The sequence below is a fragment of the Hibiscus syriacus genome, unplaced genomic scaffold (genome assembly GCF_006381635.1).
Source record: "Hibiscus syriacus cultivar Baekdansim isolate YM2019G1 unplaced genomic scaffold, ASM638163v2 tig00111022_pilon, whole genome shotgun sequence".
In the NCBI taxonomy this organism is placed as follows: domain Eukaryota; kingdom Viridiplantae; phylum Streptophyta; class Magnoliopsida; order Malvales; family Malvaceae; genus Hibiscus; species Hibiscus syriacus.
In genome coordinates this window covers 2,136,643-2,240,928 of record NW_024062956.1, presented here as the reverse complement: position 1 = coordinate 2,240,928, position 104,286 = coordinate 2,136,643, and the positions used below count along the sequence as shown (strand labels likewise).

At 33.1% G+C, this 104,286-nt stretch overlaps 9 protein-coding genes and 1 pseudogene across 9 annotated transcripts; 5 read left to right on the top strand and 5 right to left on the bottom strand.

Moving 5' to 3' along the window:
- Positions 1-6,228: 6,228 nt before the first annotated feature.
- Positions 6,229-7,855, bottom strand: LOC120150229 (60S ribosomal protein L10a-like). Its single transcript, XM_039162914.1, has 3 exons — positions 7,804-7,855; positions 7,177-7,396; positions 6,229-6,578 (listed from the first exon to the last, which is right to left on the bottom strand). The coding sequence occupies exons 1-3, from the start codon at positions 7,806-7,808 to the stop codon at positions 6,357-6,359; spliced, it is 447 nt and encodes a 148-aa protein (XP_039018845.1). The 5' UTR covers positions 7,809-7,855; the 3' UTR covers positions 6,229-6,356.
- Positions 7,856-9,021: 1,166 nt separating this feature from the next.
- LOC120150350 (F-box/LRR-repeat protein At1g67190-like) lies at positions 9,022-10,311 on the top strand. Its single transcript, XM_039163042.1, has one exon. The coding sequence runs from the start codon at positions 9,058-9,060 to the stop codon at positions 10,309-10,311; it is 1,254 nt and encodes a 417-aa protein (XP_039018973.1). The 5' UTR covers positions 9,022-9,057.
- Positions 10,312-11,716: 1,405 nt separating this feature from the next.
- LOC120150425 (protein SUPPRESSOR OF K(+) TRANSPORT GROWTH DEFECT 1-like) lies at positions 11,717-16,408 on the top strand. The gene is made up of 8 exons (XM_039163113.1): positions 11,717-12,343; positions 13,712-13,817; positions 14,704-14,902; positions 15,191-15,259; positions 15,410-15,484; positions 15,562-15,660; positions 15,787-15,942; positions 16,085-16,408. Exons 1-8 carry the CDS (start codon positions 11,860-11,862, stop codon positions 16,208-16,210), a joined length of 1,314 nt encoding a protein of 437 aa, XP_039019044.1. The 5' UTR covers positions 11,717-11,859; the 3' UTR covers positions 16,211-16,408.
- A 1,236-nt stretch (positions 16,409-17,644) lies between these two features.
- LOC120150577 (pentatricopeptide repeat-containing protein At2g27610-like) lies at positions 17,645-20,354 on the top strand. The gene is given in 3 exon segments (XM_039163238.1): positions 17,645-18,418; positions 18,420-20,152; positions 20,154-20,354. Coding segments are annotated over 3 exon segments (2,622 nt in total). The 3' UTR covers positions 20,269-20,354.
- A 16,661-nt stretch (positions 20,355-37,015) lies between these two features.
- Positions 37,016-41,655, top strand: LOC120150464 (fatty acyl-CoA reductase 3-like). Its single transcript, XM_039163156.1, has 10 exons — positions 37,016-37,145; positions 37,227-37,330; positions 37,407-37,609; positions 37,684-37,784; positions 38,027-38,219; positions 40,379-40,540; positions 40,651-40,732; positions 40,922-41,191; positions 41,267-41,394; positions 41,464-41,655. Exons 1-10 carry the CDS (start codon positions 37,067-37,069, stop codon positions 41,615-41,617), a joined length of 1,476 nt encoding a protein of 491 aa, XP_039019087.1. The 5' UTR covers positions 37,016-37,066; the 3' UTR covers positions 41,618-41,655.
- A 324-nt stretch (positions 41,656-41,979) lies between these two features.
- On the bottom strand, positions 41,980-45,329 carry LOC120150463 (proteinaceous RNase P 2-like). The gene is made up of 6 exons (XM_039163155.1): positions 44,327-45,329; positions 43,364-43,465; positions 43,073-43,248; positions 42,822-42,942; positions 42,469-42,537; positions 41,980-42,336 (listed from the first exon to the last, which is right to left on the bottom strand). The coding sequence occupies exons 1-6, from the start codon at positions 45,260-45,262 to the stop codon at positions 42,097-42,099; spliced, it is 1,644 nt and encodes a 547-aa protein (XP_039019086.1). The 5' UTR covers positions 45,263-45,329; the 3' UTR covers positions 41,980-42,096.
- Positions 45,330-47,390: 2,061 nt separating this feature from the next.
- On the bottom strand, positions 47,391-51,555 carry LOC120150357 (serine/threonine-protein kinase D6PKL2-like). The gene is made up of 2 exons (XM_039163048.1): positions 50,980-51,555; positions 47,391-48,282 (listed from the first exon to the last, which is right to left on the bottom strand). The coding sequence occupies exons 1-2, from the start codon at positions 51,534-51,536 to the stop codon at positions 47,502-47,504; spliced, it is 1,338 nt and encodes a 445-aa protein (XP_039018979.1). The 5' UTR covers positions 51,537-51,555; the 3' UTR covers positions 47,391-47,501.
- Positions 51,556-92,708: 41,153 nt separating this feature from the next.
- On the top strand, positions 92,709-93,637 carry LOC120150370 (protein LURP-one-related 8-like). The gene is made up of 2 exons (XM_039163060.1): positions 92,709-93,034; positions 93,148-93,637. The coding sequence occupies exons 1-2, from the start codon at positions 92,762-92,764 to the stop codon at positions 93,499-93,501; spliced, it is 627 nt and encodes a 208-aa protein (XP_039018991.1). The 5' UTR covers positions 92,709-92,761; the 3' UTR covers positions 93,502-93,637.
- Positions 93,638-94,829: 1,192 nt separating this feature from the next.
- LOC120150576 lies at positions 94,830-96,332 on the bottom strand (annotated as a pseudogene).
- A 4,490-nt stretch (positions 96,333-100,822) lies between these two features.
- On the bottom strand, positions 100,823-101,727 carry LOC120150574 (AT-hook motif nuclear-localized protein 1-like). Its single transcript, XM_039163236.1, has 3 exons — positions 101,587-101,727; positions 101,276-101,443; positions 100,823-101,074 (listed from the first exon to the last, which is right to left on the bottom strand). Exons 1-3 carry the CDS (start codon positions 101,725-101,727, stop codon positions 100,823-100,825), a joined length of 561 nt encoding a protein of 186 aa, XP_039019167.1.
- Positions 101,728-104,286: the final 2,559 nt, after the last annotated feature.

Below are 104,286 nucleotides of genomic sequence, written 5' to 3'. Positions count from 1 at the left end.
CATCTTCTGGAAGTGTTCTTTGAGTTATCTGATCTGGTTGGACAGAACCAATCATTGAATTTAGAAGATGAATTTGCCAATAGCATCTTCTGGAAGTGTTCTTTGAGTTATCTGATCTGGTTAGACAGAACCAATCATTGAATTTAGAAGATGAATGTGCTCATAGCATCTTCTGGAAGTGTTCTTTGAGTTATCAGATCTGGTTAGACAGAACCAATCATTGAATTTAGAAGATGAATTTGCCAATAGCATCTTCTGGAAGTGTTCTTTGAGTTATCTGATCTGGTTGGACAGAACCAATCATTGAATTTAGAAGATGAATTTGCCAATAGCATCTTCTGGAAGTGTTCTTTGAGTTATCTGATCTGGTTAGACAGAACCAAACATCTTCTGGAAGTGTTCTTTGAGTTATCTGATCTGGTTAGACAGAACCAAGCATCTTCTGGAAGTGTTCTTTGAGTTATCTGATCTGGTTAGACAGAACCAATCACCGAATTTAGAAGATGAATTTGCTCATAGCATCTTCTGGAAGTTTTCTTTGAGTTATCTGATTTGGTTTAGTAGGAATGGTTTAGTAGGAACTACAGAACCAATCATTGGAATTAAAAGATGAACTGCATGATCGTCTTCATTAAGAAATTTCTTTTCAAGTTTCTTGTGCTTATTCCTTTCCCAAAAATCATAGCACAAGTTTTGCCTTTGCTTATAACTGGGATCATTGCATAATGGCTTCCCATCTCTTACTGGAAGAAATGTGTCAGCAGCTTTAGCCATTTGAGCAGTACATATAAAATTTGCAATTGATGAATCTGGACCACATATCTCCATGGCTATTGAAGCTTCAGCCTCTGAGAATCCCATTTTTGTCAAGTATAACAGTTTATTCTCCTCATCAGAATCAGAATTCAAGATTTCTTGGTATTAAAAGAACTATCGATATATGTGAAATCATCTTGAAAGGACATTTCATAATCAGATGAGTTGTTATCAGAATCAACATGTCACATGAAGGCAAGCTTTTCAAGAGCCTATACCATTGAGTTTTATTCTCAAGAGGTGTTGTGACATTATATCTAAATCTACATTTGTTAAAGATGATAGATTCTCTGATTTGAAGAAGAAAGATCTATTGTGTTTCTACAACTGAAGAAATACTCAGTTCACCAATCTGAAATCAAATAACTTAACATTCATGCATCATATTTTAGGTGTTTACAAAAATAGGTGCATTTTCATTCATTTTCATTATGTTGAATTTTTAACAGGAATTTCAAAGATTTTAGCAAAGATTCAAATCTATCAATTGATGGATTATTTTTTGAAGAGAAAGTTCATAATGAGAAGAACTCATCTGAAGAAGGAAGAAGAAGTTCATAATGAGAAGAATTTGTTCAACCTTTTACCTGAATTCATCACTTGATGGATCATTTTTTCCAGAAAAAGTTCATAATGAGAAGAACTCATCTGAAGAATGAAGAAGAAGTTCATAATGAGAAGAATTTGTTCAACCTTTTACTTGAATTCATCACTTGATGGATCATTTTTTCCAGAAAAAGTTCATAATGAGAAGAACTCATCTGAAGAAGGAAGAAGAAGTTCATAATGAGAAGAATTTGTTCAACCTTTTACCTGAATTCATCACTTGATGGATCATTTTTTCCAGAAAAAGTTCATAATGAGAAGAACTCATCTGAAGAAGGAAGAAGAAGTTCATAATGAGAAGAATTTGTTCAACCTTTTACCTGAATTCATCACTTGATGGATCATTTTTTCCAGAAAAAGTTCATAATGAGAAGAACTCATCTGAAGAAGGAAGAAGAAGTTCATAATGAGAAGAATTTGTTCAACCTTTTACCTGAATTCATCACTTGATGGATCATTTTTTCCAGAAAAAGTTCATAATGAGAAGAACTCATCTGAAGAAGGAAGAAGAAGTTCATAATGAGAAGAATTTGTTCAACCTTTTACCTGAATTCATCATTTGATGGATCATCTTTTCCAGAGAAAGTTCATAATGAGAAGAACTCATCTGAAGAAGGAAGAAGAAGTTCATAATGAGAAGAATTTGTTCAACCTTTTACCTGAATTCATCATTTGATGGATCAACATTGCCAGGTATAGTTCATAATGAGAAGAACTCATCTGAAGAAGGAAGAAGAAGTTCATAATGAGAAGAATTTGTTCAACCTTTTACCTGAATTCATCAATTGATGGATTATCTTTTCCAGAGAAGTTCATAATGAGAAGAACTCATCTGAAGAAGAAAGAAGAAGTTCATAATAAGAAGAATTTATTCGACCTTTTGAATGACTCTATCACAGAAGGAGATAGATTAGCATCAGCCTTTCTAGAGAAAGTTCATAATGAGAAGAACTCATCAAGAGCTTATTCAACCTTTTGAATGACTCTATCACAGAAAGGAGGTCATCATCATCCCCAGCAGAAAGTTCATAATAAGAAGAACTTATTTGGAGAGAGAGAAGAATTTATTCAATATCTCCATTATGATCAAAATAAAGTCAAATGGATAAAAAAAATTTATTATCTTTTCATCTTTGCCCTATTCTTGTTAACACAAGAATGAGCAAAGAGGGGCAGCTGAAGATACTAATTTTTTTTATCCATATTATTATTATCCATATTATTATTATTATTATTATTATTATTACTATTATTATTATTATTATTAATATTATTATTACTATTATTATTATTATTATTATTATCATTATTACTATTATTATTAAATATATTAAATACATATATAAATTACAGGCCAATTACAACTGGACCGGCCCAGTTACAAACCAACTAGAACCAGTCCAAATTCAACCAGAAACCCTAAATACTTGGGTTTCCAGTTAGGGTTTCCTAACCCTAATTTACCCAGCCGCCTCAGCTCACAGCCGTTGGATCTGGCACGATCCAACGGTCCAGATGGTTCCAGAGAGAAACCCTAGGGTTTGATACCCTAGGGCCACGCGGCGCCGCCCCAGCTTCTACGCGGCTGCCGACAGTTTTCTCGCCGCCTCCGCCGCTGCCACGTCCAGAAGGAAGACTCCAGAAGATCAACGCCAGCCGTCCATGCAAGGCTACGGGGTGAGTCACCACTGGTAGTCCGGTGACTCACCGAGGCCCCCTCTTCGGACCGGTCTGAGACGAACACCGGTGGTGGCTATAAAAGCCACCACCCCATCTGCGAAAAAAAAAAGAAGGACAGAGAGATATAGAACGAGACAGAGAGACAAAAAAAAAAGAATAGAGAGAGACATAGAAAAAAAAAACAGAGAAAATACAAACTAATACCAACGATCTCAGCAGCAAGAAAACCAAAAAAAAAAAAAAAAAAAAAAGGAAGAAGAGACTTACCGAGGAAGCCTCGACCACGGATCTCGCCGGATACAACAAAAACCGAAGGTATATTTGTAGATCTGCTCCGATTGGGAGTCGTTTAACGGAAAAAAGTATCGAGACCGTCATTAGGACGGTCCGATCTACATTTAGATGTAAAAAAAAATTTTTCCGGCCAACGAAGACGGTGGCCGGCGGCGGTGGTTGACGGCGGATGAACGCCGGCTAACGGCTGCCGGCCGGCTGAGCTTCTCTCAGTTTAGAGAGAAGACAGAGAATTCTTCTCTCTGTTTGAGAGAAAGAAAAAAAAAAGGAAGAAGAAATGAAATGGCTAGCCCTTCGGGCCAGCCGATTTGGACTCTTATAGTCCTTCCCGAACGACGTCGTTTCGGGAAGGACTATGCGCGTAATTATGAAATAGTTAAACCCCGTCCGCAGTCCTTCGTATTTGTAAAATTTACATTTTAGTCACTAAATTAAATTTATAATATTTTTAATTCAGTCTTCGAATTTTAATTTCTTTTATTTTAGTCCTTCATATTAAAATAATATATTTAGGATAAATTACAGATTTAATCCCTTAATTTTAATAAATAATATTTTAATCCCTAGTTTATATTTTTAATTTATTTGATTATAATATCCGAATTTTAGATAATTTTATTTTAGTCACCAAATAAATAAAATAAGGAAATAACATATTAAATCCCTATAATTTTGATTAATTATGAATTAGATTCTTAATTTTATTTTTATTATAATTTAGTCAGTTATTTTATATGTTTTCATTTATTTTATTGTTTTTAAATATATTGTTTTAGTAGTATTTGTATTTTTATTTTATTATATTGTTAAATATTTTTATAAATATATAATAAATAGTAATTTTTAAATATTTATTTTTAATATCGAAGAAAAGGACAGTCTTAATACAACTGGATGTCCTATTCTGATATTTTAAAATTAAAAAGTAAACCATATTATTTAAATTAATATTTATCAATATCAAAGAAAAGAGCTGTCTTAAGGCACCTAGAAATTCTTTTCGGATATTTTTAAATAAATAAATATTTTTTATATAATTTTGAAATAATAGGATTATAAATTAAATATATTTTTGAATTTTTAAATTTTAATAATAGAGACAATTTATAATTAAAAAGTACCAATTTTGGGCGTTGTAGGGGTGCTAATCCTTCCCTAAACGTAACCGACCACGAATCCCTTTTTATTATTAAAAAGAACGAATTTTTGGTTATAAAACGCAGATCAGTTTATCTTTTAAATATGGTTTTCTTAAAAACTCTTTTAAAAGATAATTTTTAGGTATTCGACCTACCTGATCCAAAAGGCCGATGGCGACTCACAAATTATTTTCAAAATTATTTATTCACATCAATTTCCCCGCCAAATTTAATATTTCGTGCCCGGACGAAAACTGGTTACGACAGTGGTCTTGGGCCCAATACTTCGTATGACTCTTATGCAGATATCTACCCACACATGTCTTGGTCCGAACTTCACGAGCCTCGACAATTGCTCCCATCGAACCTGGTAATACCCTCGCCACTTTTCTCTCGGACGCCCTCAGACTTAATTCTTCACTGAATTAACATTCTTCAAGAACTAAGTCAAATTGTCCTGTCAAGCCCATGTCTACGCAAAAGACCTCTTCTAAGGGTTTATGCGCACAAGTCACATACCCAAATCCACCAATCGTGACAATATATATAAACAAGACCAAATGAAATCGAAAACATATAGCTTGTTCTTCACTTGTAACCCATTTTTGCCAAAAATTATTCTAAAAAAGGTTTCTTGATCGTGTGTGCTCAAGGTTTCTTGAAAAAGTTATTTCTTTTGATCTTTGTTATGTTTTCATATATGTATTGATGCTTGAAAATGGAACACCCACTTTTTTTAGGTGAAAACTAATAAAAAAATATTAAAAATAGAAATTAGAAAATAATTGAAAAAATAGAAAAAAAAATATAATTTCGGTTGTTAAAATAATCCAAATTAAAGAATATATAAATAAATTTTAGGTTAAAGTACATTAGTAGTCAATAAATTAATGATTAATATTTTGACAATTTTATTTAAATATCAGTGAAAAAATATTTATTAAAATAATACTCATTGCTTGTTAATTCTCGATTTAGTATCCATTTATGTTGCATGGTAAGAAGACGTGTTTTACAGAACGTTATTTTCCTATATGGCATCATGCTCGGTGAAGGCGCATTTTGAAGAACGTACTTTTTACTTGTGTGGTTGTCCCTATGGAAGACATGTTCTTTCGATCGGTTCGATTTTAAAATTAGGTTAGTGGTTTAGGGTTTTAATTTTTATATTGTTAAATAATAATTTTAGGTGAAATTAAACTTAAAATATTTCATTATTTGTATTTTAGTCCCTAGTTTAATTTTTTAAAACTCATAAGATATATGCATGTCTTAAACCATAAACAGAGATATAAAATTGGAGTGACAATAAGTGTAGATATTCTAATTTAAAAAATAAAAGGTGAAATTTTTAAAATTTGTAGGGTTTATAATAATTTATTGAATATGATAATAAGTTTATATATTTCAATATATATCTTTTAGAGATTGTGATTGTACGATGTTAAAAGAATAAAAAATGAAAAAATATATATAAAACTTATAATATATTATATGAAAAATACAAAATATAATAAGAGAAAATACAATAAAATAAAATAGGACACAATACAATATTAAAAATTACAATAACATAAGATACAATAACATAAAATAAAATACCAGAAAATACAAAAATATAAAATTTAATACCATAAAATATAATAACATTAAATACAATATGACATAATTATGATCTACGGTTGAGAGAAGATAAAAGAAACGAATAATTTTTTCTATTGTGGCTTGAGTTTATATAGTGCCCACATCTTTTAGATTTTCTGATCTTCTTTCGGACATCCATATCATAATGAAATCGAATAAAATTTCTGAATAAGATAATTAGTTCGAAATAAAAATTGATGAAAACAGATACAATACAGATATGTAACACTCGCCTGCTTTGTTGAGACCAGGACCCCAGAGACGAGGGATCTGCTTGATGACTGATTCGGAAACCAAAAAGGCGTGATAGTTTTTGGCAAGCTTTTTGACCAACTTCTTGTTCTTGTTTAGCTTTTTCAGAGCTTCAACATCCATATAATCCAAACCTATCTTCTCAGCCTACAGTACAAAATAAACCATTAAAAAGAACTCATTGCACAAATGGACACTAAAAGGTTAAAAGCAGTGTTGTAAAGGGTGCAAACGGCACTTCAGGAGCTAGAAGCCTTAACAGTTGCCTCAGACACAAGGCATAAAAGGAGTGCTCACTTGAGCGAATCAAGGCACCATATGGATGGGATTATACACGTCTTTATATGTATATAAAATAAGCTTAGGATATGTCATTATGATAATAAATTCTAAGAGTGATCTCATTTATGTACGAAACATGAAATTCATTTTGATCACCAATATGCATGATTTTCTTATGGTTCCATGTTTATTGTTGAATATTCAACTATTGTGAAGCAGAGTTCAATACTTCCCCTTTCTTACTAGTAAGATACATTTACTGAAAAAGTTAAAAGTAAAGAAATTAAAGGAAATTTCAATCAAGTCGGCCTTTTTTATTCGTATCACATTAAAGAAATGTGTGCCTCCGCTCCTCATCTGGAAGGACTTAAGGCACATTTGTTGTATAATTCTAAAGGGACGTACATGGGCAAACCTATACACACTATAAGTAAACCAAGTTTGACTTAAGCAGCAAATTTACCTCTTCAACGTGTTGAGCATCTCCAAGCATGCAGATCTTCATCTTCGGGCGAGGAATGTGAGGCAGCTTCACGGAACCACTGAAACGCTCGTCTTTCTGGGGATCATAGTTTTTCAACCAAATCTGGAGTTCAATGGTTTCAGTAAACTTCCGTTGTTTCTCCTTCGACTGAGCTACAATGGTTGAAATAGCTTCTCCAAGGGCATCACTCTGAAGCTTACCACAAATAGTAAATAAACAAATCTTTCAAGGAAAGAAACAACAAATTAGGACATGCATCATAAATTACTATGAAGCAAGGATTAAACTAAGCAAAAATACTTTCACACAAACATTTCAAATCCAAAACTTAAAAAAATTACAGTCGGTAGAGGATATGGCCCAACAAATTACCCTACAAGACAGAGAAGACAAAATGGAGGAAAAAACCCTAAATTCACTTCCGCTAAACAACATCAAGACGAAGGACATGTCATATAAATTAAACAAGGGAAAAAACTGAAATTCCCAGGACCCAATATATAAAGTAGGATACTTAATTTCAGAACATGTATAAAAAGAAGGAAAAAATCAGAAAAAATATTCTCAAATGATAAAATGAAGAAAAGAAGGAAGAATTAAAATTACCTCATCTCTGAACTTCCGTTCTTTCCAGGAACAAAGCTACAAAAAAACTAACCTGTAAAACAAAGTTACAAGTAATCAAAAAGCGCAGAATGCACGAATTAATATTAGATCTGATAAGAAAACATAAAGTTGCAGTTATGGAAGGTTTAGCGAGAAAGAGAAGTGAGTAATTTACCAGAGAAGAGAGAAGCTAACTTTTTTTCTGGATACTGAAAAGTATACAAGGAATCAGCAACAATAAAACCCTAGAAGGCAATGATATTGGGTCTAGCTCATTTTTGGGTCTAAAATCTAAGCCCAAAATATTACTCCATTTTGATCCAGAAACCCAAATTATGATTATTATTATCATTAGGGTTTAATAATGATAATTTATTCTAATGAATTAACAGAACAGTTTGCTAATTGCCAGAGTTTCTTGTAGATATATAAATCAAAGCTTTTTTTGGGAAAATTTTCTAATCAAACTAGTACTATATATAGAGTAGGAACGAACAATTAAGTGAAGTTTATAATTACACATCACAAATTCACATTGTTCATAAATTGGGATAAAAATAGAAATAATCCGCATAGGCAGAGTTTGCAAATTTGCATCAAAAGAGGTGAAAACTTAATTCCTATCTTTTAATTTGATTCTCCAAATAATTTCATTGAAAAAAAAACCTTCGTATCCAACTCATCAACAAAAGCTTGTTTATTATTTTCTCTGATTTCGGGTAAGTTTTTCTTTCTTTCTTTTTCCATTTGATGTGAAATTTGAGATATTTATCAAATGCCCAGATGGAAAAACTCAAAATTTTCCTTTAAAATTTGGATTTATATCTGCTTTTAATTATGGGATCATTCTATTTTCCGAGTCACTGAATTGATTTTAGACCCCAAAAGCACATACTTTTAAGAACCCAGAATATAATAATTGATTTTGACTCCGCTTCTTTACTTGAAGATATTAGATCTTTATTATTATTATTTTTGGAATACTGCTGAGATTATGTTATTTAAATCTTCTTTGAACCCTTTTTTCTCCTATATTATATTCTTAAATTTGTTTTATTTGGATGTGACATATGTTTGAAGATCTAACTAAAAATCATGTTTTTTTTTGTGAACTTTAGAGTTTGTTTCATCACAGGACATTTTTCACTGCTGGGAAATAAAACCTGGGAAATGATTTCAACCAATGCCAACTTTATTTGTTGAGTTGAGTATCTTTAGAAATTCCAATTTGTGGATTTGAGGCTTGTGATCTTTATGGCAATGGAGCGCCTACCAGTTGAAGTCATCGGAAAGATTCTGTCTCGGCTTGGAGGTGCTCGGGATGTGGTGATTGCCTCTGCCACATGTCGGAAATGGCGAGAAGCTAGTCGGAAACACCTTCACACCCTTGCATTCAACTCTAATGATTTGCCTCCTTATCGTGACATCTCGCCTAGACAATTAGAGATCCTGATTACTCAAACGATTTTCCAAACTGTTGGATTGCAAGGCCTATCGATTTTGATCGATGATGTCGATGAGTTCTCGGCTTCAACTGTTATTGCTTGGCTCATGTATACTAGGGAGACGTTGCACCGACTGTTCTACAATGTCCGAACCAGTCCAAATGTTAACATCCTTGAGATCTGTGGGAAGCAAAAGCTGGAAACTTTGGCACTGGCCAACAATTCGATAACAGGGGTTGAACCTAATTTTCAGAGATTCCTTTGTTTGAAGTCCCTTTCTTTGAGTCATGTTAGTATTTCGGCTTTGGATTTGAGCCTTTTGCTCACTGCATGTCCGATGCTTGAGAGCCTGGAGCTTGTGAATCCAGATATAGCAATGTCTGATGCTCAAGTGTCAGTGGAATTGTGCAGCCAAACGTTGAGGAGTATTTATGTTGAAGCAATTAGTTTGGATAAATTTATACTCGAGGCTGACAATATCGAGCGCCTGCACTTGAAGGATTGCGCCCTCGAACTTTTCGAACTGATTGGGAAAGGCACTTTGAAATATTTCAAGATTGATGATGTTAGTGTGATACATCTTGACATTGGTGAGTTCATGTTTGATCTCGAGGTAGTTGACATCAGTAACTTCACAATCGTATGGCCAAAACTCTACCAGATGATTTCGAGGTCCTCGAGATTGAAGAAGCTTCGACTTTGGGATGTGGCCTTCGATGATGAAGACGAGGTCGTGGACTTGGAAACAATTGCCGATTGTTTTCCGGAATTGAAACATCTTGCATTAAGTTATGAATTGAAAGATGGAGTAATGCAAGATGGTACTAATTTAGAGAACGTTATGGTGTTGGAGCTGGGATGGACTGTGATTACCGATATCTTCTCGCATTGGGTCGAGGAGCTGCTAATACGGTGTCCGAATCTTCGAAAAATGATTATTTTCGGGTCTGTCTCCGAAGCCAAGTCGCTTGAAGAATGCCAAATATTGGCTAATTTCACCTCATCTATTGTTGGGTTGATGAGGAAATATATGAACGTAGAGGTGCAGTTTGAATTTGAGTAAAAATTTTCTCAAGTAATTGTTAAATTCAAAATTTATGGTTCAGTTTTGAAGAATACTATTATCTTTTCACTCAATACTCATCTTCCCCCATTGCTATTATCAAACCCTAATTGTGTTACCCAACCAGTGAATGGTTGTGTACTTCATTTCATTTATTTCTAAAGCGTTCATGCTGTAACTCTGCATGAGTTTTATATTTCCTTTGTGGATGATCGAACATGTGCTTTACTTAGTTTTATTTTATCTATTTACGTGCATGTGTATGTATATTAGATGAAATAAAATGCATCAAGGATTGAAGGTTTCATGCCTTGAAATTCAGGTTAAAACATGTTTTGTGTTATATTGTCTGTTGCCTGGTGATGACTATTATGTGCTTGATGATCGTCAACCCATCGGACCAGAGGCTAATCCTCATGACACCCTGAATTTGTCAACCAGTGAACAGAACGACGTCACATGCATGAATTCAAATAACTGCCGGGTAGCAGAATAACGATCGTTTATAACAGTAATAACGAAGTTTGAAATTGTTGTTAGAAAAATAGTGATATGAAACGGAATCACACCAGTTTAATTGTTTTCCTTGCCCCACAATCCGAGTTAAAGCATGAAAAGATTCCATGATGGATATGAGATCAACAATGAATGCATTTAACTTGAACCCGCCTTCAAAAATGGTCTTCGACTCAATCATAACCCATCCATACACTACCTTGACTGGTCTGAATCAAGTATGGATTTTTCAAGTAATTTGGTAAATCGTGCTACTCCCATGTGATTTTCTATAATCGGTCACATTAAACATCGGTTAAAAATAGAGGGAAGTCGAACAGTTGAATATTGTGTCCGTATCGCGTGATCAAATGATATCACACTAGTTGATTTAGCGTCCCACATTAGTATTTTATTACCTTTAATAACAATTGTAATAAAAAGTTGATGATTTATTATAATTTGATAACGTTTACTGTTTAAAACATCGATAGAAAAAGAAATTACTTAAATATTAATTATTGTATATGTAGTTTACATTTTCTAATTAAACATTAAATTATTAAAAATATCATTAATCAAAGCATTTAACCGAAATAATGATTTATTTGTTAAATAATTTTGCATAATTTCACTTTTGATCTTCCTTACTTATATATTATATCAATTTAGTCTTAATTCAATTAATTTTATCACACAATCAAATGATGACACGTGGAGGATTTTTCTCTTAATTTTTATTAAAAATTATTAATAAATATATTGATTAAAACCTGTTGATATATATATTTTTAAGAATAAATAGAATTTTTATAAAAATTATAAATAATAAATAAGAATTTGTTATATTAATGACGAAGGAACCTTCCATGTGGAATAGATGCATCTTGAAGAATAAACATTTCCCTAATCCGTTGCAATTAGCACTTGGTCTTCCCTTTCCCTGAACTTCAAAACGAAGAAAGAGTAAATTTACTAAAATTTCCATCCATCCATCCCATGCAATTTCATTGAGAGAAGATATACGATACGATCCCCTTAAAGAAACAAGACATGTATAGCAATTTCAAAGAACAAGCGATAGAGTACGTGAAGCAAGCGGTACAAGAAGACAATGCCGGCAACTACAGCAAAGCCTTCCCTTTATACATGAACGCACTCGAGTATTTCAAAACCCATTTGAAATACGAGAAGAACCCCAAAATTAGGGAAGCTATTACCCAGAAATTCACCGAGTATTTACGCCGTGCCGAGGAGATCCGTGCCGTTCTCGATGAAGGTGGGCCTGGGCCGGCTACTAACGGGGGTGCTGCTGTTGCCACTCGCCCCAAAACTAAGCCCAAGGATGGCAGTGGCGGAGGAGAAGGCGGTGATGGGGAGGATCCCGAACAGGCTAAGTTGAGAGCTGGGCTTGATTCGGCTATTATTAGGGAAAAACCTAATATTAAGTGGAATGATGTGGCTGGGCTAGAAAGTGCTAAGCAGGCTTTGCAAGAAGCTGTTATTTTGCCTGTCAAATTCCCTCAGTTTTTTACTGGTTAGTTTTTCTTGGCGAATTTTGTTGTGGATTTTATGAGGATGATTCGGGTGTATTTGTTTAAATTGGTGGCTTTAGCTGGATTTTAGTAATTAGTGGTTAATAATGAAATTGATTAATTGTTGATTGTTAGATTATCCATGAGTTTTATGTTCTATGAGGTTTCCCTGATAGGAGTCGTTAAGGATTTTTCCTCACTTAAGACTATGATGTCCGTGATTTTTTTCTTGTTTTTCCCCAATTGGAAGAGAATAGTGAAATGGTTTTATCGTTGATTGTGGAACTGTTAAGAAATTTATTTTTCTTTTGGTCGTGATATCATATAGATGCAAAAGTTGCTATTGGTGTTGATATCTGATATTGGTAATCATGCTTGTTTCTTTAAGTCGATTGTGGCAATGAAGAGTGCCTAATTTTGTTGCATTATGAATTGTTTCTATTTTCCTCTGCGCAAGTTTTTCAATCCTAAATGTGAATCGAGAATGCTAGATTTATGTTCTTTGAAAACCTATGATACACTACATGTGAATATAGCACCTGTTAATTTCTATCAGACTGTTGAATGGAGAGAAACTTTAGCAACTTATTGATATGGCAACTTGTGCCGTGCCTTGCTGTAATTCTCCTAGGCAGTACTTGGACAGAATCCTAGAGCAAGATTTTTGCTTGCTAGTGAACCATGTGAGGGAGTTCATTTCAGAAAGCATTGTTACTTTTGAAATCATTTCTTTGGTTATTATTTTACTAATCTAATGATTATAGTTGTTAAGTGACAATAACCATTTTAACATCAGCATTGAAATGCTCACTTCTTGCAACACTTAAATGTGCCAAACTTGCTAAAGGCTTGCATTATCATAGACTCTACCTCCTTTGAAGTTGACAACATTGCAATTTCGATCACATGGGCTAATTTGGTTTTGAAAGAGAAGTTTTTAAATATATTTTATGGTTCCATTATAATTGTCTAGCAGGATTTATTTAATTCAACTTAGACTCGTCTAATTTTCTGTCCGACTGAATTTTCTCCTTACAATAGGGGTTTAAACAAAGTCGTCGAGGACTTGGATTCTGGTAGAAATTGAGCTTTACCATTAATCAGTCCTTATATTTTCTTGCCTTGTAACTTTATTAATATTGATGATTTTGGATATCATATTGGCCTTGCTAGAGTATAAAGTTGATGAGTTTTGAACTACTTAAGTATTATGTTTGCTTGAACTATATTTTGGAGTAGGTGCTGACTAAATAAATCTGTACTCTCCTTTTAGCTGCTTTTCCAATTCTATTTGTTGTCATTTAAACATTATATATTCTGGGATGCAATTGATTAATTTTGTTGAAGTTTTCCTACTTGTTCTTTGTTAGGAAAGAGAAGGCCATGGAGAGCTTTTCTGCTGTATGGGCCACCTGGGACTGGAAAGTCATACTTGGCCAAGGCTGTTGCAACTGAAGCAGACTCTACATTCTTTAGGTATTATATCTTTTTCCATATTTGACCTTTTTGTCTGCCCATAATAAGAGTTTGAAAACCTTTTCCCACTTTTATTGATTTTTAAGATGCATTTTTTGTCATGAAAACAAAGTTGAAAAGGCTTTAGCACGTATGCTGATGTTGCGTCATCTACCCTTTCCTCTACGATGCAGCCACCGCTTTCCTTTTATCCGGGATAAAGGAAAGGTGGTGCTTGTACAGACTAATATGTGCATCACTGAATTGCATTGGAAAAGAGTTGGAAGAGTATAGATATTGTGGTTCTGGGCTGGAGACTTAAATTTGGTTGCAAAAACTCTGTAACATCTATTGTTTTCTTTAGTGCAAGCTTCCTTACCTTCCTTCTGAGTTCCATGTTTGTTGTTTTGTTATGCGAAATTTATAATCACCGTGCTTGAATAGTTATGTGTGAATTGTTTTATGATGTCTATTACCACATAATGTTGCCGCAGCAGCGCAGCAACTTCAGTGCTCCATTTTTATGTTATTATATTTTGACAACCAAGGATTCTATATATTATGCATTCTAGGGACTGTGTCATTGAGAAGCAAAACTACAATTTACAGTTCCTTTTACCTGGGTTTACTGTGTCTATACTAGTTTAGGAGTTGCTAGGCTTATGAGTTTCATTATTGGAATCTAAGTTGATTATTTGCATGTAGTTTTCTGTGACGAATTCCAATCATATTGAATTTATGTAATAATCTACGAATTTTCATAAAAATACTTTCTCTTGGCTTTTATTTGTGTGATTATGAGCATTTTGTTTATGTTTTTCTCTGTTTATGTGCATGTATTATGGACATTAGGTTTCAGCTTGTTTCTCTATTAATATTTAATCCCATTCCCCTTTTTTTCTGCTAGTATTTCTTCATCAGACCTTGTCTCAAAGTGGATGGGGGAAAGTGAAAAGCTGGTTTCAAACCTTTTTCAGATGGCTCGTGACAGTGCACCATCCATCATATTCATTGATGAAATAGATTCATTGTGTGGACAGCGTGGCGAGGGCAATGAGAGTGAAGCATCAAGACGTATAAAAACTGAACTTCTTGTGCAGATGCAGGTATGTATCAGTGGTAAGATCGCTAAGAAAATTAAAATTTATTTGCCTGAGGCTATTCAAGAAATTATTTTCCTTGCCCATATAATATATATTTAGAAAGATTTATAAGTTCATATTTTTAGAGATCATTCAGGTGTATTTATGCAAGATATTTTTGTTGGTATATTCTGCAGCATGCTAGCATATTTATGCAACATGCTATATTGTGACAAATAGATGTATGTATTCTTCTTTCACAGGTTTCAAGCTTAAAGAATGGGTTTTATGCATTGTTCTTTTATGTTTTAGGGCGTTGGAAATAATGATCAGAAAGTCCTAGTGCTTGCTGCAACAAATACTCCTTATGCACTTGATCAGGTAAAGCCGTAAAGGGAAAAAAGACTTAATGAGTGTCCTTAGGCCTTAAAGGTTCCGTGTGTAGTAATATTTCATCTACTGAAAAAGATGTATAAAGTTGTTCATATTGAATTGGCAGAGTATTTCTTTTACTAATTAGTTTTCATATAGGCTATCCGCCGGCGTTTTGATAAGCGTATCCACATTCCTCTTCCAGATTTGAAGGCTCGGCAACATATGTTCAAAGTACTTGACCTTACCCTTAATATTGTCCTTAAAAAACTCTATTGTTTTGTCACATGGCTGCCTTGTTTTGGTAACAGGTGCATTTGGGTGATACTCCTCACAACTTGACTGAAAGTGATTTTGAAAGCTTAGCTCGTCGGACGGACAAGTTTTCAGGGTCAGACATATCTGTTTGTGTAAGTGCAAAAATAACTATGACACTATGTGCAACAATAATCTATCTCTGGTGTGAGTTTACTCTGAAAGGCCATTATGGAGTATAGCTCAGTTTTGCACTTCTTTACTTGTTTATGCCATGGCAGGTTAAGGATGTTCTTTTTGAACCTGTTCGTAAAACTCAAGATGCCATGTTTTTCTTCAAGACACCGAATGATATGTGGATGCCATGCGGACCAAAGCAACCAAATGCTGTCCAAATTAATATGCAGGAATTGGCAGCCAATGGACTTGCAGCACAGGTATGGACTTGCTTGATATATAGAGTATTTAAGTTGTAAATTTTATTAGCCTCTGCTCCTCAATGCTGTTGGAGATTCTCTGATATTATTTGTGATTTTTTATGTAATTAAAATATATTTTGATTGATTAATGCCCACATAGATCCTTCCACCACCTATCTCCGGATCAGATTTTGACAAGGTGCTTGCAAGACAGAGGCCAACAGTGAGCAAAGCTGATCTTGAGGTCCATGAAAGATTTACAAATGAGTTTGGGGAGGAAGGGTGATGGATTTAATGAAACCTGTAAGTTTATTATTAACTTCTGGACCATCCGAATCGCTCGTCATTTACAGTGTAAAGAAGATTATGACAAATTTGACATATGATGCTTGAATATGAGCTGCACCTTTTTTCTGCTTAAACTTGATGGCCAATTTTCTGGTATATAATTATCTGGTTTCCGAAATGATCTGAAGTTTCTGGTCACCATTTGGAATATTTACTATCTGCTGCCCTACCAGTTAGGGGTATTTACTCTGAATAAGTTTATCCGAAATCCCTTAGATTTTCAAGGTACATAACCTGAATGTATTGATTCAATTCTTTTAGCCTTGTTCTTGGATCATCAAGGGCATTGTTTACATACATAACATTAGACATTAGGGATAAGTTGGGGTGAGTTTAAAACTGAGAGTTTTCATTACATCAAGCAATATTTAAACTTTTATCAAAAAGAATAAACGAATCCAATGTTTTTACTTTGTGGGCTTCGCATAGGTTTTAATATATCATTTCAACATTTTTAATCCTTTTTTTAAATTAATGTAAAAGTTTTTTTTAAAGTTATATACCTATTGCATTTAGGTGTCTATTTCGTAATAATTATTAAAAAAATTAAGTAACGCATTTTATATTTAAAGTTTTATTTTTTTTTAAAATTATTTTTTATAGGAAAAAGTTCATCCCCTCCCCCCACACGTCCCCTACTCTCTCTCCCGCCGCCCATCCCCTCATCTCGCACGCTGCTTTCTCTCCCTCGCTTTCGCTAAAAAGGATTTCAATTTCCTACTTCGCCCATTTGAGTTTCATTGTTCTGCTTCACTGGTTAGTCGGTTGTTTGGGATTTGGACTGGTCAACAATATGGAGGGCTTCAGGGATTTTAAATTTTGAGTACTTGTTAGAGTATTTTGAGATATTTTTGTAACTTCAAGAAATATAATTTTTAATTAATATTAATTTAAAGTTTTTTTTTTTTAAAAAAATAGATGTGATATATGTCGTCAACAATTTTTTTTTATTGCGTATTACAGCAAAGACATTTAAAAATATAATGTTAAAAAACTAAATACTTAATTTTAATAAAAAATTCTTTAAACATCTAAAATTAATTTCAAATATAATTTAAACATCTACTTTTACCTCAAGCCTTAAAAAAAATACGTCTTCAATATCTTGTCATATTATATATAATATGATTTCAGTAATATATCTGATCATAACACTCACTCTAAAATACCAAAAAGAAAAGAAAAGAAAACACCATCACTTGTATTCTTAATCGCATTGGAACAATCTTTGTGATGCTCAAACCCTGGAGACGAAAGCAGTTATTTTGAAGCTCCAATGGATGTTAACAACCTACTAGTTTGGTCGCACAAATAAACAACCGAAACACACCTCAAACATTGTTCACTGCCTACTATCATTAAACAGGCTAGCATGATCTTGAGAGTCTCTTTCAGAACAGTCAAGAGAAATCAAGCAAAACAATTTCTCAACAATCCATTCCACAGATATCTCTCCCTTTCCCAAATCAATGCATTGAATTTGAACCTTCAACGCTCAAATTTTTGCGTTGAATATGCTACTTTACGGCAGACTCCTCATCTGTTTGACAAAAGTCCTCACCCAGATCTTTCCCATTACAATGCTTTGCTCTTCGACTACTCTCGCAATAACAACAAGGAGGAAACTCTAAATCTCTTTTTGGGTATTCATCGTTTTGGTTTACCGGTTGATGCATCCACGTTATCCTGTGTTTTAAAGGTATGCGGATGCTTGTTTAATGTGATAGCTGGAAGACAAGTTCATTGCCAATGTTTGAAGCTTGGGTTACTTGAGGATGTCACTGTAGGGACTTATCTTTTAGATAAGTATATGAGAACAGAGAATGTTAAAGATGGTAGGAGAGTTTTTGATCATTTGGGGGAAAGGAATATGGTTTCTTGGACTTCATTGCTTAGTGGCTATGCTCAGAATGGAATGAACGAGCAAGTTTTGGAATTGTTCTTGACAATGCACATGGAAGGGATAAAACCCAATCCATATACCTTTGCTGCTGTTCTTGTAGCTCTGGCGTCTGAAGGGATGGTAGAAACCGGCGTTCAAGTTCATTGTTTGATTGTAAAATTTGGTCTCAAGACAACAACTTTTGTGTGCAATTCTTTGATTAATATGTATTTAAAATCAGGGATGGGTAAAAATGCTAGACTTTTTTTTTGATGGCATGGAAACCAAGAATGCTGTGACATGGAATTGTATGATTTCTGGTTATGTAACAAATGGGCTTGATTTGGAAGCTTTCGAAACATTTTACGATATGAGGCTAGCTGGTGTTAAGCTTACTCAGATGTCTTTTGCTCCTCTTATAAAGTTATGTGCTAACCGTAAGGAATTGGGTTTTGCAAGACAGCTTCATTGTCGAGTTTTGAAAGATGGTTTTAGTTGTGACCCTAAAATCAAAACCACGCTTATGGTAGCTTACAGTAAGTGCAGTGAAATGGACGATGCATTCAAGTTGTTTTCAATGATGCTTGAAGCTCAAAATGTTGTATCTTGGACGGCTATGATCAGTGGGCACCTGCAGAACGGTAAAATTCAAGAGGCAGTGAAACTTTTTTGTTTAATGAACAAGAAAGGTGTTAGACCAAACCATTTTACTTATACTACAATCCTTACAGCCCAACCCACTATTTCTCCTTTCCAAATACATGCACAAGTAATCAAAGCTAATTATGAGAAGTCGTCGTCTGTCGGAACTGCTATTTTAGATGCTTATGTTAAGCTGGGAAATATCAAAGAAGCTGCCAAAGCTTTCGAACAAATTGATGAGCGGGACATTGTTGCATGGTCGGCGATGCTAGGTGGGTATGCTCAAATAGGAGACTCCGTGGGAGCTACCAAAGTTTTTATGCAGCTGGTGAAGGAGGGGATTAAACCTAATGAATTCACCTTTTCAAGTGTTATCAATGCCTGTGCGGCACCTACAGCACCTTTAGAGCAGGGAAAGCAGTTTCATGCATGGTCAATGAAATCAAAATTAAGTGATGCTTTATGCGTATGTAGTGCTCTGATTACAATGTATGCTAAGAGAGGGAATATAGATAATGCTTATCAGGTTTTTACAAAGCAGCGGGAAAGAGACCTCGTGTCATGGAACTCGATGATCTCTGGATATGCACAGCATGGTTGTGCGAAGAAAGCTCTTAATGTTTTCGAAGAAATGCAGAGAGAAAACGTGGAAATGGATGATATAACATTTATTGGCATCATTTCTGCCTGTAGTCATGTTGGATTAGTGGATGAAGGTGAAAAATACTTCAACAAGATGATAAAAGAACACCACATTTCCCCAACAATGGAGCTGTGTTCTTGCATGGTTGATCTATATAGCCGAGCTGGAATGTTTGACAAGGCAATGAATATCATCAACAAGATGTCTTTCCCTGCCTCTGCAACTGTGTGGCAAACTCTCTTGGCTGCCTGCCGTGTTCATCGCAATTTAGAGCTCGGGAAACATGCTGCAGACCAGCTTATTTCACTTCAGCCAGAAGACTCAGCTGCATATGTTTTGCTTTCCAATATTTATGCTGCAGCAGAAAATTGGCATGAAAGAAGGAATGTAAGGAAATTGATGGAGCAGAGAAAAGTGAAAAAGGAGGCTGGCTACAGCTGGATTGAAGTTAAGAACAAGACTCACTCATTCTTGGCCGCTGATCATTCTCATCCCATGTTGGATCATATTTATTCAAAACTTGATGAGCTAAAATCTCGACTGAAGGACACAGGGTATCAACCTGATACCGATTATGTACTTCAGGACATTGCCAATGAAGACAAAGAAATCATTCTTTCTCAACACAGTGAGAGACTGGCTATTGCTTTCGGGTTGATCGCTACTCCTGGAACAGCGCTTCAGATTGTTAAGAACCTTAGAGTGTGTGGAGACTCACACTGTTATCAAGTTAATATCACTGATTGAAGGAAGGGATATAGTTGTTAGGGATAAATCCCGGTTCCACCACTTCGAATCAGGTAGCTGTTCTTGTGGTGATTACTGGTAACCATCTATTGATGCAGCCTGCAATTCCCAAAGTGTTAATCCATTCATCTAGGTGCTGCAAAGGGTGGGAATATAATTTAAAGCTCAAGTACTAGGCATGACAATTCAACCCTATTTATGTGCGTTCCAGCCGTCCATGGTAGAGTAAGGGTTGCATGTGTTTCTGATTTTTCTGTAAACACGTTTGATGAGGCAAGTGTCATTGTGAATGTATTGGTTTTTATTTGCAGCTTATTCTTCATTAGTATAAATCAGAATTTCATCTTCTGTTACATGGAGGGATGTACAGAAAGAGGCGATCGGGCAGTCACCCCTCAAAATTTTCAAATCCTCATATAATTTAAGCGTTTCTTTTATATTTTCTATTGATAACACATTTTCTCTTTCTAAAATTTTATAACTTCGCTCCCAGGATAAAATTCTATGTCCGACTTTGTTTACATGTACCTTTCGATAATGATTGCATATCACTTTGATATGATGTTAGGATACAAAATATGCCCTCAAACTCCAGAAAAGTAAACAAGGCCCTTCAATAGAAGGAGCAACTGAAGGAGGCGTTCATAGATGGAATCAGGCTCCGTAAATCCATTTTTCCGTTTAAAGGATTAGAAATTATTCTATTTTAGTACTTAAATCTTTTTAAATTTAAGTACAAATGCTTGACTACCAAACATATCACCTGCATCTATTTTTCAAGCCACTATCAATTTGTTGTTGATCCATAAATATTTTTAAAGATATATATATATATATATTCACGTAAATTTTTTGTATGTAACGAACATAAATAAAATTTCAATATAAACACTATCAATAAAATGAATAACTAACGAAAAAAATTCAAATTCTAGTATATATCGAAAACACACTTACACCTGTCACTGTTACCAAATCCTCTTTATTTTACCATTTATTTGGGGCATTAGCTTGTAATCATTTTAATATCATCCTCCAATTATTAAATCACATTAATATATATATATATATACCAATTTCGATGACGCGTGGTACACATGTGATATTATCAAATTATAATATAGCATATTAGTTTTTAAAATCTGATAAAATTAAGGGACATTAAATTTTATTACATTGCAATAATATGAAATTTTACATTTAAATTCAAAATAAATAAACTTAAAATGTTTTAAAAGAAATATATAATTTTCTATTTTATTTGTTATCTGTATTTACACAAATTATTTAAACATGAATATTATAATATTTTATAATGAAATTTTAACAATTAATTTGATGTATAATTTTGAATCAAAATATGCTGTAATTCCACGTACTTTAGTAAAGTATAAGATTCAGTCCATGTAAATATTTATTTTATCTTTTCGATTTAAAAATCTTAATCCAATTGTTGACACAATATTTATCGTCAAATTTTTGCTTAATATCAAGTATGATTAACGAGTTTATAATGATTTGCTTCTAAAGTTGATACGATTACATTCACGAATACTTTTATGAGAAATATTATGTCAAAGATTAGACTAAGATTTTAAATTGAAAATATAAAAGGATTTAATTTTCATCTTTTTAAGCATAGAGGCTAAATTTGTAAACTTTATTCAAATATGGGGACTGGCAGCACGTTTTAACAAATAATTTTTAAAAAGAGTAAATTACATAGGTAATGCTTAAACTTTTAAGGTGTATACATTTTCGTCACTAAACTTTTATGAGTTACAATATATTCACTAAACTTTTAATTCTCCATTATTATGGTCATTGTCATCCTTTGAGTTAAGAAAAAAAAATGTTGTGACATGTTATTCCCCTAAAAGAAATGCTAAGTTAATGTCTTCTTTCTTACCTTCCATTCAGACTTGTCAAAAAGCCTTTCAATCTTTTCACACTCTAATTGAAATCAAAAGTTAATTTTTTTTGTTTCGTCACTGTTAATTGTCGAATAAGCTTGAAACTGAACTATGTTAATCTTCTAATCAAACTGAGCCTTTCCACTGTTGGAATTGAACACTGACTGCTTCATTAATAGAAAAGCTCGACTTTTGAAGTTATGATGTGCATGACTTTGGTTTCTATGATATTTGAAGTTTAAGCACAATATGATGCTAAAATAGTAATGTTATGACCCTTGTGTTCTCCTATGAAAAACAGGGTAAGATGATATGTGAACATGTTTGGTTCATGATGAATTTTAGGTGAAATTGTATGTTGTGATAAGTTGGTAAATGTTTATGATTATCTTGGTGAATTTCATGTACTCTTGGTATGTTTAGATTATATTTCAATGTTGATTAATGTAGTTGGATGATACACGATGTTCAATGAATGTTTGAAGGGTTAACAACATGTTAAAAAGGGTTAAAAGTGACCACTTGGTGTATTTAATGTTGATATTACGTAGGTGATGTTGAATGAATGTTATTTTTATAAAAGGATATATCATAAAGATAATTTAATAAAATATATTTTTAGATATTCTTACTTTCACACAATTTACATGGTTCAACAAGCAATCAATATTTCACGATTAAGAGTTTAGTACTATTTGTAGTAGCAGTCTTTATATATTGTATTAACAAGCAAAATATGGTTAAAAAAGAAAGATCTCTATTTGACATAGTTTCTTCCTATACCTAGGAATTCCATTGGACTCATAAATGATAAACATTGGAAGAATCTTTTAGGTCTTCCAATATCAATAGGTTGATTGTTTCGCTCCTGTAGCTTCTAAAAGGAAAAAAAATATTTCTATGAGTTGTTCCTTAGATCCGAAAGAGAGTACTTGGGTTTTCCTAATAACTGAAATGTGTATCATACTTGAATCTAACTCGGGTTTACGGTGGTGGAGGAATTGGATAGAAAAAAAGGACCCTAGTCATAAGATATCTAATGAAATTGTCGCTAAAATTGAGATTTCATTCAAAGGGAAATATATCAAATATTTGAATTTCTTTCTGTATATTATATAGATGATTAAATCAGTAAGGACCATAATTAGAAATTATTTGATAGTCTTTCTCCAAATTTTTATTTATATGTTATAATACAATATATGTGTAATTGTGATTCCAAAATCCAACTACTAAATTTTAAGTAGTTCACTTTTCCTAAAATGTTAAAAAGAAGTGATTCTCCTATAATTGATAATGTAGAATGGTCAGCACATCCCACGCGAATTAAATTAAAAATATCGAGTAAACTATACGTTTAGTACTTAAATTATTAAATTTATTTCGTTTTGGTACTCAAACTTTATTATTTTTCAAAAGCATATTTAATGTTTAGTTTACTTTTTATTTTCCTCTTGTTAAATACTTAACGGTGCTATTGATGTGTCACCTTAAGGTAATGCCACATCACCATTGAAAATACTACATCATTAGTTCTGTTAATTTTTAACGACGAGGATGTCAAATTGAAATCTAAACTAAACGTTAAGTATAGTTTAAAAAAAAATAAAGTTTGAGTACCAAAATAAAACAAAAGTAATAGTTTAGATACTAAATGCACAATTTACCCAAAAATATTTTGATACATTTTTATTAAAATATCTCACTAAACTAAATTTCAATTTCGAATGACTAATTTTTTTAATAGTATGAGATAATTATAAGATAATAGATGTTCAAATTTTTTTTAATAGAATGACTAAATTTCATGCTTCATCCAAGGGGGCCACTGCTTCCCTGATTTCTTATTACTAAAAAAATATATGAAGAAAATGCCTACTTAGCCATTCAAATTTTAGTTCAGTTTCGTTTTGCTCCTCTCAATTCGTATTGTTTGTTATACTTTGCCTTCGTTGAGATGGTATCTTAACTCTGTCACTAAACGCATATACAATTTACAGATGTAACTGTTCGGACTCAAGACCTCTACAGAGAATGCATGATGAGTTCCCGAATGATTAGGTGAATATAAAAGTATTAATATAATTATTTGTTTAATTAGGTGTAGGATGGATAAAGTAAAGTTGTTAACCAAGAGTGTGGTGAAGTTAGATTGGACGCCGTTTGTAAAATCAGTGAAGTATACTATGATTTACATTGCAAACAAAACAATAACTTATTTGGGGAAGAAATTGACTCTAAAATTGAGCTTCTTCAAGGTTCCATTGTTAACCCAATATAATTGTTGTTGAATTTTGTAACACAAGTTTTCTCTTTCGTGTTCAACAAAATCTGGGAAGCAGACATCAAAGCAGGTAAACAAATGCATCTGTTGTGTGGTTTGAGTAAATCCAACATAAATTATGAAGTATGGAACAAATTTTATAATATCAAAACACCAAAGCAACGTATATTTAGAGAAATGACACTCCTTTCGGCTATGTATGACAAATGTACTTTCAATTGGACTGATTCTTTATTTTGATTAGCTGAAGAGGGAAAGTATGGATTGCAATCTTCGTCTCCCATCGAAATCAATAAAACTTATTTATTTAATTATTTTTTTATTTTTAATTAGTTTATATTTTTGCAGTTAATAAAATTTTTATTTAATATTTTTCTAACTCATTCTTTTAGTTTCTATCCTTTCAGATCCTTTTGGCCTCTAGGGTTTTCGACTGGTACTCAGAGGATCAACTAGTAGCATATTTTCCTAAATATTGTATGGACATTTTCAGACTTTATTTTTTTCTCAGAGACCTATAATTCGCATTGGATTACTTTTTGTATTTGGGATTATGGGATATTCTGATTTTATGTGTTTTGGACTATATTTGGCATGCATTAATTTCTATAAACTCGGTTTTATTATTGAAATGTACAAACTTTCTGTCACTGCTTGCTATATCTGAAATTTTTTCCAGGTATGTTATTTATCAATAAACTCGAAAATACTTGTTTATGTTAATTTATACTATTGTGATTTCCGAGATTCGATCATACCGTCTAAACCAGATTTAGAAGGTTACAGGTAGATTAAAATTCCATGAAAAAAAAGTTAGTAAAGTATTAATTTGAAACTCTGAATTATTCAATTTAAATGCCATCATATATTAATATTATGTTTAAATTTTAAATCTATTATTAAAATATTATATTTGATTATATTTTATAATAATTGTTTGAAAATGTATTATTGATGTTTTTAAAAAAGAATAAATTTTTACAGTTATTATTTTTGAGTAAACTGGAATCGGGACATTTATGATTCTATTGATTAAATAAAATATCGGACAGAGGAGTTGAATATTTGTGGTTCTAAATAAGTAGCATTTAATTTTGCAGATATGTTGCGTTGCATTTCCGTAGATCAAGAGATCGTTTCATTTGAGTGTTACTGCTAGGGACGATGATTTAACTCAAAATTGATAAATTTTTATTTGATTTTATTTTATTAGAATAAATTTTAAAAAGAACAAGTTTGGATCGAGTTGAATTGGATTTAAGTGGAGAACAAAAAAACCTTTGATCTGACCCGATACGATGGTAATGCCATATTTTCCCTATAAATTTAGAGAATTGCTATAATGTCTTCTTCTTTTTTTAATTATATTTCTATTTTACATATGGTCGAATCAAATCACATTGAGTTTATACTCCAAAAATTCAAGTTGAATCGGTTCAGATAGAGGAAATATGCTCTTCAAGTTGAGTCGGATGGAGTGGAGAGTATATGATTCTCATATCTGATCGAATTTGAATAGAGAATATATATATTTTTGATCGAATCTGGCTGGACAAAAGTATGACCTAACCCGACCCGTTATCATCTTTGTCTACTGTTAGGTTAAAATTCGTAAATATTATTTATATATTATTAAATTAATTTCGGGGATGAAATAAAAAAAATAATTTAAGGTGACAAAATTTAAAATGTGTACACTTTTTTTTGTTAAGCTGATGAAAGTAAATAATGGATTTTAAATTTATTTTATAAGAAGTGTTAATATTCTTTTTAAATTTATCTTATATTAAATCTATAGGGTTTTTTTATAAAAAAAAAATTGAAGTGTTATGTAACATTCCCCACTAAAGGCAGGCTTCGCCATGCCCGTAATAGTAAATTTTTAAGTTTTTAGATTAATTTTTTTCAATAGTAGTTTTTTAATTTAATTGTTTTTTTCAATAGTGTTATCTAAGGAACATATAAACAGTTTACCTAAGTTCTTTCGGAACCTATGGACAGTTGTCGAGGTTCTTTCTGACATCTGGATAGGTCCTTCGGGATATTTATACGAGCTGCGGTGACAGCATAGTAGTGCACAACCTCAATGTACTCACATACCTTAAGTTCTCAAAAGTATACATGAGCTAATACATAGACTTTAAAGAGAGTAAATAAATCAATTGATATGATACAATATGTGCTCTGTTGTGAAATGATATATGTGATATGTATATTTGATAATATGAAATATGTTATAGAAATTACATGATGATATTGTCACGCCCTTGGAACTTGGGCTTTGGTCCATGACAATATGTTTATTCCTTGGTATAGTGATATATGTGTTATATATGATGAATATATGGTAAGTAAAAGGGATTAATGATAGTATTTGCAGATGTATGCCTATTGTTTATATGAAATGTTATATGATTATATTATATGTTTTATATGCCTCACTAAATCAACGACTTAGCGTGTGATTGTTTTACGCGTACGTTCCGAGAAGAGGAAGATTGATAAAAGTATGCAAAACATGTCAGTTCCTCATTTCCAAAGATCATATCATAAAAGAAATACATAATATGTATTTTGTAATAAGGATAGTGGTTGGCATGTAAACAAAGGATTAAATCTGATATGTTCTAATCGGTTTTGAAAAGTCATACGATTGAGTTTTGTAATGTTTTAAATGCATATATATAATTGATAAATTTTATACGGATGAAAACTTAGATTTTTACGAGATTATATGTATTTTTACGAAAGTTACTGTAGTAATATTGTTGCAGTACTGTAGCAGTATATCGATACACAATTTATATTCGAATTTTTACTGTTCATGGTATTGTTCACGGTACTGTTCATACCGTATGGTACACAAATACATATTTGTTTTCTTAAATTTTATATTGAAACATAATTTAATAGTATTTATTGTATTTTCTTAATATAAATTCAAATGTTTAGTTATTTTATAAAGAAATTGTTTTAAAAAATCAATGTAACATCTCGAATTCGTATCCGGGTCAGGTACGAGTTGGGTGTTACATATATGATCTTTCCAAGCTTTAGCATACATCGTTTCTATACTTTTAGCATCAATACGTAAGCACATCTTAAATAACAAACATAATTAAGCATATCATAATATTAACAAGCATGCCTTCAACGTAATGAAAATATATATTAAAATAGTTTGTATATAAAATTAAAAGACATATCATAATAAAAATATGCATATATCAAAATGAACATTAAAATAGTTTGAATATAAAATTAAAAGACACAAATACATCTATCATACAAACTCATGTTATTATTAATTTTTAATAGTCTATGGTAATTACAAAATAGTTTATGTTCATAATATTTTTTTAATCAATTAACAATATATACATCCTTTAAAAAAATAACATTTTTTTTTACCATCGATGACTTAATGAATTTAACTCGTATTAAACTTTAATTAAAGCTTAAAGAGTATATTTACTAGACTTTTCTAAACAATATGAATTTTGTTTTGAGGAGCGCCATATATGGTTGACATGGATAGGTGTCATTGAATAAATAGGATAAGACTCACATGCATGATCCACCCCTCAATGCACTGTGTTCATTCATTAAAGCTTTTATAAAGTGTCTATTCGTACACTCATAAATAATATTATTATTAACAATATTTATATCATATTAGATTTGATAATTGGTTTAATAATATATATATATAAGATTAGGATCGGTGGATCAATGAAAATAAATTATTGAGATTGTTTCCTTATTTTTAGTTTTTCAGTCAATATCTTATCATTTTCTACTATTAATCTCAGTTATCTATTTTCACTCATCCATCTATCATAAATTTATGTAAAACTAAAAAAAAATTACATTATATAACATAATTATCCCATATATATATATATATATATATATATATATATATATATATATAAAAGAGAAAATCGCCTCAGTGACCAAAAATACCTTATAATATACGATTTTAACCAATTTTTTTTTGGATTTGCCAAAATGACCAATAAAATCGCAACGCGATATAAAAATCGCAACGCGATTTAGAAAATCGCAACGTTAAAAAGAAAATCGCAACGGTCAAAAGAAAATCGCAACGCGAGCTTCCAAGTTCGCAACGCGATTTAGAAGAAAATCGCAATGCGATTGATTGAATCGCAATGCGATTGAGAGAGTCGCAACGCGATTTAGAAGAGAATCGCAATGCGACTGAGAGAATCGCAATGAGACTGAGAGAATCGCAATGTGACTGAGAGAATCGCAATGCGATTGAGAGAATCGCAACGCGATTTAGAAAATCGCAACGTTAAAAAGAAAATCGCAACGGTCAAAAGAATAGTTAAAAAAATTTTGTTTCTTAAGAATTTTCTCTAAAAAGATAGTATCCGCGCGGACGTGTCGAAGACACGTATTACCACGACCACGACCACGACCACGACCACGACCACGACCACGACCACGACCACGACCACGACCACGACCACGACCACGACCACGACCACGACCACGACCACGACCACGACCACGACCACGACCACGACCACGACCACGACCACGACCACGACCACGACCACGACCACGACCACGACCACGACCACGACCACGACCACGACCACGACGACCCGAGACGAGACGGCGGCGGCGGCGGCGCGCGAGAGTCCCCCTTGTCCTCTTTCACTCAACAAGGAAGTGCAAAATACAAGCCTTAAATACCATTCCCAATAGTATTTCCAATACTATGTGGGATTGAGCATTACCAACACTTGTTCCAAATATCATTATTCTTCATAAGTTATCATCCATTACAATATGAATTAGTCATGTTAATGAACCAATATACCTCATTAATATATGGTATTGTTGAACAAAAGAATGATGATGATGATCTTATTAAAGACCATCTAATACGAAAGAATCCAATGCATAACCGATACCTTATTGTGAAACTAATTCACATAGAGGTTGTACGTGAAAAAAAAATCTTTTACTTTTATAGTAAATATCTATCTCAATAATTTTAATATAAAAAATATATTTTTTATTTAATAATAGAATTATTTCATGTATTTATCAAGTTATAATTTTAAATACTTATTAAAATGAATTAATTTATTATCGATAATTCATATTGTAATGGATGATAACTTATGAAGAATAATGATATTGGGAACAAGTGTTGGTAATGCTCAATCCCACATAGTATTGGAAACACTATTGGGAATTATATTTAAGGCTTGTATTTTGCACTTCCTTGTTGAGTGAAAGAGGACAAGGGGGACTCTCGCGCGCCGCCGCCGCCGCCGTCTCGTCTCGGGTCGTGGTCGTGGTCGTGGTCGTGGTCGTGGTCGTGGTAATACGTGTCTTCGACACGTCCGCGCGGATACTATCTTTTTAGAGAAAATTCTTAAGAAACAAAATTTTTTTAACTATTCTTTTGACCGTTGCGATTTTCTTTTTAACGTTGCGATTCTCTAAATCGCGTTGCGATTCTCTCAGTCGCATTGCGGTTCTCTCAGTCGCATTGCGATTTTCTTCTAAATCGCGTTGCGACTCTCTCAATCGCATTGCGATTCTATAAATCGCATTGCGATTCAATCAATCGCATTGCGATTTTCTTCTAAATCGCGTTGCGAACTTGGAAGCTCGCGTTGCGATTTTCTTTTGACCGTTGCGATTTTCTTTTTAACGTTGCGATTTTCTAAATCGCGTTGCGATTTTGATATCGCGTTGCGATTTTATTGGTCATTTTGGCAAATCCAAAAAAAGTTGATTAAAATCGTATATTATAAGGTATTTTTGGTCACTGAGGCGATTTTCTCTATATATAAACACATGAGATAGTTTTTGTAGCTAAACTGATAAATGAATGAAGGACATTAACAACTTAGTCAGTGATGCACGACACACAAACAACCCTGGCCGCCCAAAATTGATGAAATTAAAAGCAAAAACCTAAAATAGCAGCCGTTTCCTTCGTCTAAATAGGCATGACCCCATAACATTAATTGTTGAGTAAGTTTCAACTTTAAATTTGATCTATGATTGATTTGATTTTTCAAACAAATTCAATTCCTACTATACGATTATAATAGACTTTAACATATTTACAATTTCAATTCATCAAACAAATTTAATGATTAAGGAGTGTATTATTTTTTAAAATGTCTTAAATTTAAGTAATTACGTTGTGTTGTCAATAACAAAAAAAGAATATAAACAAATATTACGTTATAATCACCTCAAACTAATTTGATTTTTAATTTATTTTACATTTTTTCTTTTAAATTGACATCTAAATATAATTTGTATCGTACATTTCATTACTTAATTTGATATTATAGTGTATAAAAGAAGTTAAATTTAAATATTAATTTAAACAAAACTATATAAATATTAATTAAACTTAAAATTAAAATTAAAGTTGCCTATTATAACATAACAATACTACAATCTGAATAATTTGTTTTATATCTAAAATATTTTAATGTAAAAAATTAAGATAAACTCGATATGTTCTCTCCATGAGCAAGATGATGATGAAAGTTTCCTAATGATGTTTTCTTTTCTTAATTCCTAATTTCATATAGTAAATGGTCATTAAAAACTTGAACTGTTTTAAAATAATTTTAAAATTTATTAAACTATTACAAAATAAAATTTTTAAACTCGTCAAAATTTACAAGAGATCATTTTGGAACAAGTTAAGAAGTTTAATGATAAATTTGTAACATCTAAAAGATTGTTGATAAAAAAAATATTTTTTTCATAACTTAGTGACCTTTACTGTACTTCATTTTATAAAAATAAACTTAAAACTTCTATATAGAAATGACTAAATTAGATTATTAATATCTTGGAGGGCCTTTTTCATTTAGAAGAAGTGGAAAAAACTTGGAATAGAATTTTAGAAAAGGAAACATTGTACAATTGTCCCCCTTGACGAGGGGACAAGGCCTAAAAAGTAGGATATCCGTTTAATAAATGCTTAAATGGAACGAAAGAAGTAAAAATAAATGCAGATAGAAAAACTGAAAATGGTAAAACACGGCGGCTTTATGGATGGCCAGACACCTTCGTATTTACAAAGCCGATGGGAGAAATGTTGAAAGGCATTATACCTGGAGTGAATAATGGATGCAATCGAATTAAAAAATTCCGAGTTAATTAAATTAACGACTCATATTTATATTTTGGTAGATATCTATGGGTTCCTTTGTTGCACAACATAGTTATTTATGTCACATATCATTTTTTTTATCCAGAAAATCTGAAATAGATTGACAAGAAGGAAATCTAGGCATTTACCTCTTGCATAACGAGTTCCTCTGGCTAAATCAGTTTTGGTGGTACTACCTTCTTATGTCATGTAAATCTGTTATCTTTCTAAAGGCATCTGTAACGACATTGAACAATTTATTCATAGATTTATTTGAGAAGGGTCTAACTTGTTTGGTGGGACGAAGCCTGTCTTCCGGTAGATGAAGGAGGCTTAGGGGTTAAACGTCTTCAAACCCAAAATGAAGTGTTTTAATTGAAGGTGACATTCTGTCTTATTTTAGAAAGGTAAAAAGGCACGCGGAGTTTATGAACTTTCCAAAAAAAAAATAATGTGACTCTCATCGTATTTTTTAGATTAATGTGGCACTCTAACTAAAAAAACATAATGTGATCATTTGATAAATATTTCATGTGGTTAACTAATAGCTCTATTATTTTCTGCTAACATGACACGTTAATGTGACCCTCGTCTTATTTTTCTCCTCAATGTGACCCTTTGACCATCTGTTTAAAGTTGTTATAAATGGATAAATTATATTATTTATCACTCAACTATCTTCGTTCTCTCATTTTAGTCACTAAACTTTAAAAAAATCAATTTAATCACTCAACTTTTGAATTGCTCCTATTTTAATCACCATTACTTATTTTATTAATATTTATGTATGATATGACATTTATTATTCTTATTTTATTAATATATTATTAAAATAATATTAATTAAATTTAAATTTTAAAATTATATTTAAATAAAAAATATTCTCAAAAATTATAATTAAACTAAAATTTTTAAGATTATATTTTAAACATCATGATGTGGCCTTTTTTAATTGTTCAATTCTTATGGCTCTCTCTGTTGCTTCTTCTCTATCAGTTCCCCAAAATTTCCCACACTTCATCGCTTGCGTCCGGAGATAGTTTTCTCACGACGCTCGACTTTGATTTACGATTGTTGGTGATCTTTTAATAATTTGATCACCTATTGTGGTTCGTTTGTAGATACAGTTAAATATGATCATATCTATCTCTTTGAATTAATCATTAGTATTCGATTTATTGATCGACTAATCAATATCATATTTTGTAGAAGCCCATTATGGAGACGATCCTCCCAATCCAATTTGCTACATTTGTAAATGTCAGGGTTCGTACCCTTGACCTTACTTAAGAAATCTAGTGCCTCATTTGCAAACGTCATATATGTCTGTATCTATTTTTTGTTCAAGTTTTTTAGATGGATTTTTAATATTTTCCTTGTAAAAGCCTTATATGATCTCAAATGACTAGTTTCTTGTATCAATTGTTATAGGAAAATGCCACAGTTATTTGTTTAATTTACATTTATGGTTGTAAATATTTATTGTTAGATTTTTTTTAATAAATTAGCGGCTTCTATTCGCATAAATAAAAGCAAAGAGTCCTTCCCTCAAAGAAATTAGGTATTTAATATGAATTCAATTCTTCCTTTTTCTTAACTAATTCTACTTGTTTGTTTTAATAATAGAACCATCGATAGCCTAGCAGTTATATACAGTGGCGGATCTAGAAATTAAAAAATGGGGGTCCAAAATTTTAATACCCTATTCTAAAAAATTTTGGGTATGCAAATTTTCTTATTTTTTTCTATTCCTATTAACAAATTAAATTAAATTTAACATTTTTCTCAAAATAATGAGTGTGCAATGACTCTCCTAGAGAGCCATGTACATCCGCCCCTGGTTGCATATGCCAAGGGAAATTGACTTTCTTCCTGGGAAATCTGGACTCAGTAGTTGATGTGGTGAGTTGAAGGGATATCCTCCACTTTTAACCAAAAAAAATGGCTCCCTCTAGTGCATGTCCACTAGTCTACACCATTTCTAATTTCAACGATCAGAATTGGATTGGATTTGAGAGCGTTTATTTGCAGATACCAGCAGACACGGTGGTGATTGGTGAACGTCATGATAGCAGCGATGATGGCTCATGCGTCGGCGTCGCACGAACCGTCCAAGTCCGGAACCCCCATCAAGTACTCTCATCTCCAAGATTATGGCTTCCGTTACTTGTAACAAACCATGGATGAACAAAGAAGGGTAGAAAATTTAATATGGAAAACAAAGGGAGGGGCTATGCACGTCCAGTGCATGGGAACTCAAGGACGGATAGTTGAGGGTCAGCCCCATGAAAGTAGACCGCCTTTATTTCCAATTCTTATTGCAGCAGCAGCAGCTTCACACATTTTGTTACATGTACGTACATGTATTAATTGTGTTGTTTAATCTAATTAATTGTTTTTAATAATAAAATAATGAAGTTGTTTTTGCTTAGTCTTGTAGGATTAGGCAAACTTGTTTGGATGACCATTCTAAAAAATGATTTTTTTTTTTCATTTAGGTGAATGTTGCAGTATTTTGGGAAGACACTTAGGTGGTGTTTGTTTTTGCAGAGGTAAAATGTCTGCAGTCTGCGGATCACATCTGCAGGTAACTGCAACAGAAGAGGTGGACCAAAAGTCTGCAGTCTGAAAGAATAAGACTGTTTTTTTAACGTCTGCAGACTGCTAAAATGAATTGAAATATAAATAAACTGATTTTTTAAACTTAAAAGAGTTTTGCAATACTGAGATTTAAATAATTTTAGTTTTACAATACTGAAATTTAAATAATCAATATAACTACAATAATAAATTATTTAAAATAAATCAATCTATATTTTAAAATAAATCAATCCATACTAATAAATTATTTAAAATAAATAAATCTATATTTTAAAATAAATCAATCCATACTAATAGATTATTTAAAATAAATCAATCCATATTTTAAAATAAATCAATCCATACTAATGAATTATTTAAAATAAATCAATCCATACAACTACAATAATATATCAATCCATATTTTAAAATAAATCAATCCATACTAATAAATTATTTAAAATAAATCAATCCATACAACTACAATAATAAATCAATCTATATTTTAAAATAAATCAATCCATACTAATAAATTATTTAAAATAAATCAATCCATACTAATAAATCATTTAAAATAAATCAATCCATATTTTAAAATAAATCAATTCATACTAATAAATTATTTAAAATAAATCAATTCATATTTTAAAATAAATCAATTTATACTAATAAATTATTTAAAATAAATCATTCCATATTTTATAATAATTTATTTTAAAATAATTTATTTTATAATAATTTATTTTATAATAAATTATTTTAAATAAATTATTTTAAAATAAATAACCTTATTAAATTATTTAAAATTATTTTAATAAATAACCATATTTTATAATTGTTCTTGAAGAGGTTTGAAGACCTTTGAAGACATAAAACCATATCTGCACCAAGAAGAGCTCGCTCAGACGTTAGAAGAGCTTCTGTCTTCTAAAAAACAAACGGTCTGCGAATTCCAATGTCTGCGCGGTGCAGACATAAGAGGTTTGAAGAGGTTACACAGTGAAAACAAACTACGCCTTAAATTACTTAGGTGGTGTTTGTTTTTGAAGAGGTAAAATGTCTGCAGTCTGCGGACCACATCTGCAGGCATCTGCAGCAGAAGAGGTGGACCAAAAGTCTGCAGTCTGCAAGAAAAAGACTGTTTGTTTTTTAACGTCTGCAAACTGCTAAAATAAACTGAAATATAAATAAACTGATTTTTTAAACTTAAAAGAGTTTTGTAATACTGATATTTAAATAATTTTAGTTTTACAATACTAAAATTTAAATAATTTATACAACTACAATAATATTTTTTTTTAAAAAACAAACACTACCTTATTAATTCTATTATAAGTCTCACATAATCACATGTATTATTAGTTTTATAAGTTTTATAGAATAAAATTTATAAATGATCATTAAATTATATGATTTTTTTAAATATGTAATTTTGTAATACTTTTAATTTTTTTAAATATATATTCATAATTTTTTTTATAATTATATGATATTTTTAGAAAATATTTTTTAATTTATCAAATTATTTTATGATTATTTTTTATTTAATTGTGATTATATTTTAAAATTTTAAAAACATAATTTATAATTTTTTATATTTTAAAATCTTAATTATCAAACAATGAAATCATTTTTTATTAAGCAATGTGGTTTAAATACTTACATTTTGTATAAAAAGTTTAAATGTAATTTAAAAATAACAAATCTAAAAAATATTATATTTAAACTTAAATCAAAATAATTAAAATAAATATAAAATTTTAATAATATATAAAATAATTTATATGATATAAAATTAAATATCTATAATATAATATTAAAAAATTAATATTTAATTTATTTAAAAATTTAATATTAAAATTAATATCTATAATATAATATTAAAATATTAATATTTAATTTATTTAAAAATTAATATTAAAATCAAAATCAAATATAATATAAAATTAAATAAAACCTCTTTGAAGAGGTTAGAAGACGTCTGAAGACATAAGACCACGTCTGCGCCGCGCAGACCACGCGCAGACGTTAGAAGGGCTTCTGTCTTCTAAAAAACAAACGGTCTGCGAAGCCCAATGTCTGCGCGTGGTCTGCGCGACGCAGACATAAGAGCTTTGCAGACCTTACACAGTAAAAACAAACATCACCTTAGTGTCTTCGGCAAAAGATGTACATAAGACATGACATCTTCTCGTTTGTTTGTTTGGGAAAGACCTCGGGTCTTCCATGTCTACTGCTGAAGACGTGTGTGGTACGAGTGTCTTCCCAAAACATTGTAGAGACCACCCTACATGAAAAAAATAAAAATATAGCAAATTTATCTGTACGATTATTATTGAAATAAGGGTTAACTATGTATTCAGTCACCTATATATTCTCACGGTTATGTTTTGATCACCTGACTGTTGTTTTAAAATCATACCTAACGTTATATTTTGGACACTGTCATTAAAAAATAAATAGAAGTATTGACGTAAACTTTTGATTTATTTTCAATTATAACGTGACATTACTTTATTATGACTCATCAATGTCATAATAATTTTTTTAATAATTGGTGATCAAAACAAAACAAAATTATAATATTAGATATAATTTAAAAAAAAAGAGTTGAATGATATAAATTTTTCATATAAACAAATAAAAAGAGGAAAGCAAGAGTCATCGGAGAGCAATTACCCGTCCCGGTCCCAACAACTTTCGTGTACGCCACCTCATACTTACCCCCCCCCCCAAAAAAAAAAAGAAAGAAAGAAAGAAAGAAAGAAAAACACCCCCACATCTCTCTCTAGATCTAATCCATCAAGCGAACGAGGGCCACCATTGGATTTCCTTTAAAAGTCAGCCTCACTTAAATCATTCCCTCAGTAAGATAATAATTTTCTTCTTCTTCTTTTGCTTCTTCTTCTTCTTCTTCTTCTTCTTGTCCTATGCCATGGAATTAGGAAGTGTTCTTCAGTTTCTTGACAACAAATCTATTCTTGTCACCGGTGGAACTGGGTTTTTGGCAAAGAGTGAGTAACCTTTCGTCATCATTATTATACACATATATCCATGTCACATTAATGTTGTGTGTATATTGGTTTTGAATGCAGTTTTTGTGGAGAAAATACTTAGGGTTCAACCTAATGTGAAGAAACTATATCTCCTTGTAAGAGCAGCGGACCACAAATCCGCCATCCATCGTCTCCACAATGAGGTTTATATCGGATTACCCTGCAATATTAAAACTTACAAGAGTGCACTATTTTTTAACATTGGTTCTGTGTTTACAGATCATAGGGAAGGATCTGTTTAGAAATCTGAAGGAGAAGTATGGGAAAAACTTTACTTCGTTTATATCAGAGAAGATCAGTGTAATCCCCGGAGACATATCCCGTCGGGATTTGGGTGTTGAAGATTCTGTTTTGATTCAACACATTCTAAAGGATGTGGATGTTCTCCTTAACCTTGCTGCAACTACCAACTTTGATGAAAGGTGCAATTAATAAATTCTTCAAACATTAAAAAAAACATTAGTAAAAACCAGTTTCTTTTTTCTGTCGGATGTAGATATGATGTGGCACTTGGCCTCAACACAATGGGAGTTAAATACGTTGTGGACTTTGCCAAGCAATGTGTCAAACTACAAGTACTGGTTCATGTATCCACAGGTTGGTATTTGGTAAACAAACTTTACCCATTTATGAAATAATAATTCCCAACTTATGGGAGATTGGGAGTTTTTAATAGTTATTAGTGCTCGTACAACTGTAACGGTTTGAATTCGATACTTCTGAAGTGAACAATACTCTATTTAACTTTTTGAGATCGTTTGATGAGTTCAACATATGGGAATTAAACATGAAGTAAACACGAAAATTTAGTCTAATATAATTACATTTATTTTGGGCAGCATATGTATCAGGAGAAAGATCAGGACTTATACTTGAGAATGGATACAGAATGGGAGAAACATTGAACGGGGAAACAGGCTTAGACATAAATATGGAGAGGAAAGTGGTGGATGATAAGCTTAATGATCTGAGATCGCAAGGTGCTTCAGATAAAGATATCACTCTTGCCATGAAAGATTTGGGCATTAAGAGGTTCCTCCATTTCTATTTTCCTTTTTTTTTATTATCCAAATAAATCATTACCACCTATTAAAAATTAATTTAGTTGAACAATCATTTTCTAAAAATTAATAATTTTTATATATTAAAAATGTAATTATTAAAGAAATGATATTTTTAACCAATTAAACTCTATAAAGATATTTTGATATAAAATTAAAAGACATAAATACCCCTATTATACAAACCCATAATATGATTTTAAATTATTTTTTGTCACGTAAATAAAAACTTTGTACTAATGTAATAAACATGATCGCGTGTTAGTAAATACAATAAAATCATACTATTAAGAAAATACAATAATTTTTTTTATAATTTCTTGAAAAGTATATTTATTAGATATTTCTAAACAAAATAATTTTTTTTTGTTGTGTAATTGAATAAAGGTGATAAAACTCGCATTCATGGTCCACCTTTCAATGCACTGTGTTCATTCATTGAAGCTTATAAAGTATATATTTCTGCACCAAAAAATTATTATTATTATTATTGGTTAATATTTATTTTCACAATATTTTTTTTTAAATTTTATAAAAATTTAAAATCGTTAGATGATTGGAAATAAAAGATTAAGATTAATTCTTTTTTTTAATAAATATATTCTCATGTTTTATCATTAATCTTCTATTTTTATTAATTCAACGATCTTAAATCTGCATAAAACTAAAAAAAAATTACACTTATAATTGGATCATGTTCCTTTATAATATAGTGTAAACTACACGTTTAATATCTAAATTATTACTTTTGTTCCTTTTTGGTACCTAACATTATTTATTTTCAAAATCATACTTAACATAAAGTTAGTTTAAGTTTTATTTCGGTACCCGTCGTTAAAAACTTAACGGTAACGTTGACGTATCACCATAAGGTAATTTCTATATCGTCATTGAAAATATATAAAAAACAAATAGCTTGTTAGCAGTTTTGTTAATATTTTTAACCACAAGATATTTAACTGAATCTTAAACCAATGGTTTTAAAAAAGAATAAAGTTCGGATACTAAAACAAAATAAAAGTAATAGTTTAAGTTCTATACGTGTAGTTTACCCTATATTATATTATATTTAATAATTGGTTTAATAAAATTTACGTTATATTATATTATATATTAATTTGTTAAACATATCAGATAGTTTGTGTAGCTACTGATAAATGAATGGGGGGAAAGAACATTAATAAGTTGGTCAGTTATACACCAAACACGGCCGCCCAAAATTGATGAAATTAAAAGCAAAAACATAAAACACCAGCCGTTTCCCTCATGCTACGTCCCCCATAACATTAATTGCTGAGTAGGTTTCAAGTTTAAATTTGATTTGATTGCTCCATCAAATTAAATTCTTTTTTATATTTCTTCAATGAGGTGATTATATTCCTTTTTATTATATCTAAAATAATACAATGAGGTAATTATAAAGTAGTATCTGTTCATATTTTTTTTAATTATATTGACAATGCACACACTTCATGCAAACACAATTGTTTGAATCCGGGACTTCAAGAGAAAATAATAATTTTTTTAACTACTGAAATCACTCAATAGGTTCTAAAAAATTGTGTTTAGATCGAGATAAGATTATATATTTGTGTAAACTATATTAAATGTTTTTTAGTTATATAAAAATGATCTTTTAGTCACTAATTTTTTAGATAATATAAAATGATCATTAATTTTTTTAATAATTATAAATGGTCATTAAAATTTATCAAATTATTATAAAATAGTCATTAAATTTATTAAATTATTGTCAAATAATCTTTACACTTATTAAACTATTATAAAATGATTTTTACACTTATAGAAATATATTACTATTTTAACGATATAAGGCTTTTCCACGTAGAAGAAGTGGGAAAGCTTGAAATGGGTCATTAATTTTAGAAAGGAGACGCATGGTACAATTGTTTCCCTTGAAGCACGGGACAAGGCTTAAAATGTAGGATATTCATTTAATAAATGCTTAAATTGAACGAAAGAAGTAAAATAAATTAAATAGGTTGAAGTAAATAGTCGACACATTATTATATAGGTACCGTACAATGATTTTTTAAAAATTATTTTTATAAAAATAAGTTTTTAATGGAATAAACGGACCCTAAAATAAAATTGAAAATGGTAAAACAGGGCAAGGCTTTATGGATGGCCAAACACGTACGTATTTACAAAGGCAATGGGAGAAATGGTGGTAGGGGAGTTGAAAGGCATTGTACCAGCACTCATCATTCGCCCTACCATCATCACCAGCACCTACAAAGAGCCCTTCCCTGGCTGGGCCGAAGGAATCAGGTATTTACTAATTGACTCATTTAAATCAAATATTTAATATTATTAACTACACATTTAGCTTCAATTCTTCCTTTTTCTTAACTAACTCTACCTGTTTGTTTTAATGATAGAACCATTGATAGCCTTGCAGTTGGTTATGCTAAAGGGAAACTGACTTTCTTCCTGGGAAATCTGGACTCCGTAGTTGATGTGGTGAGTTGAAGAGTTATCCTCCACTTTTAACATCAAATCGCTCAAGGATGGATTGATATAACTTCGTACCTTGACATAAATTCATGTATCCGTCCTTGAAGTCATTCCCCCTAATGCATGTCCACTAGTCTAAGCCATTGTTAATTTCAGCAATCGGAACTGGATTGAATTCGATAGTGTTGTTTGCAGATACCAGCAGACATGGTGGTGAACGCCATGATAGCAGCAATGATGGCTCACGCGTCGCACAGACCGCTTGAGTCGATTTATCAAGTCGGTTCCTCGGTTCAGAACCCCATCAAGTACTCTCATCTCCAGGACTACGGCTTCCGGTACTTCTCCAACAAACCATGGATCAACAAAGACGGGAAGCCTGTGATTGTGGGCAAAGTCACAGTTCTCAACAGCATGGATAGCTTCCACAGATACATGGCTTTTCGCTACTTGTTTCTTCTCAAGGTCCCCCAATTACCCTTCTTCAACCTCTTATCAAACATCATTTAAACCAATTCGTTTTCTTTGTGTTGGTTATAGGGACTGGAATTGACAAATGCAGCATTCTGTCACTTCTTTCAAGGCGTTTACAGTAACCTAAACAGGAAGATCAACTTTGTTATGCGATTGGTCGATATTTATAGACCTTACTTGTTCTTCAATGCTGTGTAAGTCTCTTTATCTATCCATCCATCTATCTATACATAGATTGCATATTTAACTCTCTTTGAGTACAGTTTCGATGATTTGAACACGGAGAAGTTGCGAATGGCAGCAAGAACAAGCCTGGTGGAGAAGGATATGTTGTATTTCGACCCCAAATGCATTGATTGGGAAGATTACTTCATGAACATTCATATTCCTGGCATCGTAAAATATATTTTCAAATGATTCGAAAACCGCGAGTAATAAGGATTGTATTTCCTAAATGCTTTATCAACTTCATGGTTTTAATTAGTTCATGGCATGGCATGGCATTATCCGATTTATCATGTTTAGCTGTCAACAAAGTGTTTACCAAGAATACCTTATCATCAAACTATATTCCATCATACTGTCTGCCAAATATATACCTCAATCTTCATGAATATGTGTTCAAGTTTGTGGTTTTTGAGACGTTCGATTCCCGACTCCTGGCTGAATCAATCATTCTACATCACTGAACACTATCTTTTAAGATGTACCAAACCAGATAACAGAAAACCGATGTTATAATAAGGGATGAAGTTGCAGCATATGGAGGATTTGTGCAAAAAATGGAAGTGTGTTTCGAATTGCAGATTAAATGATACAAACCAAACTACAAGAACTACTCCGGGCACTTTGAAACAGGTTTCAGCTTTGCCACTTGTAACAATAGTTGAATAGAATCAAGGGGATCTATCTTTTCTTTTACCTGTCATCGATGTGCTTTTATCATCGGATTTTTCATGGCTTCTGTTCTCGCCTTCTTCTGATATGGGTGACTTGCAGCAGGGTCCATTATCGATTTCACAAGTTTTACTGCCATCTTCACAAGCACCTGGCCTGGTAATGCAAAGCCAAGTTCTCGATGTCTCCTCGTCACTGTTGCCTACAATGGGGACATGCCATGATCCTTTCTCAGATTCCTGAAATAGAGGTTCATTTCTTTTATATTCCAATGGCAAATACAAGAGCTAATACACAAGTCGTTCATCAATGGCCAGAAATCATAACATTCCTCCAATGTGAAAATACAAAATCAAATAACCATTGAATACCTGAATGAAGATAGAGTATGTGAGTGGCATCTGAAGTTTCAGGGTTCCTTTCAGAAAAGTATATCGAACCTGCAAACGAAATAGAAAGCCATGTCCAGAAAAAGAATTCGACCATAATAATTCGTAAGAATATGTCTTGTACAGAGTAATAGAGTAACTGAACCTACTAGTAAAGTTCAGAGTTTTAGTGTGTTACACATGATACAATCATGTGATAAAAAGGCATTTCTGGTGCAAAAACTCGATGCAGAAAAATAAAATAATATACTAAACTGTAAATTTTAAAAATAATAAAGTCGACAAAGGAGGAACAATATTGCCATTTGTCCATTAGGCTTTCAGACAGCACAAACCTGGTGCCTTTCTTTCCATTTGAGAAAGAAGCTGTTTCCTAGGAGTTCAAAAATGTGATCTCGCATTTCGTCGTTCGTCACAAGCAGACATCTAAGTTTTACAGCAGCATAAAGCCAATACCTGTAGATAGAAGAATTTTTTTGGTCATGCTCAAATTGCAATGAGTGCTGACTTAAGCAAAACTGTGATATTAAATCAAATGTCTCAAACTAATAAATGAATCAAACTCATTATTTTTCGATGTCCATACCAGTCATCATTGGCACCATGAGGTGTTGTATAAAGAATACCATTAGCCATCCATTCTTCAACCATCTTTCGAGAGGAAGGATTTTCCAAGAGGGCTCGCACACGTTTATTATGCAGGATGACAAGTGGCCATTTATTCCCAGTTCTAGTATACATTTCTTTTACGACAGCATCGAGCTGTTCTATCGCAAATTTTACAAAAATGCACAACAATTAGCAACACAAGTTGAGAGACAGAAGATAAAGTGCAATATATATGCAAAGTAGACAAGCCAACTGTTGGATATACAACCTGAATAACACTGAATCCACCATCTGCAAAATTTTGTTGGTAGAGCCCAATATTTGCTCCATCCACTATGGCTTCATAATTGGCATTTTTTTCCAACCAATCCTGTATTAATGATATATAAAATAATAAGAAGAAAATAAAAAACAGTAAGAATTAGGCAAAATGGAGTCCAATGATATCAAGATATAGTTTTTGTCAAAATTATGCCTCATTTATCTTCTGACATTGTCTGGTTCTTCAAGCAGTGTATAATTTATAGGTTCACATCTGTTATGCTTGACTGATTATAAAGTTTTTATTCTTTGCCTCTAAATTAATAAGCAAGGAAAGAAACCTGTCACAACATGCATAAAGGTCTGCCAGCAAAAGACTTTTCTAACAAGTTATAGGAAAGTTGAGAAATGATTAATTTCGGCAAGCTTTTCCCACAGGTAATGATCGAAAGCAAATTCCCAAGGATGCTCTAAAGAAATTTTAGTCATTGCATTTGCATATATTTAAACCTTTATAACGGGATGCATAATTTTCTACTTGTGTATTCCAGCAGCCTGGAAATATAGAGCTGGTAAAGATTGATTGTATATGGAAGATCAAGCAAGATTAGTGTGGACATTCTTAAATCCAAAATCGATGTATACAAATACAAAAGCAAAAGAAGAATTTGAATAAACCTACAAATTATAATAACTACGAACACCAAGCCTTCACAAATTATACCAACAGGCGATGTAAAGAAATTATAACTAGCAAATTGATCAAAATAAATTCCAAGAGTCTCAACCTACTAAGGTCTACATCTAGTAATCTACAAACCCGTTATTGAGGGTCCATTCATTCAATGTTCTACCTATCATACAAACCATTCAATATTCTATCTATCATACAAACCATTCAATATTCTATCTATCGTAAAAATGATAATAAAAATAAAAAACGAAAGAACATTGCAAATGTGTTCCTCACCTGAAACTCCCTAAAGTTAGCCTTAACCTCCCTCTCCATAGCCAAGCCAGCAACCGAAAGCGCAAACTTCTCTGTCTCGACGTCACCGATATCAACACAATCCAACTGTTCTCCACAGCTACAACATCGACCATTCGACTCAACATTCCCTTTCCTCACGACCCACTTCCCTTCCCCAATCCACCCCAACCCATGCCACCCCCCACCATTCATCAAAATCGCTTCTTTCACTGAATCCACATCATATTTCGCTCCCTCAGAACCAATCTCACATGTTTTACATAAAAACCAATCCTCCAAAATCTTCCCTGTTTCATCACTGATCCACCTCACGCTCCTCCTCAACTTATGCAAATAATTGTAGACTCTCTCCTCTCTCCCCGTATCCGCACTAAGTTTCAATAAAGCAGCAATCTGAGGTTCCTCCAAGCTCAATCCCATGATATTTATATCCTCCTCAACTTCATAAGCCTTGTCAGCTTCCAACTTCTGGCAAAAACAAAACAATGCAGGCTCATAAGTACGAAGCCGTGGCGGAACCTGATAATCACCCAACGTTTTAACAATTTCAAAAGCGTAATCCCCATCACCTTTGGCCTCGGCTAAGCGGGCAATGGCGGTAACAGAAGCTTCGTTAGGACGGATATTTAAGGACATCATATGGTCAGAAACTCGAAACCCATATTGTAAAGCAAGGTCTTTGGAGTAGGGGTCGGTGGCAAAAGTGGAGCAAAGGTAAAGCAGTGTGTTGAAATGGTCTTGGTTGAGGCGAGTTTCGTTGGAAATAGCAGACTCATAGAGCGAAATTGCTGCTTTGAGGTCCTTGGATTTGGAGCAAGAATGGAGTTCATATAGAAAATTGGCTACTGGGTTTTTCAGGGTTTTCTTTTTTCTGGTTGGATTGGTCGGATTTTGGTGATGGCTTGGAGTAGCCATGGATAATAGCTTCCCTGATATAAAACCCTAAAGGAATCCAAATTCAGAAACGGGAAAAACCCTGTCTTTTACTCCCGTTGCTGGGATTTCAAGTAATTTACATCGACCTTTTAACTTTAAACTTCCTTGTTATTTACGTTGAGCTTTCAAGTTTTACATATGATCAAACTAGGATTTACTTTAAAGTTTTGAAGAAGAAGAAAATTGTTGGGTAAACTACCATTCAAGTCAATTTTATATTAATTTTTATTCAATTTCATAAAATTCAAGTTATATTTCGACTACTTGAGTTATGGATTTGTTACAATTTTGTCATTTATCTATTAACTATCGTTATTTTAATGATTCAACATGTTAAAAATTTGTTAATTTCTAATTTGACCTTTAAAATTTAGACAAATTATCAATTTAATCTATAACTTTTATTTCATTTATTTTTCATGTTCTTAAAAAACCCCAAAAAATCCAACCAAAAAAGTCTCATGCCACCTTCGTTGTTTGTTGTTGGACACAAAATTTCCAATCATTTTTAGCCTCCTAAATGAGAATTTGTTGTCTGTTTCACTAAAAAATACCTCAAACTTCCCAAATTCGCTACCATATCATGTTGATCTCAAAATATGTAGCTACACTTGACAAGACACTTCAAAACGTTAGGATTGATTCGAATATCACTGTAGTTTGTCACACCCTGATTCTGGGGTTGGAAGTTTTATGATTTTCAAACTATAGTAGACCAAATTGGAAGAAATGCAAGTTTTAAAGGGTTTAATTGAATTGAGTGTAAACTTCATAAGGATAAATTTAGATGAAAATATACTTTGGAAGGCTTAATTACCATAATGATAAAGTAAAGGGACCAAATTGCATAAATATTAGAATAATTAAATATTAAATTGAATAAAACTCAAAATTTGGTGTCTAAAGTAAAAGCTTGGAGACTAAAATGCACACGAAATAAAATTAAGAGACAAATTCATAAACCCTGAAAAGTCCGGGTCACACCTTACAAACTATTCCAAATAAAGTGATATAATAATATTTTTCGGGATAGGTTATTCGGTTGGCGAGCTAAATATTTATCTTTAGCTGGTCGAATTGTCGTGACTAAATTTGTTGACTGAATGATTTGCCTTCATATGTGATGTTATCTGTGTAAAGGTAATTGTGATGATATCAAACGAATGATTCGTAATTTTATTTAGGGTCACACTAAGGACAAGCGTTCTGTTAAACTTCAGCATGTAGATATGGGTGAAGTGCTTATAGTGTCGAGAGGGAGAAGTTGAGACGTTAGTTGTGGTGCTCCTTTAGAGTCTATATCGCACGTATTTCATGAATGTGTGATCGCTCAAACCTCTTGGAATGAACTTGTGAAGCTACAATTATTTGATGAGTTTATCTGCATGGATGTCGTGGACTGGATTATGTTGAACATCCAGTTACCCAGTTATTTTTCGGTGGATAGAGAATTGTTATCTGGCTCGATTTTATGGTGTCTTTGGATACGATGAAATAAAATAAGTGTTTGAACCCGAGTTTATGCAAGTGGGTAGTGTCTTGCAGAGTAGTCGCAGGTTAACAATGAAGGTTATTCATGCTCTTGCACTGCACGGTGCTGCAACAATAGATCGTCAAAGGGATGCTGGACGCTTGTTTAGGAGGGAGCCTCCACCTATAAGCTCAATACCGATGGCTTAAGGAAACCTATGTTTGGATTGACAGCATGTGGAGGTGTATTACGCGAAGCTAGTGATGGTTGGATCGGGGATTTACGAAAACTATTGGTTTTCATGCGATCTTAGATGCCATTGAGAGTGGTGACAAAAATATTAAACCATTTGATGGCATCAAAATGGAAGTAGGCAATAATCATGTGAGCCCATATAAAGGATCATGGCAAGAGTCCCCACATTTTCCCTAGGCAGTAACCAAATCACATGGCAGGGGCTAACGTCGAAAAAAGAACCAATTTCCATTCCCCCGTGCATTGTTAACTCCATTCTCCGACCCTCCACAATCGGCGGCCATCTCCCCGACTCAGTAGTCAGAATCAATCTTTCATTTTTTTATATGTTTAGATAATTAAATTCGAATATACTTTAGACAAGCATAAACAATTCAAGAAAAATGAATAGTTATTACAAGAGAGATTCCGAAAATATAATCACAAGTTACATGATTTCTATGGTGATTCTTGGGTTTTTTTTCTTATTTACTAATCATTTCTTTACTTCACCTAATAATACTCTACTGGGGTGTCTGGACAGCTTTCATCCGATACATCTTTACTAAATGGTGGAGGTACGTGAGGTGGGGATGTGCATCTTAGCAATGCCCAGTTGACCCCTTGGAAGAATGGGTGGTGCTTGATGGCCGATGTACCCATGGTGGACCCTAACCGCCTTGCAGGATCCTTGACCAATAGCTGGGAAACAAGATCCTTAGCTGCTGCTGGTACTGCTGGTTCTTTGGGGAATTCAAGGGCTCGAGCCACAATGTTGGCTAAGGTTAGCTCATGATCCACCCCCTTGAATGGTGTTAACCCATAAAACATTTCATATATAAAGATCCCCAATGTCCACCAATCCACAGGGCTACCATGGCCCTCACCGGACACGATTTCCGGTGCCAAGTATTCATGTGTCCCTACGAAAGACATGGACCGGACATCGATAGGCTCAGCCACAAACTCAGGCCCACTGCGATGGGCAGCCTTCTTTTTACGTTTCCGTTTGGGGTGGAAACATGACACAGCAGGCACTATACAATTTGGGATGATGCATGAAGAGGATGTGAAAGGAGGATGATCATTTTGCAGACCTGGAATAGGCGGTCTTTGATTGGAAATGATATGGGGCGTTGACGTAGAATCATCGCATTTCAACGAGAGATCGAAATCCGTAAGCATAACGTGACCATCCGCTCGAACCAACACGTTTTCAGGCTTTAGATCACGGTAAACAATCCCCAACATGTGAAGGTACTCTAGCGCCACCACCACCTCTGATGCATAGAACCTGCAGACACCAAGAATAAACAAAAACAATCAGGTAGCTATAATTTTAATCAGTTTCATCATTATCTCATTACGTTGATTAAGATCAACAATGCCGAGCTAGGGTCCATGGATAGCTGGAGTTAAAAAGGGAGAAAATTAATAGACAAGAAAATAATTGAGATGCTCATATTCATAATGTCATCAACTTTTTTATCAGATTAGCCTAAAGGGCCTACTACCATCATCATTCGTCCATTGCCATTTTAAACTTGGTTTACAAACTAAACTAACACAATTAATTATTTTGCTTCAGCGTCGACTACATAATGTAGAGTTTCAGGGACCTACGTGTCTCTTTTTCTAAATGCATCAGAGGCAAAAATCTTCAACAGGAAAAAGTAATGCAATCAAATTTGTGTCCTTATAGTGCAGTTTATTCCCCTTGCACTCTTCCTAGATGTTCCCTAGTATTTTGGGTGTCTTTGAATGACATAATATTGTGGGGGTGGGGAAGCAGAGAACATGTCTAGGGACTAGTTTAACATTATATTTGAAAAATATTCTTAAAAATGCTTTCGAATTATTTGATTTAAAATTTATGTGATTATTGTTATAAAAAAGTACTTTTGAACATATAAAAATATTATTTTAAAAATTACCTAAAGGTTTATGACATAGATAAGTATAAATGAATAATTTGTGTTTATTGTTATCAAAAGATACTTTTGAATAGATAAAAAATATTTTAAATACTACTTTTGAAAACACTAAAGGTTTATAACATAAATATAAATGAATAATTTTGTTCAAAAATAATTTTGACCTAAAAATTTTAGCTTTTCAAAAGCAATTTTCTATCGTTTTAAAAAATATTTTTGATCCGGAAAACTACTTATTTAATCTAATATTATTTATGACTCTAAAAATATATTTTAAAAGGTAATGATAGGCAGAAATCAAATGATCTCAATAGTTGAAAGAATAGTTGTTATCTCTAGAGATTTTAGGTTCGAATACATTGTCTACGAAAATATTTAAACGTTTATTATCAAGTGATTAAAAGTCTAAATAATCTATCAAATTTGAAGATAAATAATAAAAATTAGAGGACATGATTTCACAATCATGTAATATTGCATAGAGGAAAAATTTTGCATCAATCATGTGAGGATGGAGTGGTTATTGTGAAAGGCGGAAAGATTTGTTGTTTTCTATTTAACCCTACTTTCTGAAATACAAAATCCAGTCCAAGTGGTAGTGGCAATGTTTGATCTGATTTATAAATAAAATGTCAATATTAGTATTGAATGGTTAGGGGAGGGGCAGGAGAGCTGTATAAATAAAATTTGAAGACAGGGTCTACACTCATCAAATCAAAGATTAAACTTTATAAACAAATCCCAGAAATCCATAAAAGAAGAAGGATATTTAATCAAAGATAGATATAGGGGTGTTCAAAGATTAAAATTTTGAATTTTAATAGAATTTAAATATTTTTTATAATTTTATTGATAATTTAGTTCCATATTTATGAAATGTTACATCCTTAAAATTTTAATATAAATTTTTAAATTGATATTTTCTGATATTAAAGTTTGTATATGTTCTTATATTAAACTACTTCATCCGTAAAAAAGTTTAGAAAAAAAAATGGATTCATTCAGGGTGCTTAAGTAAAATATTTGATAAGATAGAATATTTGTTATGGTGTTTTTGAAAGACACGTGAATCACTCGACGATTCTAAAAGCGTCTAAATCATTTAACGTCTTTTGTATTACTACCCTGTTAGACTTGAGGTTTTCTTGGGAAAAAAAGATTTCACTCATTTAGGGTGTTTGAGTAAATTATTTACAAGGATAATATATTCGTTATAGTATTTTTATTTTTTAGAAAGATTTATGGACCACTTAATTTATATGGGAAGGCGACTATATCACTCGACATTTTTTATATTCTTATTCTATTAGACTTGATGTTCCGACATGTAACAAAAAATTATTTTTTAGTGTCTTTTCAAAGATGTCGAGTAGTCAAAAAAGTTCTCAAAAACAAAATAACAGACAGCATATCTAAACAAATAATTTCTCCATTAGCTTAAATGAACTAATCTTTTTCTCTCAACCCATTATCCAAGAATTTTACCTTATTTCGTACTAGTAATTAATAATCTTAAAAGGTACATAATTATAGAAGCACATAATACATGATTTAACAGTTAATTAATGATCATTATATCGCTTTGTCTGCTGGGTTAAGCTGTGTTGGGTAAATTAATTGGCCCTTTTACCCAAAAACAAAAAAAAACCGGGTCAAGCTGGCGCCGATCCGATATTTTAGGCACTATTTCCATAATTTACGTGTCCGACAGTTATTGGTTTACAAGATAACAAGTCAAATCTCCAACACGTTTTGACTTTAATATCCCAAATCGATCCCCGGATCTACCGTCAATCTTAGTTAAAAGGGATGAAATCAATCTAATCTATTTACCGTAAGATAAAAATCAATAAATAAGTTCGGCCACAATACGTTTTATTAAATTAAATTAATTGGTGAAATAATAATAACTTTTGAAAAAAAACAATTAGTTTTTTTTTCAAAAATAGTTTAATTTTAAGAAAATCAAGTAAAAATAATTTGATAATTAAAATATTTTTAAAAAACGTTGGATGTGATTAGCGTATATTAAAAGAGAGACAACGGAGAGGAGATACCTGACGGCGGAATCAGGGAAGCGTTTGAGAGGTTGACGTTGACGGAGAACATGAAGGTCGCCGCCGGGACAAAACTCCGTCAATAAACAGAGCCATTTAGGGGATTCTACAACCGCATAGAGGGAAGGTAAAAAAGGATGGTCTAACGATTCCAGTATTTCCATCTCCGTCCTCGCTCTCCCTTCTTTACTCCTCGACGCTAGTTCTTTTTTGTCCATCACTTTCGCTGCAAAAACTACTTCTTTTTTGTTGATTTTGTTGTTTGTATTAGCGGCATTGCTGTCGGGGGATGGGAGTTGAGACTTGAGCTCGGCTAAGTAAACTGAGCCTATATCACCGGAACCGAGGCGGATTGAGAAGCGGAGGTCGGCCATGGAGAGTGAGCCGGTACGGATGGCTTTGGAAGAGAATGAGCCGTGAGTTGAGGGAGCGAGGGTGGAAGAGCCGGAGTTGGAGGCGGAACCTGAGCTGGTGCTTCGGTTTATGGTGGCAGTGGAAGTGGAGGTGAAGCTTAGGCTTTGTAGATCATCGGCTAAGTCGTCTAGACAGGACTCCATTGTTTACAGCGACAGGGGCTTGGGGGAATGGCGATAGTGAGAAAGAAACTGAATTTGATATTTGAAGGGAAGATGAATCGGGTTTGGTCTGGGGAAGATAAAGGGCCCATACCATTTTCAATTTGCACCATGAATGTAGTGTCTAATTTTAGTTTTAATCCCACTATTATGCTGTAATTTGTGATTAATTGGAATGATTTAGTACTCTATTTTTATAATGATTAAGTTGTTTACATTCATAACACCTCTACTTATGAGTTGAGATTAGAGATAGTAATAGGTCTAGTTGGATTAGATTTTTGGTTAATTTGATCTAATCTTATAAATATATTCCCTTTACTCGAATCTGTCACAATTCGATAAACATATTCCTTTCATTCAAATTTGGTAAGATCCGAGAAGTATATTTCTTCCAACCAAACTCAACCCAACTCAAATTTTGGCGTAAAACCTCACATATGATCTAACCCGACATAAATATTAAAAAGACATTTTTATTTGATAAAATATAGACCTAATTGAAAAAAAAACTATAAAGATGGATATTATAGCAATTATCCCTAAATTTACATAAGAAATTTATGCTATTATTCTGAATCGGGTCGGATAAAAAATGTTTACCTTAAACTCAAACTCGACCCAACTCATCATTTACTAAATTTGACCCAACTTGATTTAGATCTAATTATTTTTTAAAAAGTTCTATCATATCATATCAAAATTTATTGAATCCAAATTAAATTATCATTCCTAATTGTGATCATTTTTATGTTAGTAATTAGTCGCATATTGGCGACGCCGTTTTTCGTCCGGGCGGGAAAAGATCGATACCGACTTAGGGATTTTCTCTTTTGAAAAGGTTTTTTGAAATGTGAGGAGTCGCCACAAATCGTTTAAGGTGCGATTAGGACACCATGAAAACCGGATGATTTTATTAAAATGTTTATTTTTAATCAAAATACCGAGTTTTAAGGTCTGTGAAAATCCAAAAATCGGGTTTGGAAGTCAGTTACGCGTGGGAAATGATTAACACCCCCCCCACACGCGCCCAAAATTTGGTACCTAGTCGATTACCTTATATTTAAAATCGAAAAATTTGAGTTCGATCTTTATTTAATTTAAAAATCATTACGAATACAAAAAGTTGAAAATGATGTTCGTTTATTGAGACCGATAGCATTCGCTCCCAAGCATAAATACATGATATCAACTATTGTGCCTAATAATCGAACATTGCCTTAATTTTAGAAAATATGATGCGGTTTTGAAAATGATGTCGACTTATTTCGAGAATCGTCAATAGTTACCCCCTGAGCACACTTGCAGGAGATGTACCATTAATTTCCTAATAAGTAAACATTGCCTTAGATTTTAAAAACGCAATGCAATGCAATCAAACAAATTTTTATTTAATCCTAATTAAGCTACGATAAATTAAAGATTTTTTCTAGCTTAAGGGACCTAGGGGACTAAACATAAATGTAAGGTCTAATATTAATCCTATTTGATTTTAATTAATTATCGAATCGAATAATCGAGATGGTCCCTCGTGCATTTACGCGAGGACCGACTCGAATTATCTCCGAGCTGTCGACACATGTGGATCATCTAATACTGAATATACATATTAGTCTAATATTTAAATTTAAATTTGTTTTTTAAAATTTCTATATCATCATTTTAATAATAACAATTAAGGGTACTATTGTCGATTGATAAAGTGGTCAACAACCATAAAAGATTGTTAGATCGTGACTCCGATAGTCTTATTTTAGTTTTGTGGTGAAGGAGAGTATATGTCCTCTCATTCTTTGTTGAATGGCTATTTATAATTTTTAGATGGGTGTCGATTAAGAATTATGGTATTGATATTAATTGGATGTCTAATGTAGTGATGATTTAAACTAGTTTGTCATCAAAAGAAATCACATGTAATCAACATGTGGCCACCATGATCATATCTGGGAGATATCAACAGATATAGTTGGCAATTGACACATGGTCGTTATTAGTAGTCCACAAGTCTAGAATTTCGCATACCTAGAGGTTCGCACGAGACGTGAAGTTCTAAGGTTCACATAGGTTGTGGGATTGGAGGTGCATATAGGTCGTGAGTTCGTTGGCGGAAACAATTATTCAAATTATTGATTGGTAAAGTGATAAATACATATTAATTTAAATATATTAATAATATCATAAAAAAAATGTATCAAATTAAATATTCAATATAATAAAATATTATAAGCACAGTTAGATTAATAATAAATATAATTATTATTATTATAATAAGGAAAGAAATAAAAAAAAGGACTGATATTGAGGCTGAATTTATGTTGTGTTGGGTGCATCCGTGAGGTTTAATTACAAGATACCCTTATTATTTATCTTTTCCGGTTAGGCCGATATATCTAAAATGGGAATTAAAATAATGTACTGAGATTAATTAATAGCATTAATGCAATACAAATTTCAAGTGGAAAATGGAAAATACCGAGCTCTACACATCCCACCTAAAATTATTTATTTCAATTGTTTATTTTGAGGAATATTAATATTTATGCGACATATATTTTTTCCAGTGAATGGCATATTCATTTATTTTCGGAATAAAAGTATTTATATAATTGAGTATCAAAACATTAACAAGTCAATCAATTTTTTCATAAATTATACATTTTAAATTTTATTTAAATTTAAAAATTAATATTATTTGTTATAAAAAAAATTGAAAACACGTCTAAAGTCGGCATGATGCAAACCTTAGGCTTTAAAGAACCTTCAAATTAATCCTCCAACCCACTTTTTGTACTTTTCAACTTCTTCCTTACTAACCAATTACCATTTATGAGGTTAATTTCCTTCCATTAATGTAGTTAATAAATATTACTTGCCGACACAGCTGAGATTTAGGTTTTCTAATACACTCCACCCTTGATCTTTTGGAAGTATGTATTCGTTATTATTAGGGATGGATCGAGAGACGGACATGGACAGTTGTAGTTTTAAAATTTTTAATTTTTAATTAACCGATTTCGAATCGAATTAATCGATAACTGAAGTTTCAAAAATTCACTATCCGTTAATCGATCAAACCTGAAATTAACCCCAAAAAATCAGTTCGCTCGGTTAATTAGAGTAAAAAGGAAGTTTGAACACCCCTAATATTAACCCTAGATTTGGGAGCAAGGTCAGCTGCTCAGGTACATGAAAGCGACGATGGGATAATTTGTATAAATATGCCAAGACAGAAAAAGGGCTGAGCCGTGGATGGAAATGCTTGAATGGTCCATCTCCATTTTTAATGCTTTGATTTCATCTGCTTGGCTTATCTCATGTTTGTGAATGAAAATGACACACTTTGACTATGCAATTGGATTGATTATCCACCAGATGTATGTTTATAGTTCCTGTTATTTTCTTATCGAAATATAAAAATCCACTTGTAAATTCAACAATTAATTTATTGCCATGTATAAAGGACCCTTTCTTATTGATATTCAGTATTTAAGTTTGCGCTTCTAAAAACTTATTGATTTAATTCAACGATAAAAAAATATTTTTTTAAAGTTTCGGATTCCAACAATAACGCCTGCATATTAAATGATAGGCATAGCAAGATATATGCATTACTAATAAACTAAAATAAATTATAAACAAATATTATCTTATAAATTATTCATATATTAAACACAATTTATGTTTCCAAATATATTATGAAACTCAAGTAAACATGGGACATGTTATCACAGGTAATAGTCTAATAGATTTCGGTAAAATAGTTTGGAGATTCTAGTTAAAATTTTAAAAACAAATTCAAGGATTTAATGATAAATCTTTTTAAAGAAAACGTATGTTTAAATATTTTTTAAAATAAGAGATATAATAAAAAATAATTTCTTTGAAGAATTCTAATTAAAAATATCCAAAAAAAAATTAAACATAGAAAATTCTTAAAAATGGATCAAATTAAAATTTTAAAAACTTTAAAGTGTTCAATAAAAAATTTCTAAAACTTTTGAGACTAAGGTGTTCCCTACTCTCGGGTCCACATCTAGTTACGACACAATAACAACAATAATAATATATGATTTTTATTTCGGTAAATTCCACCAAATACCACTGAACTTTAAGCGTTGTATCGTTTATACTACTGAACGTTCAGTTTTGTCAATCATAGTACTGAACTTTGATTTTGGTTTCAATTATACGACTGGGTCGTTAATTATGTCATTGTTGGTATCCTTGAGTTGGCTGATGATGAACTTACTATGGTCGTTGTTGGAGCAGAAGATGTAAAAACTAACAGACTATTGATGAAATTTAGGAAGGCAAAGAAGACAAACATAAAAATTAATTCATATAGACGACGAGTTTTCCGTAAATCTTCGATCACAAATCAATTTGGCCTTCTCAACGCTGATCACCAACAACGCAGCTCGGAGAAAATCACGAGTAGTTGCAAAGTTGAGATGGAACAAACCAACAACATTTAGGGTTTCAACATAGACGGTTGGTGGAGAAGAAGACCAAGAGTATGTGTTGAGTTAATCGATCGACGAAATAGCCAAGAAGGGAGTGAATTGGCAATAAAAATGTAACCCCCTCAGACCGATGCGGTTAACCCGATCCGATCTGGAGTGTCACATTAAGGTCAACGAAGCGACCCACTGTAAAAATAGCGGAAATTTTAAAACTTTTATTAAAGCATATAACTTATAAAATGATTTATCAGTATGCAGAAATAAAACAAATTTTCAGACTCGTATATAAAACAAAATACAATTACATGCCCCCTAATCACATGTATCATACTCTGCAAACAACGCCGGAAGAACATTTTTACTGATGTCGATAGATGCACTGATACGATTTTTTTAACCTGAAAATGTGAGTAACAGAGTGAGCTTTGGAAAGCTCAGTAATACAGAACTACCAGATGATACTGAAGAACGTGCATATACAGATAAACATATATTTCTTTATTGGTTCCGAACATCTACAGATTTTTATGCTGAGCGTAGATCCTACTGATATTTCAGGTGGTAACGGACAATGAGCGTTCAGTTCAGATAAGTATTTCGAATGACTGAGTTCATGAGATCAGAATAGGTTATCTAGTGTGTTCCCGCAAAACCAGTGAAAAGATACATATCTTTTCTTTTAAAACAGTGGCAGTTCAAAACATATATTTATTCAAAAACCATATTAATCCCTCCAACCGAACACACCATAATGTGTAGGTTCCCCAGAACCATACACCACCAACACACCAAGTAAGGTCCTGAGCATAAAGCCGAGGAACCTGTATATATATATTTCCTCCAACAATACTCCCAAATAAAAATTTATCATCAATAAACGGAGATATCAGAAAACAAAACATAATTCAGATCATATATCATAACAAAATCCAGGTCAGGAACCAGAATAGATTTCAGATCAAATGTCAGAACATAATTGAAATCGGAAATCAGATAAAATATTCATGTGGGTAGGGAACACACCAGAGTTTACAGATATTATTCAGAAGTACAGAATAATCTTATCAGGCAGAGAAACACGGATCTTCAGTATACCGATAGAATGTTGGGATTTAGAATCACTATTGGAAGAGTTCAATAACTGACGGAATCATAAGTTATTCAGATTGAGACTTATCGAGATCATATCTTTTTTATACATTTTTTTGGAAGCTCTACATAATCAAAAGGGTATTCAGAATCCTTTACATCTGAGCTACTTGAATTTTCAGATATAACCTAACTAATTTGAGCTGATAAGGGAGAACAACGATTCAGAAATTTTACAATCTTTGTCGATTGATCGGATTAACGAGTTACTCGATATGAATAATTCCCATAACTAATACTTATCGACTGGTCAATTCTTTGTCCTTCCAGGGTATCTATTTTTTTATACCTAACATTCTTATCCATAGATATTCCAATGATCTTTATTTCATTTTCACGCTTCCACAATATCATGAAATGCTGACGTGCTTGATTTATAGTTCATGACCCATAAAAAACATTTAATTATGTATGTTCGTTAACGTTTCCAGACTCATCCAAATCACTTATTTAATCATCAACCATTGAGGTTACTTATTTCATTTAACAGTCAAGTCTATCCCGGTTACTTAAGAGTTTTCCAGAGTAAATCGGACATTTTCTGAATTTCGGATACATATTTTACTTTCGTTCAGTTCAGTTAAGTCTTCTTGGTTGATTTGTCGAACAAAAATCCAATTCTTAGTACGGAATGGAATCTAGAGTTGAGTTGAGCTGAATACTTCCAAAATTATCATCGAGCCAAACTTGAGAAGACGAACACGCATTTAAGTAATATTTATGTCGTTCAGGTACTGACATATCATTAAGGTTGATCGGCTCACTTAAATTGTGTTTCATAACTTTTAAGGGTAGTACCACACCCATATTTACTTGGATTCCTTAATTAATCCAAAACATTTACTTAGTCTAGGACATAAGGGTATTTTGGTCATTTTGGTGCTCAATTTTATTCCATTCATTTCATAGCTTGAGGATATCCATTCATTCCCGAGCTTGGTGATATTCTTGGGTCATTTCCATTCCAGAGGTATTTTGGTCATTTTACAGATCTAGGGTATTTCAATCAATTCTGACAAAATAACACCATCTATAAAATATTCTTCATGTACTTACTCAACTCAGAGATTTCTAGGTTAAAAGCCTTCTCAAATGTTACTAACGAATTATCATGAATTTTCCATACAAAAATAGGATCTCAACAATTAAATTAGTAATTTATCAATTTAAGAACGAATTCTCAGGGTTCTTTCCCATTCAGAGTCAACTTATAATATTTTTACCTATCAAGGGCATTTTTGTAATTCTTTAACAAGGTAACTTCGGTATAAAAACTCTTAACAAGGATAAAAAGAATTTAAAGATCCTAGAGTTAAATGTTTTTCCAAATAATCTCTGAACCTTAAAATTTTCCTTAACCACTTCTAATTTCTTGTACGAACCATCATAATTACATTCAATTACTGACTTTTTATTGCATTCGAACCGAATATAAGAAATACCTAACTATACAGATAAAACCAAAGTTTTCTTATTCAACTCCTAGAGTAAATTCTTATCTTTTTACAACATAAGGGTATTTCTGTAATTTTACCATACCGGAGTATTCTCATAATTTCCAATCCAAGTACCTTTGATGAAATAAATTATAATTTACATAACCCGACTGATTCATTTATCACTTAATCACAAAGCTTGTAATTTAATTCCAACTGTCCTCCAATTTCTTATATTAATCATATGAACCATATTCAGTTATCCAAATTTTACTGTATTCAGATCGAGTATAGAAATTAACTAACTACACAAATGAGACCAAATATTTTTTTATTCATGCATTTACCAATATCAACATGTTCCATAAAGCATAAAGATGTAGTAAAGTATTACCTTGATTTCTGTGCCATACTGATCGACCAATTAAATTTCATTCGAACGCCCTTAATCTTTAATTCAACTTCTAAAATTTTCCTCACGATCCAGGCCATCAAAATTACTAACTCGTATCCAAATAATTTCCCTCGCCATAAAAATAACTTATTAGAATCTAAATAATAATTTAAGGACTCAATTGGTAAAATTGAAAACTAACATTGCCATCAAGATAGTTAATTACTTAAATTAGTGACTAAATTGATCTTGTAAAAACTATTATGTCATAAGTATAAACACTTGGAAACTAAGAGACAAGGTAAAGATATTACCAAACTTGGATGGCACACCTAGTGATTTACCCATTTTACACTTTAATAATAGCCCCCAAAACCACGTGAATCCATTGCTCCATTTCATGTACATTTTTAAATTGTTTTCTCTTTCTATGTAACTACTCCATTTCACGTGATTCCATTTTCAAAGCCATCTGCACTATGCCATTCCTTCATTTCGCAGCTTTCACAAATTCTCATTTTTTTTATTCTTCTGTGCTCTTCATATTTCAAGCAAGGATGTTGATCAAAAGCTGATATGGTTCAACGATATGGCTCAATACGTTTAGCTTGATATTCTTTTGATTTCGTCGATCTCCGGAGTTGAAGATCCGTAGGGGAGTCTTGCTAAGCATGTTGAGTTGGGCAGAGCTTCAATCCTCCAGGTGAAATCCAAAGCTTCTTGCATGGCTTGGTTAGTTCCTCTCGATATTTCACCATATGTCACAATTAGCTTCCATCAATTGATTCAGCTCTGGGTCTTTCGAAGTGTCTCTTGATATCACTGAAGATTGTTGCCTCGCTTCAAACTTCTATCTAGCAGTAGCTAGTCAAGGCACTACTTCAGGTGAAGCTCTACACTTTTGAAAATCCATGTAAGCTTCCAAAAGGCTAGAGTACTGAGGATGAGCAACGATTATGGCTTTGGTAGCTTTTGTCTTATTCGAGGTTTTGCTCTCTTCTTATCGGTGATGAACCGCTTGGTGCCCTCTAAACAAAAGGATAGTGAAATTTTCTTGACCACGTTGAGAGGTGATTATTAGAGAAAATGAGTTGTCTTTGGCTGTTGATGAACATATAGAGATATGTTTATCATAAATTTTCACTCTGAGTTCATATGCTCAGAGAATGCTTTTATTATAATGCATTATTACAAACTCTCCATCTCTTTCATAATTGAGGAGTGGTTGGCTTGGTGCCTACATATAATAATGTCATTAACAGGTGGCCATAATAATTGCGGCGTGCCAATATACATGTGATCTTAATAATTACAATAATTGGGGTGTTACAATTCTCCCCTCCTTAAAAGAATTTCGTCCTCGAAATTTGTTCATGTCACATAATTGCATAAATGAACTCCCATAAGTTCTTTCATATCTTTCAGTAGCTTATATAGAAGTATCAATACTCTATTAATCCTTAACCAGCTAAGTATACCTTTCCTTCAGAATTCTCCCTCATTCCAATAAAATAATCAGAACAGATTTATCCTTGTGGAATCAATTCAGCCTTGGTTACGAGAATAGCTCATAAAGCTGTAGCATATCCCAATTTTATTTCCGGAGTCGGGTCAAAATTTCTCGGATGAGTAACTCTCACATTACTCGTAAGGTATTTTACAGAGTTTAGACAGACGTTAATGGTATTTCTTTATACAAAGGTAGAGCCTTAACGGATAAAAACTTTGGTTTGCTCGTTACAGATAGGGACTCAACTTTGGAGTTTCGGCTTAGAGAGATATGATTGTAGTCTAGGGGCATGTACTGATCAGACATCTTTTGACATTCGACCGGCCGGTCTATCTTGAAAATTTTTGACTCAAACCATAGCTCTGATACCACTAAATGTAACCCCCTCAGACCGATACGGTTAACCCGATCCGATCTGGAGTGTTACATTAAGGTCACCGAAGCGACCCACTATAAAAATAACAGAAATTTTAAAACTTTTATTAAAACATATAACTTATAAAATGATTTATCAGTATGCAGAAATAAAACAAATTTTCATACTCGTATATAAAACAAAATACAATTACATGCCCCCTAATCACATGTATCATACTCTGCAAACAACGTCGAAATAACTTCTTTACTGATGTTGATAGATGCACTGGTATGATTCTTTTAACCTGAAAATGTGAGTAACAGAGTGAGCTTTGGAAAGCTCAGTAATACAGAACTACCAGATGATGCTGAAGAACATGCATATACAAATAAACATATATTTCCTTATTGGTTCTGAACATCTACAGATTTTTATGCTGAGCGGAGATTCTACTGATATTTCAGGTGGTAACGGACAATGAGCGTTCAGTTCATATAAGTATTTCCAATGACTGAGTTCAGGAGATCAGAATAGGTTATCTAGTGTGTTCCCGCAAAACCAGTGAAAAGATACATATCTTTTCTTTAAAAACAGTGGCAGTTCAAAACATATTTTTATTCAAAAACCATATTAATCCCTCCAACCGAACACACCATAATGTGTAGGTTCCCCAGAACCATACACCACCAACACACCAAGTAAGGCCCTGAGCATAAAGCCAAGGAACCTGTATATATATATTTCCTCCAACAATACTCCCAAATAAAAATTTATCATCAATAAACGGAGATATCAGAAAACAAAACGTAATTCAGATCATTTATCAGAACAAAATCCATGTCAGGAACCAGAATAGATTTCAGATCAAATGTCAGAACATAATTGAAATCAGAAATCAGATAAAATATTCATGTGGGTAGGGAACACACCAGAGTTTACAGATATTATTCAGAAGTACAGAATAATCTTATCAGGTAGAGAAACACGGATCTTCAGTATACCGATAGAATGTTGGGATTTAGAATCACTATTGGAAGAGTTCAATAACTGACGAAATCATAAGTTATTCAGATTGAGACTTATCGAGATCATATCTTTTTTATACATTTTTTTGGAAGCTCTACATAATCAAAAGGGTATTCAGAATCCTTTACATCTGAGCTACTTGAATTTTCAGATATAACCTAACTAATTTGAGCTGATAAAGGAGAACAACGATTCAGAAATTTTACAATCTTTGTCGATTGATCGGATTAACGAGTTACTCGATATGAATAGTTCCCATAACTAATACTTATCGACTGGTCAATTCTTTTTCCTTCTAGGGTATCTATTTTTTTATACCTAACATTCTTATTCATAGATATTCCAATGCTCTTTATTTTATTTTCACGCTTCCACAATATCATGAAATGCTGACGTGCTTGATTTATAGTTCATGACCCATAAAAAACATTTAATTATGTATGTTCGTTAACGTTTCCAGACTCATCCAAATCACTTATTTAATCATCGGCAATTGAGGTTACTTATTTCATTTAACAGTCAAGTCTACCCGGTTACTTAAGAGTTTTCCAGAGTAAATCAGACATTTTCTAAATTTCGGATACATATTGTACTTTCGTTCAGTTCAGTTAAGTCTTCGTGGTTGATTTGTCGAACAAATATCCAATTCTTAGTACGGAATGCAATCTAGAGTTGAGTTGAGCTGAATACTTCCAAAAATTATCATCGAGCCAAACTTGAGAAGACGAACACGCATTTAAGTAATATTTATGCCGTTCAGGTACTGACATATCATTAAGGTTGATCGACTCACTTAAATTGTGTTTCATAACTTTTAAGGGTAGTACCACACCCATATTTACTTGGATTCCTTAATTAATCCAAAACATTTACTTAGTCTAGGACATAAGGGTATTTTGGTCATTTTGGTGCTCAATTTTATTCCATTCATTTCATATCTTAAGGATATCCATTCATTCCCGAGCTTGGTGATATTCTTGGGTCATTTCCATCCATAGGTATTTTGGTCATTTTACAGATCTAGGGCATTTCAATCAATTCTGACAATATAACACCATCTATAAAATATTCTTCATGTACTTACTCAACTCAGAGATTCCCAGGTTAAAAACCTTCTCAAATGTTACTAACGAATTATCAGGAATTTTTCATACAAAAATAGGATCTCAACAATTAAATTAGTAATTTATCAATTTAAGAATGAATTCTTAGGGTTCTTTCCCATTCAGAGTCAACTCATACTATTTTTACCTCTCAAGGGCATTTCTATAATTCCTTAACAAGGTAACTTCGGTATAAAAACTCTTAACAAGGATAAAAAGAATTTAAAGATCCTAGAGTTAAATGCTATTCCAAATAATCTCTGAACCTTAAAATTTTCCTTAACCTTAAAATTTTCCTTAACCACTTCTAATTTCTTATACGAACCATCATAATTACATTCAATTACTGACTTTTTATTGCATTCGAACTGAATATAAGAAATACCTAACTATAAAGATAAAACCAAAGTTTTCTTATTCAACTCCTAGAGTCAATTCTTGTCTTTTTACAACATAAGGGTATTTTCATAATTTTACCCTATTGGAGTATTCTCATAATTTCCAATCCAAGTACCTTTGATGAAATAAATTATAATTTACATAACCCGACTGATTCATTTATCACTTAATCACAAAGCTTGTAATTTAATTCCAACTGTCCTCCAATTTCTTATATTAATCATATGAACCATATTCAGTTATCGAAATTTTACTGTATTCAGATCGAGTGTAGAAATTAACTAACTACAAATGAGACCAAATATTTTTTTATTCATGAATTTACCAATATCAACATGTTCCATAAAGCATAAAGAGGTAGTAAAGTATTACCTTGATTTTCGTGTCATATTGATCGACCAATTAAATTTCATTCGAACGCCCTTAATCTTTAATTCAACTTCTAATATTTTCCTCACGATCCAGGCCATCAAAATTACTAACTCGTATCCAAATAATTTCCTGTAACACCCTCAACCTGTATCCGACCCGAATACGAGTATGGGGTGTCACATTGACTTTTCAAACTTTGACTCTTGACAAAATTTAAAGAAAATTTAAAAACTTTCATTTAAAATAAAAACTGTTTATTTACATAAATTGACCAAAATAACCAAAATCGACAAGAGCATATTCAGCTCAATCAATTAGTACATGTCAACTATGTTTAGATTAACCAAACACATTTAAATCATTTATTTTCTGATCTGAAATGTTGTAAGGAAAAATGCTGACCTGTCTTGCTCCTCTAAACTTCTCTTCTTGCTTTCCAGAACCTACGTGTGAAACACTCACACGCTAAGTTTATGACTTAGTGAGGCATTAAACACATTAAAGTAACTTTAACTACTTAATCATGCATGAACATATGATATCATGCTATCATACAAAACAATATAGCATTTCATGTAATCAAATGTACACATATACACATCATCATATCAATCATATAATACAAGTCATATCACAAAAGCATATACTTTACATGTAATATATATGTTTATTATTATCTCTTTGTTAGCCCATGTACATCTGTGAGAACTGTAGATATGTGAGTCTATTGAGGTTGTGCACTATGTTGTCATCACAGCTCGTATGGGGTCCCACTAGGGGCTATGAATTTTGTCCCGAAGGACCTATGTACTGTATTTGTCCCTAAGGACCACTCCTTAAGAATCATATACATATTTCAATGGATCACATATGTGTCTCACAAGACCCTATAAATGTTCCAAAGAATACATATATGTCCCGAAGGACCACGTAGAACCCTCGACTCTTGGCATGCCAACTATACATCTAGCTCTCTTTACACATAACATGGGCATTTTCACTTATATCATTTCACATATACATTTTCATATCATATGTTCATATAAGCTCATAGCTTCTTTCACATATACATGTAGACATATAGTTTTTTTTTCATATAATTCATATCACTTTTCATATAATTCACATGTTCACATATAACACCTATGACTATATTCATGCATAAATAATAATCATATCACCCATATTAATATTCATAAAATCATGTAATCAAATTTTGGAAGTAGACTCATCACGAGTCTTTTCCACACACATCATATACTAATGCATATGCACTCACCTGAGCCTCACTAAGTTCCAATCCACTTTTGTGATTTTCCTTTCTTTCGATCGAATCTTAACTTGATGATCGTTCTGGAACTTGTTCGTGTTCGATATCTACATAATCACATATTGATACATATCAGTATCCAATTGATATAATCTAATCTATCATTTCTTAGACTAAAAGAAATGTCTATTTCAATTTCCCCTTGAAGTGCATCGATGCATTCTACAGTGCATCGATGCATTCTTTAACATGTGCATCGATGCACTACCCATGCATCGATACACAAATTACCTTCAATGTTTTCATTTTAAGGGGATGCATCGATGCACTCCTTATACATCGATTCACCAATTGCATTCGATGTTTCTTCTTTAAAGAGTGCATCGATGCACATTGAATATGCATCGATACACCTTGCCCATAATTTCCATTTTAGCACGAAAATCATCAACTCTTCCCTTAATTCTTCTATTTTAAGCCTCTAATATGTCATTAAACTCAACTACCATTACTTAAACCAACTTATATCCATGTAAATCATCTTTAACCTCAAAATCCTATCTTCCTTATGAAATTCAAGAATCATACTCAATTTCTAACATGTTCCAAATTCCATTCAATTGCTCTAACTTCTTAATTAGACCCTTGACAAGTCAAATCCAACTTTAGAACTTCAAAAACCTTTCCATAACAAAAGTCTATTTATAAACCCTTAATAGAAATTCCTTTCTAATTCTCTCTCTTTGGTGTTTTAAACTTATATAAGCTTTCCTTAAGCTTATATAACCCCCAAAGACTTAAATCCAACTTAAAACTTTCAAGAAATCAACAGCTAAATTAACTTACCTTTGCTTTTGGCTTCCACGTAAAGAAAACGAAGAAATGAGAAGAGAACTCTGGAGAATTCTCTCCCTTTCTACGTGTATTTATCCTTACCAATCCCATTTTTAATTTATTTCTTTGTCAATTGACCCTTTTGCCCTTTATTTCCTTTAATAATTACTAAATAACCTTCATCATATATATCCAATAATCATTGAACTATTTCATTCTTCTACTTTAGTCACCAAATTCTAAAATTTTACAATTTGGTCACTAACCCGGTATTGCAGATGTTACAAATCTCCCCTCCTTTTAAAGAAAATTCGTCCTCGAATTTTCACTGGACATCTTGATAAAAAATATCTTCTAAAGTTCTCATGTTGCTTCATTTAATTAATCTTTCTTGTCATCATCAGAAACTTACTTTTCAATCCTTTAGCTTTTCAATTACCTTTTTCCTTTATATATATATATATATATATATATATATATATCATGTCACTTATCATTTAAACAACAACCAGTAACTTCAATCCATTTTCATCAATCAACAACCTAAATCAATCTCTAACTACCTTATAATAATAACCAAATTCGTTTTCCATCATCATTTAACCAAAAACACGACCTTAAATCTTCTTTAAATATGATTCAACATACACTTTTAAAGAATCTATTCACATCACCTTGCACACTTTTCTTACTTCTATATCAAAATTATCATCTACATTCCATATAACCTTTATCGTATCTGATCCTTTAACTCAATCCCTTTCACTTCTTTATTCAATTCTTCCTTTATTTATTCCTTATACGCAAATCATATCTTTCCTTTCATGTTCACATACTCTTGTCTTATCACCTATACTCATCTCTGTGTAACAATCTTCATTGCATCCTCATAACTTTGATATCCCTATTTCTTATACAGAACTTTATTCTTTATCATCTCTTGTATTTTTATTTTCTTCTTTGAAGCCACTTTTTAAAACATACCAATGCTTATCTCTTTGCCTACATCATTTCTGTATGATCAAAATACATAACCACATCCAGATTCATATCATACTTGATTAACTCAACTTTATCTTTCCTCCAATTTTATAACTGTAGCACCTTTACTCTGACAGCTAAATAATAACTTATGTTCAATCTAGGGCACAAGCCCTATTCTACCAATCATATACATCCTTTCCAATCGAAATTATCTCAAAATTCGCTTACTCAACTTATCAATTTCACCTCTATTCTCATACATCCTGAAATTTCTTTTGCTCAAACTCAATATTCTGACTTCTTGTGTCTTATAATCTGATCATCGATATACACATTCTCAAACTTTTCTTATCAATCCTCAGCTTTACTCAAATATCCAAATCCTTATTTCCTTTACTATACCACATTACCATGTTCCAAATATATAACTGTATCCAAATCCATTTCATATTTGGTTATCATATCCTGACAATATCTTATAATCTTATAATTCCAGTACATTTTTATCACGTACTCTGGTTAGCCAACGCTAACTCTTTTTATCTTAACTGCAAACTCTTATCATAAACATACTCTTATTTATGCTCAATACTATCACTTCGTTTCAACTCATAAGCTCTGACTTTATACATCTTATACACTTGTCACTAATGCACTTATCCCTGAGTTCTTCTATAAGTACTCACCACGTCATTCGATCTTTTTAACGTTTTTATGGTGACACTTGTTCACCATATTCTATCTTATCCACATACTAACAAAACTAATCCTTATCGCTTTTCCTATTCAAAACAATAATGATCTTCTTTCACTATTCTAATATGATTTGAACTTTCTGAAATCAACCTTTGATCTTATGAGGCACTTCCTGAGGTGTCCGCTCTTCCTTCTGCTTGGCCAGGGCAGGTGAATTACTACAACCATCAGATTCACCCCCTCGCTTTCTTTAAAATTCTCATAATCATATTTCTACTATATTAAACTAATCTTATTCTATTAGCAAGACAACATACTCCTTACACTATCAGATCATATTTTTTTTACTCTGTGTTGGCATGTACACATTTTATGACACTTTGGACTTTAGTTTATGCCGAGAATCGGCTAAACCGTAGCTCTGATACCATTAAATGTAACACGCTCAACCCGTATCCGACCTGAATACGAGTCTGGGGTGTCACATTGACTTTTCAAACTTTGACTCTTGACAAAATTCAAAGAAAATTTAAAAACTTTCATTTAAAATAAAAACTGTTTATTTACATAAATTGACCAAAATAACCAAAATCAATCATAGCATATTCAGCTCAATCAATTAGTACATGCCAACTATGTTCAGATTAACCAAACACATTTAAATCATTTATTTTCTGATCTGAAACGTTGTAAGGAAAAATGCTGACCTGTCTTGCTCCTCTAAACTTCTCTTCTTGCTTTCCAGAACCTACGTGTGAAACACTCACACGTTAAGTCTATGACTTAATGAGGCATTAAACACATTAAAGTAACTTTAACTACTTAATCATGCATGAACATATCATATCATGCTATCATACAAAACAATAAAGCATTTCATGTAATCAAATGTACACATATACACATCATCATATCAATCATATAATACAATTCATATCACAAAAGCATATACTTTACATGTAATATATATGTTTATTATTATCTCTTTGTTAGCCCATGTACATCTGTGAGAACTGTAGATATGTGAGTCTATTGAGGTTGTGCACTATGCTATCATCACAGCTCGTATGGGGTCCCACTAGGGGCTATGAATTTTGTCCCGAAGGACCTATGTACTGTATTTGTCCCGAAAGACCACTCCTTAAGAACCATATACATATTTCAATAGATCACATATGTGTCTCACAAGACCCTGTAAATGTTCCAAAGAATACATATATGTCCCGAAGAACCACGTAGAACCCTCGACTCTTGGCATGCCAACTATACCTCTAGCTCACTTTACACATAACATGGGCATTTTCACTTATATCATTTCACATATACATTTTCATATCACCTGTTCATATAAGCTCATAGCTTCTTTCACATATACATGTAGACATATAGCTTTTTTTCATATAATTCATATCACTTTTCATATAATTCACATGTTCACATATAACACCTATGACTATATTCATGCATAAATAATAATCATATCACCCATATTAATATTCATAAAATCATGTAATCAAATGTTGGAAGTAGACTCATCGCGAGTCTTTTCCACACACATCATATACTAATGCATATGCACTCACCTGAGCCTCACTAAGTTCCAATCCACTTTTGTGATTTTTCCTTTCTTTCGATCGAATCTTAACTTGATGATCGTTCCGGAACTTGTTCGTGTTCGATATCTACATAATCACATATTGATACATATCAGTATCCAATTGATATACTCTAATCTATCATTTCTTATACTAAAAGAAATGTCTATTTCAATTTCCCCTTGAAGTGCATCGATGCATTCTACAGTGCATCGATGCATTCTTTAACATGTGTATCGATGCACTACCCATGCATCGATACACAAATTACCTTCGATGTTTTCATTTTAAGGGGATGCATCGATGCACGAATTGCATTCGATGTTTCTTCTTTAAAGAGTGCATCGATGCACATTGAATATGCATCGATACACCTTTCCTAGAATTTGCATTTTAGCACGAAAATCATCAACTCTTCCCTTAATTTTTCTATTTTAAGCCTCTAATATGTCATTAAACTCAACTACCATTACTTAAACCAACTTATATCCATGTAAATCATCTTTAACCTAAAAATCCTATCTTCCTTATGAAATTCAAGAATCATACTCAATTTCTAAAATGTTCCAAATTCCATTCAATTGCTTCTAACTTCTTAATTAGACCCTTGACAAGTCAAATCCAACTTTAGAACTTCAAAAACCTTTCTATAACAAAAGTTCATTTATAAACCCTTAATAGAAATTCCTTTCTAATTCTCTCTCTTTGGTGTTTTAAACTTATATAAGCTTTCCTTAAGCTTATATAACCCCCAAAGACTCAAATCCAACTTAAAACTTTCAAGAAATCAACAGCTAAATCAACTTACCTTTGCTATTGGCTTCCATGTAAAGAAGAAAAAGAAAGGAGAAGAGAACTCTGGAGAATTCTCTCCCTTTCCACGTGTATTTATCCTTACCAATCCCATTTTTAATTCATTTCTTGGTCAATTAACCCTTTTGCCCTTTATTTCCTTTAATAATTACTAAATAACCTTCATCATATATATCCAATAATCATTGAATTATTTCATTCTTCTACTTTAGTCACCAAATTCTGAAATTTTATAATTTGGTCACTAACCCGGTATTGCGGATGTTACATTTCCCTCGCCATAAAAATAACTTATTAGAATCTAAATAATAATTTAAGGACTCAATTGGTAAAATTGAAAACTAACGTTGCCATCAAGATAGTTAATTACTTAAATTAGTGACTAAATTGATCTTGTAAAAACTATTATTTCATAAGTATAAACACTTGGAAACTAAGAGACAAGGTAAAGATCTTACCAAACTTTGATGGCACAACTTGTGATTTACCCATTTTACACTTTAATAATAGCCCCCAAAACCACGTGAATCCATTGCTCCATTTCATGTTTATTTTTAAATTGTTTTCTCTTTCTCTGTAACTACTCCATTTCACGTGATTCCATTTTCAAAGCCATGTGCACTATGTCATTCCTTCATTTCGTAGCTTTCACAAATTCTCATTTTTTTTATTCTTCAGTGCTCTTCATATTTCAAGCAAGGATGTTGATCAAATGTTGATATGGTTCAACGATATGGCTTAATACGTTTAGCTTGATATTCTTTTGATTTCGTCGATCTCCGGAGTTGAAGATCTGCAGGGGAATCTTGCTAAGCATGTTGAGTTGGGCAGAGCTTCAATCCTCCAGGTGAAATCCAAAGCTATTTCACCATATGTCGCAATTAGCTTCCATAAATTGATTCAGCTCTGGGTCTTTCGAAGTGTCTCTTGATATCACTGAAGATTGTTGCCTCGTTTCAAACTTCTATCTAGCAGCAGCTAGTCAAGGCACTACTTCAGGTGAAGCTCTACACTTTTGAAAATCCATGTAAGCTTCCAAGAGGCTAGAGTACTGAGGATGAGCAACGATTCTGGCTTTGGTAGCTTTTGTCTGAGGTTTTTCTCCCTTCTTATCGGTGATGAACCGCTTGGTGCCCTCTAAACAAAAGGATAGTGAAATTGTATTGACCACGTTGAGAGGTGATTATTAGAGAAAATGAGTTGTCTTTGGATGTTGATGAACATATAGAGATATGTTTATCATAAATTTTCACTCTGAGTTCGTATGCTCAGAGAATGCTTTTATTATAATGCATTATTACACACTCTCCATCTCTTTCATAATTGAGGAGTGGTTGGCTTGGTTCCCACATATAATAATAGCATTAACAGGTGGCCATAATAATTGCGACGTGCCAATATACCTGTGATCTTTATAATTACAATAATCGGGGTGTTACAAAAAATTTTAGTAGAAGCTTTTGCAGAAAATAGAAAATAATTTACACAACGATTTAGAGTGGTTCGACTTTCTCAACTAAAGTCCACGTCCACTACCTTAGCTATCCACACTAAGGATTTTCCAACAAATTCACTAATTTGTTATTTCTTTTGAGGACAAAGAGTAACCTTACAACTCCCTCAAGAATTATACCCCAAATTCTTGAGAACACTCTCTCCCAAAGAGAAGAATACAAATTTTGCAAACTTATAGAAAAACCTCACAAGGCAAGATGTTTGCACAATTCTAGAACAAAGAAAGAACACTAAAAAAATAATACAATTGAGTACAAAGGGTGTTCTTGAAAGCAAAATAAATTTTGAATGAAAAATAGGCTTGAAAATGCTCAAACGATAAGTTCAAGGCTTTCTCTTTGTTTCTCTAGATTCTCTTCTTAATTGTTGTTGATCAATGGCTCCTAAGTTTGTTTAAATGCACTTTCAATTGATTCTAAATGTTGGGGATCATTGGTGAAGTTAATAGAGCTGTTATTGTGTAATTATCATTTAAAAATCTGGTTGGGAGCATGGGTGCATCGGTGCACTCTCAAGGTGCATCGATACACTGTGTGTAAAATTCAAATATTTCGACCGTTATATGACTTAGTGCATTAGTATACTTTGGGGTGCATCGGTACACTAATTACATTCGATGTTACAAAAGAGCCAGGAGTGCATCGATGCATGGTCTGTGCATCGGTAAATAAAATGCATTCGATGTTTCAATAAAATCAGGAGTGCATCGATGCATGGCTGTGCATCAGTACACAAAATGCATTCGAATTAGGGTGTGCATTGATACATCAAATAGTGCATCGGTACATCCCTTTACAAAATTGATTTTTGGCTCGGTTTTGATTCGAAATACTTTGTAAAAATTGTTTCAAAAATATTTTATGTTTTAAACACAATTTTACACTTTAGTAAGATTTGAAATTGACCTTTGAAAAACTTGTAGTAATATTTTGATATTCGAATAATTTAATCGAATATACTTTTAAAAATGATTATAAAATCTTAAAATTCAATAACACTTAATTTGTTATATCGAAACATCAAAATGTTTTCAATAGTATGGAGTAAATTAATCATTTCTCCCTAAATTATTTTGAGTTTGCAGAGAGACTTATATCAATATTTTATTTTTTTAAAAAATATTTTAGTAATTTGTCATATCATCAAATTAGTAACATTCCATGTCTTAATGATAAAAATTTAATAAAACAATAATGTAAATGATGAAAACTTATTTTTATTAAAAAAATAGAGAGTAAAAGTGTACTATCAAAGGCAAGTGATCAATTCAATAGGTTACCTAATTGTAAATTATCTTGTATTAAATTTAGGATAAACTATTTATTTGATCACAAACTTATTCTTATGTTTTTGTTTTGGTCACTCAATTATTTTTTTTCTTATTAACCTAACGTTACATTTCATTTTTGTTTTAATCACGGGTCGTTAAGTTTGACTGTTGACTTAATATAAATGATGATATGACATGGTATAATAACAATTTTGGCCCCTAAAATTATACATTGTATCAATTCAATCCTAATTCAATAAATCCTCAATATTTTAAAATTCCATCAATTTAGTCACATCATATAATATATTATTTACTAATAAATAATGAAATATTTAATTATTAAAAATAATAACACAAGATATTGAAGTAGAAAACTGAAATAATGCTGAGATAAGGAATAGCAGCAACAAACCAAAAAACTGTTTATTGAAAAAAAAACCAAAAAATTGAATAAAGAAGTAAATGTTCCTCCCAAACTGGTTATTGCAGAAACAATGCAAGACAAATACTTGGCAGCTTAATGTGCGTAGTTCAGACTTTTTTTTAATTACAAGAGGAAATTAAACATGTAATTAATCCATGTTAGGGATAATCATAATTGTTCAATAGTACTCATTACATCTGCAATCGCAATAAACGTAATCTAATCGAAAACGAAACTGTGATTGCAATTTAAATATTAGGTAGGAATGCTAAAACATATTTAAAGATTGTGGAACTTCACTCCTTTAAATCATTTTCTGTCTTCAATACTTCCATACTATCAGTCTCGATAATAACTTTGTTAACTCCCAACTTTTTTGCACCACTCAAGCCTTCATATACCTCAAAAGTTCCGCTTCTAATGCCAAGTGTGTATAGTTCAGACTTGTTTAAAGCGCAGCCAAAAATACAAATTGTCGGGTCGAGATGCTAAAATGGAGAAGCTAGCTAGACATCTTATGTATATAGTTGTTGATTTAGAAATATTTTTTAGTGTAAAGATATATATATTAATAATATAATTTATTTTGTGTAAATGAATGGAATGATTGTATATATTTTTTTCAATTTCCATTTTCATGAGCATACAACAGTTCTTGCAATCCAGATTCCATCACTCAAAGGCAATCAATAGAAGGAACATTGAAATATGTAAGAGATAATTAGATGATTGATAATGTAAATACGAAGGCAATCAATGTTTGCACATCTAAATACGTTATGTTCGAACTCAAGACCTCAAAAAGATAACAATAAATCACTGAGGTCGTTTACTCTCTTTTAACATTTAAAAAAAGCTTTCAGATATACAAGATTTATTTATTTGGCTTTTATTTCAGGCTCATAGAGGTTTAGAAAGGGAAATAGTGAGAAATTATTTGTTTTTGTTGAAGAATAGAGAAAATGCACTCGTCGAAGATCCTGGTCGTCAGCAATCATCCCGATAAATTGAGTTAAAAAATTTCGATTTAATTGAGTTGACGAAATTAATATTTGGCTGATTAGGCTGGAGATAACAGCCCAAAAGTTTTGGGTGAGGAATAGGCCGGGTTCCTGCAATAGGATTGAGACTTGGGTGTATAAGTAGGTCAAGCCGATGAGTTAGGATTTTCAATTGGGTCAACGAGGTTAATATTTACCCTTTAACTTTCCAAAATTAACCATATAACTATTGAACTTATAGATATTACTGAATTTAGTCCCCCCAAAGTTTGATTTTATCTATATTACCCTCATTTTTTTAGATTTTAAGAGAATTGAAAACTTAATTAACTTAAATAAAAATTTAACCCAATATTGAAGACGTGACATACCAGGCAATAGGTATTGATATCTCTTCCTAGGTTATCAATATCATGTGTTAAAAATGGGCCAAATGTGTTCGTTTTGATGCTTAAAGTTGGTTTATATGTTAAGTAGGTCTCTATAATTTGCAGCATGATAAACTGGTCCTTAATCACTCCAATTGATGTTTTAAATGTCTTATAAGCGTTTATAAGGTTGATAAATGTATGGATCAAGTTTGGTATAACTTAGTTGTCGTAGTCTGACATTACTTGTTCGTAAAATAACCTCAGTGACCAAAAATCCCATATAATATACGATTTTAACCAACTTTTTCCGGATTTGCCAAAATGACCAACAAAATCGCAATGCGATCGCTAATTCGCAACGCGATCTCCATTATCGCAAATCAGTTTCCAGATTCGCAACGCGATTATGACTATCGCAATGCGATTTTCCAATTTCGCGTTGCGATTTTCCCAATTCGCAATGCGAATAAGTAAATCGCAATGCGAATTTGGAAAATCGCAATGCGATACTGACTATCGCAATGCGATTTTCCTAATTCGCGTTGCGATTTTCATAATTCGCAATGCGAATTAGGAAAATCGCAACGCGAATACGTAAATCGCAATGCGAATCTTACTATCGCAATGCGATTTACATAGCGTCATTCGTATTAACGCGTATTTTTTTTTCAAATTCCAAACACGAATTTTTTCTTAATAAATCGGAAACTGAACCGTCCACATTAATCGCAACTCATAACCTCAAACCTAAAATCACAACACTCAGTCCCATCTCCATCTCTCACTCTCTACGGCGAAATCCGTCCCCATCTCCAAAGATTTCCGTCCCCATCACCGGCGAAATCCCTCACAACCATTCACAATCAAAAATCTCTCACAATCATTCAGAAATGGAAAATCAACCTCCGAGGGTTAGTTTTGTTTTATTTTTATTTTGAAAATTTTGCATTATTTTAGGTTTTTCATATTGAGATTGATGATAAGTTTACTGGTAATTTCAATAATAGATTAACCATTTCACTTAGATTTCTTATTAAATTCATTCGATTGCTGCCAATACTGCTAAACTGTTTAGCATGTGAAGTTAGTATTTGTCTTTGTTTTGTCTTTTGGTTGAAGTAATGCAGAAGAAGAATAGTTTCGAGAATGAAAATCGCAACGCGGAAATAACTATCGCAACGCGAAATAAAAATCGCAACGCGAAACCAAAATCGCATTGCGATTTTCATTTCGCGTTGCGATTTTCATTTCGCGTTGCGATTCTCTCGTTGCGATAGTCATTTCGCGTTGCGATTCTCTCGTTGTGATAGTCATTTCCGCGTTGCGATTCTCATTATCTCGTTGCGATTTTCATTTCAACCAAAAGACAAAACAGTGTTGCAAATTTTAGTTTCAAGAAAAAACTACTATTTATGTTTATTGCTTTTGGTATATCTTGACAGTGTAGTTTTTGGTATATCTAACTTGGTATGTTTATTATTTTTGTAGAAATTTTTTTCGGCTTCATTGACATTAAGGAATAAAGTTAGCCTAGCCACTACAATTGCTTCGAAGCTTTCACATGCACAAAGAAAATTGTTTGAGGAAACCTGCTTCGGGCCATGGCTGAGAGTACAGCATCTGGGTGGAGATGCTAATTTGACCCATTTGTGGCTTCAGACCATGACTAGCGATCTACCCGACAGTATACAACGTGGTGAGGAAGAGATATGGTTTCATTTTCCACCGGCGTATACTTGTTTTGGGCGGAAGGAGTTCTGCTTAATCACTGGTCTACGATTCGGACACGATGATGTAGGCCGGTACACTCGTCATATCACCCGCCCATCATGGTTATCCAGGGTTTTTCCTGATGAGTCAATAGAGAAGCCGAACTTACACGTCGACGACATGAAGAAATTGTTTAATAAGAAAGATGATTTTACTCGGATGAATGACGTCGATGTTGTCCGAGTATGCCTTCTACTACTTTTGTATGCCGGCTTTTTAGGCAGAGAGGCCAGACAACCTATTCCTCAGGAGCTAATATTATTGGTAGAGGACCTAAATGCATGGAATCTGTTTCCGTGGGGTTCGTATATATGGAAAGCTACCTGGACTAAGTTGTCGTCTACCTTTGATGACCGCAAAAGTTTGCGGGGTGATGGGTCGAAATACACTTTGTCAGGCTTTGTTTGGGCCTTTAAGGTAAGAATTTCTATATAATGTTTTCAAAATTTATAATTAATTATTTAACAATTACTAATGTTTGTTATTATATTTGTTTGTATATTTGGATATTCGAGGCCTTTCCCGCCATGAAGACTTATGCAATAAAAACTTCAAATGATATTCCCAAGGCTATTTCCTGGAAGAGGAAACGTATGTTGGATTGGGAAGACTTAATACCATATGTGACAATAAATAATGTAAGTTAACACAAATACTATCATATATAAACAAGTTATTAATAGTAGACGTTTAACTTTGTTTGAGTTTTTATATTTTTAGGAGGCCAACATTCCATTAATGAGACTGACACCCACGGAGACTGAGCTTGCCACTGATTGGTGGCAAGCTAGTCAGCGTTTTCTTGATGGCACGAATGATGAGCAGCCTCCACTTCCTCCACTTCGAGAGCCATCACCTCACCCAGAGCCATCACCTGATCGACCCGACTATACACCTCTACAACGAGAGCCATCACATATCCTGTCACATCACCGAGTCTCTTCTCCATCATCACCTCATGATAGGCGACCGGAAAAGATGCCATGACTTCTATCTCCCTGTTCTCCACCTCCACGGGATGAGTCAAGGGAGTTACGTGATGAGGTCAATGCCTTGCGTGAGGAGATCGGTACTCTACGCGATAACGATGGTGCATGGCGTGTGGAGGTGTCTACTTTACGTGGTGAGGTTGCCGCTCTACGTGAGATGGTAGTATCGTTGCAGAATGAGGTTCATACTCTACACAACGAGGTAAGTTTAAGATTTTCCATATTTAACTTGATGATAAATTTACTCGTAATTTCACTTAAATTAACCATTTCACTTAGATTGCTTAGTAAATTTATTCGGTTGCTGCCAATACTGCTAAACTGTTTATTAACACTGAGAAGTTAGTATTTGTCTTTTTGTTTTGTCTTTTGGTTGAAGTAAATTTATTCGGTTGCTGGCAATTCTGCTAAACTGTGTATTCTTTAACACTGTGAAGTTAGTATTTGTCTTTGTTTTGTCTTTTGGTTGAAAGTTTGAAATATATTTGTCTTTGTTTTCACTGTTTAAATATCATGTCTGTTTATTTACTGATATTTGCATTTAATTATTTAGCGGACCGATAAGGTGGATGCTTTACGTCGGGTTTTTCTTGCACGACAGAGTTCACGCATCAGACGGTGTGCACGTGCTATTAAGTCTCTGTATACCCCAATAGTGCGAAGACACCGCAAGAAGAAGCCCGACTCACCTGTCATCCCTCAAGAGTCCACTCCTATCGTTGAAGAGGCCCCTATCATTCCTCGAGAGTCCCCTCCCACCGTTCAAGAGGCCACTGTCATCGTTGAAGAGGTCCCTCCCACTATTCAAGAGCCCGATTCACATGGCGTCATATGTAGGATTCTTGAGAAACCCTCTGACGTGCCGGACATGATGGATTCAAGTTGGCTCTCGTATGAGTTACCGGCCAGTACCATACCGGTATCTGAAGTGGAGAGGAAACAACTACCGGACACAATTCTGGATAACACCCTTTGGGCTAAGACCGCAGTTGATTTTTATCTACATGAGCGAGGCCAGGGGTGTTTCACTGACATATGCAAGCTCAACGATGATATCTATTTGTTGCTTGATCGGTCTTGGTGGGGCATATTATTAGGGGTCGAAGACAATGGCTATTTCGATGGAGGGGTAAGTCTTATATTTTTCTTATATTTTAATTTGATTATTTTTTTGTAAATTTATGTAAGTTACTAATATATGTATTTTTTGTAAAACAACATATCGATGTGTGGGTGTCACGTCTTCTAATAATTAGGAAACTTAAGGAAAATAAAAGAAATACACGATATACAATTATGCCGACGTCTTTTAACGTCGTTCACTTGAAGAATCAACGAGATGAATCATTTGCGTTGGGCAATGGACAAGCTAAACTTTATCCTGCATGGTGGGAGGTCGATAAGGTTAGTGTTTATTTTAGATTGAGTTTAAAGGTATTCATAAATAAGTGCGCAAATGAATGAATTATTACTTATGATTGCAGGTATTTATCCCTGTTTTGGAACGTAACCATTGGCTTCTCGTCGAGCTTCAGATCCCATCCCTTAAGGCAATAGTATATGACAGCATGATAAATTACATATCATTGGCTGATTTAAGAGATATTATTAAGGGATGGAGCTCTTATTTGGCTAAATTCTTGGATGCGATAAATTATTGGACTCGTTCTGGAAACAAGAAGCCAAAGAAGCTCAATATTACAGTTAGCAGAGACGAGACCGCACCACAACAAACGAAAGGACCCAGAGGGGATTGTGGTCCTCTCGTATGCTTGCCGTTAGACCGTTTGATCACAGGAAGTATAAAGTATCTACCTCCCACCGATATAGATAGAGCTGCAGTAGGCTTGTGGTTTCGACATTATATGGCTAGATCGATATATACGAGACGCTGCCTACCTGCATCTGCGTTATAAAAATGTCCATAAACAATTGGTATGTTTATAGGCTTGTGGTTTGAAAATGTTTGGTTAAGTACCTAGAATTCAATAATTTGCTGTTTGTAGGTTTTAGATGTGTAGAAAGTGTTGTTTGAGCAAATGTTTGGTTTATGCAGGTTAATCTCAGAAGTGAGCTGCGTGAAAATGATGTATGGCTGCAAAAGTTGATTCAATAGTAGAAGTGTTATTTTCTCTAAGAATTATTGCTTATTTTTTGATTGTTTAATTGATTTGTAAAAGGTGATTTGTAAAAGTTGAGTTGTTTAATTGATGTTAACATAATTCTTATTTGTGCTTGTTTAATTGATTGAAATGTAATGGTTGATTTTGTTGATTTCAATCTGCATTATGTTGAAGGCAAAAAGTACTATCGCAATGCGAAATGAAAATCGCAACGAGAGAATCGCAACGCGAAATGAAAATCGAAACGAGAGAATCACAACGCGAAATTAAATTCGCGTTGCGATTTTCATTTCGCATTGCGATTCCCTCGTTGCGATTTTCATTTCGCATTGCGAAATTTGCGTTGCGATTTTCATTTCGCATTGCGATTCTCTCGTTGCGATTTTCATTTCACATTGCGATAGTAATTTCCGCGTTGCGATAGACATTAAGATGATTGCCTATTAAGTGATAACAACTGAACAGATCATAGCAATTTTCAAACTCAAGTTACTAATACATGCCTAACTGAAAATGTTAAAAGTTCACACATAAAATCTACATAATACAACGTTTGCATTTAAAAATCACCTAAGTTAACAGTCCCAAAAGGTGAAGCCAGTTGTGATTGGGATTTTAAAGATGATTGCGATTTTGATTGCCTTTTTCTTGACACCATATGAGCTTTGGATTTTGATGATGATCCATATTTTGGTAGAGGAAAAGATGATTGTGAAGCCACTGGTGATCCACATGTCAACCTTGTATGACCACTTTCCTTGCACCGACTACATGTCGATCTCTTCTTCTCTTCACCCTTAGACGGTATACGATCATGACTTTTTGGTCGGCCAGGTAGCCTTCTGTCCATGGCTGGTGGCAAAACTGTTTGTAAGTCATCTGGTATGTCCCACTCAGAAGGATGTGGAATAGGGTAGACAATCTCGGCATAAGTCTGTCGATATACTTCTGTAGTGTAGCAATCCATAGCGTATGTGCTTGAATCATCTTGGTTTAGATGAATAGCAACTTTTATAACATGGCCACACGGATAACCAGATGTTTGCCATTTCATACAACTACACGTCCTTGCATTTAGATCGACAAGCCCATTTAAGTTATTATCCAGTACTTCAAACAAAGTGTTTGAACATGGTTCAACTCTCCATGACGTTGACTTCACAACACGTTTCGTTATCTTTTTTTCAGTCCATGGTGTAACACGATGTTCCAATGTTCCTGTAAATTTAAATAAATAATACTTAGTAAAATATATGATAAGTTACGAATTCAAAGAAATAATACATGCATGGTTTCTTTTCTTGTAGTACCACTGTTGAATAGAGGCTCGAAAAAACTCCATTAACATAGTAATGGGTAATTTCCGGGAATGACGACTTAGAGCGTTGATTGATTCTGCACTATTAGACGTCATGAAACCATATCTTGCTCCAAGTTGATGTACTCTTGACCATCTTTCAAACCCGACATCTTCTAGTGTTTGAGCACACTGAGGCAAAACACGTCTTAAACAGTTTATATGCTTATTGAAATCCACTTCCCGATAAGCTTTTACAGCCTTCCAGTATGTCCATTTGTGCTTTTTTATACCAGCAGACCTTGATTTTAGATTTCTATACAAATGAACACCACAAAGTCCATAAAAATCATCTGGGAAACACCTTCTAACAGCGTTGTCAATTGAGTTTGCCCTATCGGATATGATTTTCAGATTGCTAATAGGACCTATGCAATCCCTAAGATACCCCATAAACCATGTCCATGAATCAGAGGTTTCAGATTTGCCAACCCCATAATCTATTGGCAATATCCCATTGTTAGCATACATGGCTACTGCTAATAAGTTTACTCCAAGGTATCGACCTTTCAAATGTGCTCCGTCAACTATAATAACTGGGCGCATGCAAGTAATAAACGAACGAATCTACAAAATAATATACACAAGAAATATAATCATTTAAATGTGAAATGCATGTAACTAACAGAAATGAGTCAACAGAATTATATTGATTTACTAACCGCAGCACCAATGGCGATAAACAGAAACTCAAAGTGTCCATCTCTATCTGTTTTTATATGAGTTATCGACCCAGGATTTTTCAGCTTTAAATTGTGACAATAAGCCGGCAGTTGGGCAAACGATGCTTCTGGCGACCCCCTCAACAATTCCAAGGCATAACATTTGGCTCTCCAAGCTTGAGAATATGATATACTAATCTTGAACCGAGCATTCATGTCAGTCATAATTTCATGTCCCCGATATACCCTGCCATTCAAAAACATTAACTCAGCCAGAAAACCACCAAATACCTTTTTGTTTGCCTGTCTATGGTGAGGAAAAACTTGGGTTCTTGAACATGTATGTTTATCAATAAAAGTCCTAACTTGAAACATTTCGCAATCTTTTATCCTCTTTGCAATCATACGCCACGTACAGTTTTTGTCAATCATACACCTTGTTTCGAAACGATCTTTGCTTGATTTGTTAACTTTTAGTTGATAGCCATCTTCCACACATTTCGTATACAAAGCTATCTTCAAGTCTTCCTTTGTATCAAAACAATCATCTTTCTTGATACGAATAACTTTTGTGTAACAATCAACTGCTTTCTTTACCAACTCTTCTTCCGGTATCTGAAGTAATTCTGGCATATTCCAGTTATACTCCCGTGGCATTTTCTTTTCTTCGGGGACTTTTTCTTCTTCTTTTTCTTCTTCTTTTTCTTCTTCAGGATTATATGAATTACAGAATGGATGTTCAACATGTTCATTCACATCCTCCACTTCCTCCTCATTATCATCAACAACATCTTCCTTGGCAACGGTTGTTTCATCATCAAAATTCGGGTATTGACCAATATCAAAATCATTACACGCAGGGTCTGTTTCTTCTTCTGAAACATCATCAAAATCTGAGTATTGACCAATATCAAAGTCCGGGTATTGACCAAGATCAAATTTCGAATACTGACTAGTACTCACAATTTTTTCTGTTGGCTCATCATCGTCTAATTGGTCAATACGAAAACCGGAATTTGATGCTGAAAGTTGATTGGGATTTGGATTAGAGAAATGTTGTGGGTTTTGAGAAAAACTTAGTTGATTACTACCCGCTACTGACCCAACAATACTACTTCTAGGTTCAACAACATACAATGTAACATCATCACTTGAAACACTAATGTAAGCAATGAATCGTTCAACATCTTCATTGTCGGTTAACAAATAAACTTTACCATTCCTCTGATAAGATAGCCTAAATCCACTTAAGGGCTCTAAATTCAATTTCTTTGAAACACGTAACATTAGAGTTTCATAAGTTAACTTTTTTAATGACAGTTTTAGTTGAAGATTCATGGGTAAAGGCATATATTGTAAAACACCATGAACATTCTCCCATGACCCTCCAAAACACAAATCTATCCAAACATGATCAACATTAGATGATTTCATGGTTGTAAATTAATTTACTAAACAAACGAGCTGCGAAACTAAGACTTGTTGCCGGATGGGGAAGGATGTAGGAACGGATATAGGAACGGATGTCGCCGGAGAGAGTGATAGATGGAGATGGAATGAGTTGCGATTTAGGGATTTAGGTTATGAGTTGTTGCTTCTGCCTAGATATATACACAAAAAATTTGTGTTGCGAAACTAAAACCTATTGCGAACTTTAAAAATCGCATTGCGATTCTGTATTATCTCGTTGCGAAAGTAAGTATTGCGTTGCGATTTTCCTAATTCACAATGCGAATAAGTAAATCGCAATGCGAATTTGGAAAATCGCAATGTGATACTGACTATCGCAACGAGATTCTAAAAATCGCAATCATCTTCAAAATCTCAATCACAACCGGCTTCACCTTTTGGGACTGTTAACTTAGGTGATTTTTAAATGCAAACGTTGTATTATGTGTATTTTATGTGTGCACTTTTAACATTTTCAGTTAGGCATGTATTAGTAACTTGAGTTTGAACATTGCTATGATCTGTTCAGTTGTTATCACTTATTAGACATTCATTTGACTATCGCAACGGGGAAATCGCAACGCGAAAATGGCTATCGCAACACGAAAATGGCTATCACAATTCGAAATGAAAAATCGCAACGCGAAAATGGCTATCGCAACTAGAAAATCGCAATGCGAAATGAAAATCGCATTGCGATTTTCTCGTTGCGATTTTCATTTCGTATTGCGATTTTCTCGTTGCGATAGTCAGTTTTATGTTGCGATAGTCTGTTTTGCCTTCAACATAATGCAGATTGAAAATCAACAAATCAACTATTACATTTCAATCAATTAAACAAGCACAAATAAGAATTATGTACACACCAATTAAACAAATCAACATTTACAAATCATTTTTTACAAATCAATTAAACAATCAAAAAATAATAATAATTCTTATTTCCTCATCAATTATTGAATCAATGAATCAACTTTTGCACCCGTACATCCATTTCACGCAGCTCACTTAAGGATTAACCTGCAAAAACCAAACATTTGCTCAAACAAGACTTCCTACACATCTAAAACCTATAAACATCAAATTATTGAATTATAGGTACTTAACCAAACATTTTCAAACCAAAAGGAGTATATATGTTAACACAACTTGCATTTGACTTACCAATTAACAATGGATACTTTCATAATGCGGATGCAGGTAGGCAGCGTCTAGAATATATCGCTCTAGCCATATAATGCCGAAACCACAAGCCTACTGCAGCTCTATCTCTATCGGTGGGAGGTAGAAACTCTATGCTTCCCGTTGTCAAACGCACCAAGCACATGCATACGAGAGGACCACAATCCCCTCTGCCTCCCGGCGATTATTGTGGCACGGTCTCGTCTCTGACAACTGTGACATTGAACTTCTTTGGCTTCTTGTGTCCAGAATGAGTCTAATAATTAATCTCATCCAAGAATTTAGCCAAATGAGAGCTCCATCCCTTGATAATATCTCTCAAATCAGACAGTGATATGTAATTTATCATGTTTTCATATACTATTATCTTCAGGGATGGGAGCTGAAGTTGGACGAGAAGCCAATGACGACGTTCCAAAACAGGGATAAACACCTGCAATCATAAGTAATAATTCATTTATTTGCGCACTTATTTATGAACACCTTTAAAAAATTTAAAAAATAAACACTAACCTTATCGACCTCCCACCATGCAGGATAAAGTTTAGCTTGTCCGTTGCCCAACGAAAATGATTCATCTCGTTGATTCTTCAAGTGAACTGCGTGAAAAGCCGCCGGCATTATTGTATATCGTGAATTTTTTTTATTTTTCCTAAGCTTCCTTATTATTAGAAGACGTGACACCCACGCATCGATATGCTGTTTTACAAAAAAAAGACATATATTAGTGAATTACATTAATTTTTAAAAAAATTAATCAAAATCATATATAAGTCAAATATAAGACTTACCTCTCCATCGAAATAGCCACTGTCTTCAACCCCTAATAGCACACCCCACCAAGACCGATCAAGCAACAAAAACATTTCATCGTTGAGTTTGCTTATGTCAGTGTAACACCCTTGGCTCCGCTCATGTAGATAAAAATCAACTGCGGCCTTAGCCCAAAGGGTATTATCCACAATTGTTTCCGGTAGTTGTCTCCTTTCCACTTCAGATACCGGAAGTGTACTAACCGGTAACTCATACGAGAGCCAACTCTCATCCATCATGTCCGGAACCGGTGGGGGTTTCTCAATACTTTGATATTTTACCCCATGTGAATCGGGCTCTGGAATGGTGGGAGGGACCTCTTCAACGATGACAGTGGCCTCTTGAACGGTGGGGGGGACTCTTGAGGGAGGATAGGGGCCTCTTGAACGATTGGAGGGGACTCTTGAGGGATGACAGGTGAGTCGGGCTTCTTCTTGCGGAGTCTTCGCACCATTGGGGTGAACGGAGACGTAATAGAACGTCCATGCCGTCTGATGCGTGAACTCCGTCGTGCAAGGAAAACCCGACGTAAAGCATCCACCTTATCGGGCCGCTAAAAAAATATTAATACATAAATCAGTAAATAAACAGACATTATATTAAACAAAGACAAATATGTTTCAAACTAGCATTGTATTCACCCAAGTCATTATTCTATCATAGTTCACAAAATGCTCAGATAACATTCCAGAAGTAAGCACTTATATAAACATTTAAAAGGACAACATATATAAACATTCCAGAAGAAGAATAGTTTACTTTCGCAACACGAAACTTAAAATCGTAACGCGAAAATGACTATCGCAACGCGGAAATAGCTATCGCAATGCGAAATGCAAATCGCAACGACAAAATCGCAATGCGAAATGAAAATCGCAACGACAAAATCGCAATGCGAAATGAAATCGCAACGACAAAATCGCAACGCGAAACACAAATCGCATTGCGACTTTCATTTCGCATTGCGATTTTGTCGTTGCGATTTTCATTTCGCATTGCGATTTTGTCGTTGCGATTTTCATTTCACATTGCGATAGCCATTTCCGCGTTGCGATAGTCATTTTCATGTTGCGAAAGTAAACTATTCTTCTTCTGCAAATTGAAACTTGAATGGATTGCATTACTTCAACCAAAAGACAAAAACAAAACCAAAAACAAATACTAACAAAAACAGTTTAGCAGTATTGGTAGCAACCGAATGAATTACGAGTATGAAAAATCTTAAACTTACCTCGTTGCGTAGAGTATGAACCTCATTCTGCAACGATGCTACCATCTCACGTAGAGCGGCTACCTCACCGCGTAATGTAGACACCTCAACACGCCATGCACCATCGTCTTTGCGTAAAGTACCGACCTCCTCACGCAAGGCATTGACCTCATCACGTAACTCCCCTAACTCATCCCGTTGAGGTGGATGTGGAGAACAGGGAGATAAACGTCGTGGCATCTTTGCCGGTCGCCTATCTTGCGGTGATGGTGGAGAAGAGGCTCGATGATGTGACAGAATAGGTGATGGCTGTCGTTGTGGAGGTGTATAGTCGGGTCGATCAGATGATGGCTCTGGGTGAGGTGATAGCTCTGGGTGAGGTGATGGCTCCCGAAGTGGAGGTTGCTCATCAACCGTTCCATCAAAAAAACGCTTACTAGCTTGCCACCAATCAGTGGCAAGCTCAGCTTCCGTGGGTATCAGCCTCTGTAGAGGAGTGTTGGCCTCCTAACAATATAAAAGCTCAAACAAAGTTAAACGTGTACTAGTAATAACTTGTTTATAAACATATGGTAGTATTTATGTTAACTTACATTATTTATTGTCGTATACCGTAGTAAATCTTCCCATTGCAAGGTCCGTTTCCTCTTCCAGGAAATAGCCCTGGGAATATCATTTGAAGTTTTATTGCATATGTCTTCATGGCGGGAAAGGCATCAAATATCCAAATCTACAAACAATATAATAACAAACATTAGTAATTGTTAAATAATTACTTATAATTTTGAAAACATTATATAAAAATTCTTACCTTAAAGGCCCAAATAAAGCCTGTCAAAGTGTATTTGGAACCATCGCCATGCAAACTTTTTCGATCATCCAAGGCAGACGATAACTTATTCCATGTAGCTTTCCATAAATACGAGCCCCACGGAAACAGGTTCCACGCATATAGGTCTTCTACCAATTTGATTAGATCATTTGGAATAGGTTGTCTGGCCTCTCTGCCTAAAAAGCCGGCATGCAAAAGAATTAGAAGGCATACTTGGACAACGTCGACGCCATCCATCCGAGTAAAACCATATTTCTTATTCAACAATCTTGTCAGGTCTTCTACGTGTAAATTCGGCCTCTCCAGCTCAAGAAAAACCCGGGATAGCCATGATGGGCGGGTAATGTGTCTAGTGTACCGACCTACATCATCGTGTCCGAAGCGTAGACCGGTGATTAAGCAAAACTCCTCCCGCCCAAAACACGTATACGCCAGTGGAAAATCAAACCATATCTCTTCATCACGACGTTGTATAGTCTCTGGTAGATCGCTAGTCATGGTTTGAAGAAACAGGTGTGTCAACATCGCATCTCCACCGGGATGTTGTACTTTCAGCCATGGCCCGAAGCATGTATCCTCAAACATTTTTCTTTGTGCAGGTGAAAGCTTCGACGCAATTGTTTTGGCCAGGCTGACTTTATTTCTTAAGGTCAATTGAGCCGAATAAAAGTTCTACAAAAACAATAAACATACTAAGTTAGATATACCAAAAACTACACTGCGAAGATATACCAAAAACAATAATAAACATAAAGAGTAGTAGTTTATTCTTCAAACTTAAATTTGCAACACTGTGAATTTCGTATTTGTCTTTGTTTTTTGGTTGAAGTAATGCAATTCATTCAAGTTTCAATTTGCAGAAGAAGAATAGTTTCTGAAAATGAAAATCGCAACACGAAAATGACTATCGCAACGCGAATTTGACTATCGCAACGAGAGAATCGCAACGCGAAACTAAAATCGCGTTGCGATTTGCATTTTGCGTTGCGATTCTCGGTTGATTTAATAAGCAATCTAAGTGAAATGGTTAATCTATTATTGAAATTACCAGTAAACTTATCATCAATTTCAATATGAAAAACCTAATAATAATGCAAAAATTTCAAAAAGAAAATAATTAAAAAAACTAACCCTCGTTGGTTGATTTGGTTGATTTTCCATTTCTAATTGTGAGGGTGGCTCTGAGAGATGGAGATAGACGGATTTCGCCGGAGATGGGGACGGATTTCGTCGGAGATGGGTGAGAGAGTGAGAGATGGAGATGGGACTGAGTTGTGATTTTAGGTTTTAGGTTATGAGTTGCGATTACGGGATATACTGTGGACGGTTCAGTGTTCCAATATATTAATATTCGTGTTTGGAATTTAAAAATAAAATACTTGGTCAGGATACTAATGGCGCTTTGAAAATCGCATTGCGATTATGTATTATCGCGTTGCGAAAGTCAGAATCACGTTGCGAAAGTCAGTATCTCGTTGCGATTTTGTATTATCGCATTGCGATAGTAAGTATCGCATTGCGATAGTCAGTATTGCATTGCGATTTTCCCAATTCGCGTTGCGATTTACTTATTCGCATTGCGAATTGGGAAAATCGCAACGACGCTGTAGACCATCGCAACGCGATTTTCAACTATCGCAACGCGAAATGCAACGCGAATTTGCGATAATGGAGATCGCGTTGCGAATTAGCGATCGCATTGCGATTTTGTTGGTCATTTTGACAAATCCGGAAAAAGTTGGTTAAAATCGTATATTATATTAGATTTTTGATCACTGAGGTTATTTTCTCTAATTTAAATATATTTTTTATATAAAAATCAAAGATATAAAGTGAACAATAATAAAATAAATAAAATTTGTAAAATTAAATTATTTTACAATAATCAAAGTTTATACATATATTTTTTTACATAAACCATCCAAGATAGAAAGTGATGCTTTGGATATTTGCTATGTGAAAAGGCAAATGTTATGGCAAGGACCGCCAAGCTAACTATGTTATGGCATTACATGATATGTCCTGCATCAAAATATATATATATATATATATATTGTGACTAATAGGAACAAGTTGGTTTAAGTAGTTAAGTAAAACCTTAAACCTTTCTCATCCTGTAATTAAGCTTCTGGTTAGGTCAGCTAAGTTAACGTGATCAAATGTGTTTTTTTGTGTGTTAGACAATCATATTCGAAGTAATTATATTTAAATACACAATCATCATAAATAAATATTTTAACAAAGACTTAAATATACATGTGTTAGGTATAAATACAATTAAATAATTTATAAAAATACACAAACCAAATGATCTTAACGATTAAGAAATTATTATTATTCTTTGAGGTATTGAGTTGAAGACCATGTATGTATGGCAATATTTTTAAAATCGGACCGGACATTAAACTGGTGAAGGTACTGGTTCACTGGTTCAACTGGGTTCAACCGCGATTGAATCGGATTTTATATAAAATAATAATTTTTTTAATTTTACATAATATTCAAAGCAATATTAATATATATGTAATACTTTTTTTAAGTTTACAATATTAAAAGGTATAAAAATATCAGAAGTCATAACATATATAAATTAAAAACCATAAAATCAAATAAAACAAAATGATTCAAATCAATTACAACATAATATTTAAGGTAAAACATATTAAATAATAAATATAATTATATAACTATAATAAAAAAAATAAAATTGGGGCTTAAAAAAATCATAACAAATGATGTCATTTGGTTTAATTTTTTTTTAAGAAAAACAATCCCACATGCCTAAGAAACATAGAAGAGCATCCCAACTTACTTCTATAAACAATAGAGGTAATTTGACATTCAAAATCATGTGGCCTTTTGGTGAGCACATAGTAAACTATTCTTTCGCTTCAATTGAGCTCAAATTTTAGGCTTCAATCGAACTTCTAATTTTTTTTTAGTTCGAGCCTTTTCGAGTTCAAGTTTTAATAGTATATTTCGAGTTCGAGTTGAACTTGATAATTTTTAGCTCGTGAGTTTTTGAGTCGAGTTGAGCTTACTTTTAAAGTTTTGAGTTCGAGTCGAGCTCGGCAATACTCGAATTTGACTCGGCTCGTTGAACAAACGACGTCGTTTGGTTTAATTTTTTAAAAGAAAAAAGTGAACCGGCGGTTCAAACCGATTTTGCCGGTTTTCAGCCGGTTCATTACCAAACCGGTTTTGTGAAATAACCGGATCGGATATGCCACCGATTCACGGTTCAACCGGTTGAACCGACTGATCTGATCCGATTTTGATAATCATGATGTATGAGTACGAGGTTCAATGTCAAATAGGAGAGTATTTCAGAATAAATATTACCTTGTACTCACCATAAATTAATCAAAAAATAATCTATAAAAATAAGAGAACACGGTAATCAAATTTAAACTCGTAATTTAACACGAATAAATATTGAAACGGTACAATTTTACAGTAAAAATTAATTTCCAAATAGGGAAAATTCATTTTTAATCCATTTGTTTGAATTGTAAACTCATAATTATTTCTTTTTATTTTTTGGTAAATAGAAGAGAAGGCCAAAGTTACAGCTCTAACTGGTAACTATTTTCTGCGTGCAGCAGCTCACACACCTCCAATGGTGGATAGACAAATTGACAGACCTCGATATTATCCGAAATGACTAACTTAGCCAATTTATCGGCTACTTTGTTTCATTCACGTCGCACACGTTGAAAATTTAAACTCCATTGTCGACGACACATTAATTATATACTAAAAGAAATTATATCTCAGGAGAAAGAAGTGAAGAGGGTATTGCTAGAAGCTTAATGTAGACGCGTATAATAATAATAATGGCTCCTGGCAAAGGAGGGGGTCACCGCCTCTCAAAGCCGTCCTGCCCCAAAGAAAATAATATACATTCAAAGGAATCGTCGTCAAATGCTAATATCGTCGGAAAAGAAAATATCTAAAGCAAAAGTATCGGCCTAAGGACAAGTGTCGCCGCAAACTAGATATCAGCCACATATTTTAACTTTTTTTTTAGATTGTACCAATATAAATTAAATAAAATACTTTTTATTTAATTTATATATCTTTTAGCCCTTGATATTGATTTTAATATACAATTTGACTCTTCAATTTTTGCTGCATTTTGCAAGGGTAATGTATTGTTGGTGAAACAGAAACTGTAAAATGAAATCGTTAGCATTAACTAAATAATTTTAAATAAAATAAATAGGTAATAGAATAAGTGTGTCGTGGTATTAACAATTGTCTTAAGAATGAAATCGTTTCGATTTGTATAATCCTTGCAATAGTTTAGATTTAAATCAATTTTAATTGATGATGAAATAGTTGTTATAACAACTGTAGTAAAAGACTGTGTCTAGATTGAATCTCATCCAAATACACTGTTTCATTAGCCAAACTATTACCACGACCATAGTTCGAGTCGGTTAGGCATCGACAGCGCGTGCACGTGAGGGATTTGTCTAGTCACATTCAACAAATGAGGGTAAGAGAATCTCTTTCGATATCATTCCCAAAGGATTTTCCCTCCCAATGTGATATATCATGCTTTCTAGAGCATTACCAACATATATTTGATCGAGTCGAGTAAAAAAAATCAAATTAACTGAATTTTATTTTATAATTCAAACTTTATTTAATTCTTTTTTGTTAAGTATATTTGTAGGCTAAATTGTAGTTCAATGCCAAAGTTAAGGGACAACTTGTAGCTCAAAATCAAAGTCCAAATTACACCCAAAAGGTTTGAGGTCAAATTACTTTTAAAAAACAGAGGGGCCAAAATCTAAAAAAAAAAACCCTTTTCAACAGAATTTTTTTTGGAAGGACCTTTTCAACATATATTAAATAATATATTTGCTACCTTTGCAAGTTAAAGATAGCCTTTGGGGGCTAGTATTTTTAAAAAATTTGGGTTAGTTGCACCAAGGGCCTAGACATTAGTGGTCCTCAAAGTCTAAAACACTTTAGTTATGTCTTCAAAATAGCATTATCGTATTAATTAGATAATAAATTTGAGTATTAAATGTTAGTTTAAATTTAGTATAAAATATATTCAAAATATAGTATCAAATTTAAAATTCATATGTACCTACTTGCATATTTTAGATTTAAAATGTTAAAATTAAACAATGACATTAAAATATAGGAAGATTAGTTTTAACACATGATATTCAAACTATTCATACGATAAATATATAAGCTGTCTGGCGGATGCAAGTAAGAGTGAGAGCGGACACTTATTCATCATGAAATATAAATTTCTTTCGGTTAATTATCTATTTTATTGATTATATCTATCTTTAAATTTTATTTGTATTTAGTCTAAAAAATTATATAGTTAATATATATGTGTCTATCTTCAAAAATATTTCTGAATTTACTATTGCAAGTAGATGAATTTTGATTAGTGTTTTTTTAAAAAATATGGCATTAAGATTAATTCTTAATACTCAAGATGATGATGGTTAAGTTAAAGAAAGGATGTGATTGATACAATACTAGTACTTTTAAGGATTTGATTATAATATTTTAAAGTTGGAGGACTTCTTTCTTAAACAATTTTCGCCTTTATTATCCAAGCCATTCCTTTGTTTTAACTTTTTCTTTTCAACTATTTCGTCGTCCAATCAATTGTCGATTTGACGTCATGGAAATAATGAAGGGGCATTAGACTTTTCTAACCAAAACTCAGTTGGTGCGCCTCTTTTATGCTCTCTCCCTCACATTATATGTATATATATTTACAAACTCTCTTTGGTCTAATCATTCACCTAAACAAACTTTGATTCGAGAAGGGTTTTTGATCCTCTTTTGCGCCAATGACAAAGGTTTTCCCAAATGCTAGTTTCACCGTCGGTGATGCCATCTCCGAGAAGCCACAGCAGCTGAAGCCGCTACCGTCGACACAAACAGGGGAGGAGGCGATTTTAACCGTCTGGAAAAAGTCGTTGCTTTTCAACTGTTACGGTTTCACGGTGTTCGATTCCAAAGGTGATCTGGTTTTCAGGGTCGATAATTACATGGAAGGCAAGAAAGGTAAAATCCTTCTCATGGATGCCAATGGCAACCCTCTCCTCAGCATCCGTCGCAAGGTAAAACATCAGTTTTTTTTCTTTTTTTTTGGTGGGGGGGGGTTCAGTTTAAACGATGAAATCGTAGTTAATTAGCTTCAATTTAAGGATGTTTCTTTTGTTAATATCGTCAGAAAATGAGCCTCGGAGATAACTGGGTTGTTTACGAGGGAGAAACCACGGTGAATCCACGATTCTCCGTCAAGAAATCGATAAACATCATGAACAACAAGTGTTTGGCTTACGTTAACGATGGAAGTAACAACATCGTGTATGATATTGAAGGCTCGTATTCACAGCGGAGCTGCGCCGTGCATGATGATAAGAGGAGGCTAGTAGCGGAGATCAAGCAGAAAGAAGGTGTCGGCGGAGTCGCCTTGGGAACCGATGTCTTCCGCCTTATTGTTCGGCCGGACTACATCGGAATGGACTGCGCCATGGCTCTACTTATCCTTCTTGATCAAATGTTCGGGTCTCAGAAACGATGAACGCTCGTTTCATCGTCAAAAACATATTTGGTTTAATTGATCTCGGGGCTTGGTTTTTTCGTTTTAGATAAAATACCCAAGCACCCAATGGGGATGCACATACATCCAACATATAAAATAATAAAATTTTTCCTTCTTTTTCTGGGTTTGTTCTATGTAGAGGAAAATCCTTGTTCGGCTGATTTTCTCTATATTTTGCATTAGTGACGAAATTAAACTTTTAGGGACTACAGAGATGGAATCTTAGCCGATGCAAAAGAAGAAAAATAAAGAATAAAGTACACAAATGGTCCCTGTAAGAAGTTGTTATATTCAGTCCCCAACTATTAAATATCACAAAATGATCCTCCAATTATAGAGAATTACTTTGTTGAGTTACTCGACTATTGAAAGTTACAAAATGATCACTTGTCTATTCATTATGTTGACTATTGAAAGTTATAAAATGGTCATTTGACTATTCATTATGTTCCAAACTTGTATTTTTTCGTTAAAAATTTAACGACAGTCTGAGCTGGATGTTAACATGCTAACTGAGATATGATAAAATATGATCTCATAATCTAAAACGACTATCATATCTCAATAAGCATGTTAACGTCCAACTCAAACAATCGTTAATTTTTTTAATAAAAAATAACGAGTTTGTAACATAATGAATAATCAAGTGATCATTGTATAATTTTTAATAGTCAATGGACTTAACAGGGGAACTCCCTATAGTCAAATGATCATTTTATAACTTTTAATAGTTGAGGAATTCAACAAAGTAACTCTCTATAATTAAAGGACTATTTTATAATATTTAATAATCAGGGTACTCAACAAAACAATATCATATAATCAAATGACCATTTGTGTACTTTATCCAAAAATAAAAGAACATATAGGCAAAACTCATGTAGACTATATCATGGATTTCGATCGTGTTGTGTTTAGTGTTATTGTATATATCGTGGATATTACGACCGTACAACAATAATTTCGAATAATTTCAAAATTATTATAAAACTATCACTGTTTTAAATTTTGACAATAAATAACTAATTAAATTCATGATTAGTACATTTCCATTGCAAACCTTATTCTCGGATCATACAGAAGAAATAGAAGGCGAAATAGGAAACGAGTCCATTTGAAAGCGAAAAGTCTAGAGACAGCGAAATCAATACTTAAGTAGACGTATTGAATTTTGCATCATCAGATTCAAATTTAATTTAATCTAATTAATAAGTTTAAAGTTAAAAGAATATTGATTTGAATAAATAAATAAATTATAGGGAATTTGTCAGAAATTAAATTGAAATTTACTCAATAATCAAACCGATTCAATTTAAGACAAATCGTGTGAAGTAGAATGATATGAGAGGTGAGGTCATCTTATACTTTGTAAAGTCTCCTAGAAGCTTCCGCACCAGCTGCAATGGTTTATCTGCGAAGGAGATACATTTGACTGATTGGTTAAGTTGTTCATCTTTATTTTCTTATATAACATGAACGCATCAAAATGTATATTAGTATACAACAACAACTAAATACACGCAGTCAAGCAGCATGACAATTGCAAAAGGCAAAAACCTAAAAGGAAAATGAGAAAAAAAATCCATATCAAAGAATTGTGAACCTGCACTAACAGTTATTGATATTTGAAATGCGAAAAAAAACTTATTATTCGTGAAAAATTTTAAGTAGGTTAATCATGTCTAAATCAGTTAAGTGTGTCATGTTTAAGTGTATTTCAAAGCACTAACAGTGTCATAATGCAACCTGCATAATAAACATGTTTTCGTAACAAGGACTTTACACTATTAAATTCCTGTGTCGAACTATTTATCTGTTACACCTTCATCTCGAGTCTCGACACGAAAACCAACCAAGACAAATTATCGGCTCTAACATGGCCACACAAGAAATTGTTGCATTTTGCATCCTAACCGAACAATATATATACATATAATATAACACAAAAAACAGAAGTCGTACCAGCATAAAATCTTCCGGTAAGATTTTTGAGGGCATTAGCAGCATGTTCTTCTTCTCTAAACTGAACATAGACATTGCCCACCTGCCCACAAAATTGAAGCATGACATTAAATTATCAAATAAAAGTGATCCCAAAGACACATCGCGGAAGAGGAAACTTACCATATGATCAGCCAAGTTATCACATAGGTTCAGACTCTCAATATCACCGTACTTGCTCAGTTCCTCAAATAAATCCTCATAAAATCCCTGTAAAATTAATATGAAACATCTAATACTCAGGGCTGCAATTCAACAGGTAGTGGCCAAATGACAAAAGCGGGCCGTTATTCCCACTGTTGTTCCGTTATTCTAATCTTTTAAAAAAAAAAAATCAACCCTTTAAAAGAAATCACGAAAGCAATAGCCATCTCGTCCGCAACTGCATAAGCGCAGCATGATCAAAAACACAACCGCATTTAAATCCCTGCCTAATACAAAATGAAAACGTATTAAAGGAGAAATACCTCAAAATGCTATTGGATGTTGCGGGGATCGATGGGGTTACCCTGGGGGTCGACGCCGGGGGTAATCATGTCGGGGCACTGGTACGTGTTGGAGATGAGGAGAGTAGGGCTGATGCTAGGCTTGGTGTGGAGACGCGAGCACCGATCACCGTGACGACACGCGCCAATCTTGAAATAGAGGGGCAGTTCATCCTATCCTTTTCCGTTCCGAATATTGACGCCAAGTGCTCCGCCATTTTTGCTTCTCTCTCGAAAGAGGAGTGGGGAGTGCGAAGAAGTGGATTATCGGAGATGAAAGGGTTTATGGTACAAGAGTTTGTGTGATTGGATTGTAGATTTTCTCCGTTCTCGATGCGGGGAGAACTCAAATGTTTGCCAGGAATACCAATGGTTGATATATAGAGAATTTTTTTTATTGGTCCAGCTTTGAGTTAAACTGATTAGGATAAACTACTTATTTGGTTCCTCACTTATATTTAGTTTTTATATTGGTCACCTATTTATTATTATTTTTCAAAATCTTATCTAACATTATATTTTAATTTTATTTTGGTCACTCACCTAAAAAATCTATGGTCAACTACTTGAATGACCACCTAACTATGGGGTTGGTGTCGATATGACTACTATTTTCAAAATTTTATCAATATGACCACTTAACTATTTAATTGGTTTCAATATAACCACTTGCCGTTAATTTATTTGATTCAAATTTATGAGAAATAATTTAGAAAAAATAAAGACAAAAATTTAAGATTCAAATTATAAATTAGTTTTATCGACACCAATTAAATAGTTAAGTAGTCATATTGATAAAATTTTAAAACTTGTAGTCATATTGACACCAACCTCAAAGTTAGGCGTGTAACACCCCCAACCCGTAACCGACCCGGATCCGAGTCGATGTGTCACATTAACTTTTCAAACTTTGACTCTTAACAAAAATTCAAGAAAATTTAAAACTTTCATTAAAGTAAAAGTGGTTTATTTCCATAAATTGACCACAAAAACCATAATCGATCAGAGCATATTTAACTCAATCAATTAGTACATGCCAACTATATTCAAAATAACCAAAACCATTTAAATCATCTATTTTCTGATCTGAAATTTTGTAAGGAATATGCTGACATGTCCTACTCTTCTTCACTTCTCTTCTAGCTTTTGTAACCTACGTGTGAATCAATCACACGCTAAGTCTATGACTTAGTGAGGCATAAAAACTTATAATGCACTTTATAACATATATCAATACATGCATGTTCTGTTCTATCATGCTATACCAAATTACATGATTTCCTCATATCATGCAAAATCATATCAGATTAATTAACAATAAATACATACATACACGTAAATCATCATTAGCAGTTTATCATGTAATCACATACTTTTATGCTTAACCTTTTCAATCAAACACTATACACACACAACATCATAACATTTCTATAACATTTATCATATCACTAACATATATTTGTTTATATCTCTTGATTAGCCCATGTACATATGTGAGAACTATAGATATGTGAATCTATGGATGTTGTGCACTAATGCTGTCACCATAGCTCATATAAATGCACTGAAGTGCCACGTAGAATTGCACCGTAGTGCCGCGTAGAATTGCACCATAGTGCCATATAATAATGTCCATAAGGACCACATATCATTCCTTAAGAATCATATACATATACTCTGGATCAAGTATGTATCTCACAAGACTTCACACATGTTCCAAAGAATATATATATATATCCCGAAGGACCGCGTAGACCCTCGACTTTTGGCATGCCAACTATACCCCTAGCTCTCATGACACACAACATGGGCATTGTCATTTATATCATTTCATATTCACACATGCATATTAATTATCTTTTATCACATGTCTGATCTCTTATAATCATGTAATCACATAGCTCATGTTATTTCTTGTAAAATCACATATATCATGTAATACATATAACTTATACACTTTCTCATGTGTTCACATGGTTCACATCACATGAATCATATCTTTTCATATAGTTTATGTTTTATTCTCTTATATTCCCATACATGTAATACATATCAGGCATGGTTACACAACTCCTTTCTATATAACTTGCATGTACCTATATTCTTTTTCATATACTCACATAGTCATATAGTATAATATTTCATATAATCTCATGAATCACCTCACATGGATACATACTCAAATACTCATAGTTACATATCACTTAAATTATTCATATTTACCTAATCAATGGTCATATAGCTTCTATCACCAAGTCACTTATCTAATCTCTTATTCTCATATGTTCATATTTATCATATAACACATAAGTTTTATTGTATATTTATATCTCATTCCTACATCACTAATTCATAATATAATTTACATCATATCATCTACCTTATTATGTATTTCTTGGTATACACTTGCATTACCTAACCTACGTTATACTTATAAACCTGAATATATTACTTCTATTATTTCTTTTATATACAATTTAATCTATTTACTTAATTCAATTCCATACAACTCCTATAATCATTTCATATCACTCCATAGCTTCTATTATACAACTAATGTATCATAATTTTATTTAAGCATATGAATCTTTCTCCTCTATCTTATCTTATATGCTCATAGTATCACTGAAGTTCAAGTCTCCTAGTTAATATATTATTTATGTAACCTTTGCTTACTTAGTTCATATCCTTTCTCATAAACTCACTTTTACCATATTCTTATATTATTACTTAAATTATCTCATAGCATGTATTCACGTAGTAATATTTCATTTATATATATGTATATATCAAAGATCTTATCACATAACTTATCTTTTATATTCATATAATTTATTATCATATCATATGGTTTATATCATCATAACATAGCACATATTCACATCAACCATATAATACATATATACAATAACATGTCAACACATATATACTTCTATTTATGAATTCATGCATTTTACTATGGAAAATAGATTTGTCGCAAGTCTTATTTCCATTTAACATCATATAATACTAATATGCACTCACCTGGCCTCACTAGTCCATTCCAATCTCTTATCTTCCCTTTTTATCGATCTTACTTGTCAATGATTCCGGAACTCGTTTAGGCTCTGAATCTACATAATTATACATTTTAAGGCAATTATTAGATACCTACACCTTGTAATTTGATACTAGCAACTTAAACGAACTTATTAAACCAATATTTACAATTTTCCTTTAGGGGGAATCGGTTCCCTCCTGTGGGGGTATCGGTTCCCCCATGACATTCTGAAAATTTTTATTCGCTTGAAGGGGTATCGGTTCCCCTTGAATGGGTACCGATTCCCCTAGCCCAGAATTACATTTTCAGCACGAAAAATACTTCATTTCAACTTAAACACTTCCTATTTCAACCTCTTTTATATACTAAACTCAAACACACATACTTAAGCCCATTTGTACTCATTTACCCCATCTTAATTCTCAAAAACCTTTCCTCTTATGAAATTCAATAATCATACTCAAATTTCAACATGTTCTAAATTCCTTTCTATCACTCCAAATCTCTTAATTTAACTATTGACAAGTCAAATTTAACTTCAAATTCTACTTATCAATTCTTTTCCAAAATTTCATATAAAAACTCCAAATCTTTAATATCTCTTAACCCCTCCATTCTTTGATTTTACCGCAACCCAAGCTTTTCTTAAGTTTATCCATCAACTAAAGATCAAAAACAAACTTAAAATTCAAATAACAATCAACTAATAAAACTCTCACCTTTGTCTTGCTCTCCCAGGCATGAAGAAAAAGAAAGGAGAAGAGAACTCTAGATGTTTCTCACATTTCCCACGTTAATATTACTCAAAAAAGGGAGGATAAAAATCTTTCCTACGAAAAGACCATTTTACCCCTTTAGTTAATCCATCTTTACTATTTAATCCAAAATCCTTTACTTAAGTCCCTGAACTTTTAGCTTATTTCGGAATTGAGCACAAAGTTTCCAAATTTTTCATTTTAGTCACTGACCCGGCTTTTAGGATGTTACAAGGTGTGTCAAAATAATTGATTGAGACGTGGCACTATCTGGTTGGATGGTTATTTTTTGGAATTAAATTAAAACTAAATTGATAGAATATGTAACTATTGAGGATCAAATGCCTAATTATACTAATTTTATCAACTGCCACGTATATTGAAACCAATTAAATAGTTAAGTGGGACAAACCAACTTACCTCAATGGTTAAAGGAATCGTTGTTATTTTTAGAGGTCACGGGTTTGAGGATGTTCATTGTTAAATGGTTGAGAGTTTTTAGAACATTTATTACTTTATAATTACCTTAGCTTAATTATATCAATTTATAATTCAATGATAAATTTAATATAAAATTTTAATTAAATGATATTCGATATAATTTATCTTAAAAATAGTAGTATAAGATAGGATTAGGTTCAACAATAATATGCAACACTATGGAGAGCGCAGATTGCTCAATCTGTTCTGTGCTCTCTACAAATAAACCTTGGACTGTGGAATAATCTGAAGAAAACCATATTACCACTGTAAAAACAACAGCACTTTCAAAATTCAGTTTATTAAGAACAATAGTCAATGGCAAAAGGCCTGTGTATGTCACTAATGATGCTCATTTACATCTCAAAGACACTGGCAACAGTATCCGGAGTTATCTACCATCTCGTCGGATACCGGATGTGAGAGCGGCAAGATCCGCAAGTTGATTGAACCAACAGCCGTTTCCGAAGAGCTAGAGTTTATGTCATGGTTTCAGCATTCAGATTATCTATTTTCTGCAAGTTGTTTGGACCACTACTTTATAGAGAAGCAGAGTTTATGTTATTAGTTTCAGTTGGAGCAGTATCTAATTTTGGGGTATCTGCTTTCATTGTAACTGGTACCTGGGGTGAAGTACATTTCTCATGATTATCTGCCGTTGGAGTAACTTGATTAATGGGAACATTCACCATTTCTGAACTGGCAACAATGTTGGCTGATGTTGATGCTCTTCCGCAATACTTTCGTCGGATTTCTCGGCCGATGTTTTGCTTGAAACTTGCAAGAATAAGCTGATAATAACAACCAAAAGACAAAAGTTACAATCAGAAAATCAACATTGTGCTGCAATCACTATTTTAAGCTAAAAACACAAACTTGACCTGAAAGTAAACTTGATAAGGTTTATAATTTATTTAATTAAGTGATAATTCATGATCAAGTGAATGAAGATTAGCTTTGCAACCAAAAACAGAAGAACTAAAGGATCCTACTTGGATGGGTCCAGGGCCAGCTGCAATTAGTGGACCTTCAACACTTCCACCAAAAACTCGTCCATGAGGATTAGCCAATGAAACACTCAAAAGACCGGTTTTACGACGAGTCCCCACTTCACCGGGCACAGCAGAAGAACCAGCGAGAGTAAGAATTTCAAACAGCCCCTGCAATAAGACATATTTTAGTGTTCAGTTTCAGCCATTCTTGTTGAATGCCAGTTTAGAAACAATAAATTCGTGCTTTGGATCATATATATATGTATGAATGCATACATCATGTATTGTAATTAGACAAGTCAAAGATCAACCTCATATGTCAAAGTTCCTGCAGAAGAACCAGGGGCATAAAGGGTAACACTGGAGACAGCACCACTAGCAGTAAGAACACAAACCGAACGACAAACCGTGGCACAAAATGATACTATCTTTTCAACAAGATCCTGCGTCATCCAAAACAGAACTTACAACAACTTGCAGGAAAGATTAACCGAAAACTCAAAAGTTTATAAGACAACAATAGGATGTAATAATTGACTTCCTTTATGTTATATTGCAGTTACCTCTCCTTTATACACAGGTAGTACATGAGGTGTAAAGCTTCCTCCAGCAGTGTCCATATATTCACCTTAATCAAAGCAATTCAAGTGTGATTGTAAGACATTTGATCAATTAAAGTGCATCGATCTTCAAAGGTTTCACAACATTCCTAAATTGGAGAACTTAAATGAAGCATTGGCTTACTCAATCTTATACACTAAGTATCCACACCGTGTGGATACCAAAAATAACTCACCGGTGGAAACCAAAGCCTGAAACTTGCCAGTGCCCTTAGGCCGTCCCCGAGGTCGTTTTGTCGAACAATACGCGGCCGTTGGTAGTCGGGAAGATTCAAATGAGGCATTACTGATTGGAACACCATTCTCATATTTCCTAGGCCTTCCCCTCCCTCTCTTATCAACCATGTCTTTACTGGTTCTGCTTGCATCCCGAACCGACCCTTCTCCGGACCCTAAAGCGCCTGCTGCCTCACTGGTTTGAACCTCCGTAAACGACTTGTTTTCGGTCTCGTTGCTAATATCAGAGTCATGCGAAAGATTTTCTGTTTTCTCTTCCATGAAGCTGAAAAGAAAACAAATAACGATATATTTCAAAGCACAAAAACAAGAAAAAAAACATAGCATGGAAAAGAACGTACAGACATGAATATTACAAAGGGTTTGATTGAAAATTCTAATTGCAAAAGATGGCAGAAGTAATTTTTTTGTGAAAGGTTTGTAATGTTTTTATATCCTTAAAAAATATAAAGGAAAAAAAATGATAAGGGCAAGACTAATAAATCTATACGTATTTTATATTTGGTTGATTCAAGGTGTATACTTTTTTATTATTTATTAAGATTTTTAAGAGTGAATGAGGAAATAAATTTCTTATCATATAAGTAATTTTATTTACTAATTAATGGAAAGAGTATCTTTTTTATTTATGAATAAATTAAAATATACTAAATATTTAATAGCTTTTACGATTTTATTGGATTTTTTATTATTATTTTGAGATATTTTCCCAAATATATTAATTAATCGTTGGAAATTTATTTATTAGTGGCTTTTTAGAATTTTGATTTTGAATTTTAAAAATTAATTTGATATATTTATGATAACTACAAGAAGGAGAACACGTGGTTGGTTTCTTATGTAATGCCCAAGTCATATTATTAATAATCATATATTTTATGTTGAATTATAGATATAAATTTTATGCTTATTTAAATTCTCATAATATTTAAATATCTTTGATTATATATTGGTTTTAAGTGTTTAGATTCTTTACTTTTAAATTATTTTAATATATTTTTTTAAACGTGAATAATTTTCGCTAAAAGCATGAAACAAATGAAATTCACTATGTACTCGTCGGAACATCAATGAGTCGGCCCAACATAACATTGAAAAATCTATGGATGATATTTTATGAAGCATGAAAGATGTCCTAAAAGAATAATGAAAACAGCTCTATATGACATATTCCGGAGTAACAATAATACCTCTACACCTTTACTAGGAGTTGAAATAATATCAATCTTTTCACTATATTGTTTAGGTGTTGAGAACCATTTGTGTAGTATATCTAGGAGAATAGAGATAACCATGTTCGGATCTAAAATTTTAATACAAATTTATAACGACGTAGAAATCCTCCACAACATAAGCGTTGACGTACTCCGTCCACTTAATAAAATTAAAGATCTCACAAATAAAGACAATGTTTAAAGATTCACTCAAACAACAAAACATAAAAGTGACAGTAGTGACTCTGAAACTACCACCAGCATCTGGCCAAAAAAATGGAGGTGTCTCCACCACCCTCCATAGTGTTGAGATGCAGACATCCTCCCCGTTATCCTCTGCGTGAGATGTTTCCTTCACGAGAGAAGTCATCCTTCGCATGAGATGTTATCCTCCACGACGAAAATCATCATCCGCATGAGATGTTATCTTCTATGAGAAAACGTCACTTTCTTCTATAGTCTCTATGCTCCAAGTGAGGTTCTACCTTGGGAAATGTCTTCTGAAGATATTTTTTAGAGAAGTCGTAACTTGTCTGCTAAGTAATGACTATTATTCTCTATCTCCGCAAATGTTGAGACGCTCACCGCCTACGACTTTCTGCCCAAATCATAAGTGGTAAACCTCCAATGATCAACGAGATTAAATTGTTTCCATCAATATATTATATAAATTTAAAAAACTAAAGAGTAAACAAATAAAAGATTTTCTTAAGAAAGATTAATATAATAGATTATTGCATATTAACGCGATTTTAAATGTGTATTTCAAATTTAATTTATTTTGTTTTAAAATCTTTATATTATAAGCATTTTAAATCCTAATATTTTTCATTTGTATGCTAATTTTACTTCCCATTTCCATCAAATTGACAATAATTATTTTTAATTCACCAATTTACCCAGTTTTTAAATATCATTTCTAATACAGAAGCTTTAAGGG

Coding starts and splice junctions, on each gene's coding strand:
- LOC120150425 (XM_039163113.1), top strand. CDS start 11,860: ATGTATAGCAATTTCAAAGAACAAGCGATAGAGTACGTGAAGCAAGCG. Junction 15,485..15,561: donor CTCGGCAACATATGTTCAAA/GTACTTGACCTT, acceptor TTTTGGTAACAG/GTGCATTTGGGTGATACTCC. Junction 15,661..15,786: donor GGTCAGACATATCTGTTTGT/GTAAGTGCAAAA, acceptor ATGCCATGGCAG/GTTAAGGATGTTCTTTTTGA.
- LOC120150229 (XM_039162914.1), bottom strand. Junction 6,579..7,176: donor ATGCTCAACACGTTGAAGAG/GTAAATTTGCTG, acceptor TTTGTACTGTAG/GCTGAGAAGATAGGTTTGGA.
- LOC120150370 (XM_039163060.1), top strand. CDS start 92,762: ATGACAAAGGTTTTCCCAAATGCTAGTTTCACCGTCGGTGATGCCATC. Junction 93,035..93,147: donor TCCTCAGCATCCGTCGCAAG/GTAAAACATCAG, acceptor TAATATCGTCAG/AAAATGAGCCTCGGAGATAA.
- LOC120150463 (XM_039163155.1), bottom strand. CDS start 45,262: ATGGCTACTCCAAGCCATCACCAAAATCCGACCAATCCAACCAGAAAA. Junction 43,466..44,326: donor CTAACTTTAGGGAGTTTCAG/GTGAGGAACACA, acceptor TCATTAATACAG/GATTGGTTGGAAAAAAATGC. Junction 42,538..42,821: donor AATGGAAAGAAAGGCACCAG/GTTTGTGCTGTC, acceptor TTTCGTTTGCAG/GTTCGATATACTTTTCTGAA.
- LOC120150574 (XM_039163236.1), bottom strand. CDS start 101,727: ATGACGCAGGATCTTGTTGAAAAGATAGTATCATTTTGTGCCACGGTT. Junction 101,444..101,586: donor CAGGAACTTTGACATATGAG/GTTGATCTTTGA, acceptor GTCTTATTGCAG/GGGCTGTTTGAAATTCTTAC. Junction 101,075..101,275: donor CTGGCCCTGGACCCATCCAA/GTAGGATCCTTT, acceptor TGTTATTATCAG/CTTATTCTTGCAAGTTTCAA.
- LOC120150350 (XM_039163042.1), top strand. CDS start 9,058: ATGGCAATGGAGCGCCTACCAGTTGAAGTCATCGGAAAGATTCTGTCT.
- LOC120150464 (XM_039163156.1), top strand. CDS start 37,067: ATGGAATTAGGAAGTGTTCTTCAGTTTCTTGACAACAAATCTATTCTT. Junction 37,331..37,406: donor TCCATCGTCTCCACAATGAG/GTTTATATCGGA, acceptor CTGTGTTTACAG/ATCATAGGGAAGGATCTGTT. Junction 40,541..40,650: donor GGCTGGGCCGAAGGAATCAG/GTATTTACTAAT, acceptor TTTTAATGATAG/AACCATTGATAGCCTTGCAG.
- LOC120150357 (XM_039163048.1), bottom strand. CDS start 51,536: ATGGAGTCCTGTCTAGACGACTTAGCCGATGATCTACAAAGCCTAAGC. Junction 48,283..50,979: donor TTCCCTGATTCCGCCGTCAG/GTATCTCCTCTC, acceptor TGGTGTCTGCAG/GTTCTATGCATCAGAGGTGG.